Below are 115,972 nucleotides of genomic sequence, written 5' to 3'. Positions count from 1 at the left end.
CCAGGTCAATTTGAGTGGGGGGCTAGGGGTCGGGGTTGGGAAGTTCCAGATTGGTGGCCAATCCGGAATGATTTGATTTGTTTTCTGGGTGGTTTGTGTGAGAGGCTTGACAGAGGTGGGAGGCTCCTCTTCCGTACATTGTTATATTTCAAGTTGCGGTTATCAGTCTTGTTTTGTTTTAACGTGCGTCTTTGATGCGCACTCACGACACGGCCTGCTTCATAAACAAATCAAATCAAATCGATGTCTCTCACCAGACGTAGGAACTACGAAGTTCGAAACCTTGATGACTGGTTTGCCCTTTGGTAGTCTTGTGTCCATTTCCGGCTCATAGTGCTCTGCCTTTCGCTTGCTTCGAAGCTGTCACTGAGTGTCTCTACGGCCATGTCTTGTGTGTCACACACTATCCAGTCAGTCATCCAACGGCGAGGTTGGAATAGTGCGATCAGGGTTTTGTTTTATTCCAGCTACAAGGTACTGGCACATCCCCGTACAACGCACTGGTTCGGCGTAGGTCATGTATGTGACCCGGTCGATCCGGATTGCCGCCTGTTGAAGGCAGTGGCAGAAGACGACGTACGTTCGTGGCTGAGGGCCTGTGTGTGTCTCTCTCTCTCTGTCCCTCGCCACTAAATAACAACCAACTACAAGACAGACATGCTTTAAGCGGGGCTATGCTCGGCTTTCCTTTGTGTGAGACAGGCCCCCTCTCTGTGACACTGGAGTCGTCTGCAGCTGAGTAGTAGGCTGCGTGTTTGGATACCCAAAAGGACTGACCGAGTGACCGAGCGAGCGAGTGAGTGCGTGGGGAGGGAGGTAGGATGAGGTACTGTAGAGAGAGAGAGAGGTGTCTGGAGGTCAGCCTTGAACGCTAATGAGACTAACCTAACCCAACCCACTCGCCCTGCCTCGCCAGCTTTTAGGTGGTGGGGACCGTTTATTATACGAAGGGGCGGGACTTTGGGGGGGGACTTGGGGTCGCCCGTGCTGTTTTTAGCATTTGAGCAATCTGATACGGGCTCGCTGCATGGATACGTAGATACAGACGACGGGATGCCTTCGCATCTGCAATTGCCACAGTGGATGTTTTCTTTGTGTGTCTCTGGGGACTGGCTGAGTAGTAGACTCGGGGGTTATTTGGGAGGTATTCTTGTGGTGGATTGAAGCAGGAGGAGGGTTTGAGAGTCAGAGTCAGACCCAGACTCAGACTTCTGTAGCAACGAGATCCGACGCGATCGAGGAGGGCTGTGCGTTTACGGGGGGTGCAGGGTATCTCTGGCAGTGACTTTACCTCCTGTGCGTCAGTGCGTACGTGTGTGCGAGTGATTGTATCTGTGGTGTATTTGGTGGTCCCCTTTGCCCCTGCTTGGCAGCCCAGCCAGTCCCGCTGGGGGTCGTCACTCACTATCTATCAGCTGTGCGCAGGGAGCAGCAGAGCAGCAGAGCAGAGACCAGCAGAGAGGCAGAGAGCAGAGAGCAGAGCAAGTTGCAGCAGCAGCAGCAGCATTACACACAGTACGTACTTACAGGGATCGGCAGGCCAAGGAACCTTGGAAGGTGCAACCAGACACGAAGGCTGTGCCGTCCCTCCTAACGAAATCAACGACAATTTGCTGCTTCGGCTGCTTCGCCTTGGCCTTGTCCTGTCTTTTGCTTACCCTCACCTCAGCTGCCCACGCCGCGATAGACTAGCCTACGACACATCCCCGAGCCGTCTTTCAACAACCAGTGCAACGCCGCATACCTATCCCATCCCATCCAATCCATCACCACCACCATTACCTCCCTCACCTGCGCGCCCTCTTTCATGCCCTCTCCAGTGAACCCTCCCCGCTGCCTCCCGGATGCCGCGCAACGTCATTTTGCGCGCTCCTGACTCCCGAAACGCCAATTGCCATGGCTGGCAAACCTCCTTACGGGGGTCCCTCAAAGCACGACAATCTGCTGCTCGACCTTGATGACCAGCCCGTCTACAGCCAGGGCCAGCGCTCTGCCCTGAACGACGACGATCTCCTCGCCTCAGACGCATACGACCACGATGGCGCACAAGGACGCCCTTCCGTCTCCTACGACGACTTCGTTGGCGCCGGCCAACCATCACATCAACCCCTAGCATCACCAACACAATTATCAACACCACCCAGCTCTGCAAGGCCCGCTGGCCCATATACCGACGGCGGGAACAGGCAGTACAGCCAGACCTCCGAGCTGGGCAACTACCAGCGCTACGCCGACGACGACATCGACGAGTACGCCGAGGACGGCGCCCACTACTACCAACATGGCAGCGGGTCAAGCGCACCGGGCGGCTATCAATCGCAGGGCAGGAGCACTGCAAGGAATAGGAATAGCGTGCTGGGCCTCGGCGGTGGCATCGTGGGCCGGGCCAAGAATATGTTGGGCATGGGGCAGGGCTACTCCGAGATGGACCTCCCGCTGACCGAGCCGGGCGCGCAACGAAACTCATCCGCGATGGGGGCCGACGCGCAGAACAAGTCGGGCAAGAAATTCGACATGGGAAACTTCAAGTTCGGGTTTGGGCGCGGCAAGCCCGACCCTTCGACCCTGGGCCCGCGCATCATCCACCTCAACAACCCTCCCGCGAACCAGGCGAACAAATACGTCGACAACCATGTGTCCACCGCAAAGTACAATGTCGCGACATTTCTGCCCAAGTTCCTCTTTGAGCAGTTTTCAAAATACGCAAACATCTTTTTCCTTTTCACTTCCGCGCTGCAACAGATACCCAACCTCTCTCCCACAAACCAGTATACCACCATTGGACCCTTGATTGTCGTGCTCTTGATCTCGGCCGGCAAGGAATTAGTCGAAGACTATCGGAGGAAACAGGCCGACAGGTCCCTGAATATGTCAAAAGCTCGGGTGTTGCGCGGATCCGAGTTCACCGACACGAAATGGATCAACGTGGCGGTCGGTGATGTTGTCCGGGTCGAATCTGAGGAGCCATTCCCCGCCGATCTGGTCCTGCTTGCTAGCTCCGAACCGGAGGGTCTTTGCTACATCGAGACCGCAAACCTAGACGGAGAGACGAACCTGAAGATCAAGCAGGGTCTGCCCGAGACCGCCGCCCTGGTCAGCTCGAGTGACCTGGGCCGGCTGGGGGGCAAGATCAAGTCCGAACAGCCAAACAGTAGTCTGTACACATACGAAGCGACAATGACGATGCAGGCGGGAGCTGGAGAGAAGGAGCTGGCCTTGAATCCGGAGCAGCTTCTCTTGCGTGGCGCAACGCTTCGTAACACGCCATGGATCCACGGCGTTGTTGTTTTCACTGGCCACGAAACGAAGCTCATGCGCAATGCGAACGCCGCTCCCATCAAGAGGACCAAGGTGGAGAAACAGATGAATCTCTTGGTACTGATGCTCGTCGGCACTCTGCTCATCCTCAGCATCGTTTGTACGGTCGGTGACCTCATCATGAGGAGTGTCGAGGGCAGCGCTTTGGGATATTTGGAGTTGACCGCCCTCAGTAACGCTGGCCTGGTCGCTAAGCAGTTCGCCCAAGACATGGTCACGTACTGGGTCCTCTTCTCTGCGCTTGTGCCCATTTCCCTGTTCGTCACCGTCGAAATGGTGAAGTACTGGCACGGAATCCTCATCAACGACGATCTTGATATGTATTACGACAAGAACGACACCCCTGCCAATTGTCGAACCTCTAGCTTGGTGGAGGAGTTGGGAATGGTCGAGTACGTCTTCTCGGACAAGACAGGCACATTGACCTGCAATATGATGGAGTTCAAGCAGTGCTCGATTGCTGGGATTATGTACTCGGATGATGTACCAGAGGACAGGCGAGCTACTGTTCAGGATGGTGTCGAGGTTGGTATTCACGACTTCAAGACGCTCCGTGAAAACACGACATCACACGAGACAGCACCCGTTATCGAACACTTCCTGGCCCTGCTTTCGACCTGTCACACAGTTATTCCTGAGAATGACGGCGCGGGAAACATCAAATATCAGGCTGCCTCGCCTGACGAGGGCGCCCTGGTCGAAGGTGCAGCCATCCTCGGCTACAAGTTCTTTGCGCGCAAGCCTCGATCAGTCATCATAGAGGCCGGTGGGCAAACTTACGAGTACGAGCTTCTCGCCGTTCTTGAGTTCAACTCGACGAGGAAGAGGATGTCGACGATTTTCCGATGCCCAGATGGGAAAATCCGATGCTATTGCAAGGGTGCCGATACTGTCATTTTGGAACGACTAAACGATAACAACCCGCATGTCGAGGCGACGTTGCAGCACCTCGAGGAATACGCTTCCGAGGGTCTGCGAACTCTGTGTCTCTCCATGCGCGAAGTCCCCGAATCGGAGTTTCAAGAGTGGTACGGCATCTTTGACAAGGCGTCCACGACCGTTGGTGGAAACCGTGCCGAGGAGTTGGACAAGGCCGCCGAGCTCATCGAGAAGGACTTCTTCCTGCTGGGAGCGACCGCTATTGAGGATCGGCTTCAAGACGGGGTTCCCGAAACCATTCACACCCTGCAACAAGCAGGCATCAAAGTTTGGGTTCTCACTGGTGACAGGCAGGAGACTGCCATCAACATTGGTATGAGTTGTAAACTCCTAAGCGAAGATATGATGCTTCTTATCGTCAATGAGGAGACGGCTGCTGCTACTAGGGACAATCTCCAGAAAAAGATCGAGGCCATCAGGACCCAAGGCGACGGGACGATCGAGACGGAGACACTGGCCCTCATTATCGACGGAAAGTCACTCACCTATGCCCTCGAGAAAGACATGGAAAAGCTATTCCTTGATCTGGCTGTTATGTGCAAGGCCGTCATCTGCTGTCGTGTCTCCCCGTTGCAAAAGGCGCTCGTCGTGAAAGTGGTCAAAAAATATCAGAAAGGGGCCATCACCCTTGCTATTGGCGACGGTGCCAATGACGTCTCGATGATTCAAGCCGCGCACATTGGCGTGGGTATCAGTGGTCTGGAAGGTCTCCAGGCGGCCCGGAGCGCAGACGTGTCGATAGCACAGTTCCGTTTCCTCCGCAAGCTGCTACTGGTACACGGCGCCTGGAGTTACCACCGTGTGAGCAAGACAATATTGTTCTCGTTCTACAAGAACATCACGCTGTACCTGACACAGTTCTGGGTAAGCTCTATCCGCTCACATAACGCTCGTCTCATCCGCTAATATAGAGAACAGTATACATTCCAGAACGTGTTCTCTGGGGCTATTATTTACGAATCCTGGACGCTCTCCCTTTACAACGTCTTCTTCACCGTCTTGCCTCCATTGGCCATGGGTATCCTGGACCAGTTTGTCTCCGCCCGTCTTCTAGACCGCTATCCTCAGCTATACAACTTGGGCCAGAGCAACCAATTCTTCCGTCTGCGAGTATTCGTCGCGTGGATCGCTAATGCCGTATACCACTCACTCATTCTCTACATCTTTGGCGTACTTCTCTGGCCATGGGACCTTATCCAGGGTGACGGAAAGACGGCTGGCCACTGGGTGTGGGGCACTGGCATGTATGGTGCGGTCCTGCTCACTGTGCTGGGCAAGGCTGGCCTTGTGACGAACAACTGGACAAAGTACCACGTGATAGCGATACCTGGTTCGATGGCCTTTTGGATCGCCTTCATCGCGGCCTACGCTACTGTCGCTCCTATGGTGAAGGTGTCCGAGGAGTACTACGGCACTGTCCCGCGTATCTTCTCCAGCCCAATCTTTTGGCTACAGATATTGGTGCTGCCGGTGTTGTGCCTGCTCAGGGACGTCGGATACAAGTATGCCAAGAGGATGTACAGACCCCAGAATTATCACCACATCCAGGAGATCCAGAAGTACAATATTCAAGATTACAGGCCCAGGTACGTTTTACTCCTAAATATTTACAGAGGAACAATTTGCTGACGATTTGTGCCCAGAATGGAGCAATTCCAAAAGGCAATCCGCAAGGTACGACAAGTACAGCGCATGCGCAAGCAGAGGGGGTACGCCTTCTCGCAGGCAGACGAGTCGCAGACTCGCGTGCTTCAGGCGTACGACACGACGCAGAACAGAGGCAGGTACGGAGAGATGGCCTCGTCGAGACCACATTAGAAAGCGGTAATGATAAAAACCGGGGGGGGGCCAACAAGGGGGAAAAGTTGCGAGCAACGAATTCAATCATCTATCTATCTCCGCGCCCTCCCCGCTCTGTTATAATGCACCTTGCACGATGATGACGAGACGGAGGTTCCCACATAGTAGGAAATCCCACATGACGACCGGCAAACAAACAATCAAACAAATAAGCAAAGAGGCATGGACAAGATCGATGGGCTTTGATCATTGTTAAAGAGGGGGCGATTTGGGTTGAGGATGGGGACTCGTTCGCGTTTCTCCCTCACCTCCCCTTTCCCCCTACTCTGAGGCGCAACATTCCTGGATGGATGGTCCTTGAACTTTGCCACATTCTTGGTGGGGTTTTTTTCTTCTCTTCTCTTCTTGCTTCTGTTGTTTTCTTGTGGTTGTTATTATTTATTCCCCCGCGGGAGTAGTAGGAGTAGGGAACAAAGTTTTTCGAATGTGAAAAAATCGTTGTCTTTTTTTGCGGGCATTTTGTGGCGTGTGTGCATGCTTATAAGTGTTCATGTGTGTATGTGTCTTGATATAACAGGCGGGCGGGCGGGCGGTATGAGATGAACTGGGATGGGGTTGAATGAGATCCGTGACCTGTGGACTCATGGTTTGCATCGTGGTTTCTTGTGTTGACTTGTAATCCTCTGAAAAGTTGCTGTTAACAAAAGTCCCAGAGAAGACCGGCCCGACCTCATGGGTACCGGCTACTCCTGCATATCTCCTTTGCATTCTTGATCCTGTCGAAAGTAGTACATAGACCTTCCTAGTCCTCAGCGATCAAGTTGTCTTGCAACAGACAAGCAAAGCCACTGGGGATATCGGCCAAACCGCCAGCCGCGTCGCCTCCGAAGACATTGGCAAGGTCGGCCATCAGCCTCTTCAGGTCCCCATGACGAGCCATTGCCACCAAAACTATCTCTGAAGGTGACAAGACAATTATGTTACATGCCGTAGATGGTCAAGATGTCGACCAGACCTGGATCAAGCAAGTGCGAAGTTCAAAATGTACCTGATGAGCGTACCAAAATATACCATGATTCAAGTCACGTGTCTCCCAAGACTGGAAGACAAATCCAGGCAAATGAATATTTACATCGAGTTATACTCCTTTTTATCTTGCAGTGCCATCAAGAAAAGATTACTTAAATTCACGTTGCATGTACTAGTGTAATACTGTAGTTAAAGCCAGGGGTAGTGTGGGTCCGCCTGTTTGGATAGCCCCATAGGTAGCATCTGTTTGAGCCGTAGTCTTACGATTCAGCCCATGATCCTTGACAGCAGGTCTCTATGGCGGCCGACATACTTTACTTCTACCATAAGCCCTAAAAAGACGATGGAGTGCTTGTTGGCCGCTGCAGCCTGCATGGAACAGTACTGTGTATATCTATGACGCCTGTTGTAATCTGGCCCCAGTCCAATTCGAGGCTCCTCCTTCAAGGATGTACTCCTGGTGCGGGTAGATCAACGCTTGTCGCCAACGCAGACAACTAACAGACGAGACTGCCCGGTCGTGGATAAGTACTGCAGCCGCCCCATCACACTTATCCCGGCAAATAACAAGATCGACTCCAACACATCACAGTTGGCTCCTCAACAAGTCCACTTCGATTTGCAGCTCATCTCTCGTTCTCTTTCATTCCAGGTCACGGAACACACAATGACTTACTCCGTGCTAATACTCGCCTACCGCAAGCCCGGCACAACGCCGGAACAGTTTCGCGCGCATTATGAAGGCAAACACATGCCACTAGTCAAAGAGATAGGCGGAGAGTATGTCCAAACATTGCAACTCCTCATTCTCCACAACAACTCCCTCAACAAATTTCCTTCTGCGGTTTCATCAGCCAAATAAGATACTCTCTCCAACACATCGTACATCCCGAACCATAGCAATGTCCACATACGACTGACGCTGAACTCCTAGACACTTCCCTCTAAGCCATACGCGGCGGTACATCCACCGCACAGAGGGTAAAACCGAGGACACCGAGCGCAATGCCAACTTTCCGGCGACCGTCCTCATGGGCTCCCAGGCCGACTTCGACTACGACGCCATCGCTGAGCTCACCTTTGCGGACGCCAGTGCGTTTCAGACCTTCTTTGGGCTCTATCAGCAGCCGGAGAATGCTGCGCGGATCGCAGCGGACGAGGAGCAGTTCCTCGATCGCCCACGAAGTAAGTAGCTAATTATCTATTCAATCTGCACCACACCGGAGAAAGACCTTCAGACACAGGTCTTCGGATAATGAAGTATTTGCTGATTGGGAATTCAGTGTCTGTTGTTGTTGTCGGAGAGACATTGTCTACGAATAAATAAATGGTTTCGGCATTGGAAGCAAAGGCTAGCTTTTACAATGTCAACTTGGAAAGTCTAAAATTGTTAAGTATCAGGTAGCAGTTTACGAAAAAAGATGACTCTCTCTTGACATTGATTCAATTCAGATTACTGGGAAATGTAAATTGACAAGTCCTGCACCATTCCAAATTTAGGACAGGCGCTTCATTTGCAGCGCTCGGCCGTTAACATGGCTTCACCCACTCGCCTCGAGGCTTGAAGTTTGACCACCAATATCGTCAAAATGATGCTTCTGTAGAAGGTCTCGAGGAATGTGGTGTTAGAAAAGAAGATGCCATTCATGACACTGACCAATTACTGATCGGAAGCGGATTTCTTGACAAAACCAGGCACAGAGCTTCATTCATCGTCCAGGATATGGGTGAAGGTAAGCTCTTCGATTGACCGTGGAACAATCAAAGCAATTGTTTGAATGTAGAGGGTAACCTGATGGTGTGAATGTGGATGCAGGGGTTTCCTCCAGCAGTGACTTCACTTAACCCACATCAACCTCACCACTTACACGAAGGAAGCTACGAGATGCAAACACACCTGCTTGCCAGCTCGAAAATCATAATTGCAAACGGTGTGTTAAAGGAATTGATGCGTGAGATCAAAGGTACTGTGATTCACTGTCCAAGCCTCGAGTCAGACCCACAAAGATTCAACACCAACATAGAGCTGTGAGTGGATGGTTCCTAATTTCACCAAAAGGAACAACTCCAATTGACTGAGAACATTGACAGCAGTCTCTCAGAGCCTTAAAAGAGCCCCTGCGAGAGTTCCTTGGTCAGAATCCTTGTCCAAAGCTGCACTTCGACCTCAGCCAGGCGACAGCATCGCCACCATGGAGATGATGGAGCACCCCGAGACAAAATCAACTGAGCCCTGTTCAACCGATATGCTGTTCACCCTGCCCGCAGAGCTTCTCCAGCTCATCTTTTCAGACGTCGGCACGGAGAACTTCCGTCAAGATGTTCGACGCCTCGCCGTATGCAAGAATTGGTACTCCTTTGCCAGACCGATCCTCCTGCGCAACCTTCGCCTGCAAGTGACAGATCTACGACCGATGGTACGCGCCATGAGAGGAAACAAGAAGCTCGCCGCGGCGCAGCAAATGACAACATCTATCGACCTCACAATGGATCCGCTGCCGTTCAAGACACAGATCGATCAACAGAGAGCTCGGGCTACCGCAAACCTCCACGAGGTAGTGTCTAGGCTCAAGAGCCTTGATGCGCTGCGCACGCTGGTCATCTGCCCAAGTCTGGACAAGTGCGCAATGGCCAGCCAGGTCTTCTCGCGAATCAATACCCTCCATCAGTTGACATCACTCGAGATTGACATGGTGAACGTTGAATTTCATGAGGAGACACCGGTACACCTCTGCGACTTCATCAGCCAAATGATCCCCAACCTCAAGAGTTTGCGATGCCGACTGCCCTATATTTGCACTGCCCTGCTGGATACGCTGCCTGGGGACCTCGAGGAGCTCATTATCAACACCAGCTTCACGGAGCGTCAGTGTGATGTTGATACTTTTTTTCATCTCTTCTGCCGCCATTGCCGCGATTCCGTTATCACGGGCACTCAGATCAATCGCTTAGAGTCGCGTCTGCTGGAGTTTGTGGAATCCATGCGCAATCCCAAGATGGTTAGGCTCATCTACAACGATCCAAGCACGCAGAGCACATACGCCTTTGACGCTATAGAACAGCGGCGACTGTATCTGGGGGGCGACCCCGTTTGGGACGCGGATGATCTAGGGCTGCCCTCGGAAAAGTTCGGTGAGAATTTCGAGAACCACTTTCAGGCCATGCACTTGCAGTTCCTGCGTTTGTCTTCGTGATGCCGTTGGGTACATTGCCTACGAGCACTTCATCTTCATGCAAACTCACCCTTCACCACGTGCTCCTCCTTGATCGGAGTTCACCGTATCGAGGAACGAAACGGCGCCTCTGTATCAACCTGACGGTACTTGGACAAGACGGTACCTACGACACGCCAGCCTCACTCCCGCAACAACCGCTGCTGCGGTGCATACCAAACGGCACCAGCCGAGTCAGACATCGTCCGGTCATGCAGTGCTATGTCGCATTCCTAGCCCTCGCGAATTCTGGTGTCACAATTGCTGCCCAAGCTACTCGATAACGAATCTGACATCGAACGGTAGCCAGCCGATTTAGCACCAAGACTGCCGGCCGGGTTCTTCAGGGGTGGTAACATTGGTCTCGGGCTTCACCGTCGCCCTGACCTAGCATTAGCCGCATGGGAGGATATGGATGTGTGGATTCTGTCGAGTACTGCATAAGTCTTGAGACGATGTCGTCGTCGGTATCACCCCGAGGTTTTAGCAGACAGGCTAGAAAGTCGAATGTGAAACTATCATCACGCAGACGTCACCTTACACAAGTGCGGCGCCTATTCAGCAGAATACACGTGGTGGATCTTGGCTGACTCAAGCTTTTGTTCTCGCTGTCTCAAGTGCCCACTTAGACTACTGTATGTGCTGGGATTGAAATTTGCTTCATCGGTCGATCGTTCCGATCAGGACATGCAACTTAATCTGATAGCATGTCCAAAATTCCCCGTGCTTCGCAAGGTTGTCTGCTGATTAATGATGGCAACTACTTACTTACCTAAGGCATGGAGGCCAGAAGTAATAGCGATCGTGAAATCAAGGAGTCCCAATTTGACCCGCAGCTACACCTCCTGACCACAACTCCTTTTGTGTAGTGCTTGGGCCAGCCAACTTCTCCCATCGTACTTAGTGCCAATTTGAGCTCTTGAGCCGCAAAGATCCTAGTACCACAATAGTGTCAAAATGAAATTCTCTTCTGTAGAAGGCCTTACAAATTGAAAATACACATTTATTGACCAAGACCATGCTCTTTAAAGCCTCGAAAGTCAAGTCGCTTGTGCAAAGCAGAAGCACAATTCCAGGAGGTATGAACAGATATTCAAACACTCAGCACTTGGAGTGAGGGCAGCATGAGCGAGTAATGTCCTGATCCAGCTCCTATTACAAGATGGAGACCTGGTCCCAGTCAGAAGAGGCAACCTAGGTGATGGGGAGAGGCGGTAATGAGTTCGTGAAGTATGCTCCGATAGTGTGGTAATTGTGCCAAGTCTGAGTTGTCGGAGTTGGTTCTGTTTCGGGAGAGCCAAGCACTTAGTTTAATGGCCCAGGTGGGTGCCGGCCCTCGTAACCAACACCCTGTTCCTGACCAAACTTAACAGTTAAGCTTACTGCCCGTTGATCTCCCGAGAGCTAAACAACCGGATGGGCTTACTCAAGAGGCGTGACTGGTTGGACATAGTGCCTATTGGAGGGAAAATTTGAGGCTGAAACAAAATGAAATTCGAACTTGGCAACGCGAGGAAAACACGCTCACTGCGGAGGATCGTGTTGGTTATTCAAAGTGAATGAAAAGAAAACATAGAAAGAGACCAAAATAGGAGAGAATAGGCAGCGCTTGTTGCCCGTGCCCCTGGTCAAGCAAGGGCAATACGCGCATTCGCCGCGGACTCACTGTATCCGCAGAGGTCTGGCCACACGCACAAAAATGTTTCCATGCCAAGGACCTCGATGCCTCTTTCCAGCAGCCACCTGGTTTCAAGGCACAGGCGTGGGTCTAATAGCGTCGGCTCCTGCTTACTGTTGTGTAATAGGGGCCGGTACTTCAAGAATTCTCCTAGATGATGATGGATAATTATGTTGTCGGGCGCGAATGGATATCCGAAAAGGAGGCAGGAATCACTGTATATAAGGAGGCTCTCGCCGGCGTGTGTTCATTGTGAGATTCTTGCAGATCATCACCGATCATCACGTCCTTCATTCTCAACTACAGTCTTTCGCTTGCCTGGGGCATCTTCGTCTTGACGACACACATTCATTCACCAAAAGAATTATTGACAAAACCTTCTCTTTGAAGCCTACCTCAAAACAACCAACTACATTCAAAATGAAGTTCACCATCGCCGCTACCGTCCTTGCCTTCGTGGCCCCCATCGCTGCCGGCCCAGCTGGCCAAACTCCCAACAACTTCTTCGACCTGCAGAAGCGTGCCACCCTGCCCGTCCCTGCGTCCAAGGGCAGCGTCACCTACAAGGCGGCCAAGTCCATCTCCGGCACCTTCGATGGTGGCCTGAAGACCTACGGCCGTGGTGTTTCCTGCACCGGCCAGGCCGAGGGCGGTGACTCTGACGCCGTCTTCATCCTGGAGAACGGTGCCACCCTCAAGAACGCCATCATCGGCAAGGACCAGATCGAGGGTGTTCACTGCAAGGGTGCCTGCACCATCGAGAACGTCTGGTGGGTCGACGTCTGCGAGGGTAAGTCGCCCCTGTCTTCGGACCTACTGATGGATTCTTGACGATGGAGAATTCACAAAGCTAACATCTCTCTTCTTACCCAGACGCTCTCACCATCAAGGGCGACGGTAACGCCAACATCAAGGGCGGTGGTGCCCAGGCCGCCGAGGACAAGGTGATCCAGCACAACGGCAAGGGCACCGTGACCATCGACGGCTTCACGGTCGTCGACTTTGGCAAGCTGTACCGCGCGTGCGGCAACTGCAAGAAGAGCGCCGAGCGCCACGTCGTCGTCAAGAACGTCAAGGCCTACAACGGCAAGCTCCTGACCGGCATCAACCCCAACTTCGGCGACTCTGCCACCATCTCCAACACCTGCGCCACCTCGGTCAAGACCATCTGCGAGGAGTTCAAGGGCACCACCCCCGGCAACGAGCCCAGTTCCGTCTCCAAGGGCCCCTCCAGCAACTGCAAGTACACCACCGTCAGCTCTTGCTAAGCAGCTTGCTGTGGTGATTGCGGTCACGTTCAGTGAACGCTTGGAAGGATGCCAGAACAGTGGTCGACTGGCATTGTGTATATAAAGTGAAGTTGCCGGAAGGCTTCTGAGAGTATTTTGTACATAATCATTCTATTCTTATTAACTAAGCACATACTGTGCATATAAATCAAACCTTATTTATTTGAACTCAATTTGAGCCGAATGAAAATCTAGTGAAAATTTTTCAACTTGCATTGCTTAAGTCTTTCTGGTAATTATTGGAACTATCATGGATGTCGTTTCTAGAGACCTCGGGAGCATTAATTCAAAGCATTGAGACGATCGAGATCGACAACCCAAACCCATGGCACCCCTACGTGAGCCGCACAATCAAGTAGCGGTGGGCAGGCAAGACAAGAACAGGCAAATGGGAATGCAGATCTGGATGTCTAGGCCGTCTGAGCGAGATGAGATGTTCTGGAACGATTCTTCCGGCCATGTGTTACTTTTGCACGCTAAACGGCGACGATCCGCCAGCCCGCCCACTAACGGCCGACACCGTCTCGTTTGAGAATCCAGCGCCAGGGGATATCATGTGATTCGAGTGAACCGCACTTGTTGCTGTCATGCGGGATGACATTACCCTTTTTGTCTCCAGCTGCTTGACGGTGGCGGAGTGAGAGGCATGACGACGCGGGCTTCCACTGGGAGGATCACTTGCTTGCTTCCGAGCTTCCTGCTGATCACTCACGCAATCAGTCCTCTCTGTTTAAGAGCGGCCGCTGCTGAGATGGTACATCGCAGGGAACAGTGTGCCGGCCGGCAATTCCTGCCCAGCAATCGTGGGCGCCTAACACAGAGTGTCATCTGGGTAGGGGTAACGAGGCAAAGCCAATGGCCGGCCTATCTGGAATCCTGTGGTTGGTGTGAAGCTCCCATTCCGTGTTGGCAGGGGGTGGGGGCGGTCTCTTCCCATCTGGACGGTTGACATACATTAGTCTAGCTCCCTGACACGGCAAGATGAGGAATATTGGGCATCGTCGACGCTGTCTCATGCAGTGCAGGAAGTGCAGGCAAATGGGAGGGTGTTCCCTTCCAACCCTTCCATGCCTCACAATGCATGGATGTCATTTCTGACGGAGATGTCCTGCAAGCCCCTTGAGGCTCACTGGCGCCACCTGTTCAGGACAAGAAGGCTGGCAGGTGTGGCAGCTTGCAGGAACGGCTGGACCTGTCTCCTGCGCAGGCACATATGTGACCGGCATCCAATTCGAGATGTGATCAACTCACCAGACCGACATGTTCATTCTCATCTGGACAGAGTAGAATCCCGTCATTGAACCATCATCAACTGTAATTATAATAGTCTCACACACATACCACTCACATATATATATATAGGTAGAAAAATCTCGAAGATGGTCGCGCACAACGTCGATTTCTCTCCAGAGGAGTACGGCACCACTATGTCCCACCGGCAAATCTCCCGCCAATCTGCGAGAAGAGAGCCCCATCATAGTCGGATCATTGAGGCAACAGCACCCACCTCCTTCTCGAGGATCTTCGCCAATGCCGGCCGTGAGGGTCGCCAGGGGCCGCTGCAGCTCCGGAAGAGCCCACCACCTTCGCCCGGCCGCCTGCCTACGACGAGAGTGGCGATGCCGGCGTCGGCGACTGACTCCGTCTCCATTGCGCCTGTGCGACACTCCGCAGCACCAATGAGTTGAGGACTTCACCGTCACCCGATCCATTGCTGGGGCCTGCTTCCTGTGCGTGACACAGCCTGAGGCCGTCGAGGAGGTGGTCATCTCCGGACCAGTTTCGCGAGGATAACAGCGACATACTTGATGCCATGAGAGCAAATGCTCCGATTGGGAGAGGCTGGAGGCTGGAGGCTCAATTGCTGACTCCTAAGAGGACGAGCATGACAGTTCACGACGCGGAACCTATCCCGGGCGAGAGAGATGGAACGCCTCGCAAATGGAACCGACCGCATTGGTGCGCCGTTCATGATTTGTGCCTCAGATTGTGTGACACGGAAGCGAACCAGTGCAGTGCGACCAACAGTGCGTTGTTGTCCGCGCCCAGGGACAACAGAGACGGAGTTTGCCGCCGCAGTCGCGGGACACGCTGAGCAGGAGTATATGTGCGCAGCTCTCGGGAGGATGTGAAAATGATAACACTTCCCAATCCGGCAAACCGACGAGAATCTATACTTGCACCCGACGGCCCACGAGTCGCTCGCTCACTCACACCCCAAATCCCGTGCTTAGCCCATTCATCCCACGCCCGTTCACTGCAGCCTCTTTCTTAATTGTGCCTAATAATTAACCAGTGGGCGGCGGCTCGATACTCAATCAATCAAACAAGCTACGAACCCCCATGCCCCCCTCTCCGTCCCCGCCTCCTGCCGGCCCCGAACGTGGACCCTCCCACCATCCCATCCCGTCGCCAATCTATGCAAGATAACAGAGCTGCATATAGGCCCCAGTGCGGGAGGCAGGAGGAGACAAGATACACCCCGAAGACGAAAAAGATGAGAAGCCACAAACCAGGTATCCATGGCAGTTGGTCACATTGCATCTCTCGGTCCTGCAGCCGGGGACGCAAAGGGTAATAATACTTGGGGGGGCCAGAAAAGAGGCAATGAATGGAGACACAGCATTGCACATACATACACAAGAAACGGACATCAATGGGCGAAATGCAATGCAATGCATCGTCACCTCCCCCCCTCCCCCCAGAAACCGGAACAGAACAAAGACAAGAGACGCCCTTCGATTCCCGGTTCTTTATCTTCGCTCCCGCTTCCATCCTCCTTCCTCGCCGCTCTAGCGCCCATGCAACCCATGCAGCCTGACGCGCAGGCGCAGCTGGATTCGCGGGAATGGGATCAACGATCGACTCTTGGTCTAACACACACAGCTTGGGCAAACAAGGCCCCCTGCCAATGTTGTTGGCGCGGCAATGTCTGCCGCCCAGAGAGAAATGCTGCCCTGCAGGAGGAGACGCATCCTCGATGTGCCGTCGCAGGGACGAGCGGAGCAAAAAGAAAAAAAAAAGTCCCCGACTCTTGTGTGCATGCACGTACCTTGCTTTTGGTGTAAATACTGTGTATTCGTTGTAGGGCATGCAAGTATCGTACGTGATACTACCCTGCCTGCCCATAGCGATACAAGCTTCGTGCCCTACTAGACAGAAAACGCAAAATACGTCAAGCACCCGACATGCCCACAGGCACGTAGAAACGGGCAGAGTCAGTCCCCAAGTCAATTAAAAAAAATGGACAAGGGAAGCAAAGCAGCAGCCCTCGGGAAAGGGCCCCACTTGCCCGCCGACGGCTCTGCTCGGTCGCTGCATGCACGCAGACCTTGCATGCATGCAAATGCAACGCACGGCATGGTGCTCTATTATCTCGGAAGGGGGCCGGCCACAGAGACAGAGATTGGGAGAGGGAGGGGGGGAGGGAAGGGCGGATCGTCCCTTGGTCCCCTAGAAACCAGAAAGATATTCCGCGAACCCTGCGCTGCACTGTGACGAAGGGGGAGCCCCCCACAGAAAACAAAGCAAAGTCACGGTGCGGACCAAGCAAGAGGCGACAGATATCAGCCTCAGATTGGCTGGGTTTTTGGGTTGGTGATGATATGATTTTGACTAGACATGGTATGACAGCCAAAACAATTTCCGTGCCGGCGACGATACGCTTTTCGTTTCCGCAGCAGCCGGGGGTTCGTCCGCCGGGGGTGGGGGTCGGGGGACCAGAGGTTCGATAGCCCGCCGCCCCCGAGACGGGCTCCCGGTTTCAATTCTGCCGTTGACACAGGTCAGAGGATAAGTTTTCCCTCTCGGAATGTTTGTGCGAGAGAGAGAAGAGCAAGAGGGGAGCTTCGGATTCGCGAACAGGCATCACGTAATCCACAGATACGATTCAGATCTGGTCGCAGAACCCGAGCTGTTCGGTCCACACAACATGCTTTGTTTCGCCATCAGACCGATGAAAGCTTGGGCGACGGACGGTGCGCATTGCTGAAAAGGCGTTTCGATCGGGAGGCAGCCCGCGACACAATGGAATGGCAGGCATGGTTCGGGTTTGCTAATGAAGAAAACTTTTATTCGCTACCTAGACACGGCGTGAGATATCCAATCCGCCATCCTGTCCCAGCCCAGCGCCCGCAAATGATGATGTGTGGTATAATGTCCCAATCCTGCCCTGCCCAGAAAATGCTGAAAAAAAAAAAAAGGTAAATGAACGATGCCAACAAAACAAGTCCAAGGCTTGCAAAAGAGCCTGCCCACCAGGCAGGTTCTTCTCAATGCGTTGGCTGCACTGTGCGCCTCATCCAGGCGACCATCAATTCGTAAATCGGCCAATGTCGACGACTGCTGACTTGTGTGCGCCAATGCCCCTCTCGCCTATGAGGTATGCTGATACGTGAGACGCCGATCCCATGAGGAAATAAACAGAATCGAAAGAAACCGACGCCATCCGCGATGCGCACCACACGAATTCCTTGCGATAGGCAGCAAGATGGTATACCCCCACGCCGTGTTTAGCCGCAATCATCGCCGGCCTGGTCATGACTCGTACTCCATTGGCAATAGTCCCCAATGCGGGTCGGTTAGCCAGCCTCCCAACGTGGACACTGTGGTAGCGCCCGTGGGAAGCACTTCCGAACCTCCCACTCGAAGTCCGTAAATGGGATTTGTGGGGTGGTTTGAAGAATCCGATGCAAGAAAATTCGCGATCAAAAACATGGAAAAGCCGATCGGCCTCGGTGGCAGCCGCAGCGCCGCCGAGCTGGAAAATGAGTATCGCCATAATGGGCAATCACACCGTGGTAGACGTAAGCAGCCTCTTCCCGGAATAGGCTGAAGTGCCAACATGTTAAAATTGTGACAGAGCATCTTTCCCGCCTTAGCTTGATCCTGCACCCACGCACCCCATCCAGGGGTTCTGTCACGCTGAATCAGCCACTCAGCTGCATGTGAGCTTTCATTTTGAACACACAACGTGAGCGGCTGAGCGCCAAGGTGTGGCCCGCCTTTTGCGTGCTGGGTGTTCACATGACCAGCAAACATATGCATGATGCCGCGAGGTGTGTAAGATTGTAGCCAGGGTAGGGTCCGTGTGCCGTCCGTGCCACTCTATTTTGATCATCACCGGCTGGTCATGGGCGTGACGAGCTCGATGCTCTTCGGTCGCGAATATCCGCCGGGGCGGCGCGATGGTAATGGTCGGTCCGCTGTGCCCGACGAGGCCATCGTGTAGCCATAATTGTCGTAGGTGGAGTACATCGAAGTGGGCCGCGTGCCATACGACGTGCTGGGACTCGTTGCTGTGCTGCGCGATGAGAAAGGCCACACGCCGCTGGGATAAGAGCCAGGCGGTGTGGGTGGGCTTGATTCTCGGATAGACAGCGACCTAAGCGCCGAAATGGCTGACGTGTGGTGGCTGCTGCTGGTGGGCGACGTCGGCGGGGAGAGATGCATAGAGTTGGGTCTGGAAGGCGAGGCTCTAGGGATGATGTCCTTTGGCTCAGGTGTGCCCGCAGCGTAGAAGGGGTAGTTGTGAGTGGAACGGCCACTGTGGCCGTGACTCCTGGGTGTCATGCTTGATACGGACACATTGTTGTGGTCCCTGGCGCGACAACTGTTTCCTCGTCAGTATGGACAGGATCGCTGTGTACAGCAAAAGGAGGACTACTCACGATTCAGAGCAGTATAGGAACTTCTCATCTTGAGGAACGAATTGCTTCTCGCAGGTCATGCTAAACATTGACAAGTCAGCCCAGGAGCCCTTGGCAGATTATAGATGCAGGTACAGCACGCTGCCGCCCAGCTTCACCTCCACTACCCCAAAAATGCGCGCGCCCGTTGTGCGTTGTGACAATTTTTGGATCGATGACTCAGTCAAAGAGAGTGCGTGCAGGATGGAGGGACCATGGTCTCGCGAGGGGATGGCGGGAGATGCAACCGCGTGAATGAACCAGTGAAACCTACCAGAACTGTGGGAAACTCTCTCTCTCATGCTCGACGGACAACCAATACTCGTCGTCCATGTCTCGTTCTCTTTCTCGGAGATTCTTGCCCAGCTTGTGGGGTGTTGTCCTTCGTGTCATTGCTGGTCGTGTTGATTTATGCCTTGTAGACAGGTCGGAGACTGTGACGGCTTTCCTCACGTCTGTGGTAGAGGTGTTGGCAGACCCGTGGCCAGACTTCCTTCGGTGGTGGTGCATGAGGTAGGATTGAGAGTGCGAAGAGGCGATGGGCCGGTCTTGTATGCTGATGGGAACGAGCCACACTGCTCGCTCGTTGGCTGGCCGTTTCGCACCAAGGGTCCTTTCAGGACGTGGGGAAGGCAGCGGGGTCCAATATCTGGGGAAAGGCCAGTGGTTCGCTGCTGTGTTCTCGACGGGATCCCAATTTGGTCCGTGATGTTGGTTGGCTCGGTGGCTGCCAGCGGACAGACCAGAGACGAGCAATCCGAGGGGGGTGGTGGGCGCTAGGGGTGCGCGGGTTCGGTCCTTATATGCAGCAGGCTGAAGATGGGTGTGGTGGAAAGACGGGTACTAGTAGGTGGATGGCGTGCGTGGACGTGGACTTGTGAGCAGGAATTGGCAGGTTTGTGCTCGTATCGACTTGCAGGTGGCAAATGGATTTGAAAATTGAGGAGCAGGACAGAGCAGCAGCGCAGGGAGGAGAGAAGAGACGACGATAATAATAATAATAATAAGAAAGAATATGGGAAGTCTTCCTGACTCTTGCGCAACCGCTGATAGCAGTGTCGCGTCGAATTGCGTGAGAGATAGCGTGGGTTGGGCTGTTGTACCGTGCCGTTTCTGGTCCTCGGAACTCGTGGGATTGACTAATGTGCCAGACCAACGGCCTGCCTTGCAAGCGTTGACAGCCAAGTCGACGTCGTTTGCCCGCTAGAGGGGGATCGTAGCAGGCTTGCCAGGGATTCCGCAGGGCTAACACGGCTCCTCGATGATGTGTGACCGCTAGTGCCAGGATGGATGAGGGACGGTAAGTCCTGCAGCTGCTTGGATGCGACGGTCGGTCGCTTTCTGGAGCGAGGCCGGCGTTAATGGTGCCAAAGTATAAAAGACCCGGCAGGTGTACAAGAGGGCAGACCGTAGGGATCCGCGGTCAGTGAGGCTTGTTTGTCGTGAGATGACGGCAATGCAATGCGTGTCTTGTCCTCCTGACGGGTTCCGAGTCGGAGGCACGAGACTTGGGGGGGTTGTCTTATGCTAAGGCGCCAATGCCAATTGAATTGCGAGGGGGTGAGCAGCGGTGATGGCTGGTGCCTGTGTGTTTGTACGGTATGTACAGTCCCGGATAGACAACGGATGCTCCGAAACGGTCCAAACCAGTGGAATTGTGTCCTGAATCCTGATTCCGGTATATCCTTATCCTGTGTCCTGTGTCCTGTGGGGAGGAAAGCTAGGATTGGCCTATTGTGGACAAAGAGCAAAGTTATAGAAATTGCCAAATGGGAGAATGGTTTCCTTGATGTTGTTGTTGGTATGACCGGTGTTGTTCCTAACCTGGGAGAAGCCGAGGGGATTGGAGCAAGTAAGAGAGCGGGAATGCCTGTGTGAGTATTTAAGTCCTTGGCTTTGCTTTGCTTTGCTTTGCTTTCTTCCTTTCTTTGCTCTGCCTTGGCTTGGGCTGTCGAAGGATGAGGTGGATTCGCTGTGCGAGCACGTAATAGCAAGAGAGCAAGAGTCAATCAATTGTCAATTGCAACGGTGCAGCAGTGCAGCAGTAGCAGTGTACTGTAGGCCAAAGGGCAAGGGGAACGAGAGTCCGGGAATGGGATGGTGCCTTGGGATATAAGAAGCTCGAGGTTCGGTTGAAACGAGGGACACTGCATCAGAGTTGCAGAAAGAGGAGCAGAAAGACCAGAGTTGGCAAGCACTGGATCTGTGATCTGTAATGTATGTATATGTAATGTGGTCTTGGACGAGGAGAAGCGGATTCCCTGGGCTCGCAGGAACCTGTGACTCTTTATTTCCGCGTGTGGTCTGGCCCGCCTGCTCAAGTTCGTTTTCTTGCGTGCGGGATGAGGTGAGCTGCTTTGCACTGTCACTAACTACTTGCTCTCTCTCTCTCTCTCTCTCTGTGCCTTGCTCTTTTGCTGCTGCTGTTGCTGCTGCTCTTCTGCAGCGCTGCACAGGCCAGTCTGGGAACAAGGGCGTGGGCAAGGGCCAAGGAGAGACTTGGGCGACAGTACACAATACAGTATGGGACCATGTACCTTTCCCCTCCACTCCACCCCTCCCCTCCTCTGGGCCTGGCATCTTACAGTACGCAGTAACTGTAATAATGGACGCCCAGGGAGCTTGGGCCTGGAGTGGATGGAACCTTAGATGGACCTGGATGGACCTGTTGAAATGCACGTTGCCCGGTCGGTCTGAGGCATGGCTCCAAGTACCGGTACGCAGAATTGCTGCTTGGGTCATCCGACGTTCCCGTATCGGTACTCAGTACGTGTACGCGTGTGTACCCTGGGCACCCTTGCAACCTCCCTGGTCGCCTGGTACCCTCGTACTCTGGTACGGCACGCCGGTACGTGCATGCTCGCTTCGCTTCAATGGGGCAGGTGGCCAGGTGCCCGCTTCCCATTGCCCAAGACATGGGTTTCTTGCTTTGGCAGTTGCAGTTGTTGCCAGTCCCAGTCCCAGTCCCAGTCCCAGTTGCCAGCCCGCCATGCCTGCCACCAGCCAGCCAGGCCGCCGTCCCAGACCGTCCCCACTCGAGCTGGGAGCCTTGGGGGAGACACTGCGACCGCGACTGTTCCGATACGGTGAAACAACCCATCCATCCATCCATCCATTCATCCATTTCATTCATCCTACCGTCACTGCCCAGGTACCGTCACACAATGTCGCCGAAAGCGGAACCGTTTTGGGCCATGGGAAACCGCCAGAGTCTAGATCTCAGAGATTTTCCTTGGGTGCCCTCTTTTTCCTGCCTGGTGTGTTTTGATCCTTCATCACGATTGCTTCCTGTGACTCAGCTGCACACCCAACATGGCCAGCCGGCCTCCTATCGCGTTTGCGCAAAGATTGTAATGTCACAGCGCCCCTGACAGATGGAAAAAATTTTCTGCTCCAGGCCTGTCAGGAACGTGTCTGTCCCCGAGGCTGACAAGGCGCCCGGGCAAACACGATATCCAAAGGCCACTGTGGGTGGATGGAGGCAATCTTGTCGCCCGCCAATACAACATGTCCCGGACAGCTCCTGTGATTGGCCCGTCCTTGTGAAGCCAGGCACGTAGCACGTTGCTCTGCGGCGGGTCGAACCTCCAGTCAGCCAGCCAGTCAGTCTGTCTGTCTGTCAGTTCCACAGGGTCCAGGGACCTCCAGGCACAAAACATTCCGAATATGAGATGCAGCTACATGTGCTTCATCACATGGAGGAGCGTGTTTCTCATGAGTAATAATAATATGACTTAGCCGTCACGACCATGTTCTCCCAGCTTAGCTGCTTGAGGGCAGCACGAACGAACCTTGTCTTGGAACCTTGAGGGCCCCGCAAGAGCACAGCCAGATCCAGAGCCAACAAAGCAAGCAAGCATTTCGCTACGCCGGTCAAGACAAGCGAAGCTACTTTGCTCTGCCACCGTGCCATCATGGGTACGTGGTACGCAGCACTATTGCACGATGCGCTGCACAGTACTAGTAAATACATATTGCGAACCCCCTCTTTCCGTCGTCATGCACTGAGGCCTGCGTGCGGAAGCCTTCCCGGTGCATGACATGACAAACAGTGGCAGTATCGACAAGAATCATGCAGCAACAGCGAATGATGAGCTGTAACTGTTGCACAGCTGGCAGGAATCTGCTCAGCGCCGGTGCCTTCCACGCCCGCCCATTAGCTAAGAGCAACTTCAGCTCCCGGTGCCTGGCGATGCTTTCCCCAAGCTCTGCTGGCCAAGCCTGGGGCGATGGGGTGCGCAAGGGGAAAGCTCCAGTGCTCCACGCCCGCACAGCACAGAGGGCCAGTCCTTGGGGCGGCATCTGTCGGTGAAGGGCTCGACTTGCGATCGTTCCTCTGGGCGCACCGATCTGGCTCAATAGGCTGGTATCTTGTCACTCTGCCCTACAGTACATATACAACACACAACGAAGCGAAGAGACGGTGGACCTGATAATACCGGGTACGCAACGCAGCCATGTACCGTGCTGTACCGTCCTGCACGTAGATGGGACCGTTGGCGGCACTGAGTCTGCCTGCCTGCACGCCCTGACGCCCTATGGAGCAGAAGCAAGAATCAGAACTGAGCCTCATCGATGGCGTCAGGTACCTCGACTATTGTTGATGCGAACCTGGATGGAGCCTCGAGCCGGGCGCCTAGGCCAAATGGATGACAATGGTGCTACCAGGCTAGAAATCACGAATCATCAAGCCCAAACCGCATGACCTCATCCTCGATCAATTAGAGAGTTTCTCTCACATAACAGCCGAGCCCCGGCCGTGTCTCAGAAAGCCAGAAACAATTACCTCATATTCACCATCATAGACGAATCTCGAGCACTTTGAGTCACGAGCCTCTGGTCAACTCCGCTCCAAACAAACTTGCTCCCAAACTGTGCCAAAGGTCAAAAGTCTGTTCCTGACTTGGGCCTTGGCAGGACACCAACGGCCACCCCCCCCCCCTGCGCAAACCCCTCGCCCTTTATGTTGGTCTCAGTTGAGAACCCTGATGACAAGCCCTAGCCTTTACCAGGGCTCTTCCTTGCGAGGCCGGCGAAAGTCTGGAGCCGCAAGGTTTTGACAGATCGGGATCGACGCGTTTTTGCACGACACGGGAAAACATCAACACATCGATTTCCTAAGATAGAAACACCACAGGGCTGAGGAGATGACACACCTGGATTGACAGGACTGACGTTCATTGCCTCTGTGTAAAACATGGCCTACGAGGAGCCGGGAATGCTCAGCTCTTCACACAGGCACCCCTCCTCCCCCAAAGCCTGCCATGATTGACGCGGCGTCGTGGCTCGTCAAGTTGACGTCCCGAGAAAAAAAACCTGCTTCATTCTCTTTCATTCGAAGAGCGATATTTACACTGCAGCAGAGCTTGCGCGTACACTTGTCCAGCCGCAAGATCTCTCTATTCCTCATACACAAATCGGACCCTTTTTCTGCATCATTCCGCATGCGCCTTTTCTTGGTCCTGGATCCCCAACTTGCATGCAAGCCAACCCAATTCGAGGCAAAGGCCAGGTCCCTTATCTGTCAGGGCAAAGCAAAGCAGTGCTACTCAAAGATACGCGAAAAGACGGCCTCTGGATCGCTCGGAAGTGTATGCCTCGGACGCTCGGGAGGCTTGCCCTATATTATGCCGAGCATGCCGTGGTCGGTCGCCTCTCGGCCTCCGCCTGACCGATCATCGCTGAACCTGCCTCTTCGCAACATTCATATCTGAGAGCGTGGGGGGCTCACGATCCTCCTCGTCTGACAATTTGTAGCTTCCCCGCATCTGTTCTTGCACCCTGCAGCAACGGACAATCTGCCTGCCTGTGTCGGCTACAGTGCATATGTCGAGTTTACTATCTACGTAATATATGCACGGGGCAGCGGAGGTGATGCCTATGCATGTCTCACGAGTTCAATCAGACCCAGAGCGGCTGCTCATCACCGAGTTGTGTGCGTACTGCAGATGGGCAGGGCGATCCCGGAATCTCAATTAACAGTTCACACTGCTACTGCTAGGAAAACTGCTGCAGTCCTGCAGACTTGTGAGCACTATCATCAAAGACCTCTTGCCCCCAGGAGCGAAAGATCGCCATGTGTTTCACACACCAGGATCAACTACTATAGCGAGCCTGCAGTAGCTAGAAAGCCACCACCGTTTCTATCACCCGGAAATCCCGAATTTGGCATGCCGTCAGACAAGACTTTTGCAACACTGTACCCCGTATACTCGGTCATGCCATGTCCATACAAGGGTGCGGAAAAGGGAGCCGAAGAAAAAAACCGTCCTCGCTTGCGGCCCATCATGGAGAAATTTCACGTTTCCACGCCCTACTGGAACCCACAGTGTACCCAGGCTGTAGGGTCCAGAGTGCCCAAAGCCGGAGCCAGAGTGGTATTCCGGACGGAGCCCTTCTCTGACATCCCGCCGTTCCGGGGGGCCTTCACCGGCTTCCCGACCCCGTTCCAAGGGGGGCGGCCACTGCCCCACCGGGGGCGGCCCAGGCGGTGGGCATCGCTCATGTTTCGAGAACACGTCTCTCAGCTGGAGACGATGAGAAAGTTTAAAAAGTGCACGCACGGGTACGGTATGTGTCAGTTCCGCTCTGTGATCTCATCGGCAGGGCCCCAGTCCACGCGCCTTACCGCCCGCTGATTGTGCAAACGGATGTGAAATATCACAATTCCGCCCCGCTTCCAAGGTTCAACACGCGCTTGCGACCGCCCGCGCCCCCTACAGTACCCTCACCCAACCCTGGGAATGAATCGTGGGATTTACGCCCGCCCGGTGAGCGACTGTCATGCCACCTAAGCTGGTGCACATGGCCATCTGGTAACAGTCGAAAAAAAACAATGGAGCTGCCGGGGGTGGGCAATGGCAGGACGGGAAGCGGTCGAACGCCTGGGGCAATATCCCCTTTTTAATGGGGAATCTGGTGACCTTTTTGGAATGGGTCACGGGGAGGGAGGGGGATCTACGGAGTCAGCGGGATGATGATGTGTTCTTGTCATTTCATCAGCTTCTCGAACTCTGGTCGATGCATCTCATGTTGTATCTCTCATGCACCTGCATCGCCCCTGCATTTGTTTTGTTCAATTTTTTTTTTCTCTTTCAGTGCGTTGCAGAAATATCGGGGGTCGCCTTCCCGTCACTTTCGGCCGCGGCCTGGACGAAATGAGAGGCCCCAACGTGAGGCATCAAGGGCGCCCAAGCGAAATCCTCCGCCCTACGTGTACTGTGCAACGTGCTGAAATTTTATCTAGCGGTAGCCCTCTGGGCCTATGAATCGAGCACGAAGCCGGCCATCTTCGGTTCGACGAGGTTCCCTGTGGGGAAAAAAGCCACGAGAGCTTGGGCGTTCCCACAGGGGCCCTTGGTGGAAAAGCCCACAGGGGATGAAGAAATAAGTGTTGCTCAGGGGCCCATACTGGAAACAGAATGGGGGCCGAAATCTTTCGACACGACGACCACCAGCAAAGCAAAGGAACGGTGTGAAAACGGTCGCTCGTTGTTCGACGCCAGGTCCCGCTGTTTAACTTGGATTAGGAAATGAGCGGCATCATTGACGCACATCGTCACTTCTTTGGTGCGAGGGCATGCAACGGCTCACAGCCCACATGCACGCATGCCCCAGTCCTGTACCAGCGCCGTCCCTCAGGGTGAGGTTCTAGACGTCCGGATTGACAGGTTGACAGCCGGATACAGATCTTTGAATTTTCCGGCCCTCTTCTTCTCGTCCACACAACACGGCCAGCTGCAGCCAATTGCAAACCCCATCCCAGGCCACCCTTCCTAGACTCTTCGGCCAACAACCAACAGCCACTCGAGCGATGTGGGTGTGTGCAAGTGTGTGTGTGTATGTGTTCGTGTGTGATGTCTCGCATGGGACTCGTCTCACCCAACACCTTGCTCGCATCGCACATCATCCTCTTTAAGCGCTCCTGCGCAAGGGCCTCGCCCTGCTCAGCTGCAGGTACGCCGAATAGGATCTTGGAGAAGAAGGGAAGGGGGGCCTCGGTTCGTCCTGGTTCGGCAGCGTGGCTCAACCTAACCCATCCCACAATCACACCCTCCCTATGCCTCCGACCTCCCTATGCCTCCATCCAGCTCGCAATCGCATCCTATCCTATTCTTATCGTGAGAAAGCAGGGGCAGAGGACAGTACCGCTGGCAGCCGCGGCTCCCCTCCCACTTTCTCACTCCCAGGCCAATCAGCAAACACCAGGCCCAATTCACCCTCGATATTGTGCATGCGGTTAGCCGTGGCTTGCTGCGCGTATGCCCACCTGATCATATCCCTGCCTGGCTGGCCATGATCATGACCCGTGGGACCATTCGCGCAAAACGGTATTGACTGGATGAAGAAAGTAGACTATTTACCAAGATATCTGGTAGGGCGTGGGGTGACAAGATACGGGAAGCCAAAATCCCACGGTCCAGTCTCTTGGGACCTGGCCAAGTGACAGAGATACCGGCAGGGACGCAAGGAGGGAACCCGGGCCTGAACCTGCACCTGCAAGTAGCCCGTTGCGGGCACGGATTTGATTCCCTCTTGGCCTGCGTCGCCAGAACATTGAACCGGCGGATGGCTGGCGGGGCTGAGGCAATTACTTCCGTCCTCTCTCTTCCCGACGGGACGATGATGCGCGATATTGATCGGTGAGCGATATAGATGATCTCCAGCGGACGGTGAGCGACGCCCTTGCTTGTGCCTGTTCCGACAATAGCCTCGTGTTACAGATAGACCGAGGCATATTGCTGTCCGTCTGCCCGCGAGGACGTCAGGATGACGGTGGAGCCTCGCCAACTGCCTCCCTATCCAAGGTCCCGCGCTCTTCTCATCACGAGAACTGACTCCCGTGAGGGCGGGCACATCACCTATCTTGACCCCATGAATCATCGACTTCCTCCATGAGCATTCTTGGTCAAACCTTGCAGTTGGGGGTCTGTGCCTGGCTCGTAGGCACCTGGCTGGATCACCATCACCATCACATCCACAAGGCACACGCGCCGTGTCTCATGTGGCAGCGGCCCATAGAGGTTCAGCAATCACACCATCTCCTTGTCGAGAGCGGGCACAAGCAATGCCCGCCCGGCCGTCATTTGACAGAAACCGTGACAGGAACGAGCTGCGGCAAGGCAAAAGAAGGAGAAGAAAAAGCATGGTATGGAAGCAAGAGCCACATACACCATCAGGGTTCTCGTCTAGGTGATACTTTGACGTGATGCAGGTCGGTGTGGGGATTGACTCAGCCGATCGCTTAGGACGACGAGGAAGAAGGAAGGAAAGTGAGACCCCCCCCCCCCCAAGCCTTGCTGCCCCGGGACCGTTGTGTGTACCGTATATCTATAGTACTCTACCGGAGACACGGCCTGGGCGCGGCACGGGAGGATGCCCAACATGGGGCAGGACCTGGATGGTTAGGCTGCTGTACAGGACGGCCGGGAGCCCACCCCAGTCCCGGTCTGGGTAGACGTCGTTGCCGTGTTTTGCGGAAGGTCTCGGCCGTACTCCATGCATATGAGACGTCACATGCGGTCCGAGGACGTGCTTGATGAGCTGTAGAACATGACCCCTGGACACTCCTGGCGTCTGCTTCTTTCTGCGGACTTTGTATCGTTATGGCACCCGTAGGTATTGATCGCTAGGATAGTAAAATTGGAAGGGGAGAGAAATACGGCTCCTAAGCGACCGCGAGATTAAGGGCAAAGGTAGGAAGGAGGGCCGGAATGCAAGGATCTATCTCATCTCCAGACTCGACACAATGATGTCAATGTGAACGGAGTCAGGGTTCACTCCGTAGGCACGTCTTTCGTGGACTCTAGCCCCTTTGCGTCGGTGAGACTCCTGAACACTCAATAATCTCTACCAGTGAAGAAATTCCCGAAATTAGAGACGCTATTTCGCTACAAAACCCGCCGAGGAAACGCCCATCATACGGTTTGTCTCCAGAGACACGGCCTAAGCGCCTAACCTAAGGATGATAAAAAGTCTCATGCCTCGCGCCGCCCCTCCCCTCGCGGGCCCTATCATCCGACCCCGAATCCGTCTCGCCCGGCGGGGTGTGTCCCGTCACGCCCAGCGGCCACCTCGAGTCCATCTCCTGCGCGGGGCTGTACCCGGGGCTGTGGCTCGACACCGACCGCGGGCTCGGGAAGGGTCCCTCGTCCATCCGGCTGACCTGCGGGTACCACGGCCGGCCGGAGTCATCGAACTTGGGCTGGTCGCCGTAGAACGGCACCGCGCCCGAGGAGCTCACGCTGCGGTGGGACGTCCTCAGCGACCGCCGCTGCGCCCCGAACTCCCTACCGTCGACCATGCCCCCCATGGCGGCCCCCGGGGAGATGTCGTAGTCCCGGCCGTCCGGCACGGGCGCCGCTAGTTCCGCCGGCCCCTGCTGGACGTTGATGTTGCTCGGCCGCCTTGCAAACGGGCTCGGCGGCGCCCCGTAGCTGCTCGGCGTGTGCGCGTCGTGGGTGTGGGCCGCGCCGCTGTAGGCGCTGTTGGGGCTCCACGGCGTGCCTCCCGGCCCAAAGGTGTACGGGCTGCTACTCCCTCCCGCGCTGGACTTGGGCCCGGAGTGCCGGCCTCCCGTGGCGCCGTAGCGGAATCTTCGGTGTCTCCGTACGAACATGCACAGCCCGACTACCAGGGCGATGAGGGCCACGCCGCCGCCCACTGCTATCCCCACGATCGCGCCGGTGCTGAGGTGCGTGCCGTTGGAGGACGAGGAGTCGCCTGTGGCGGTGGGAATGGACCGTGTTGGGGTTCGAGCTGCTATGGTAGCCCGCTTCGTCATGAGGACATTGAGATCGGAGTTGTCGAAACCACCGGTAGGTGCTGTCCTCGTTGCTCCGCCCGTGGCCTGGCCGCCCACCACGGAGATGATCTCGTCTGGCACCGCGTACGTCGTTAGGTTTGTGGAGTGTAGCTGCCACGGATTCGCATTTGGGTCGGCCTGCTGGCCCAGCACGAGGTTGTGCATCCCCCATTGAGGGGCTACGTCGCATTCGTCACTGAGTGGGAAAGTACCACCGATGACAAGCATTTGTCCCTTGTTGACTACGTTACAACTCAGACTGTGATGGGGGTACTGGCCAGTGACATTTCCATCGTTAGGGTATAGCTTTATCCAGGTGAAAGTGGGAATTGTTACTGTGGCTAGGGTCAGAGAGATTTCTGAGAGCGAGGAGTATGAAGACATACATATATACACGTCGTCGAAGCCAGAAGTATCCGGTGGCATACCAGCACCACCATACAGATATCTGCAATAATCAGTCAACGCCATGTCCGGCCGCCCTGGGTGCTTGCCTCGAGACTCACATATTATAGCTCGACTGGTCATCCGCCCACGTTACCCCAGAACAGAACCTACTTCGCATCTGTGGCGTCGTGCCAGATGTCTGTTGTTTGTACCATCGCCCGCTGAGGATGTCGTATATGAATATCTCGTCCATAGGCTGACCTGTGGTTGTGCCATTTTCCTGGTCCTGGATTCCACCAAAGTAGATCAGCAGCCCGCCATCCGAGGCTGGTATATAGTTCATTGTCCCCTCGGCCCTCCGCGTCGAATCCGGCCCTGTGTTGTTCGTCCATGAACCCTGGTCCATATCGTACTTGATCAAGCCGGTCGTAGCCATAGGTGGGCCTGACCAGCTTGGTACCGAGTTGTTGGAAAGCCATCCGCCGTAGTAGAAGCCCAACCCCAGCTCCGAAATGCCCACGCCTGCGCCATAAGATACCGGATTGATCCCGCTCTGGCTCGGTGGACCCAGATTATTCCATGAGTCGTTGAGTACATCGTATGAGTACAGGTTGAAGGGCGTGGGTGGTGTGTTGTAGTACTCCCCGCCGAAGAGATAAAACTGCTTATTGATGTCGTCGCCCCATAGGATCCCCCCACTGACGTCCGGGATAGATGCGTTCTTCGAGAGGTTGGCATGCAATTGAGGCATGCCACTTGCGCCATTCCTTTGCAGGTCATGATACGAGAGCCAAGTATCTTTGGAACGATGGGGCCAATGTAAGCAAGCATTCTCGTTCAAATCTGCTCTCACTCGTTTCAGGAAAAACAGACTCACTGGAGTAGTTTTGAGGATATGTTGAAATTGGATTCCAATTTATCAGACCGCCGTCGATGTATAGCTTGTCGTCTATGATAGTCGATTGGTGACCAAACCGCCGACAGAAATCTTGTACCGGGTCTCGTTGCTGCCATGACCGAGGGACAAGTAGAGCAAAGACCGCCAGGTACGGCAGCGAGGAGGACGTCATCCTGCAAAGGAGCCTCAAGGTAGGCCCAAAATGGCGGTCGCATTCGGCTTAGCACGAGCTGTGAAGAGCGAGGAGACGGATCTCTCATCCTTCGATGTCGCAGGATTCAAGGTTTCGCATATTCATGCGGTGCGGCGACGCGAGCAGATCGTCCAGACTGTCGGATGGATTAAGTGATCTCCAGATGGGACAACGAGAGGGCTCCCACAAGATACTAGGGGCGGGAGGCGGTGACAATAACACAGGGAACAGACGAGATGGATAACGAACGGCAGATGATGTGAGATGTCCTTGCCTAAGGCCGTCGGGGAGGAAAATTCAAGATGAACGCGGAGTCAAATCTGCAACTAGTGGGAAAAGGCTCAGCGCCTCCCGCCCTCACGTAAACTCAGCCGTAGACCCAGCTCGACGGAACCAGGCAACATCGATGAACAGCATGGCTGGTCTGCGTCGGACCACATCGTGCCACCTCCTTGGCGTGCCGGCGCCGGCGCTGACGATAGAATAACACGAGCGCCATGATAGGTCCCAACAAGCGTTGCAGAGGTAGCTTAAGAAAGCCAGGCTTCGTGTTGGCGGCGTGGAGAGGGGGAAGCTGCATGGTAAGCTGCAAGCTGCGCGCCACAGCTGTAGCTTGCCGAACACGCCGGCATCAAGGTGTGTCGTAAGGTAATTCAAGGAACCTTGCAGGTGAGACCTACATACATGTTGTGATCCCGGCACATACCCAATAGGGCCCCGGCGTGAGCTGCTGCTGAGCTTGGCAATCGGCGGTCGCCTCTCACAGCTCATCCCTGGCAGTCGGCCGACAGCTTGCAGCTTGGGTGAAAGGCGGTGGTCCACTTGTCTGCAGGGCTGACAGAGACACGGGCTTTGATGTAACAAGGGGAGGGAACCGATCGGGATGGCTTGTTGCTGAGGGAGAGCCATGCTTTGACGATGCTCCTCATACGGCCAAATTGTCAGCATCTAGGTCACACAGTATCAAGGTGCCCACACAGTCATGTCAGCCTCAATTCGCAACGAAAGTGCCAGATTACAGAATTTTTTGGAAATTAAGTGTGATATTCTGCGTGCCCATGTTGTTCTGTGTCCTGAATGCGGCTGATTTCTCGATTATTCCAAGGTAAAACCACGGCCGGTGGCTTATTTGACTTGTTCGGTACTATCGGTGTTCGCGACACATCTGTTTTCGCGATGGGCTGCTGGATTTGTACAACGTCCGGACCAATTGAACCATAGATCTGGACGTACGCTACCTGCCGCCACACTCTTCCGGCTTGTTGATGTGACCCAGGTGATGAGGTGGCTCGGCAGAGACTTGCATCCGCACGACCTTGGCAACCCCCATGGCTGACTGCAAGGCTGAAGCAGTCGTTTCCGGTGACTAGATAAAGCAGCCGAGGACTAGGCTGCTCTCGATCATATCCTGGCCATTAGATCATTGATCCGTGCCGCTGCTTGGTGTATTCCATCACTCTCGAACACTTCTTTGATGTCGCCCCATGTGAGCAAATCTTTAACATGCGAGGCATAGGGCGCTTGCGAGGTCGTCGAAGAAGCATGATACGCATCCAATGCGTTGATAGCTTGCAAATCGAGCTCGGCATCCCTTTCCAGATCTCCCGTCGCTGTCGTACAATCCAGCCCAGTGACGACCTCGGCGTTGTGTAGCACCTCGGCGCAGCGAATGAAGGCTCTGAAGTAGAGCTGTTCATACTGCTGTCTCATCTTGTCATCCGCGCCTGGCTTCCACGAATGCCACAAGAGCCGGAAGGCACCCAGTTGGCCGAGAAGCTGGACGTAAATATGGTGAGGGAGAGATCCCTCTTCACGGCTGACGATGCCTGATCCGAACAAGGACGGCTGCACTGTAGAGCCGGCGAGAGTCCGGCCGGTCAATAAGGTGAACAGCTCTGGACGAGTTCCCCTTTCCGGCCCTTGTCCTTGTTCTAATGCCGCCAGTATTCCACTTGCAACCGCTTCTAACGTCTCTGGCTTGTCTTGAGCATTGCCTATGAATCCTTGTGACAAGCAAATATGCAAATATTGCATGACTGCGGGCAGCAAGCGGAGCTCGACTGCCAAGGCCAAACCAAGTAGTGACATGGAGGAATTGAGACCAGCATTTGTTGAGAGCTGTCTCATTGTCAAATTGTTGACGAATTTGAGGGCTTGCTTAGTGTTGTGCCTGTACGAAATGTTCCTTGAGCCCTTCAAGTAGTGTGCAATGTGGTCCACGGAGGCAGGGCTGATCGCATCCTGTCCCAATGACAGACCGTGGGTACACAGTCTTTCAAGTTGTGAAAGGCTCTTGCAGCGGTCGATAGCCTGTCTGAACGTATCCGGTCTGTCCGCTTCACCATCGGTGCCGACTGAAGCAGGCCTTTTAGTAGCGGGATCCAGTCGCTGTCGATGGAGCATAAATTGAATTATGGTGTTTGCATCCCCAGCCAGGATGCGTTCTGGTATGCCGTTGAGATGCAGCGCCCGGTCCCTGCCTTGCAACAACGAATTGGTTCGCCCGGCTCTGTAGTCCATTGTGCCGTCACCAGGCGGCGGGGAGACAGTCGACTTGCCGCCGAGCAGGGCAACCGAGAGCACATCGAGATCCGAAATCTTGAAGGGGCTGTGACGGGCTGCCAGCATTCGGCTCATTTTCCTCCTATCGACGAGCATCTCGGTCGTCAATACACTGACACGCTGCTCTACCTCAGGGATGATAGGATTATAGCCCCATTTGACTTTCTGCTGGGCCGCATCATGATCGTCGAAAGGGCGAACATGTGGGCTGTCCTCGGCGTCGAGATCTAGCACGACATTTGGCAGCTCGAACGCGACGCGTCTCTTTCGTTGGATCCTTTTGTGAGACGAACCCTCGATGGCAACGCCTCTGGGGTATTTCTCTATGATGTTCCGCTTCTGAGGGCTCAGAGTATATGGTATAAAGCCGCCGCACCCCCAGCAGAGCCCAGATGGGTCTCTTACTCTGAGCCGCCTCATACTGTGGGTAAAGCAGATCGCGATTCATGGGAGGGTGGCCCGTGCTGGCGAGACTCTGGAAATAGAGAGGACCTCCAAATCATACGAAAGGTGGGAAAATACTTGAAGCATGGAGTTGATCTGACAAGTGAAGCTTGAGCTCTGGGATGTGAAATTTGTGATGTTGGGTTTCATTCAAACTGAGTATTTGGAGTATGAAATTTCGCCTCAGATATTTGGAGTTCGAGTGTACAGGTAGACGTAGCAGTGCAGTCAGGCCAGGGCTGTGCAGGGGTACGAGCAACGCAGAAAGCCGCTAGACTGTTTCTTGCATATGGCTTAGGATAGACAGCCCAGACAATCATTACCCCAAGCCATCACTTCACCACCCAGTCTTTCCCTCCGATACCCGCCTGACCAGGACTTCAAATCCACAAGTGCTATCGAACATGCCTCCAGCAAAGAAGAGAAAGACTGCCAAGACCGCAAAGGGCGGCAAAAAGGGCCAGGTAACGACCTCGACAGTGGAGGAATCATCACCACCGCCTGCCGACACGCAACAGCCAACACCGCCATCACCACCACAACAACCACCACAATCAACAACAGACGAGACGCCAACTGCACCAGAGCCCTCAGAAAAGGTGCCTACCCCCGCACCAGCAGACGAGCCACCAAGCACAGAAGATGCGCCAGAACCACCCTCCGCGACTGCTTCGGCCAACACCGCCTCGATACAAGACCGCATGGCCCGCTTCCGCGCCCTCCAGACCCGCGCAAAGTCCTCCTCGGCATCCAACCTCTCAGCCGCACAGAGCGAGGCGCACCGCCTGGCCAACGACCCGGCGCAGCTGGCCGCGATCCAGCGCAAGTCGGCGGTGGCGACCAACAAGCTGCTGAAGGCGGACATCGAGGACTCGGGCGGCGACTTCGAGCGCAAGCGGGCGTGGGACTGGACGGTGGACGAGTCGGAGAAGTGGGACAAGCGCGTGGCCAAGAAGGAGCGGCACCGCGACGACAACGCCTTCTCCGACTACGGGCGCGAGGCCAACAAGATCTACAAGCGGCAGCTGCACAACCTGGGCGACCCGGACCTGGAGCGCTACACGCGCGACAAGATGCGCGCCATCGACGAGGCCGCCGCCCGCGGCACCCTGGAGCTGGTCGAGACCGAGGACGGCGAGATGGTCGCCGTCGACAAGGACGGCACCTTCTACGGCGGCAGTGGCGGCGACGCCATCTCCGGCTTCGCCGACAGCAAGCCCGACAAGAAGGCCGTCGATCGCCTCGTCGGCGAGCTCAAGAAGGCCGAGGAGGTCGCCAACAAGAAGCGGCGGGAGCGCCAGGCCCGCAATGGTGACGATGCGGACGTCACGTACATCAACGACAAGAACAAGCAGTTCAACCAGAAGCTGGCGCGGTTCTACAACAAATATACGGCCGAGATTAGGGACAGCTTCGAGCGGGGCACGATGATCTGAGGTCTTCTCTTATTACGGGGTTTTCAAGGTGGCGTCTTGCATCAGTCGGTCTACAGCGGTGTTATTATGCCTTGCTTTTAGCTTTGGTTGCGATGAATAAAATTCGATACCAATGAGATCTTCAAGTGTGAGACTGTCTCGAAGGAGATGCCAGACTTGAACACTGACATCACGACACAGCCTCACAATCATGAGTATTCAGAGTCTTCATCAACAAAAATTATATCCCTGCAGCTTGATGAAGTGATTGTGTCGGTGGGAGGGGGCAGAGTACAAAATGCAGTCAGGACTTTCAAACTTATGAAATGCCATTCCGTGAGTACTGCCACGACTTTATGGCATGCGCTCGCATACCACTCTCTGCCTCAAGAGAGCCTCGAGACACTAAGACACGGTTGAAGGGTATACCCTGGCGCAGCGCTTCGAGTTCAAGCAACTGTGCGTCCCATGAATCACCACTGTCGGACATGAGGCCCGCCGGACAACGCTTCCATGCCGAAGGCACGAGTGAACGGGAGAGACATACCTAGACAACGTCGGTAGGCAAGGTTCACGATGCCTCTGATTGGAAGCGGACGAAGATATCAACAAAGTCGTGGGAAACCAATGCCATTGAATTCTAGACCGAAAAGACAGAAGTCCTGTTCAGCGTAGTAACCAAGCCGTGAGGCTATGCTGCATAATTCCAACCTTGCTTCCAAAAAGCAGCGCATCTGTAAACGCCTCGCCAGTGTATGTATGTATGCCTCATAGGCGACAGACAGTCCGAACCCAAGGCCCAGAACTAGGACCAGAGCAAGAGTAATAGCAATAATGAGGCAAACCGCGCAACCCAAGTCTATTAAAACAAAAAACAACGCGCACCCACCAAGCAAAAATGCAACCAACTTCACCTCCCACAAGACTGCCATCCTCCTTTAGATCCGGTAGTAGGTCCGTACGTTGGGCGGCAGGTTCTTCCCACCAGCCTTGTAGAAGGGCAACTGGCAGTCGGTCAGCTCGGCCGAGACGCCGTCGCCCTTCCAGTACAGACCCTTGGCGTGCAGGCCCTGCTCCATGCCCTCCCAGTACTCGCGCTTGACGCCAAAGTTCTTCTTGTCCATGTCGGCCAGCTTGGCGACGACGTCCTCGGCCTTCGCGCCGGGCCGCCTGGGGATCCGCAGGAACAGGCTGCAGTCGCGCAGCGTCATGGCCAGGCAGTAGCGAGATATGTTGTCGTCGCCGTCATCATCATCATCATCATCATCGCCGCCGTCATTGTTGTCGTCGGAGGTGACAGGGACGACCGCCTTGGGCGCGTGGTCGTTGTCCCACTGCGCGGTGCGCAGGCGGCGCAGCAGGGTCGAGCCGCGCAGCCACGCCTGCAGGTTGTCGGACTGCGCCTCCGACAGGCCCAGCGACCGCCGGATGTCCCCCACGACGTGCTGGTTCCGGGGGAAGTCGACGGCCTTGACCAGGTTCAGCGGGCAGAAGACGGGGTTGCGCGTCGAGTTCTTGAGGTTGCGCTGCACCTCGCGCGCGCAATTGCGGCACTGCTCCGCGCCCTCGGGCGCCCGGGGTGACTGGTGCAGCCACTTGGGCTTGATCTCGTGCAGCGTGAAGAGATCGTCGTCGTCGTCTTCGTCTCCATCGTCGTCATCCCCGGTGGACGGTGATGCGCCCGCCCTCCTGGGCCTCATGTCCTCGACCAGCATGCCGGTCTTCATGCCTTCGGGCGCGAACCTGTGGCCGGCAAAGTCATGGCGGCGGGTGCCCTTTTCTTCGATTTGTTCGAGTTGCTGGTTGAGCCGGTCGAAGAATTCAGGATCTTGGGGTAGCTGGACTAGCTTCTGCTGCACGAGCTCATGCGGCTCGAAAAGAGGCGAAACCTTGTTCTCCCAGTAGTCCTGGAGCTCAGCATATGACATGCCACTCGACTCGTCCTTCGGCAGCCGTAGCAACTGGCCTGAGTGCTCGTTAGCCTGTGCAGTCCTGGACCTCATGGGGGAATTGCCGTGAAACCCTACCGTTCAAGTTTGGGTGGTCTGCCACACCCGTGAGCTCAAAGACGACATTTGCCGCGCCTTCACCAACGAAGGTGCATACTGCTGAGGAGGGTACCGTCTCCATGTTGCTGCCGGTCCTGTGGTTTTGCGCCGCGTCGGTCCGTTGATTCTCAGGATTCTCGATCCACGTTCCCAGAGCCATTAAGTGTGGTTTCCAAATTACACATTACAATCGGAAACAGGTCCGAGGGGGTGTCAGGTAAGTGAAATGCAGAGGTGGCGCCCCGGTCAAGGATGCATGAAGTCGCTACTTCACAAGCGGCGACCGAGCAAGAAAGCGAACGTAATGGTTGCCGTCACCCGTGCCGTGACCGTCGTCTGAAGGGAAGGGCGCTCGAAGTGGTAAAGAGGGAATGCGGTTTCCGTGGTTCACATCTGGGGCCCGCGACGACGGAGGGGAGTTAAAAGGCAGAGGCAAAAGGTAATGCAAGTGCGAATGTGCATTGATGAGGACGGGAATTTAGTCAGGACTGACTGGCACCGGTGACTGACTTTGGGGCCAGCTTTTTATTGTTCAATAGTGCGCTCGGCTCAAAGTCATAGTGGCACTGTAATGTAATATGAGAGGTTGAGAGGTAGGCAGTGAGAGAGCGAGAGTAGTAAGGTATGTCGCCGTCCTCAATCCACATCTACACCCACACCTGCTGTTGACAACGTCCACGCCCACGCCCACACACCCAAGCCGCCCCTGGACCTTGGACCTTGGACCTTGGACCTTGGACCTTGGACCCTGGGCCTTGGGACCCTTGATCTTGGATGTTGGACGGCTGAATCAGTCGTCAGTGCGGCGCCGATTAGCCGCTTCTGCTGTGCAAGGCGGCTGCGGGCAGCGGGACGGGAGTGCAGAGCCGGGAAATAGGAGGGACGTGAGGATGTCAGGGTGTTCGCTGGGGAAATGAGCGCATGTACGGCATGGCTAAGGCGAGGGCGAGAGCGAGGGCGAAGGCATCGAAGCGAAAGAGAGCAAAAAAAATGGACGGCGGCGGTGCTATCTTTTCGTGTGTGAGAGTGTGGTGGTAGTGCCAGAGTGCGTCACCTGCGGTGGCCCTGCAGACAGATAGACACACAGACTGACCGGAAGACACATAATCTACACAGTATAGGTATAGAGAGAGTCGCAGTAGGATGGGCGTTAGATGCGTCCACACCATGGGGGCCATTCCATCACAGGGCACCATGACATCAGCTCTCTTTCTCTCTACCACTGTCCCTCCCCGTATCCATTTCTCAGCCTCTGTCTGCGCCCGCTCTTCCTCTTCGTGTCTCTTTGTATGGGGCAGAATGAGAGTGCATTCTCTTTCTCTGTCTCTTTAGATTTTGACGAGATGCGGATCGGATGCCGCATCTGGCAACGGTCTGGAACTAATGGAGGAATGGTCCAAGACCAATCAGCCAAGGCGAACCACATTGGGCTGGCTGCATGTGCTGCATCTGTGGTGGCATCTGGGTAGACTATCTGCAGCTGCAGGTCCCCTTGGGTTTCGGGCCTGGGCCTGGACTCTGAGCCCTGGGCTCTGGGCCCTTTGGGCTCTCGTCCCGAGTACCCCGGGCGAATCGTCTGCGTCTGTGTGTCTGTGTGTCGTCGGCTCGTGAAGAGGAGGGCTGTGTACGGGGAAGAGGGAAGGGGGATGAGCACCGGCAACATGGGACCACACAACCTGGACGTCTGGATGTCTGGACCTATGAACGAACCTCTTGGACCTCTGGACCTCTGGACCTCTGGACCTCTCTTCTATTTCGGGAAGATGCTGCAGCTAGGAGGCAGCTCTTGAGAGCTCTGGAGCTGCCCGACGAGTCCTGAAGCCATCGTCCCATGCTGACAGGCCATCAGTCCACCCCCACTGCCTACCGCCTATCTAGGTGGTCTGTAGTCCGTAGGAGTGAGAACATCTGGTGATCTTGTTGCTCGCTGCCGGTCACTGGACTACTATTATGGATTTGCTGCTGAATGGGCCCTTGCCAACCTGCTCCCAGGCTGCCCGTCCCCTTCCCAAGAGGGAACAGTCACAAATGAGCTTGACCCAAGATTGGCAATTGGGTGCTTGGAAATGGCTAGACTGGCTGTTCACGTCACACCACTCGTCCACCTCTTCTCCGCAAAATCCTCGCTCCCCGCGTTTTAACGGGCATTGGCGTCGGTCGCATCCCCATGTTCCGGCTGTCGTGCATCTGTCCGAGAGCAACAGAGGGTGCTATGCCATGCTGTGCTGTGAAAGGCACAACGTCTCTGACTGTGTGCGTTGTCTCTGTTTTTGCGTAAATATCCCTCGTTCTCCATCCTGAGTGTGTGAGGTCAGGTCAACGCAGACCACTCAACCCAGAGAGGATCAACAGCCAGCATAATCTGCATCCACTCTGCCCACCCCTTGAGCCTTGAGAGGAGCATTCTCATCCCCTCGCTTCTCGAAACCTGCAGCTTGGTTCCCTGCTGTTCCCTGGTCGCGTGAGGGAGAGCCTGTCTCCCAGTCTCCGCAGTGTTCACTAAGGGGTCATCTTGCTGTGGCACGCGGCAGCAGGCGGTCCGTGGTGACCCTGTCATGCGGCATCGGGGCCTTGTCGGGCGTCTCGCATGAACAAAAGACGCGCTCACCCTCGAAAATCATAAGGGAAAAAATAGGCAAAGGAGAGGGCAAAAAAAAAACAGAGCAGCCCCCATCTCCATCTCCCCCCATCTCCCCGTCTCCACTTGACCGGGGCGCACGGATCAGCCTGCGACTCGCCCCCCCAAATTTTACCAACCAGACAGGCACATCACCCAGACTTAGACACTGAAAGCTGAAAGCGCAGGGGAGCAGTGACCCTCGTCTGTTTTTTGGCTTCCGAGTTGCCGCGCTTTTCGTCATTTCCGCTCCGCCTGCAAAATTCACATTTGCTGACTCTGCCCTGGCTTCTTACTACTACTACCACCAACCAACCTACCGGCCTATTATCTTGCGGACATACCGCACCCTGCCACACACCATCACCACCAATTTTCGCTCATCTCCCATACCAATAGCGATCTGTTTCCCATCATCACCACTTATCTTCGACCTGATGAGCACCGCGACAGCACTCATCTAACCCATTTGCGTTGCGAAGACTTCCATCCATCACGCGACCAACACGATCCATCCGACCGAAAAGTGGGAGTGATATCATCGACACCTCCTGCCATGACGACCGACCTCTGAGCTGCCACACCCGCACGCCCGCGCCATGGCCTTCAACTTCAACTGGTCGCCTCTCACGGCCGACGAGGACTTCTATCAGCGCGCCCGCGATCTCCTCACGACCGCCCTGAACAAGACGCCTAAGCCGCCAATAATAGTCGATGACATCCTCGTCACAGAGCTCAATCTCGGCTCCGTGCCCCCGGAGCTCGAGATCCTCGAGATAGGCGACCTGGCAGAGGACCGATTTCGCGGCATCTTCAAGATGTGCTACAGCGGTGACGCCTTCCTGACCCTCCGGACAAGAGTTCAGGTATGTGACGCATTTGATTTCGACTCCTTTCAATCGCAAGCACTCTGGAGCTGGTCGCTCCGACACTCCTTCTCCCGCAGGCTAAGCAGTCGCTTCTCTTTGCTGCACGATGAAACAATTGGCTGTTCGATCGAGGAGGGCATCAAACAACAGGCTTGACGAGTGTCGGCTTGGCTATAGCACTTTTGCTATACTACGGGCCGAGCAATGGGAGATACCGGCTGCTGCCACAGGGAAGCGGGAGCAAGCCGCCGCCAGCTCGAGCTCCACGACCTGCGCACGACGGCTGGTGTGGGTGGCCTCTCTGAGCAGCGCAGTCTTCTGCATCTCTGCTATTCCCCGACTTCTTTCGATGACTCCTTCCAAATACGGGGATTTTTTTTCGCCCCACCCGCTTTGCATTGACGTGCGACATTTGCCGTGCAAGGATGCGCGTTTAGTCCACGGATCCCACCCAAGGTTACGAGTAATAAACAATACTAACTAGTCAACAAACAGGCGAACCCCCTGAACACATACTTGCATTCGAAGCCGGACTTTACGTCTCCACAGCCCTTGGCTGCCGCATCGGGGCTGACTATCCCGCTGTCGCTGACCTTGTCCGACATCAAGCTGTCGGCCTTCATCATTCTGGTCTTCTCGAAACAGAAGGGACTCACCATCGTGTTTCGCAATGACCCTCTCGAGTCGCTCAAGGTCTCCTCGACCTTCGACTCCATCCAGTTTGTTAGGGACTACCTGCAGAAGACGATCGAGGGGAAGCTCCGCGACCTGATGATGGATGAGCTCCCTGCCATCATCCACCGATTGTCACTGCGTCTGTGGTGCCCAGATCAGATTCCGAGAGACGAGGACGAGACTCCAGAGACCAGTGAACCTGCTGTGGATCCCTTTGCCAGCCCTCCGCAGGATGCCGTCGATGCTCACGGCAACTTGTTGGACCCTAGCGAGATCCAGAACCTGTCGCTTGACAACAGCCCGGAAATCCAGACTCTGTTCTCACAGAAGAATCTCATCAGGCTTGCCTCACTCAGCGACTGCAACAGAACCATGTCTCTGTTCACCCCGTCTCTGCGTGATGTCGTCTTCCGTGCTTGGGCTGGCTCACAAGAGAAGCCAGAGAGTGTCACACCACCGCTGGCAACGCCTAGTTTGACCAAGGCACATTCCTTCCATGGCACTTCGACGACATACACGTTCTCGGATACCAGCAGCATGGAACAGGGCTACATGCCACCATCCCGTCCTTCAATGGTCAGCCTCAACACTGCCACCACTGGCCTTTCGCTCGGAGCCGGGCGGAATTCAAGATCGCACGCGGGCCGCAAGAAGAAGACCCGGGTTGTGAATCTCAGGCGGAAGCAGTCTGAGAGTGCGCCCGTGAGTGTCGCAACGAGCGACGTCAGCGAGAGTGTCACCGACACAGCATCTGTCGAGGGACCTCTGTCGGAGCCTCTGATGGACACGATCATCCCGGAGGAACCCGAAGATTACGTCCCATTGACACCGACTAAGGTCCGTTTCAACGCTGGCACTGCGACCGATTCGCCGATACGGCCACCGTTGAAACCAGAGTTGTACAACTCAGAGCTACCGGAGAAGCAAAAGCAAGCTGAATCAACACCACAGGTTCAGTCGCAAGGAATTCCACAGAATTCAACCGACGAGAAGGTGCCATTCTCATTCTCACCACAGAGAGGACCACCTTCAGAGACCTCTTCTGTAATTTTGGAGCAGGCCTGGATCAACAAGATGGCCGGCGAGATCGCCAGGCGCGTGTACGACGAGAAGAGGAGGAACCCGGCCTTTTGGGAAGAGCGCGAGGATGTACCTCCGCCAGCATACGAGGCTCAATAATGACGAGACCTCGATTTGTTAAGGTGCCATGGGTTCCCTATGCCATCATATCTTGATTTCCTTTTTCAACTCACACATGGCGTTATACCCCGGGTTCACCACCAAAGACTGGTAATCCTATTACGAGAACCCTGCAAGGCGTTAAGGAGCCGTGAGCGGCATATTTAAAAAGATCAGGGAGGGAATTTGACTTGAGTTTATTTTCTTTTGCCGTTCGTTTGCTCAGACTTCGGACATTACGGGTGGAATGAAACAGCATGGGGCATGGCCGGATTATGGAAAACCGGCGTAACGGTGTTATAGAATGGGCCATGACCATCTTCAACCCACCCGATCAGCACAATCGCTCTCCACCAACAACTTCTTTTCCTTTGTCATTCGAGGGAGCCTAAGAGGCGCCCCAAGCAGCACGCACGCCTTGATTGGCTGTGCATTTTGTACAACTCAGCATCGCTTGCCGACATATTCGGCGGGCGATGTGTAAGATTCGATTTGGAGGAACAAGACAGGGGGAGGAGGAAGGACAGGAAAGGAGAGATCCATCGATCGTGCCGCAGCATTGCTGGCCAAGGTTTGGGACGTTCCGTATTCGTAATAGAATTAGAAACACCCACCTCTACTCTACAAACAAACAAAACAGACAAATACACAAATATCTCAGTGTTCACACAATCAGTCCTTGCTCAGTGAGCTTAGACTCGGGTATCCGCCTCGCGGCCACAGTGTCTCTGGTGTATATGTAAAGAAATAGGGGGATTATACTATGACCAGCCATAGGATGACCAGTAAAAGAATAATCTTTTATGAGATAACTCCTTTGACTTGTTTGGGAGAAATTGTCTTGGCATAACCTCTGGTATAGTACTTTCCGCAGGATGATCATGTCTGGGGGAGGTAAGCAGGCCACACGGGGCTTCGCAATGATTTCTTCGCATATTTCCAAACGTGGAGGTGTTGTCTCCATAGTGAACGTGATTGTGACGAGGAAGGGGGTCTGGGCTTTAGTCGTGACGTTTTGAATTCTGAAACGTGATGCTCAACGTGTGCATAGTAGTACTCTGATGTCCTCAGTGATCGATTCGATGCTGATTTATTACCCTATTCTCAGACTCCAGCCTGACTGAGCAACTATCGGTGGTTTTCCTGGCCTATAGTTCGAAATGATGTACCATACCCCTTCAACGCCAATACCGATTGTTTTGTCCCTCCAAGCCATGCGCGCGTTGAGAGATATCGGGGCCTGCTCATCATGGAGACAGGCCCGGAGAAAGGGGGTATCAATGCAGTTAACGTGATTCGTAGAAGGACTCCACCAGGAAAAAAAAGGGAAAAGAAAGCCAAAAGAGAAAAAAAAAGAACAAAAGCAGAAGGTTGCAGCCGACCGAAGAAAACACACTCCGTTGGGGCCCCAGCCATGACCAACTTAGGCCCCAGGCCGTCCGGCCAGCCATCAGAGGGCCTCTATCCTCTATCTCAAATGTAAATCGCCGCAATCAGTCCTCTAGGATTTCAGCGCCTGGACATTTTTTTTTTCACGTGTCCCTGGGCGCGATCCTTCCGAGTGTAACGAAAGTGACACCGCCCACACTCAAACCATTTGATATTGTTATGTTCGGCTTGTTGGTGGCGCTTGAGTATTGAAGCCTGCAGGAACACTCTTTTGCAAGCCAAGCACTTAAAGAAACCCAACGGATCGATCAGTTGGCCTGAGTCTGATGATACTGACAGAGCTGACGAATCTGGATAATCTGGGCCGCCCTTAACATGTGGCATTCCATGGGATTCCGGGACAACATGAGTCGAAGGCGCCGAGGAAGGCCCCGTCTATTTGGCCTCCTCCTTGAGCGACCTCAGCTGCTCCTCCTTCTCCTTGATCTCGGCCCGCATCTGCTCGACGAGCCTCTCGACCTCGGCCTGAGCATCGCTGAGCTTCTTAACTTCGAGCTTCTCGGCCTCGGCGCTGAAGGGCTGTCCCGGGCGCGTGTGCATGGGGATCATGGCACTCCGCTCGAGCACGCCGCCCTCGCTGCGCTTGGGGGCCTGGTTGGCCTCCTTCGCGCCCCCCTTGCCGCCCTTGCCGCCGGACTTGTTCTTTGCGCTAGCCGCGGGGTCGCTGGGCGGCATGGCGCCGGAGGTCAGGACGTCGTAGAACGCCTCGTAAGGTTCGTTGAAGACCTGCTCCTCGTACACCCAGGCGGGGACCTCGCCGTTGGCGGTCATGGCGCTCTTCTCGGCGTCGGAGCCGTAGGCGTGCAGGCGCAGGTGGTGGTAGAGGGTCTGGGCCTTCTCGCTGCTCTCGGGGACGTAGTACATCTTGATTGTGATCTCGAACTCGCCCCAGCCGGTCTCGTGGACGGCAAAGGGCTCGCCCTTCTGGCCGTCGATCATGCGCACGTGGTTGGGGATGCTCTCGTGCAGCTTGAACTGGACGCGCTTGAGCCAGTAGGTGATGTCGACGTCGTCGATGCCCTTGACGAAGACGGTCCAGCTGTGGGTGTGGTCTTCGGGGGTGCCGGGCGGCTTGGGGTTCTTGTCCGGGTCGAAGGGGCGGGCGGTGGTGCCGTAGATGAAGGGCCGGTAGACCTGCTTGCCCTTGACGCGCTTGCCGGAGCTGTTTGCGGGAGCCATGATGGAGTCGAGGTTGTGGAGTGACTTGCGGGCTGCGTGTCGGGACATTTCCTTTTCTCGAGCTTGCGACAGGCGGGCGCGATCTTAATGAGGGCGAACGGTGGTGGTTGCGTATGGATGACTAATCAGTAGCGGCAGCGCTTGTGTGACCAAAACGGAGTCTAGCTGCAGCTTAGGGGCGTCTGTTGACGGATTCGGACAGGCACAGCTCAGTGTTTGGGACCTGGAGAGCGAGAGAGGCAGATTCGTTTGAGACAGCGTATTGATTTTGAGAAGGGAGTTTACAAAAGTGTCCCTGCCGAGCGCGACCTCGCGACTTGGACAGAGGACAAGAGCCACTCTGCATGCTCCACTGCAAAACGCATGTACTGACACAACACGACCCGCTGCCAGACCAGGGACCTTTTTGCACCAAGGCGGCACGATGGACACCGCTATAGACGACAGCAGGCACATGTGGTGAGCAAATAGCCTCATTCATGGATGCTCCTCATTGACCATGTACAAAAGAGACTGTCCTGCCTGTCCTACCAACCACTCTCGCGACGAGTTAGTATTTGTGATCTTGACGATAGTTTTGCAAAACCTCAAACGCCCCTGCATTATTTTGGCCGATCGGCACCGGGCGACGGAGCTGCAGGGGACCCCTGCCCGCAAGCTCCAAGAGCTCCCAGGCGTGCCAGGGTCATGATTTCATCACCACTTTGAGCTTAGGGAGCTCTCATTCTCATTGTCGTTCTCAGTGTCAGACCACCATATCAGTATCGTGTGAATTGTGATACTGCAGGCACAAACAGAAAGAGGGATTGCTGAGCTGCATGCTGTACCAAGATTGTGCTCACAGTGTCACTGCCACTCTCACATTTCCTCGAGTGACCTCCCTGACGTTCTAGCATAATACGTGCTAATAATTCCTCCGACGTGGAGTCCCACTGCTCAGCTCACTCCAGCACGTTTCTTTACTTAAATCTCTGGCAATATTCTTATATTACACGCCTTCTCATCTGTCCAAACAAACCTCCAGACACACCCACCACTCCAGATCCGCCATGTCCAAAGCAGCCGCCAAGAAGATAGTCGTCTGCGGCGGCAATGGCTTCTTGGGCTCACGCATCTGCAAGTTCGCCGTAGCAAGAGGCTGGGATGTCACGTCCATAAGGTAAATCACCACCCTGCTCTACAGTCTAAACGCACCACATCAAACAACAAACAGTCACCAACTTACTCACTCATCTCAGTCGCTCTGGCGAGCCAAAATGGTCCGCCGTCACATCCTCCTCAACACCACCATCATGGGCACACAAGGTCTCATGGGAGTCGGCAGACATCTTCCAGCCCACCGCATACGCCCCACTCCTCAAGGGCGCAGACTACGTCGTCCACTCCATGGGCATCCTGCTCGAGGCAGACTACAAGGGCGTAGTGTCAGGCCAGGAGTCGCCCATCGCCGGGCTGCGCAAGGCCTTCGACTCGACGCGGGGCAGCCCGAACCCGCTGGAGCGCGAGGGCGGCAGCTACAAGCCCCCCGAGAACGCCAAGCAGCTGACCTACGAGAACATGAACCGCGACTCGGCGGTGCTGGTGGCGCGCGCCGCCGACGGCGAGGGCGCGTCGGCCTTCCTGTACGTCAGCGCGGCGGGCGGCGCCCCCGTGCTGCCGCGGCGCTACATCGACACCAAGCGCGAGGCCGAGTCGCTCATCGCCAGCGGCTTCCCGCGCATGCGCGGCGTCTTCCTGCGCCCGCCCTTCCTGTACGATGCCAGCCGGCCCTTCACCATCCCCATGGCCGCTATGACGGGTGTCGGGGCAGTCGTCAACAGCCTGACACGAGGCGTACTGGACGGCTTCATGGGCGCTGCTGGGGCGAAGCCTTTGAAGGTTGATCTTGTGGCGCAGGCGGCTGTGGAGGCGCTGAGTGATGATGCGGTCAGAGGGCCGGTTGAGGTACCGGAGATTGAGGAGCTGGCGAACAAGGGGTGGCGGAAGGATATGTTGTAGTCTTTGATTTGAGAAAGCCGAGATCAACTGTATTATTATATAGATTGTACAAAATGGGCAGCATCCCGCATCCCTTCTCAGTGCTCATTATGGACTGTTGGAAGGTGGAAGAGGAGCTGGCACCAAAAAGGGAATGTGGACTCCAATCACCTGGAAAGGCAGGTGGAGCTTCCATAGAAAGGAAATTCAAAGAGAAAAAGATCACGAGTGACAGTCACAGAATGAGATATGCCAGAAACGTGGACTCGATCCTGATATCAGCGTGATGTTGCATTGATATACCAATATTTGATGCTGCTAACGATTCACTGTTCTAACATAACAGGACGGCCAAATATTTCGAAGATCTTGGGATATCTCAACCCCGTGGCTTCTTGAATGCCACGCTGAATGACCTAGCACTGCTCCTTTCACATAAGATTGATGCAGAATATTCCATACGACAACGCCGACAAAATACCAATGAAAGCAAGCCAGCCACCCAACGCCATTCTTATGCAAGATGCCTATTCCCACCCCAAACCCCCATCGTCATACCCATCCGAGAGGACAAAAAAACAAGATAAGGTAATATTGAACAAGGAAACAACCTTCTAGATGCCAGCAGCCGTAAAGCTGAGCAGGCTACCACTCGCTAGCCCAGCGACGAGGCTTAGCCCCATGAACCCGCCAGCAGCCTCCCTCTCGTCCTCTTCGACCCATTCGGCGGCGCCTATCATGCTGTTGGACGCGAGCCACCCGTTGGTCAGGCCGAAGGGGAACTGCACGACGGCCAGGTAGAAGACGTCGCTGGGGACCACGGCGCCCCGGCCGCGGATGTTGCACAGCATGTACAGCGGGAGGAACCCCACGCGCGCGACGGACACGAGGAACAGCACGGCGGGCATACGGCCGCGCACGGAGACGTTCCAATGCCCGGCCGTGGCGATGCGCCCGACGAGGTCGCCCAGGTTCCAGGCGAAGAAGGCGAGGGGGATGAAGACCTCTGGGTCGAAGAGCCTGCTGCCACCGCCGCTGCCGCCAGACCCCTCGCCGCCGCCACCACCGTTCGTGGACGGGATCTTGGCCGTGAAGACGGGGAAGAACATGGCGACGGCGAAGCACATGAAGACGGAGCCCGCGAGCCAGTGCAGCTTGCGGAACAGGGCGCGCATGCCGACGACCCTGCGCGCGGCCTGCTCGGCCTCCTGGATGTCGTGGTGCGAGTGCGTCGACAGCACGCTGGCGGCCAGGTCCGGGTGCGACGCGGCCATGCGCGCCTCGACGAGGCGGTCGTGCCGCCGCACCAGCGGCAGGAAGGCCAGCAGCGTGCCGAGCGAGACGAGCACCGCCGTCAGGAAGTAGATGAAGGCCGCGGAGCCGACGGGGTCGTCGCCGGCGTCGGTGCTGCTGCTGCTGCCGCCGCCTTGTGCAGGGGGGGATGATGACGACGAGGAGGGCGGCGGCACCGCCAGCACGCTCACGATCTGGGCGAGCGCGGGCAGCACGCCCGCCACGCCCTGCCCGGCCATGATGGCCTGGGTGTACTCCGGGCGGCCGAAGCTCGCGGCGAAGGCGAAGGCGCCGTTTTGGAAGAGGCCGGTCGCCAGGGCCGCGAAGCACACGTCCACGAGCAGGAAGGTCAGGTACCAGCGGGCGGAGACGGCGGTGAATATAGAGGTGGAGAGGGTGAGCAGGGCGAAGGCAGCGGTGTTGATGGCCAGGGCGAGCTTGATGCGGTTCGGGTAGTTGGCGGAGCGCTGCATGTTGGTCAGGGCCAGCATGGAGCCCAGGTTGGTCAGGGTCGAGACGGAGAGGATGGCCGACTGAAAGTTCTCCGTGGCCCAGGGGTCGTCGGAGAAGCGCGAGGCGAAGTAGGGCGAGGCGGCAAGGAACATGTTCCTATGTTGGCGAGGGCGTCAAGGTCAGTCGTCTTGGAATGGCAGCTGGAAGGATGGACGGAGGAGTGTGCTCACCAAGCCCATAGCATGGCCACGCCGACCATGGCGAATATTGCGTACTCGAACCAGGAGAAGGGCACCTCTGCGGCATCGAACAGCTCGCCGTCGTCGGCCATGTCATCATCGTCGGAGACATCGTCGCTGGAGTTGCGCAGGGGCGCGTACTCGTCTGGGTCAGCGTCGCGGTCGTCCTTGGTGCCGCCGCCGCGGTACAGCATGCCCTTGAGCCGATCCATCCTGATGGAGTTGAGGAGGCTGGCGAGGGTAGACGGGGCAGCTGGTGATGCTGCCTCGGCGGGTGCGTTCGGAGGCATTGTGGTATCGGAGGATAGAAGGAGGGGAGGAGAGGAGAGTTGACTGCCTGCGATGGGACGGCCCGGCTTAGTCGTGACGTCGTCCCCGGAGGTTCAGCTTTAGGCTCGCCGACCCCTGAGCCTCCTCGTCCGCCTCGACTTTACTTTTTGAGAGCGAGGCGACTCACAGGGCAGCTGACGATAAAGGCGCGTCGAATCCCCACAGTATCCCGCAGTAAAGTCTCAGGGAGGCCGTCATGTGTCGCTGACCATCATGCGGGCGATGATGGGTCAGCCGTCGACATCACAAGCCCCGGCTTTGGCTTTGACACGGCCCCGATTCGCCGATTGCAGAACCCCCGAACCCCCACACTACGGGGACCGTACCCCTGGAACTACGTGACTACGTAGCACAGGACCCTGAACCAACCCCCCACTAGAAGCTAGGTGAGTTGCCCACCCAGTCAGCCTTTCCACTCATCTTATGTCTTTCTTCACAGGATAGTATTTTTCTTAACCCTGTTCAGTTGCAGAATATCCCGGACTTGAAGCACTCTTGGGTCGCTAATGTTTTTATATGCTATCAAATGAGAAACTAGGCAATCAGCATAATTGCAAGGTTCTGTCGGCTCCAGCTTCGCCCGACAGAATTCAACACGGTGGTTCGATCTCTTGCCACGGATGAAAGAGCATTAGCTGTATTATAAAAGATCTCATCCCAGGAGCAGATATTCGTGGAGCACAAACTCTCGCACCCGAGACTGGGCTTACAGAGGCCGCCGGCCAAGAATATATACATTTGAATTCATTCTCCGTGTTCGACCCAGAGTCATGATCCGACAGGGCACAGGCGTCCATTCGCCGTGGGGAAATATTCAATCTGATCCGTCACGTACCAGTCCTCCGAGCCCACCGCCCCCGTGGCGTAAAGTACACCCCACGGGTCATACCTCTGCTTCAGGCTGTAGAGGCGGTCGTAATTGTCACCATAAAAGGACTGCTGCCAGTTCGGCTCGTTGATGTCGGCCTCGTTGAGGTACGTGCCGTCGCTCACGGCGCGCCACCCCGCGTACGCGTCCACCATCTGCTTGTTGGCCGCGGCCATCTCCTCCAAGGTGTCGTTGTAGCCGTACACGACATTGCCCATGCCGAAGATCAGGCCCTTTCGCCAGGCTGGGTTGACGGCGTTGTCTTGGCTGACGGCCGAGTTCACCCCTGGCCTAGAGTTGTATCCGGTGAAGCTGCCGCGGCTCTGGGTCGTATTGCGGATGGCTGCTGATTGCTGGGCGAATTTCTCTGGGGTCTCCCAGTTTTTCTCTGGAAAGAACCGTGACGTGCTGTGGAAGTACCAGTAGCCAGCAGTGTTGGTAGTGTCGAGGAACGTGGTGTCGAACATTTCCAGGAATCCTGAATACTCGTTGTAGGAGGCATCATCCACGGTAATGCCCAGCGATGAGAGGTTCGCGAAGAAAGCAGCATTGTGGCCCTCGAGCTCGGATTTGTTCATCCCTGGTGCCACTTGGGGCGCCATGGAAAACGTGCAGTTGACTACGTCCGCACACGCGATGCTAAAGTAGCTCCAGATACCGGCCTCAGGCCATGTTGTGAACTGCTGCCTATATTCAATCAAATTGATAAGTATTGACAGCCGGCAAATTCGAATGCAAATGCTTACCAAAAGGCATCCATTGCGGTCCAGAAAGTGTGTTCGTCGACCCCAGATCCGAATGAGTAACTCAAGGTGCTAATAGTGGTGTCTTCGTAAGCACGAATAACTAGACTCGTGACGACGCCCCAAGTACTTCCTCCCTGCATCTCTTGTCAACATTTCCCAGAAAACAACAAGACGTTTCAATTCGATAAAGAAACAAAAATGCATGGTTGCTCTAACGGTAGAAAAGAAAATCAAGACTTACACCACCACGCAAAGCGAAGAACAAGTCAGGATTAGTATTCTCGTCGGCCGAAACGAATGACCCATCTGGTACTGCATCGATTCAATTCAGCAACAATTCAAGAGAGGCTGAGGAATGATGCTGGCACTTACGAACAACCTCAATCGAGAGTACCTGGTCAGCTGCGACGCCGTATTTGTTGATCAATGGACCATTTCCACCCCCAGCGGTGTATCCACCTGCAAGACCAATAGTCTAGACAAATTTGTCAGTTGAATATGTAGGCCATGCACAATTTATAAAGTTACTTACGCCGGCAATCCCGCCAACGACCATCAAGCCCTGCTCGTGCGCGGCATCGTATATTTGCTTCGTTGTGATACCAGCGCCAACCTTGAAAGCCGGGCCCTTTGCCCCAGATGAAGACTGGTAATCATGGCCCAGGAACTCGATATCCTGTAGATGAAGAGTCCACACTGACAGCGAGCCGCCGCCTGTGCTCTTGGCGTTGAAGTCATGGCCTGAATTCTTGATATTGAGCCGGAGGTTAAGATTGCGAGCGAAATTCACCGCGAGCTGGATCTGGGCGACTATGCGAAATTGAGTTAACGAGAACTCTGTTGTACTAATGGTGTGATAAATAGTGAACATACCATTTGTGACATTCACGACATAGGCTGGCATGCCACCGAGCTCGCACGTAGAGTTTGGTCGTGACAGGAAATCCCCAAGATCTGGTGGTAGACATGACATGCCTTCAAAAATTGGCCAGTCGACTTCCGTGGGTTGCGCGGCTCTATCGTTTGAAACATCAGGGAATCTCCTAGACCAAGAACATCATGGCACAGAGAGCTTACCGCCAGGCCGGGTTGGTCCACGAGACATCCAGGTCAGCGCATTTGGCATCATCATACTGCGGCCAATCCGGGTAGCAGACCGCAGCAGCTGGGACACCCTCGATGAGGGCACCTCCCAGGAAGAGGTCAAACAGCCGCCAGACAAGCTTTGACGGCCACCAGGCGTCGCCGGGGAAAGCCTTGCAGGTCCTGTGCCGCTTGCTCAGAGATGCGTCACTGGCGTTGGCAAAATTAAATATGACGGCGTTAGCATCGCTAGTATTCTGCGTTGCCAGGTAAGAAGTCAGATTGCTGATGACCTCTGGAGTGAGCTGGGACTTCTCATAGGGAAAGTAGCCAACTCCAGACGCGGCAACGGTATCTGTCACATCCTGTACAGCCGGGCTAAATGCTGCTGAGATGAGTGAGAGAGTTAGCTAGTCTCAATACAGATGGGAATCCATGCGCCAGGATCTCTTGTAGCTCGCTTACTTGTATCTGCAGCATCAGGGCTTGTGATTTGCGCAACTGCCGACGCCACGAGCTGAACGATAACGAGAGTGATACTTCGAGCCATGACGGTTCTGCGAACTCGTTTAAGATGTCGCGATGTCGTTTGACTCGAAAGAAAAGGAGAGCCGTGGTAAAAGACTCATGGCACAAGCCGAAGCCTCATGGAGATATTGTATCTCCCATCAAATAAAAATCCCAGATACAGGGACTAGGTCTGGCCCACTGTAGATTTGATCCATCATTCAATACCGGGAATATGAGCACAGATGTGGCAACCCCATTGTAGTCGAAGCTCCTAGGCCTGGGATGGAAGTTGGACCGAGGGTGTTGGCTCGAAATATGCGCGGCGCGCCACACCTGCAGCTTGGCTCCGCCGACATACAGCAAGATTGGGTAAAAGGTTGCGTATAGCGAAATTCTACCTGGAAACTTGGGACAATTTGAATCGGACCCGAAACAAAGTTTCAAGTCTCTGGAACCAAGACTTAAGCAGCCACATGCTGAAGAGCATCGCCTTTGTTGATAATATCAAATTCATGACAAGATGAGCAGCCCCGAGGCGCCGGAAAAGCACGGGTACGGCCCGTGGTTGTAGCGATTATGGAGTCGTCATGCTTGCTGAGGATCCTCGGATGTGGATAACGATCCACAAGGCTAACTTTACTGGGACGACATCTGGTCTGCTGGAGGGCCACTGGCATGGCCTGGTTGAATGCGAAATGTTGTCAAGTCAAAAATTGTCGGCAAAGCTGATGTCTGGGAACTGACATCTGGAAGCCAGCGTTTGGTAGACGCCTTAGAGAGTGAGGGAATGAATTTGTGATACAGACTCTGTAGCGCTGTAATTCTTGCTCCAGTCAATATCACAGGCTCTTCCTCACTCTAGGCAAAGGCTCGATCGGATATGCGGCCCACATGGACGCCAAATCTAGAGCGACGCGATGCGTCAATTCTATTTACCCCAGCTACCTTGGCTAATCCACGCCTGCACATGTGTGAAGGGAAAGACCCGACATCCCCGGGAAATGTCAAATTTGCCTTGCTTCCCGCATCAAGCATTCCATCCCCCTTTTCCATAATTCAGTTGGCGGTAAAGACATCGCCACTTGACGACTCTGGGGCCCCTGCCAGCGTAATTTATCCTGCCGTACCGACGTGAGGAGTTGACACAAGAGCCTCGGCACACATTGTTGACCTGTCATTTTACATACCTCGTCTTCAAATCAGGCCAAAGACACGCCCGGACTTTTCGTGTTCCGACACTGGGGTCTCCAAAAACTGTGTCACCTCAAGTAAAGCTTTTAGAATACAGCAACAGATCAAGCCACCATCGCCAGGCTTTGCTCCTGCTCTGACGTTTCGATAGAGAGCTTTCCAGCAAATAATCTATTTTGTTTCATGTATTTTTTCCTTCCTCTTTTTTCCTCCAAAGTTCGGGAGGGCAGGTGAGAGGGAAGAATGAAGTCTCTCCGGGAAATTGCTTCCTGCCTATAAGGATCAAAACTTTCAAGGTTTGATGTTTCTGTTAGAAATAACAGCACGCTAGAGCAGCCACACAAGATCCATGCTCGGATATATGCGTGAACTCTTGAATCCTCCTCAAGCGCCACGCTCTAGCAGTGTCTATTCTGTGGGTCTCTTATGCATCACATCCGGGATCGAGGCCGACCGGTGTGGCATAACGTCCACAAGTAAAATGGCAGCAAACTCATTGAAATTCTTTCACGCCTGTGGAGCCCGAAGAGAAAGCGGAATGAAGCGGATTCACGGAGAATAGAATGAAAAAGTTGGCGGGCATTGTCATCCAATGTCGCCATACTCAATATCAAGGACGCGGTTTCCGGACATGATCCCCATCTTTCAAGTTTCTCAAATCCCATATGATTTTCTAGAGAGACTGTCTAACGAATGACTTTTGGCCGTACCCGTGGTCGGGCTGGTTGCCCATCTGCCATTGTTCCCCTCTATTTAAGCCCCACCGCTACCATCAAGGATCAGGCCGCTCGCTGAGGTCCACCATGTCCTCGATATCAGATCTTCCGACCTCTTCGCTGCAGAAGACTGGAATTGCGCTGGAAGTACTATTTCCGCTTTTGTCCTTGATTACAGTCTCTATGAGAGTCTACGCGAGACTAGTTACGAGAACATTTGGTTGGGGTAAGTACACTCAGAAACGGCGGTTTGCGACAAACTTGAACTTCATCTGTTGTCTAAAGATTGCCCCTAGACTGATATCACTCATTCTATAGATGACGGTCTCATAATTGCTGCCATGTTACTAGCAATTGGCCTTGCAGTCACTGCGATCTTCGGTGAGCTTTTGCCCTGACTGAGGAAGGATCTCCCAACCTGTACCCTACAATCAGTTGGAAACAATGGTTCGCTAAAGATACAATTGCCGATCAGCTATGAGAACTATGTACATCGGGATCCACTACTGGAATGTTCCAATGGACTGGGACTACAAGCGAGCTTTCATTTGGACATATGCTATGGGAGTCGTTTACATGCCTATATTATCCATCGTCAAGATCTCCGTTCTTCTGTTCATTCTGCGATTCTCCGGTGTCAAAAATTCTGTGAGATACATAGTATGGGGAAACGGTATATTCAACCTTCTACTGATGATTTCGGTCTTCTTCGTTATGCTTTTCGACTGCGTTCCGTTCGCGAAGAACTGGGATTCTACACTCGACGGGTACTGCGTTGATGTTGGCAAATTCAGCCTTGCAAGCAGTATTTTTGCCATCGTCACAGACGTTATAGCTATTGCTTTACCGTTCTACATCTTTTGGAGCCTCAACATGAGTAGGCGGAAGAAATTAGGCCTCATGCTCATTTTCTCTGTGAGCATCCTGTAAGTAACCGACAAAGCCCCACCTCACCCGGGTATTCACATGCGTGCCCAAGAAGACGCTCGAGAAAAAAAAATCTATCATTGAGCATATGCGAACGAGGTTACAAATCATTAACACACTGAATCACGGTCCAGGTCCGTTGCTTTCTCGTGTATCCGCCTGTATTACATCATGGGATTATACACGACTACGAACCCGGATCCAGATACCAATTATAGCATCACGTTCACATTCTCGGCAATAGAAGTCAACCTGGCCATCATTGCCGCTTCCATCCCCGCGCTATGGCCCTTAGTCAGTGGGCATGTTGGAAAGACGACTACGGCCGCTAGCAGTGGCTTCAACACTTCGCGACGATATACCAGGAACCAGCAAGGATGGATACGGACGAGCGACCAGAACCAGAGTCTAGACGATAGCAACGAAAATCATGAAATCGACCTCAATGACATGAGCGGTCGAAGAGTCCAGACGCATATCGGCAGAGGATCGGTGCCGAATGATTCCGACGAGGAGATACTTCCAGATCGTAGCAGCCGGCCGGAAGACGGTTCAATAGTAAAAACCACTCAGATTCGTTATTCGGTTTCGAAAGGATGAGATGGGGCTCTCTGGAGGCGTGCAGGCACATTTCAAGACATATTACAGTACCTTAGTAGCGCTATATTATAGTGAACTCTTGGTTGAAGGACGTTTCGTTTCATTGAAACTTCCAGGGCCATCTCTAAAGGCAGTTTTGGCACGGAAGTAGTGAATAGAAAGTGATGGTCACAACTGCTTTTACCAGTGTAGAGTGTCTATTTTCCAAGTGACTTTTCACGGTCCCGATTGGTTGAATTTGTTGACCAAGAGCCTTGTGCCGCTCATAAAAGCCTCTGAATCCATTCACAGGTGATTTGAGTCTGGGGGTCTTGGGGAGCAACCTTCCGTAGTACCTCCTAAGCTTCGTTCCAAATCCAGCAGTCTTGCCTTGTATTTGGATATTCAGCTGCAACTCCCAGAGCTTATGCTTACATCTGAGGTTCATCTACAGTGAATCTATCCGCTCAGTGGGCAGTGTGACTACAGTGGCTAGTTTATGGCACGCCCCCTTCTACGAGACTGTTTGGTCCTTGCTCTTACTCCAAGCAGCTTTGGAATAAATATACACAACATTCAAGCTATTTACCAAATGTTAACCTGTGAAATTGACGTAGTTGCAAAGAACCCCGAGACACCAACCATGATCGACCATCTCGTACCCCCACGCTAGATACAGTGGGCCCAGAAGTGACTTCGGGAAGCCCCAAAGCCCCCTATCCAGGTACTTCAAACCGAAAATGCTTCATCCCTTCGGCTTGTTCCCTGGCCTCGACTTTTCTTAGCCGGGCTGAGAAGGATTTGCATAGTCTCACCGGACCGAGGCTCAATGCGAAAAAAAGTTGATATGTCACTTGGTGAGCACAAACAGAAAGTGTTTGAGCAGCAAGTACTCGCTCGTTTGACAACCAAGAGAAGTATACCCCCCTCAACAAGTACCTCGCCTCACTTTCCCTCGACCCCTGAACCTAGAACATCGCGGCCCATTATGCGGCCGTCTACACGTGATGATCCCCTCCTGCGGTGCAAGTATGTTGTGCATCGTTTATTTTGCTGCTCTCGCGTATATATATGTGTTCATCAGCTGCCAGCAAGGATGAGGAATGTCGATGGCTAGGCCCTCCCGACTGTCAGATCTGTCTCGGCTAGCACACCAACACTGATCGCCGAGAGACGATCGTAGTAAAATCTGGACAGGAATCTCATGAGTCAAAGGTCGACGAATCTTTGCGCAAGAACTGCTAGTGAGCCAAGCGCAAATAGCCCACCTACCACCATTTTGAAGATCTAAACTGCTCTCTTATCCTCCGCTTCTGACAGCGGGCCGCCGAGGACGGGTCTCAGCCCAAGTGCTGAGACGAATTGGAAAGCGGAAAGAATGCACAGTACTCGGTACGCCGAACTTATCCATGGACTGTGTATGCCTGAGGTTGAAGATGGACGTCCTTTCTGCTTGTGGTAGTTTCAATTTGGCTGGTGTTGTTTACAGGATAGGCAAATAGCAGACTTCGTCGCCTAAGGCACCAGGAGTTGCTCGACCATGCCAGACACGTTGGAATATTCTTCCAATTCTGCCCTAGTGTCTCTCACGTATCTGACTGATCAATGCGTTCAGGCCATGATATCGATCACTGGTGCATCCAATTTTATCCTGCTAGTCTAGCTCACCTATTAGATGATCATTTGGCGACTGAGAGATAGTGTGGATGTGACCGTAGAAGCTAGGTGTTGTTTGATTAGTACCGACATTTTAAGGACATCTCAGGAGGTGAGATCTGACTTCATACAAAGCGATTATCAGTCATCAGCAAAATGATCATTCTTCAGTGTCACAAACTTTTCACAGCCATGATTTCGATACAGCTAATGGTGCTCATTCATTTAACACAAAATCTCCAAGCTATGGAACCCGCAGGGATCCTTGCATGACCTCGACCGCCGTTCCGCTGAGAACGACTTTGACGACGGTCCCTTCATCATCTAGAGTAATCTCCACACCTATGACGCTTCGACGTCCCATTTCAACTCCTTGTGTCATCTCAAATTTATGCACCTTCTTCCTAGCATCATGTGACTTAGAGGCCTGAAGTGCGAGCCAGACGCCCAGAGCCGATGAGGCTGAACCAGTGGCCGGATCCTCTATGGTCTCCAAAATCATCCTCGTGCGGATCTTAGTCACTGATTCATTTTGCTCCGTGATATGGTAGAACATTAATCCACAGTGTCCGTTCATGGTGTATTCGGGGTTCATTCCATCTGTATCGAGCCAGCTGTATCCTGGTGCAACATACTCAAGAGCCGCCAACGACGACAGCTCGATGAGACCAAAAGTCATGCGTTTCACAATCGATACGACGGCGGCCGGGCCGGCCATACCATCGAGTACTTCGCTTCGAACACCAACATTTCGAAGGGCCTGCGAATCAAGCATTTTCTGATGAACATGACTGTCGTTTGGAACTTCAGCAGTCGCAATCTCACTACTGGTGTCGTAGGTGAATGGAAGCCTGCCTGCCTTAGCCAACAAAGTGCCGTTGATGACGCCGCTAGCACCGCCTTTTTCGATGGCTTTGCCTAAGTAGACAATTGTTCCGATGGTTGGGTGGCCAGCGAATGGAATCTCCGCAGTCGTCAAGAAGATGTCGAATACCCATTCTGATTTCTTGTAGCTTTCTTCACTCTCGTGAAGTATGACTGTCTCAGAGAAATTGAATTCTCTCGCAATCTTTTGCTTCTGATCCTGTGTCAACGAATGAGACGGCGGCAAGCGGATGATGGCTAAAGGGTTGCCTTCATAGCGAGTGCTGGTAAAGACGTCGGTAGTTATATACGCCAAACTTTGAGAATCCATGATTGTATGACTAGGCATGATGGTGTATGTGCTCTCACAATTAAGAAAGTATGACCTTCTGACCTTCTACCTTCTTTTTAAGGAAAGCGAGGCAGCGGGACACGCCCTATGTTTGACAGGCTCTGAGTTGAGTCACAGGGTTTTGCGGAGACATCTCCTGTTTGACCAGTAGACCAATACATACAGTAGGAATCCGAGCTATAGTCCGGTTATCGGATACTGCAGAGCCTTCGACCCCCTACTTTCATTTAATTTCATACAAAAGAGCATAAGAAAGTGGGAATGTTGCATTTGACAGTCTGTCGGTTGAGTCACAAGAGTTGGCTAAGGTAGCTCCCGTCGAAACAGCAACTTCTGCCGATAATTGCCGTAGAATGCCGAGCTATTCTACTCCGAATCTCGGATACTGCAGAGCCTGCGAAAGCTAACCCTAGCCAAAGACAGTGTTAGCAGTGAACCTAGGTATTTTCATACTAGACAAATGGCAACCATTGCAGAGACTCATTGCAACGCAGCCTAGACGATCATGTCAGCCCGGCCCACTTGGGTCGGAATGCGGTGTTAATATAAGCCAGTCGCTCATTCCGAGAGGCATCCGCTGGTCAGTACCATAATGTGTAGTCCATCGGTTCACAACAAAGGCCGGAGCCTTGCCCGTGCATATAAAACTGGATGTCTGCTTGATCGCTTGTACGTGTTCACACTTTCGGAGATAAGCATAGTTTGCTTCGAACCTTGCCTTAGCCCAGGTCTCTCATTTCAAGAAGACTAGCACTTAAAGTAAAGAGATAGCTGGCTGCCAGAGAGCATGCAAATCCACAGCCTTCAGTGGAAAGGTGTCAAAAAGCCAGCATCGGCCGATGATGCACGAGGCATTAAATCCTCACTACCCTCACTGCGACCTCGCGTGTTATATCGCTGTCTCGGCAATCTTCGCGTCCCTGCTTTTCGTCTCACCACGCGGGTCTTCAACCAAAGAGTGATCAATGATCAGCGGGCCGGGGAACATGTTTGTTGAGGCTTCCGAAACAATCAATCATCCGATTTATAAAAGTGTGGGCCTGAATCGGTTTCTCGGCCCGCTGCCTCGGGCATTGGACGCCAAGATCTCTATCGTTATTTTTTTTTCTCTTATGTGAACGCTCTGACGCCACTCAACACCCCATCCCGTTTTCTAGGCGCAAAAGTATCTAGTCGCCAAGGTGTACCAGACCAAACAAGCAAAATATAAAGCATACGAAAAGCAAAATTTGTACAGGGTATTAGCCCGACCGGAAATCTTTCTTTCGAACCGTTTTATGTAGCAGAAATAAACTCATGTTCTTGAATCCTGGCAACCGCACACCACACGTCTCACCGACCAAGGGACACCCAAGTAGACAAGGACACCATTAAGCTGACAAGCACGGCAGCTGAGCCGTCGACAGGCCGGGACCCGCTCGCAGTCACAGCCTGAGCGAGCGTACCCTCAGCGGCAGCATCCTTAGGCACCGAGCTTCCAGACGGGTCATTGTTCGCCTGCGCGGTAGAGGAGTCGAGCGGGAAGCGGTCCAGAAATTTGAAGGTCCGGAGACCGTCCTCAAACTGCGTCGCCATCGTCTCCACGCCGGTGACATTGGTGAAGACGCCAGATGTGGACGGGATGCCCGCCATGGCCAGGGCCGCGGAGCCTGAGCCGACCGCGCCGACGGGCTTGCCCCACCGGTAGCTATCGATGAGAATTTGGCCGGGCCGGCCAAGGGGGAAGAGCGTATTCTGCAGAAACGGCTGGAACAGCCCTTCTGCGCCCTCGGCTACGATGATGCCGTCGAAGCCCGAGGCGTCGGACTGTGAGTATGTTGCTCCTATGCCTTGGATGAGAGACTCGCCCACGATGGTGGATACGACTCCGTTCTGAGATAGACGCTGTTGTAGGGCTGTTGCCTGTTGCATTGAGATTGGGTTGCTTGTGCTCGTCAATATGCCCACGGTAAGTGTTGCGATTGTAGGAAGCGGAACACCAAAAATGTTCAGCCCGGTCGTCTTGTTATCATGGTAGAACGTCGGATCTGGTGCTGGGGCTTGGATGGCCAAGGCGGTGGCGACTCGTCCAGCAAGATCGTTTGAGATCCGGTTGAGCTGCGTGACAATATTCTGGCGCACGATTGGAGACTTGACATTGCTCGTCTCGAACCGTATTGCATTGACCAGGATTTGCTGCTCTGGAGGCGTGAGAGAGTTGAGGAACAAGCGAGGTTGGCTCCAGTGATCGTTGAAACTCGGAGACAAGGCGCGCACCAGGTTGCCGCCGATTTGCCGCTGAGGAGCCGTGAAGAAGCCCCTACCTTGGGTTGCGTTAGCCTGCATGGGAACTCCTCCGCCCAGCGCACTTGGAGTGTAGTGGAAAATGTTCTCGTGAATGAGATTCTGACCGGCGCCATCTCGATTGTTGTTGTTGACTCGTGTCCGAGGTCTGTTGATTGGCAGTTGCTCAAAATTAGCATTACCATGACGGTTAAGTTGAGTATCGAGGTATGAGAAAATGCGACCTGTTATTGTCAGCAGTGAGCTGTATGTATGAACCATGTGTATACAGCTTACCTTGAAGCAGAGGGTCCTCGGTAAAGTCAATACCCCGAACAATGTGCCCAGGCTGGAACATCACTTGCTCCACTTCGGCGAAGTAGTTTGTTGGATTTACGTCCAGCTTCATCGTGCCCAGTACCTGTAGAGGGGCTAATTCTTCCGGAAGGATCTTTGTAGGGTCAAGCATGTCAAATCCAAATGCCTCAGCCTGGCTTTCATCCACTACTTGCACGGCGAGGTCCCATTCAGGACCGTTACCGGATGCGATTGCATTCCAGAGGTCGAGGCGATGGAAATCCGCATTCTTCCCATTCAAGACTTGGGCCTCCTCCCAAAGGAAGCTTGCCTTGCCCTGCTTTGACTTCCAGTGCCACTTGATGAGTCTGGATGTGCCGTCATCAGTGACCATTCGGAAGGTATGGACTCCAAAGCCGTCCTGAATCTGGATTCAGCAATGCTTTTCACATAATGGGAGGCTCAAATTCCTGAGAACTTACCATGTGACGGTAAGAGCGGACAATACCAAAGCCAGACATGGCCCAGAGGAGTGTGTGAAGGGTCGAGGGCTGAGAACTAAAGAAGTCCCAAGCAGAGTCGTGGGCAGTGGCCGCTTGAGGTATTTCGTTATCTGGACTAGGCTTCACCGAATGTACGAGATCCGGGAACTGAATAGCGTCCTGAATGAAGAAGACTGGGACATTATTGCCAACGATATCTGGGAGCTGTTAGTGGTCAGAACCTTAAGTTAATCGGTGTGCTGCTGTCATTACCGAAGTTGCCTTCATCTGTGTAGCTGGAAATCTCGTATCAGCTGTCGTACCTATCGAACGGATGAGTCCATGGTATCAAGACTCACAATCGTGTAGCAAATCCGTGTACATCTCTAGCGAGATCCGCACTGCCTCTTGAGCCAGCTACTGTAGAGAAGCGCACAAAAGTCGAAGTCTGTTTCCCCTGCCCACTAAGAAATGATGCCGAAGTGATATTGCTCCAGTCTCCATTAGATGTAAACGTGCCGAATGCGCCAGCACCACGAGCGTGGACAGCTCGCTCGGGGACCTAATTCAAGGGTCAGATATTGAGAACTACTGTCTTCGATAGCTCCGGCTCCGCTCACTCTCTCATGATCAAAGTGCATAATCTTCTGCCGGAGGATGAAGTCCTCTAGGACCGTGGGCCCCCGAGCACCAGCCCTCAAGCTCGCCTGGTCCTCAATAGGCCCACCAGCATCTGACGTCAAGAAAGCCCCCGTGTCGTTTACCGAGAACTGGTCCATGAATTCCGCGTTTCCACCGGGGGGTGGAGCCTGGGCCTGCCTTGCGCGGAGCGCAGCTGTGTCGCTATTCCCATCCATCATCGGACATACCGAAGATCCTAGGCCCACGAGGGCTGCTATTACGAGCCATAACATGGGTTTGCACATGTTGAATGTCCTCCAATGAAAGAAGTACAGCCTGTCAGGAAACGAAAAGGACAGGCGAATGTAATAATGTCCGGTCAATTCGAAGGTTGAACCTCCAGAACCGTCTCCAGCAATGCAACGGAAGTCCGTCAGCGACAGGTCAATGTACAGATATACATAGGTTTTTGAAGACGACAACTCTTCGAGCGGCCAGAAGGCTACCAGTAACCCAATGTGTCTTTTTGCCTAAAATATTACAGGCAGAATCCATGTCGTGGTTGCGGTTATCTTGCATGTTGACCGGGTGCTTCGATTCGAGGAGAATATGATCCGCGTTTCGACAGTGTGCTGAATTCAGTTCGGATGGCGATTGTCCGCATCAGAGAGTACCCTTTACCCAAAACTCCTTCCGCGAAAGGCTGACGTATTGCTGTTAGCGAGAACCCCTCCATGGTACTAGTGCATGGCATCAAATGGTCTCTCGTCTAATCTTACTGAACCTTTACCTGTATATCGTCCAGGCCAGTTAGCCGAAAGGGTGGTGACGAATAGATGAAAGTCGTCTGTGACATGGCCTCGAGACCTGAAGATCCCAAGTCTTGGCTTGGTTGACACATCGGAGATGGACATATTTACGACGGCTAGTGTGAGAGACAGAAAGACTAATCGAGTAAGTTGATGGTCCAGCTCTGCAAAAGAAAGAGACTGTTTGTGAACAGCTCGCTCAGGGATCAGTGCCCAGGTTCAGGGATGCGGCCCGTCGACGGCCGAAGTGCATACCCGATAATCCGATTTCGAAACAATGCCATGCCAAAAAAATCTGAAAAGTCAACGGGAGAACTTCCTGTGACACGGGTCACATCAACCACATTCGATCCCATGCTTACAAACACTCCAAGAGGCGTAGGCATGTGCCATGGAGGTGGCTAACAGCTTGATAGACACCATCTGAAAGCCAGAGTCACTGGCAATGACGACTAAGTAGCGAGCTCGGGCGATCAAAGCTTCTGAAAACGCGTTCAGCATATTTGCTGAGAATGGGAGATACGATCAAAATTCGCTATTTGATATTTGCAGGTGCCTCGTGATTGCTAGAATGAAGAACTCTTTGCTCCAAGAAGCTCCAGCAAAGCAAGACAGGAGCTTCATGAGAACCCAGGATGTATTGTTTGCTTCCTTGGCTATATCAGCTTGCCAGGTTGGGGGCCAGCCGAAGATGACCAAGCTCATGTAAGCTCAAGGCTGAGCTCCTGCGTTCGTGTTATGCATGCGACCTTTCCCTGTGATCGGCAGACATCCGACTGAATGAAGCCACCGGCGTTCGGCGGAATTCTGTCGGTGGATGACACATTATAGCTCCCACGCGGGAGATTTGAAACGTTCACACTGTCTTGGCAGATTCAGGCCTTCTCATAGGGCAAGATTGCTGGATAAAAACCAGTACATCAGGAGTCTCATGCGCCATGTATGACATTTGATTCCAAATGCACAATCTATGGAGGGTTCTCTTGCTCTCCGAGGAGTCGTACCGGGTTCTCTTGGAAGCTAGGTTAGGAAGACGATATTAGCGGAACGAGACATGGTGCATCATTTGTTTCGGCATGTTTAATGCAAAATCCCCGAGTCCTTAATTACTGGGTAATCAACTATGACACTCCATCGATGACTTCGGACGATATCTGATAACATCGGACGAGATAAAGTTACGATGCTCCCGGTGCCATAGGGGCTAGTCCGTTCCACACTGGCGCCCGCTGTACAGAAGCCGAGCTGAGTTGCGTGTCGCTCCGCATACTCCGGTATGGATCAGAACTTCTTTGGGAGGGAGATCGAGACAGATGCCTAGATTTAGAAACGAATACTCCTTAGTGTGGCCCGCTATGGAGCTTGAGTATCTGCGTGCGGGCTGAAGCAAGTGCCCACTGACTGGATGGTGTTCTAATCTTCACACCTGGTCTTTTTCCTTGTAGAGTTCACTAGAATACGGATCACCTCACGGCGAACTAGAGTCAGGTAAAACCAAGTTCTGCAATATTGTTTAATGCCTCGCTTTCAAGGGTTGGTGGTGGTTCCAAGTATTAAATCTGGCAGTAAAGACGAATCCTCCAAAAATGGATCGAATGTGCTGAAACATCTGTCCAAAATTCGGGAGGAACAAAACCCAATCCTACATCAGAGATGGGAGTTGACGAAGGACAGGGAAATTCAGGATGCTCAAGAACCATTATGATCACCTCACAAGAATGGGGGATTGACCAGGCAGTAGGAGACAGAAACTCGAGAACCCTGGCCAGCGGAGACGGTCCATGTTAGCAGAATGACACACAAATAGCAAACTAGACCGGGTATGCTGCAGTGAACCGCTTTTCCTCGTTCGAAGCCCGCTGCTGATATTGGGGGTTTTTGTTGAAAAGCAGATAGCTACAAGCAAATCGAAAGAGAAGTGGCAGTGTGGTTGATTTGAAAGATCTCCCCCAAAACTCGTGGTAAAAGATCAAACCATAAAAGACTACAATTGTGACTCGAAAAATAGAGGCCTGAAAGTGCAAGCTACGCCTGTTTTGTTTCCTCCCAGAAAACTGCCCCAGTCCGTTTGCCCTGCTCAGCGCCAACCCCGATCCCAAGTCCATCAAGTCCAGCCGCGTGCGGACTTGAGAAGCAGAAACCAATTCAGACTTTCGAAAATCTGGATCTTCCTGGGTCCATCTTCAGAAACTCCTCTTGAGAGGGAGAGAAAAACCAATCGCAACCATTGCCTGCCACGTCACTTCAACCCCTCCACCTTCCAACAAACACATCAAGCAACAAACCACTGTTTCTGAAAACGAACGAGACCATCAAACCACTCAACTCAATCGTTGCAGTCATTGCAGCACAGGCTTTTCAAGACACTGAGGTGCTCGTAAATCGTGCCAGTCATTCGTAGTACGAACTTGTCAGCTCAGAAGGAAAGAGACCAAAGCTACTTGCAGGTAAGCACTCGACGCCCCTTGGCGCTGGTGACGATGTCTCCAGCGGTCGCTGAACCTTCAAATAGAAACAGCCATGGCAGAGACATTCCACGTGTTCTCAGACCTTCCCAAGGAGCTGCGGCTCAAGATCTGGGAGCAGGCCATGATCGAAGATCGCCCCAATCGACGCATCCTCCTCTACCAGGGTCGTGTCGTGCCCTTCAAGCAATTCATTAGCCCGCTACTTCTCGTCAACCAGGAGTCTCGAAAGTGCGCCAAAGCCTTCTACAATGTCAAGCTCGACATCTACGCTGTTCCTCCAGTCCGTCAGGACCAGGTCGAATGTCTGGAAAAGGACAAGCACTGGGGCCAGACCAAAGGCTTCGAACGGGCTGTGGACGGAATCATCCGGGGCTACACGGACAAGTATGTCGTCTATCGATATGAAGATGAGTTGGAAGTCTACGAATACGAAAGGCCCCCCTGGAGCGACCGAGACTTCATGGACCTTGAAGAGTATGAGGAAGGATTTCGAGTTGACTTGAAGAGACACTGGTCTCTCTTTGTGTGGCGGAAGCTATGTGTCCTCGGAGCAAGTTCCGTTGGCGAGGTCCAGGAGTCGGCGTCCAGCACCGGTGTATTCTACATCAGTCCGGAGCATGATATATTTATTGACGACTACGACTGCGGAGTACACTTCTGCATTGAGAATGCTTCAAAGATCCTGGGGACAGACTTTCCCTTTCTCCAAGAAGTAGCCTGCCGCCACGTATCTGCAAAGTTATCCGCCGCTACGCGTCACAGAGTCTCCACCCTTGCACTCGTCAGGCTTGGAAACATATGTGATGCAGAGCATTGTGTCTTCGCCGAATTCAAATCCTTCAAATTTGACCTCGACTTTGATAAATTGAATCGCTACCGGTCCTGGGCTTATCGAAGAGATTGGAAAAAGAAAGCCTTTCCGCGTGTTCGCTCATACTTCGTTTTGAGGAAGTCTGACCTCGATCCATTTTCCAACTTTCTGGCAGAACTGACAGATTCGAACAACATCAGGCTTTCTCAGTGCCTTGAATCATGGGAGTCAGAGTACGAAGGTGGTAGAGGAAAGCACAGTCTGTATTTAAGACCCAAAAAGGGCGGACCATTTGGTACAGAACCGGCGGATTGGGTGCGCGATCTCATGGCACATTGGCAAGTCAGCACTTGAGAGGAGAAGAGCGACAACCCGAAACTCTGCAGACAGCCTCCATCACTTTTACCAAGCATTCCTCGCAAAGTTATGCGAAGCCATGTCGATAACTTTGAGGAGCCCCGCACAGGTGTTCCATGGCTTGACTGTTTTTATTAGCCCGCCGCCTACGTCGATGCCGTTGTCGCCGCCACGGCTGCGAATACATAAAGTGGCGCATACTACAATGAACGCCACAAGACGGCACTTTCCTTGAGATTTTCGGCCAACGAGGAATGGTCAGAAGAAGGTGGATGTCTTAATCATGAGGCAGGTGGGGTGTGTAGGATTGGATTTGCAGCGGGAGGCATAGAACACGAATATTGCATGGACTGTGGTTCATAGGGCATGTCGGCTTTTGGTCTGGATGCTCGAGGCATTGCAATAAAGACGGTCGCTAAAGGTTCCCCCCGTGCAGAAAGTCGTGGTCTCAGAATGAGTTACATAGACCCAGCGTGCTTTGCGCGGTCATTTCTGCATCATCATCTCCCTACGCACTACGATGTGAGTACAGTGATGTTTAATACGTAGCGATCTAATGACTGGGAATCCGAGGTACCAAAGATGCTTTCATGTTCTGTTCCTTCCAGCTATTCTGTTTCCTAGATATGCGTACCTGGCCATCCAAGCGAGAACTCTCTCGCATTTCTTGAGCTTCAACGCGGCTTTTTCTCGGTGCAAACAATTGACGTAGGATCTCATGGTGTGTACCTCGACTTAGCATGGTAAAGGTTCTTCACTGAGTCTTCAATGGGAGTGTCCTGCCAAAACACCTCCCTCATTCAATGGATTCCATGGATAGGAGCATAGAATTATAGCTAGAGGCTGATCTAAGCCGGTGAAGACACATCAAGAAAGAGTGTGTGTGTGCGCGCGCACGAAGGAGTAGGGAGTATCCGGAGAGATGCAGGCTGGACAGTCCCAAAGACTCGGGCAAAAGGGAAGTACGGTCATCCATTTGATTCCGAGACAACCTGAAATTCTATCGATTAATGGTATTTATGCCAGGTCAATACGGAAATTAGACGAGGTTGTTTGTTCCTAGGTGCACCATTGGCCTTCCAAACCCGCAGCTGAAAGGAGAAGAAAGGCGGATGCTGGCGCAAAAGATGCAGCAGTTTGAAGAGGAGAATAAATTCGTCCAACATGCTTAGAATTTGTTCAGACGAAAACAGCGAATCTGGCTGAAATAAGTGCACTGTGCTTTCGAAGAGTCGTGCCTACATAAATTCTTGTATAAGCAGGGGCGACCTTCGATACGGATGTGCCACCGTTGGTTGAATTTGCCCCTAAGCCGTATTGGCATGAAGTACGATTTTGAGGTTATCTTCGCTGGTTCTGCGTAAATTGAACTGTCATGAGGCGAGAAGCCTGGGATTTGGACGCATATCAGAGTTGCCCATACAGTCTTGTACTGATCAAGCTTCACCGCAGGGTTTATGTCACCTTGAAGAATGACTTCGCACTTCTATATTGAAGGAGAGCCTGTGCCCAGCTAATGATGTTCGCTGTGTGGACGTCTATGCCGCTGGTATCAATGTGCAGAATGCAGACTGGCCTTACTTCCTTACCGCCATCATGCGTCATAACGTCGTGATTGATGAAGAACTCGAACGTGCAGCTCGACCCTTCTTGAGATTCCCCACTAGGGACTGCAGCCTCAGTCCACAGGAGGCTGAGCACGTCGCCTCGGCGATCTCCTAAGACTCACCTCGTCTCTTCGGGACGACCGTATTTCTATTATGCTCTCGTCCCCAATCTGAGACAAGCTGGTGTCGCCATTCGGGCCGATGAGCTGGTCTTCTTCTATCCAGCCAGCCTCAACTGCGAACTCGACGACATCCTCGGCGCTCGAGAATGACAGAATTTCTGGAGGGGCTTCGGGGTTGAGGTGCGTCCAGAATTCTTGTGAGTCTCGTCGGAACAATGTCAAGTCCTTTTTGCCGCCTTTGAAGTTCTTAACAAGGTATTCGTAGAGATACGACAACCATAGGACGTTGGTGTACGAATGGTGCTGCTTCCATGACACTGGCCCGTTGACTCCCTTCTCGTAGGGCTTGTTGTGTGATTTGGGTGGTAGGCAGACGCGGTCGCCTTTCAGCAGATATGACCGCATCTGCCGGTACACTTTGCACTGTGCTGCGTGGGTGCTGGTGAACAGGCTTAGGTCTTTCTCCAGGTCCTGGGCGATTGGACGTGCGGAGATGTCTTCGACATTTTCTGCCCGCGACAGGCCATAGTCCAAAATGGTCACGTCCAGTCCCGAGTATCCAAATCGACATGGAGACTTGTCCATTTTCGCTTTTGCGCTCCTGACTTCACGGATGCACACATTTCCTTCGTGCAGATCTCGATGCTGCCCGAAAGTCAGCACTTAACTTGCAAGGAGGCTACTTGACACACTGTTCTTACCTCAAACCTCACCAAGTTCTCCGCCCGTGCAAGAGCAACTGCAACGTGCAGGAAAATGTCCCAGATTTGATCTATTGAGACAATCTCCAAGTCCTCGAGAGCAGTTCCGGCATCGCCTAACTCCACGACGAGGAACTTGGTGTCATTCAAGTACCGGCTTGGGGACGGATAGAACTGCAAGCGATCTGGATCCTTGCGCTTCATCTTTTTGTGGAAGGTTTGATGTGTCTCTAAAAGAGCTGCCGTGGTCTTGCCCTGAACGGTGTATTTCTCCTTGTAGATCACAAATCCTGGAATATCTGCCAAGAGCTCCGAGATTTGCAGCTCTCCTGCGAGATCATCTTCGCTGTGAGGATCCTCATCGACGAGGCCAGACTTCTGCTGAACCTTTGTCTGAGGCTTGATTGGAGAGTCCAGACGGATCACTTTGATGATGCTGGTTCCTCGGTCGTTGGTGATCCGGTAGACTTCCGCATAAGATGCCTCTGCAATCTTCTCGATCCGGTCGCCGAAAGGACAAACATCCTCCCAGGTAAGGCTTTGGGAGTCCTCTTGAATTTCCAGAGACGTAAGACTCAGGCTTGGCTCATCCTGCTGGCGTGGTCTTTTGGGGGTCTGTGGCGGCAGTGACGCCGACTCGGGAATCGGCAGGACAAGCTTGTGTTTCGTTGAGGACTTGGTCTTCTTGCCATCGTGGATTGTGACGTCTTTGAGCTTTTTCGTGATTTTGGTGATGGTGTCGTCTGAATCCGTGCTCTTGGATGTGGTTGTGCTCATTGAGACATTCACGTCCAGTTCCGCCAAAGCCTTCCCGGGCTGAGGCTTCCTGGCCCTTTTGCCGTAAGTTCGGACGGAGGCTCTCTGCGACATGTTTGTCATCTGCTGAACATTTTCAAGTCGGCGGGTTGGGAATGTAGGAAGCTTGGTCTAGGTGTCTGAGGCGTTTGAACGGTTCCACACTGGAGCTCGGCTGGTTGGATGGAAGGCGTAGACCCAGGTGCGCTGCTCTTTGCTGCAGAGATGCAAGTAAATATGACGCTATCGTGTTGGCAGGGCAACAGCCCGTCAAGGCAATTATGTAAGACAACCCCGGTCCGTGCCGATGTGACACCCATTGTGCCATTGGCAGCTCACCCCAAACCTGGTGTGGAGCTGGCACTGCGCCAAGCCGAGCTTCCCCAATGTCGTGGAAGCTTGTAGGATTTTCCACAACGTCGCCTCTTTCTCCCGCCGACGACGACTCAGCTCGCAGACTGCCCCCGTCGCGAGACACCAACAATGGCCAACCTTCTGAAGGACTTCCTCGGAGGAGGAAGCAAGTCTTCAGCATCTCCAATCCCTTCCGCTGACTCAGGTACGCGCACCCGCAATCAATTGACACCTTCCGACCATTGGAGCTGCCTGTTGGACATTCACAGTCCGATCCGCCCTTCGAGCACCACGGGGTAGATTTGTCAACTTCCAACAGATCAAGAAGAGTCGCCAGATGGATACTCGATGTCCGACGTGTCTGCTTCCACCAATTGGTGCATATCGCCGTTGGTGCCTGGCGAGCAGGTCCGTCTGGATGCATGGCGGATACTTCTTCCTGGACCTTGCGTCAAGGGCTCCACACAAGCTCGCAGTGCTGTGCTGTGCTGACCTCCACTCCATCACAGACTTTGCCGATTTTGCAGAGGCCGCAGAGCCCTCGCCCGCGTTTACCACGCCTTTGGGCGGTGCGAATCTGGGAGCCAACGCCCCGGCCCCTACCAGCCCTCCCTACACGAAATGGTACCGACTGGATGAGCGCTACACCCTGGCCGACTTCCGCGCCGAGGGCATCATACTTGCCTGCATAGTCTTCATCTTCACGTTGCACATCGTCGGCTCCCGCCTCAACCGAAGCAAGGCCAGGAAATGGCTCAAGGCGCACTCCAAGACCCTGGCTTCCGAGTTCGCGCTCGTCGGCTTTGGTAGCTCTCCGACGAGCGGTGGCGATGGCGAGACTGATTTCCTCGTGGCTGACCTTGCTGAGCCCCAGAAGGCGCTTAAGGAGAAGTCCCTGTTCGAGTTCGCCACCTACGCGACTGGCCGTCAGAACATTGCGTTCATGGACGCGAAGCTCAGTCTGATCCGCCGCTTCAACCCTCTCATGTCGGTCGCCGAGTGGGGCCTCAGCCTCTTCTTCGACAGCTTCCCGGCCCCCCAGGATACTGTGGAGGCGGCTATCTACCCCTTCGACGGGAAGGAGGCTCTGACGGTTCCAGGCATTCCAGGTGCCGCTGAACTGAAGACAAGCAACACCAAGAGCACCTATGATGGATTCGTTTGGGCCATCGTCAACAAGGAGCGCATGAAGCAGGTCCGGGATGAGCGTTTCGATGTCTCCCTTACCTTCACTAAAGACCACTCCAAGCTGCCCATCTGGTTGACTGTGATGAGCGAGAGCGCCGAGATCACCAAGGTTCTTCTCACAGACGAGCTTGCCAAGGCCGCCGAATCTGCTGGTGACCTGTTCGAGTATCTCATTGTCTCCGATCAACCTGTAGACAGGCCCAAGACGTGAGTTTCCATCTGATTTGGGCCAAGTGTGTCGTTCGTAGCTGACTGTCCCACAGACTCGACGAGACCGCGCCTAGAAAGCGTATCTTCCTCAAGTACCGCTTGCCCTCCGACAACAACTATGAGCCGCTTCTGCCGATTTTCCAATGCTTCATTCGCATCGCCGACCAGCTGGTTAAGGAGGCCCACTTCCGCCCTGAGGTCCTCAAGAAGGTGAAGAGCGTCCGTGACGACATCGCTAAGCAGATCCAGAAGGCGGATCTGGAAGAGAAGAGCGAGGAGCGCAACTTCGAGCGCGAAAAGGCCAGGAAGGCCAAGCGTGACCAGGAGCTGTCGCAGTTGGACGCCAAGGGTCAAAAGAAGTACCTCGAAAGGGAGCGGGAGAAGGAGTTGAGGAAGCAGCAGAAGAAGATGACCTCTCGGGGTTAGAAGCAGGTCTCAAATGACGACTGTTACTGTACGATGTCGAATGTCATAGTGTCAACTGATCTATGGACGTATCACGGAGTTACTCAAAAGTTATCCAAATCATATAAGCTTAATGCCAATGTACTCATTGTCTTTGTGCCATTTTTGAAGGGCCCTCACGCCCGTGTCGTTTTCATGACTACCTCACTCTCGTCTACGTAATACCAGGCTGTACCTTGGGAAAGCCGCTAGGGTGTTATGGTGCTGGTGAATTAGGGTAGGGATCCGATGCCATGGGATGTTTTCAAACGCACTGCCACGTTCAGGTCGGTTCCGCCTTGGGGGGGGGGGGTAAACAACGATGATGATGGCGTCTCTTTTCAACAAACGGTAGGTGCCGAGGAAGTAAAAGATGAAAAAAAGGAGGAAAAAAAGGCAGGCACCCAAGGTGCCTGCGTTCTGTATCGCCTAAGATTGTACGCAAATCACCCACCCTCCCAGAGATTGTCGAAATATTTTCTAGTTGACTAGAGCGGGAGTTGAAAGGGTGACTACGCAAGTTTCACGAATGACTGGGCAATCCAGACCATTTACGCTACACCACAGAACCTTGCTGTTGGTGGTTCAAGTCTGCTTAAGTGTACGGCGACCTGTACTTTTCCATACTGCCAGGCGCATGCGAGGAGAGTCCACACAACCAACCATCGGGCAATCTAAACCACACCAGACCTTGGTCGACACCGCTCAGTTACTTGCTCTCCGCCAGCAAGTCCTCCACCCTCTTGACCTTATCAGCAGCAGTCTGCTTTTTGTCCGTCCTGTGGCTTCAGGTCAGTCCCGTCTCACCCCAACCCCCCTCACCTTTCTCATCCCCCCTTCAAGAGTGACTTACCTCGTCCCAACCCGCATCGAGGTCTGGATGCGCTGAGGCCCAACCTGATGCACCACCGAGTGCGCCTGGCCGATCACCCGCATGACCTCGTCCCAGCTGCCCTCAACCGTCGTGCCGGCAGAGTGCATCGTGTACGTCAGCCCCGACGCCTTGAGGAGCTTCTGCACCTCGGCGACCTCCTTGGCCACCGACAGCTCGCCCGTGCCGACCTGGGTGGGCAGTATGTCAGCTCGATCTTGTGATATATCGTGAGATGGGAGGACGGAAGCAGGCATATTTCAACGTACAGGGACGAGGCAAAAGTCAGCGTAGCACCGCTCCGGTGTGGGGACGCTCGAGTAGTCCATTCTGACCGCTGTTCGGTGGAAAGGGTGCAGGCGGTTGGGTGAACAGAGCAGTGGTCTAGAGCGGAATAGGAGACGGTTCATTTGCTTTGTGAGGTGGCGTTCTGGATGCCGAGATGGTGCGAGGTGGGAGTTGGGATAACGCGGGGCGGAGCGGAGCGGAGCGTTGAGGTTGTCGGGGTCAGGTCAGTGAGGTGGGGTCCAGAACTCAATGGCGAAACGACTGTCAGTGCTAGGGTCCCATCCGCCTTTCCTCAAAATATGCACACTGGCTTTAGAAATCCGTCGATATATATCTTGAGCGCTTCTGGTAGCATCAGATTACCTTCTGTTGAATATCTCGAGCAAGTGTGACAGGCATCTGGAATATTTCTAGGCGTGCATAAAACTCCTCTTTGGAGCAGCAAGCTGGCTGCATATTTCCCGCGACGGGCCACAGGTAACACCTCATCTATATCCGAGTCTTTTCAACGAACAGCAAGCGTCCTTAAGTAGCCAGCTCTGCATAGTACATTTGAGAGACTGGGAAGATCTTCGGAGGTGTATCGGCCACAATATATTCATTGACAACTCTGGGAACATCAAACCTGCAGAGGAAGACTTGACCAATCTTCGCGCCAATCTTTGCTGCCCTCCTTGCGAGGCCAGATGCGACGAAGCACTTTTACGACCTCCGAGTCTTCCGCTACATCCACTGGCTCGATTTCGATTTCTTTTTCCGCTCTCAAGTACTCCGCTATCCGCTTCATCTCATCTGTCATCTCCTGATCGCGGGCCTCCCTCACTTGTCGACCCAGTTCCCTAACGGTGATATCATTCATGTCATCTCGAGCGACTCGCTCAATCAGCCACGAACGACTCAGATGATTAATAACTGGTGGTATGGCGCCGTTGTTTCCGCTGTTGCCCCATTGGCCGCCCCTGGCGGTCCACAATTTGAGAGACTCCAAACGTCGGCCCATTTTGTTCTGGCAGATTGTCTCCCAAATTGATCGCGCCAGAGTCTCGTCCACCGCACAGTTCATGAGGTTTTCTCGCAGGTGGCCATTCTTCAAATAGTCGAGTAATTTGAAGGTCTCGCGATCCATCTCGTCGAATGAAGGGTCGTCCCTCGATTCGGGATCTCGAGTAACCCGCCAGTCCGAGCAATCCAGGGTGAGGAAGAGGGATTGCAACTGTTCCATCTTGCCGAAACTCTTATAGATCTCAGCCTCAAACTCATCGGATTTCGTGCGCTTAATCGAAACGGCCAGCTCTTTCAACTCCGGACACTGGGCCTGGATCTGTAGAATATGCTCTTTTGAGAATGTCATGGGTATTTCTCGTCGCGGTCGACCATTGTCTAAAGTGAATTGATTTTCATAGGGACGTAGAATTAACTTTTTCAATGTCTGACCATGGCGGTATAGAATGGCGTCCAGGATTTTGGGCTCAAGTGGGCCAGACACAGAAAGCTCATCTAGAGGTTCGAGTGACCTGAAGAGGGCGATGGCGCTGTTGGCGTAGCTGGGTCTCTCAACTGCTCGGTCGTTGCGTTCCAGACGAATGCAAAGTGTCCTCAGTCGAGGGAAACAGTAATTCTGAGCGACCTTCTCCATAACCTCATCATCCATTCCCATGTTCTCACACCCATAACCGCCCCCAAGGGTGAGGTGACGCAAAGAGCTGAAGTCTGTGTGCTTGGACCACATCTGGAGAACATCCGGCATTCTCCACTCCACGTTCCCGATGAGCGACAGAGAGGTCAATGACCCCATAGACCCACCGGAGACAAAACCTGGAAGACCTCGCCACGGCTCTCGCGGGCGGCGGTAATATCTCACCGCGTTCTCCGGCATAAGTTTCATGACAACAACTTCCTTCAAATTGGGCGCAAGACCGGCAACGAGCTCTAACATCGCCTCTTGGTTGAAGTCATCGTCGCCCTCCGAATCCCGCCAACTGCATGCAAGCTTCACACCATACAGACACGGAGACGTGGCTAATGCCATTTCGTAAGGATACGGGTTACCCCATAGTAGGGTTCGAAATCGAAAAGTGAGGTGGTAGAGTCTGCATTGGGGGTGGTGTTCATGGAGGGCGTCAAGGAGGCTGGGCGGAAATTGATTCCGGCAGTCGTATACTAGTTTGGTAAGGTGCGGTATTGTTTTCATCAACCTGACGACTGGCGCCCATGCCATATCCTCTTCGGAAGACTTTTCGATAACAGGCTCATCGTAGACGACATACGGCGAAGTGTAATATGGCTCTTCATCTCCCAAGATTTCGTTGACGCCAGTCGACTTGAACCAGCTATGGCGGTCTGGCGTACAGGATTTGTAACCCTCAATTTTTGATTCGTCAGACAAACGCAGAGCCCCTTTGATGCTGAGACAGCGGATGAGGCGTGCGGACTCTGTACGGGAGAGGGTCTTGACGAGAGCATCGATGTCGCGCCGCAAAGCCTCGCGACTGCTGACATTGAGGTGAATATGGTGAAATATTGATGGATTTGTGGCACTATGGCAAGTTTCGCTCGCCAAACTGAATGCATAGAGACTCGGTCGATGCAACTCGTTGAGGTGACCTGCTATCTGCTGTAATGTCTCATTTGGCAAATCATGGAGGCCCGGCTTGGCGGAATCCATCGCCATGATTGACACCGCTCAATGAAAGTGGTAGGAAGTAAAACCGATGGTGCTGAGAGCCAGAATGAGGTTTATCGAAAGGTAGACGAAAACACTGGATGGGTTGTGAGACAGCGGGTGAAGTCACAATATATACCAAACCAGCCTGGTGCTTACGTTATACCTAGGCTGCCTTCCAGGCCCTTTCGCGGGGGCGAGCCCTGCCCATCACCAGATGTGGCCTGTCAAAGCGGTCTAAGGCTCCAGGTGTCATTAATAGGCCTATCGAAATCTGACACGAATCCTTATTTATACAGTGGTTTCCCTCGATTTAGCATGAAACTCAAATCAGATGTTCGTACATTACATCTCGAATTTTACTGCGTAAATCAGCTTAGGTCGCTCAATTTGGTGAGTAAAGGAAGGTGATGCCCAGGCGGGATCGTAATAAATATGCCAGAGTATTATGTTATTCATAGTTCCGCTGGATCGGTAGAAAATGCTAGCAGAGATAATCAAGTCATTATTCTGCCGTGTAGGCAAACTGCACGCCTTGATCATGCCAGCTTCACACCTCATTGCAATACAGTCATGTATCCAACTTACAAGGTCCAGTCGGTGTGAGAGTGGTTGTGGGTTGAACTTCTACGTTAATTCGATGAGAATCAGCCTCGCCGTAGCCGATGGCCTTATGACCGGGTCGGTGAGCCTCCGGGTCTTTCACTCCTCAGCATGCTCATGGTCCGGGCATGCGCCAACCTGGTGTAGTTTTGAGGTTCTCGTATGATCGTATCTTATGCAGGTCTTCCTCATGCTCTCTTCTCCCTGGGAAGGCCAATGGTCTGAACATATTCCGGCCACATATGGTTTCGCGATGCTCGTACGACTGTTTCTCACAGGTCTTCCCAATACTCGAGGAAGGAGTACACTCGTACACAAGATCAATATAAGTAACTGAGGTACAAAATAAATAAGAGCGGCCCAACAGCTCAACTTACCATCAACTCTCTTCATCCTCATCATCCTCATCATCCTCCTCATCTCAACCATCCCTCTTTACACCACCATCTGTGAACCTTGGCAGGACCTCGGCCCTAGATTTTCCTTCTTTTGGCTGGGTAATCTTCCTCACCATAATCAACATTTTCAATATTACCTTCTGTGGACCTTGGCAGGACCTTGGTACTATATTTCGGTTCTTTGAATCAATATCGCCTCTACGCCTTTACTGATAACCAAAATGCGTTTCACCAACGTCCTTATAGCACTGGGCAGTGTCACCGGTGTTGTCAGCGCGTTCCAAGCAGTCAATGACCGGTAAGATAGGCTTTCCTAAGATGGAAACTCTTGGTATTTCATAATAAGTGAGCTTCATACTGATCTTCACGTCCTTTATATAGCAGCAGTCTTAACGTCGTTGGCGATAATGTTTATGACAATGCGGCGACCACCTTAGTCCCAGTGCAACTAGATGCCCGGGCTAAAAAAGGAGACAAGAAGAAGACTACTACTACAAGCACCAGTACTTCGAAGGCGGCTGTCGCAACGACGAGCAGCACTACAACCAGCAGCGCGAAGGCACCCGCTGCGACGACTAGCAGTGTGAAAACTAGCAGCGCGACGACTAGCAGCGATACGGGTGTAGCTACTGCCTGCTCCATCAACAGAAGGCTTCGTTTTATGCCAAGGACCCTTGAAAGAGCTCAAAAGACAGAAAAGACAGACGGCGAATACAAATTGGACGAGAACGAGTGGATCACAGCGTTGAAAGTCAAGTCTGGTGACAAGATATCCGTCATAAATGTGAGCGGATGCTCTGCCGTATTTCTCTGGAATGAGAACGATATTCCGTCCGTCTTCCATATCTTTTGCGGGCAAGAGGAGGCAGATGGCAAAAAGGCCGCCCAGACCCTGGGTGACATGGGATCCCAAGTGGAGCCCGTCTCTGTCACCATCGCGGCCATGGACGAGGGAAGATTCAACACAATCAGGACGCAGATCAAGGCAGAGTTTACGTTTTTGAAAGACGCCGACTTCAAATCCATGATTTACGATAACGACGCTCGAGCGGATGGTGAGAGATACCGATTTGAGGCTGTAGCTGGTACCCAGTCGGTGGAGAAGAAATTGGGACCAGGCTGTAGCAGGCAGACCCAGTGATTAAAGGGTAAGATCAAAGCTTGAAGTGGAAGTGCTCTTGTCAAAAACAGTTTGAGTTGGTGTATGTGCACACCGGATGGGAACGCTGCCTGAGGAGATTCATCATTGTGACAAGACTTAAACAAGATACAGGAAGGCAATTAGACGAGATCTGCAGGCGGACGACATCTAGATTTGGGATTTGGGTTTTAAATTTGATTTTCTTTTTGATTATTGGGATTCTTTTCTGTTCCTCGTTGTCTTATTCTACCATGTAAACAAAGCTTGACTCTTTGATCCGGCGATACATCTCGCCTAAGGCGTCGGACTTGCTAAACCTTCTGTTGCCATTGTTAACACGAGATCTCAGACACGAAGCCGTCACCAAAGGCTTTCACCGGAATCTCACGTACGTAAAAAGATGGTCTCTTTTCTCTGATAGTCCGCTCTAAGGCCCCACAAGCATATTTCTTTTGTTGTTACGAATACGCTGTTCAGATTCAGATCTTTGCCCAGCTCGTTGCCTCTTCGGCCCGGGCACCGACAATAATAAAACAGTCACCAAATTCACGTATAATCATATAATGAATGTCTAAACTAAACATCAGTTTAAAATACCCAATTTACTTCATGCGATAATCCTGTTCCAGCCCACTTTAGATGGGGATCCTAAAATATGGAATTGATGGAAATCAGTCTTGTTTCAACGAATCACACTGAGCACCTATTAATTCAAATCACTTCGATCCTACTGAGAACGACGTATTTTCGAATGCATGACACTGTACATTCCATTAGAGGTAATGGAGTTTGCTGTCACGCTGGTCTTGGTATAGAAACAGCACCAGAAACAATTATGTTCATAGACCATCATCCTCATGATATCAACACCGCAACTTGATGATTCGCTTGTATTGGATGCGAGGCTGTACTGACGGATGGCTTACTGATCCTGATTCAGCCATCTCAGACACTCGTATTTGGCCGTCAGCGGTCAGCATTCAGCAATTGGCGACGGGGCGGACGCGATTATTCCGACCTGGAGCCCCACAAACTTTCTGGCCCCATCGAACCATGCAACTTTCGATATCGACATAAAAGGCTACAATATTATTATGCCGAGCCCAATATCATGCACACCAATCCCCCACCTGGAGCCACTCCCCCCACAAGATGTATTTTGAGGCCATGGCCACTTCCTTGCGGTCTGGTTTCAATCCGCCACTTGACCTTTCGAGGACTGTTTGTAGCAGCCTCGACGAGAGGTCCCAATGGTAGGCTATCCAGCCGAGACGTAGACCAGAAAAGTTAAGTTCAGCATCCGATGAATCAAGGCCGAGTGAGTGCCGTCAATCCTAAGACGATGGTCAGCCGGCTACGACCTGGCAGTCCTGCCATACCATCACCATGTGCCTCAAGTGTGAGAACAACAACGGGAGCTTGAAACTGGTCAGCACCATTCTTCAAGGACCGCTAAGTAGGTCGCCTTCCCCAAAACGCCTCATCGCCTCCCTGCGACCTATTCCTCGACTACCGGGGCTTGACCATAACCATCCAAAGCCCCGTGTTTTGTCTCTCCAGTCTCCTGCGATGCAAGGGACAACAACATTGGTCAACTTAGTGCTTCTGGTGCAGTCGAGACAAAGATAGGAGATCTAGCCGCGTTGTTCTGAAGTCTCCTTCCCCTGGCTCGGGTTCATCATGCCAGGGTGGGCTCAGGCACCAAAACATTTTGACACCGGCGTCATCTGTGGTCTCGTCCCTGATGATGACGCGCTTTTCCAACATTGCGCTATTGTGAACAATGGTGGTTTCTCGACATCTGGATTGATACAAAATAATCATTGCCCTCCCATCCCTATCCATTTGTTATCCTTCCGCCAAAACCAGACGATCTTTCATCCTTTTCCCCTTCATCCAGATATCCTTGCTGGTCCAAGGTGATATCGCCCTTTTTTTCTTTGCTCACAGGAATTATTTGATATTTGTTCACTCTGATCGAAATACTCTTGCCGGATCAAGTTAGTATTTCGCATTTACCCATTTTTATTATAGACACTCCTCGGATTGTACCATTCCGTCTCAACTGAAGATCTTTCTTCATCATGCCTTCTTCCAGTCCCGTAGGACGCACAAGGGGCCTCACCTCCTTCGTGCGACTTCTTGCATACACATTTCTCTTCTTACAGGTGGCTACTCTGGCCGATGCCGGTACGCCCCGTGATCTGACCCGTGTATCTCAATTTCACAAGAAAGATCTAGGAGGATCCTTCTCTCATTTGGGCGGCATTCGAAGCCGAGCCGAAGATGTCAGTAGTCCAGGGGACCCTGATGCCGAAGAACTTGACCCAGAGGAATCCGACCCGGAAGACCCCGACTCAGAGGATCCTGACTCAGATGACCCTTTCCCCCAGTTTCCAGACCCAGTGGACCCCGAGGACGAAGATCCCATCCGAGAAAGCCCAGCAAGTACAACGGACTCTGCTACTACGCTGATCACAAAAACAACATCTTCTGTCTCAAGCAGTAATACTGGGTCTTCAATAACTCCCTCGGGCTCAATTAGTAGCACTAGATCTTCTAGTAGCACTAGGTCCTCTACGGTCTCTTCAACCACCAGTGGTACTACCAAAACATCTTCAACTTCCTCATCCACAAGTAGCAGCACCACAAAGACCTCTTCAACTTCGAGTAAGGCAGCCGAAAAGACACCTAAGCCTAAGCCTTGCAAGGGCAGGAAGTGTCGACTTTAGACTGGCTGCCATTGGAAGGTGTGCTAAACGCGGAGCTGGATTGGTACTTCAGAGGGCTGTTGGTACATTAAAAGGCTGGAAATGGTGCGCAGGTCAGAATGTTATGAGTGGGAGGGAGCCAAATGGTGATATAATGGCACGCTGTGAGGTGGTTATCAAGACCGCAGATTGACACCTGGAAGTGTGGGTTCTGACGAGGCTGCGAGGCTGCGAGGTGCGGGGCTGCGAGGCTGGACCTCTGTAAGCATAATCCTCAAAAGTCAGCCATCTGTCAAATTATGGGGACAATACGACGTGGGACGATATCAGTAAGATTGGTTTAGGTGATTATACATGTGAATAATTCCGATTGGCTTATTGTAAATCCTTGTGGTCCTGCCATCCTCCTTAACGCCACCTCTGGCCCCCATACGGGCAGGACTTTGGCCAGGACTTGGCATTAGGCGTAAGATTGGGCCGCAGGTCAGAACGGATCTGCCAAGCTAAAATCGACGTACCACCGCAATTACCTATGATATCAGAAAAACGACATCACAGGAATAAGCCAGAGTCGGCCCACCCGCTATTGCAGTCAGCCCACCCAGTTTTGGAAGTGAATTCCAAGGGACTCTCCAGGGCTGATTTGAGTTCAAGCCTGGCAACTCGCAATGCTGCACGATTGAGGACCTTTTGCAGAATGTTGGCTTTACTAGACGCACAGCTAGTGTATCTACAGAATTTTGCTGTGATCATGAAATTGAATGCTAACGTTGTATGAAATGAACTCCCTCATATGGGTATGAATTCCTACCACATCTCCTGCTCAGCTGCTTCTATTGAGTTGTAAATCCTCTCATACCTCCACAACGGAACGCTCCAAAAGAAAAACATGCTCACCCATGACAATCCAACCAAGCTGCCAAGCCAGCTATTCTCAATCTCCTGCAGCTCACGCACCAGCCCAGCCCTCCATGCCAGTCCCCGGAGGATTGCAAGGACAGCAGTCTCAGTGGCGCAGGCAGCGAAGTTCAACTGGAACCACCAGACATCGAGCCAGTCGTGCATTCCCAGGTTCCAACTCACTGCCATGTGCGAGAGTCCAGACAAGAAGAACACGATAAGCGCGGTGATCATCCCGTGCATCCTGGCAGTCAGAATGGAATCTCTGGTCCGGTCCCCACGCCTAAAGAGTGGAGATAATATGCCATCAGCGATGAGGCGGCCGTAGTTTCGGTACGGTCGTACCGCCAATGGGTGCCAGAAGCGGCCCCAGAAGGAGCGCAGACCTCTTGAAATGTGGGACAGCTTGCCGAAGAGTGGGGGCCAGTCATCTGGACTGTCCGCGCCGGTGGTGACTGCAATCAAACCGAGTGCTGCATTGGCACCGTCGAGGACTAAAAAGCTCTCCCATATCCAGGAGACGGCCATGTACGCGCGCAAGACAACCTCGCGGCTGGTAAGCCTGGATGGGCGGACCAGCCTCAGTAGGGAAGATTTACGGGACGTGACATCGGACATGTAGATAACACCGATGAGCTGTTTGGAGACCAGTGGGACTATTTTCGAGTGGAGAAGGAAGTAAAAAATTAATTTGGCAAAGCGAAGAAAAATGAAGACTGAAAGCGGTTGGCGGCGCGATTTGGAGTTTTCTTGGATTTCTGAACGGGGCAGCAGCCGAGGGTTGCTCCAGAAGTGGTAGGACGTGCAAATTGACGAGAACCAGCGCGATCCCGACCCTTTTAATACTCCACTATTTGGCGCAGGCACTCTTTCAATGAAGAGAAGCGAGCTAATGTGCAGCAGGTTGAATGTGAGACACAGACCCCACAGGCCAACTAAGTCAGGGTGGATGCCAGAGAAGTTGTGAGCCGTAGCGAAGGAAAGCACTTCGAAGTACACAGTGAAAGGGAAGAGGATCGATCGTTTCTTTTGGCTTGAGGCATGTAGTGTGAAGTGGAAACCAAGAATTGAGAAGACTAAGAGACCGATGGGTATCAAACACGGCATCAAAAGCGCAATGAGCTCCATCCTGGGGAAATTGTAGAATGGCTTGACTGTGATCTTCATGGATCATGGAATCGGATGAAATAAGTCCTATCTGAAGAAATGTTTTTGTGCCATGCGAAATTTCCGGTCTGTGAAAAGGGCAAATGGTCTCCCGTATTCCGTTCACTTGGGCCTGTAACAATGTGGCAATACACCCATCCTATGGGCCAAACCATGGCGTGGCATATAAGCCCATCTGATTACATCGGCTACAGCCACGGGGTAGACCGACCATGTCGGCCTTTGCAACCATCCATGTGGTTCTCTTCAGAGAATGACAGGGGTTGCCCCTTTCAGTCCATATCAATGGCCTCGGCCACGCAGGCCTTCAACGTGGTTCGATTGACGCTTGAGAGGAAGAGCCTCAAAGTAGCCAACATATAGCATGATACTGATTTCCTTGTAGGCTTCGAATAAATGGCCCTTAGGGCCGGGCTCGGTTTGAGAAGTTGCATTCAGAGCTGGTTTCACCAGCTGCCGCTCACTACCCCTTTCATGGAACAATGTGATTTGGCCAATAGCAATTGGAAGCGGCACAGTGCGGTATCTTGGAAAACATACTCCTCAGAAACCTGTTACTAACGACCTTGGGAGGCTCCTGCTTACTTGTTGGCCACTCACCACAATACCGCCCCCGTCTTACCTGTGGGTAGATCCGAGTGGGCCCTGAGGCTCTCGACCCCTGCTCACACCTTGACTTGTTCCTGATCCTGAATATTCTGACGAGCAATTTTTTGAGCTCCCCCCCCCCCTTTGAGTGTGAGCTGTCATATTTCTTTCAACTCCTTCGGATGTCGTGCAGAGCCCCCGTTCATCCCAGCCCTATGAAGCTCTGGGTCGTTGCGTGCTCACATCAACCAAGGTTTCCCGAAACCTTTTTTTCGCACCCGTACCGCCCTTTGGCCCTCAAAAGATATTTTACCAAACGGCGATGTCAATCCATGTTCGAGACAACAGAGAAGTACGCTGGAGTCCATGGGGCACAGCTAAGAGACTTGTCTCTCTTGCCTCTACAGCACTTACAATACTGTTACCTTTGGCATCTACATTCATGATGTGGAAGACACTTTGTCTTGTCACTGATTCTCGGGTTCCCATAGTCTGTGTTATTTCGGAGTCAATGACACCGACGTTCCATCGAGGCGACATCTTGCTCTTGTGGAACAGAACGTCCACGATCGAGGTGGGAGATATCCCTGTCGTTTGGTTTGAGGACCGTCATCTGCCCATGGTTCACAGAGTTATCAATGTGCATTCATTCTCTGATAGCGAGTACGAAAACAACACTGCCCTGACTGACTCTATATACCTCTGTTTACTGACCGCTGTATCTTAAGACAACGCTTTTTAACAAAAGGGGATAATAATCAAGCCGATGATGTTGCTTTGTACCCGAAAGGGCGTACTTTGGTATCTAGAAGGGAAGTTATTGGGTTTGTAGAGGTTATGTTCCACGGCTGGGCTGGCTTGTTATAAGCTTTCAGGAGATTTACTGGATTAGGTACTTGATTGCTGCTATCATTGGCATACTAGTACTCTGTTTATGAGGTTGACACTCATTGACCTCTGAATATATTTTATACCTCGGCATTTAACAGGTATATAATATGTTTTTTTTTTTAATTCTCTTCAGCCCCGGATGGATTTGAGATATTCCTTGCCAGAAACTATCGAGTGTGCAGTTTGGTAATTTTCATGATCATTATAATACCTATAGCCTTGACTACTGAAGTGCAATTTCAGACAGCGAGTATAATACCTATGTAGGCTTGCATGAGAGCTTGGGCGAAATAGAGAGAACACCCGTCTGTGGATGTTGACCACTTCTGGTGTCCCTGTAGATTTGGTGCTGACTCTGAGTGGCAATAACGATTTCAGGTGGCATGTTGAACATTGTGAGATTCCTGCTCAATGGGGCAAACTGATGCAGGTGGCTCACTTACTACACGCCTTCTTTCGTATGAGACAGGGCCTGGGCCCATTCCCCGTACATCGTTCGATAGTACCCACCAGGGTCTGGGTCCGGTCTGGCCCAAATGCCCATGTGGCTACCTAGGTTCGATCAAGGGCCGACCAGGGGTCGAGCAACGTAAAAAGGACACTCTGGTCGAACCACCTGTGCTCGATGGCCCGTGTTTTCATGACAAGACTGTCAAACGTCAGACCTCGTCATATCAGTGGCCGTAGAGTTGGTGCTTACCGACCCATTCTATCAATGTGGGAGCAGATACTGGCTGACCTTACCGGTGTCCTCTTTCTTGACGGACAATTAGATACGGTCGTTTCTATTCGAAGAACAGTTCAAGTGAAGATCTCATACGCTTGCATGTTTTCAATTCGGAAACATTTTGTGGCCCGCACCGTGGAGGGCGGTTTCTGACCGGTCAAGAACCTTCCTTGGCCCAGGGGAGGCAAAGTTTGATCCTCAATGGTGTCGAATTCACAGAATCACCGCCAACTTCTTATTTCCAAAGGTGTATAAAATCCGGCTCGAGAATTAATGTGAAGTCCAAGAATCCACATCATCATACTTGCAGCGTTTCATTGCGATTCAGCTCAACGATCCGAAAGAGGCAGGCCTCATCTTCGTTCATTTCATGCTAAATTTCATTTGTTGGCTTTCATTTTTCGAATATACCAATCAAGCAACTCATCTGTCTCACTAAGTCAACACATAGAGAAGTCAACATGGTTTCCGTGCGTGCGACAATTATCTCTGCGACTGCCCTGGCGGCACTTATCCAATATTGCCCAGCTCCATTGTCAGTACCCTCTTTACTCCAGCACCGCACTTTCGAGCCTCTATGATATTCCCAGATAAATGAGAATGGATTTGCTCACCGAATACTACTAGTGCCCCAGCCATTCCCGCAGCGATTACAGCCGGCATGACCGGCGTCAGGGTTATCGTGGGAGTTATTCGTGTTGCGAGGGGCGGCGTAAAGGCGGCCCGTAAAATCGACAAGTTGACTGATGACGATGACGAAGATGAAGATGAAGGGGAGAACGAAAAGCGCGGTTTTCAAGATCTGCATGTCATACGAACCTTTAATCGCGTTCACCATATCGCGGCGCGCCAGGACCCCAATCAGCGGGCTTGGCAGTTATGCCACGACCAGTTGACCAATGCGACAGTCGAGTTTTCTGGGCCCGCCGAAGGTGGTAAGTCGTTCCCTCTGAACGAAAGGGAAAAGACAAGCGAGGAAGGCTGATGTTGTTTTCCGGCAGAGGTCCTCGCCAAGGGGCTGCCTCCCGCGTGCATGACGCTCTCGGGCGTCCTCACCGGCGAGTACAACGAGGGTAACCCGGTGCCCCAAGGTGTTGACTCGATTCTCTTCACGGGTCTCTCCGACGAAAGTGTGCAAGAGATCCAGGATGCACTTGACAAGAAGCAGAGTAAGAAGTGAGTGGGTGCCTCGGCGATAGCTCTGTCTGCTGTCATAATGCACTTGGGCTGCAAGTCGAGTTTGACACCGACGGGAGGGGATTAAGCCTTGCAGATCACGGATAGCACGTTGCCCGGAAAGCTTGGCATGCAGCAAATAGTGCACAGGGAAATAGATGTTCTTATATGTACATTAAGTATAGAAAGAAATAGATTCTGGCGCTTCGTTTCCGTTTTGTTCGACTATCTCGGTAGACTCCAGCATTGCACTCCAGCGTTTCCTCGGCCTTTGCCCGTGGCAGGCTTTAGCCGAGTGGTATGCTGCTCAGTGATTGATCATTCTGCAATCGCCCCTTATTTGCACTAGAGCATGGCCATCTCGAGGTGTGGCAGAAAGCACCTTGGTGATTTGATGTCTTGATGTTTTAGGGAAGATACACTCGATTTCTGCACACCCAATCTTTCGCTCATTTGCGACGGTCTGATGCCGGATATCTAGACCATTGGAGGAGAGCGTATTATGCTCATGCAGATGGAAGCGAATACAGTTGCTCCGGATCTATGCGGACGACTCACAGCTCAGATGTCTTGGCCGTCGGAAAATACCGAGAGCCGCAAAGCTGGTTCAGCCGTCAATCCGCTATCGAAACCTTTTGTGTAAACATCCCAGCATCTCGTGAGATTGGACTAATTAGCGTAGCAATCGGATCAGTCATGCCGGGTATCTTTAATGTGCACCCACTTCGGGAACGACATCCGGAGGCAGGCAGGAAGGCATCACTAGGTCAGTATAGATGCGGTGATCGCGGTATTGCTCGTGGTTGGTGGGCTTAATAATGTTACAGTAATTCGGCGACGAACTCGGGATCACTTTGTTGATCCGTTCAGATGTCGGGGTAATTAGCAGCGGTGGGGTGGTAAGAGGGGCAGGCGATCATTCATATCGCTGAGCCGGCAAAAGACACCTTCCTTATCGGGCTTCAAGCAGGAATTAATACGAGATATCAGCTATAACATAAGTCATGGGCAATCATGTCCATTGTTGCGTGTATACAGTCGCTCTGGCGACTCTCACGAGCTCTGAACTGTATCAGGAGATCCGAGTGGGTAATGAGTCTCAGATGGTAAGGCGCCCATCGCTCCACTATACCCAGTTCCTCATTGAAGTATCGAGCTCAAAACTCAGGTATGTCTTGTCCGCCCGCTTTTGAATATTATCTACACTAATCATTTACTGATCTGTTGTGTAGATAAGACTCCTTCCATGGCCCGGCTTCCCGAATTTTGGTCCAGCCCGCGCCGGCTTCTCCGGGCATTCGCCTTGGGAACTTCCGCGCTTGTCGGTAGCGGTACCATGACGGTGGGAGTCTTAGCAGATGCGCCGGCCGACCAAGGTCCCGGAGGCACGGCACCAGTCCGACCATTCCGACTGGATCAGGTCAAACTCGGCAACGGCTTGCTGCAAGAGAAGCGTGATAGAATCAAGGGGTTCTTGGATGTCTACGACGAGCGGCAATTTATGGTTCTTTTCAACAATCAAGCCGGGCGCCCCAACCCAGACGGTGTATCCCCCCCTGGCGGATGGGAGGATGGTGGACTACTCAGCGGGCATTGGACAGGTCACTACATGACGGCTCTTTCTCAAGCATACGCTGAGAAGGGCGAAGAAGCTTTCAAAACCAAGCTCGACTGGCTGGTCAATGAGCTGGCTGCTTGTCAGCGTGCCATCACTGCGCGAATCAACGGCAGCACCGGTGCAGGTGATGACGCTCAATGGATTCCCACATATCCAGGATACTTGGGTGCGCTCCCAGAGGACACGGTGCTGAGGCTTGGTCCGCCTCGTTGGGCTGTCTATGGCAGCAACCTCAGCACCAACACTTGGGCGCCCTGGTACACACAGCACAAAATCATGCGAGGACTGCTGGATGCATACTACAACACGAACAATACACAAGCTCTTCAGGTCGTGGAAAAGATGGCCGATTGGGCGTACCTTGCGCTGACCATAGGTGACAAGAACCATCCTGACTATACGGGCAATCTGACCAGGGACGACCTAAACTACATGTGGGACCTGTATATCGGCGGTGAATTTGGTGGAGCCAACGAGGTCTTTCCAGAGATCTACCAATTGACCGGCGACGAGCGCCATTTGCAAACTGCCAAAGCTTTTGACAACCGGGAGTCGCTGTTTGGAGCAGCCGTAGACGACCAGGACATCCTAGTTGTGACGCCAGACCACATACCAGGCCGTCGCCGCAAGCAGCGCCTCCATGCCAACACGCATGTCCCACAATTCACCGGTTACTTGAGGATTTTCGAGCAAGGTGGAGGTGAGGACTACTTCACCGCGGCCAAGAATTTCTACGGCTGGGTAGAGCCTCACCGTGGCTTCGCGACAGGAGGGACAGGCGGAACTTTTCCTGGATCTGACACCAATGCTGAGCTGTTTCAGAACCGGGACAATATCGCCAATGCCATCGCTTCCAACGGCGCCGAGACATGCACGACGTACAACCTGCTAAAGCTGGGGCGTAACCTCTTCATGCACGAGCACAATGCAACCTACATGGACAATTACGAGCGTGGCTTGTTCAATATGATCGCAGGATCGCGTGACGACACAGACAGCGGCAGCGACCCTCTGCTCACCTACTTCCAGCCACTCAGTCCTGGTACACCGCGCGACTTTGGCAACACCGGCACCTGCTGCGGTGGTACGGGAATGGAGAGTCATACCAAGTATCAAGAGACAGTCTACTTGCGCTCCGCCGATGGATCCACGCTCTGGGTCAACTTGTACGTCCCGTCCACACTGACGTGGGAGGATAAGGGCTTCACAGTCGAGCAGGAGACAGCTTTCCCGCGTGAGGGCAGTGCAAAGTTCACCGTGAACGGACAAGGCCCGCTGGATATCAACTTAAGGGTGCCGGCCTGGGTCCGCAAGGGATACCAAATCACCATCAACGGAGAGGCCCAGACAGGCGAGGAGGCACAGCCCGGCACATACCTGACCCTGAGCCGGAGCTGGACCGCAGGCGACGTGATCGAGGTCAAGATGCCCTTCACAATCCGCACCGAGCGCGCGCTGGACCGCCCAGATACCCAGGCCATCATGTGGGGGCCAGTGCTGCTTCAGACCCTCGGCACGCCGAGTGGCAGCAACGACACCTTCTGGCATTTGTCGCTGTACCAGCACCTCAAGCTCGATGGCGACTACTCGCGCGCGGCCATTATACAGTCCGGAAAGAACGCGGCCGGCGACCCGCTCTTCACCACTCAGGGCGGCAACCTGACCGTGCGGCCATACTACATCAGCGACGCGCAGCCCGTGTCGTCGTACTTCCGTCGTGTCGAGCCGGCCGTCGTCTTTGGGTCCATTGCCACTGGCGTGGCAAACCGCAAGCGCAACGACGGGCTGCCCAACTATGATGTGCCTGTCTCGGGCATTGCGTCGCCAGGTACCGATGGGCCAACGTTCCTTGATTTGGTGTGGGACCAGGCACCGTTTGCTACTCATGACGCATTTGTGAAGGCGGTTACCTCCACAGCGGACAGCTTCGTTGCGGCTGGGGTATACACGGCGAAAGAGCGCGATGTGATCGTGGCAAAGGCTGGCGAGGCGGAACAGGAACTGGCTCCGTAGAGAGAACGTCATGGTTGTCTCACTTTCGTCTTCTCGTACGCCTTTTTGAGATGCATGCAAGTCTGTAAATACGCTTCTATTGTTACTTGTAAATCCTGTATGCTTTTGATTGTCAACGGTGTATTAAGCAAGACCACTGAGGTAGCTTCTGACTTGCTCAATTGATTGGTCTGAAAATCAAGACATGCAGTGGAGGCCATGCCCTTCTCAGAGGTGCTATGGCGTGCGCTATTCATCTGTACGGTGCGATCTTTCTTCCTATATCTCGCGGTGCATATAACGTCACCATGGCTGTATTCTATTCCAGCCACAGTCTCTTTGGCTGCGGAACACCTTGCACAACGGATTCAATGTTAGCCACCCTGAGCACTAGATGATATAACGGGCAGGGTTTTCCCGACTCACCAACCCTACAGCCTATTGCAAGCCAGGAGAAAATATTTCGCATAGCCTCGAGGTTTTTTTCCACGGCTTTGAGTTCGTCCTCACGGAGGCTCAACATGATATTATTTTTGATCCACCTCCCAGGATCCCAATGGCTTTCGGCTAACGCATATATCATGAAGCTTTGAGGTAGGAACCCGGCCTTATCGAAGTCAATGAGACAAATCTCACCGGAATCAGTGAAAATAAAGTTGCCCTCAAAGAAATCACTGTAATAAAAGCATAGCTTCTCCTCCTTCAGGTGCACGGTCGGGGCAGCCTTATTCCTGCAGGTAGACACCTGGGGAATATTCGTGTTAGGAAACGCTAAAACGAGTTGCACTAGTAGATAGGGGTTCTATAAAGTCATGTCTAGGTGCTTATTACATACCTGGTTCAGGTACTTCTCCAGTGCATCAACGGAGGAGTACGCGAGATAGGAAGTTTCATTTTTAAATAGTGGATGCCGGATGCGACCCCCACCAACGGGGCCTGGTCCTTGATCCTTAGGCGCTTTTATAGACATGAGCAGCCTGATGGCCCTCGCAATACTTCCTTCATGAGTCTTCTTCGTGGTTTCATAACCGTGCTCCTCCACCAATTCTGCAAGCGTTCTTCCGTCTATATACTCTATGATGATAAAATCTTTTGGTTGAGCTCCTCGCCGATGTTGAATGTGTGGTAGATCTCGGGTATGCGGATGCCTCGTGTCTGATTTGGTGGCATTTTCTTGAAGGCTCCGAATGCATATTCGTGGTTCTGTACCTCTGTTGCAATTTGTTTCAGTGGCCCGAACTTGACGTAAGCGACAGAGTTCCGCTTAGGGTAACGGAAGCCCGTCACAGAATTGCCGTTCGGTTTGAATGTGGGTTCCTGCTTGAACACGGAAATGATATCGTTTATGACGTTTTTGTCTCCGTGTTTGATTCGGGCCAGCGTGCCTTCATGCTGCGTTGCAGCCATTTTGTTCCGGGCGCTGTGAAGGTTGGGTGGAAGTTGAGTGAATGTGGGGAAAGCAGACCACAGTGTAGCTGGGTAGACATCACATGATGCGCTGCATGTGCAGCCATACTTGTATTAGTCAACAGTCTGTGTTCGATTGCCTGTTGTGGGTATAGGTGTTACGGAGACTGGGCGTGCCGTCCGCTCCCGCAGCACAACGACTCATTACTGGACTCATTCTGCCATGAATGAAACAGGAAGCAGATGAAACAAACATGTGAGGGAGCATGGCACTCGAGGGATATATGTTGGCTTGTTGAAGCGACAGCGGCATTTCTGAACACTATCAGGCTAATTTTGCTTTTGAGATGGCTATCGATTCTTCTCGCAAGGAGTACACACTGTCCCGAAAACGAGACAATGAAATTCATCATGAACCCAAGTCAAAGCCGCCCAGTAATGCTGAAATGTGAAGGCATTGACCTCTCTCGGGCATTTTGATTCACAATGTGATGTCAGAATCTTGTGATAACCGGTGCACACGCACTTGCGGGCTTCCATGAGTTGGTTGCTGCGACACTATGGTCTCGAAAAGGCTCATAAGATGATGGCCCCTAGATGTCGCAGACAACACGTGCCAGTTGCACCTCTGTGAGTTCTAGTCGCACACAATTGTCGACAGTACAAATGCGTTAGACACGCCGCTAATGCGCTCCTGGCAGACTAATACCGGTCCTCTGTTGCAGCTTAATGTCCAAATTTGTGCAATACTGACTTTCGATAACTTCTTGATCTGGGTTTTCTCTTCTACATCTCCTATCCATCGCCTTGATCAATATCATTGGCCTCCACTAGATCCAAGGTGACTTGCAACCGTAACCGGTCTATATGGTGGAGCGCCACATGAACGGCATATCGCTGTCTCGGCATGGATATGGACACATCTGCGAGGGGTAACTACGTCTCGCTTCCAGAAACCGTCATTAACGACTGCAGCCCTAAGTCACCCTCTAATCTCATAATCACAGCGTTGTAGAAATCCTGTGCGAACTTCTCGTCATCTAGACAGGCCACAGACAGTATGCTCCCGAGGCACCACTGTACCACGCCCGCGTAGTTCATACCGCCGCTCTCCATCACGGAGGCGATGTACTTCGAGGCTATCTCTTTCTTGGACAGGGTCGACTTAATATGCATATCTGGGGTGAGGGCTAGGTCACTGATTTGGCGCCCTATCATGATCTGAATGAGAAGTAGGCCGAGGGAAAGGATGGTCAGGTCTATGGGCCTGCCCTCTGCCTGTGTGGATTGGAACTGGCTCGCGCTCGTTGAACTGGGTGGTGTCTTCGCCAAGAATGGTCGGCCGAGGTAGGAGGCTGCGTTTGGGGAAGCCTGTTGCTGCTCCTTTAGGAAGACAATGTCCTGTGGTGTGACTGTCTTTGCAAGCCAAGGAGTCTTGTAGAGGTGCAGCACACTGTATGACAGTGCCAGTGCCAGTTTCAGCCGCTCTGTGTAGTTGAATTTTAGGTCTCCTCCATTTCCTTGGATTTCCAAGATCGTACTGAGGCTTATTGCGCTGAGATGGTCTGGTTGACAGTCCTGGTGGTAGAGATTGAATCTGCGCGAGTTGCAGGAGATATTCCCGAAGCAGTCTGAAGTGGCAGAGGTCTTGTATTTTCCCTTTTGAAGTGTGTGGCAGAGGTCAGTTATGGCGGATGGTAGGGTCTCGGAGCTGAGTTGTATTGAGGCTGATAGGTAGGATGAGTACTGTGTCTGAGTTGTCGTTTGAGTGACACAAGTCGTACTTGATGATGTTCTGTTGGTTAAAGACGAAGACCAATGGACCTTTTTCGGTGATCTTGACCGGGATAAGCTAGCCGTGGATTTAGCTGTAGGCGGCATCGGTGGCCTTGCTTTCTCGTCGGCCAGCTGAACACGTAGTCTGTTCCATCTCTGCGTTTTTCCGCCGCTCTCAAGCATGATATCAAGTGGAATAGTCCTTGCCGCACATTGACCATCGGTCCCAGGGAGTATGACATCTTTTCTAGAAACGGCAGCCATTCCCAGCCCGAGATTATGAGGACAGCTACATGTCAAGACATTCCGAAACGCCGCGTATACTTCCTGCGAAAGTTTCCGGATAATATGCGCTAGCTTGGCTTGAGACCTTGATCGCCGCGTCGGCTCAAGCTCGCTGTTCTGAGTGGCGAGTGTGTTTAGTACGGCATTGCCGTCCTTGAGACGAGCCAGAATGTCTCTGTAGTCTTTTTTGTTGAGACTGAAATGAGCATTGTGTTTCCATTCTTTCAGTATCGTGCCACGATCTGAAAATCTTGTCTGTACAGAACGTCAATAGTCTGGCTGCAAAAGTGCTGGAACCTATCAACTGACCTTTCCATCTCCATCGATGGCCAACTTCCGCTGCAGATCCAACGCAGCTTCACGCATCTCCTCGACGCGCTCTTTAAACACAGTTGAAGATCGCCATAGCCGAAGATGAACCTCGTTGTTATAGGCATCCCAGTCCGCTCCAAAAGGCTCCTCGATCATAACATCCAGGACACTGTCTGGTGCGATGCCTTTGAGCAGGATTTCACATGTATTCTGCAAGATTTGGTGCTCCGTCTTGAGATCACGAAGAAGACAGTCCAGGTCACGCCTAGCGTTCTTGATGGACGAAACGATGTCGCGATAAGTATTCAACCCTTGGATGGCTACCGGGATCACCCCGAGGACGAGACCTGCTGCTTCCATTCCTGGATATAGGGTGAGATATTCGGGGAACGGGGGCTAACTCGAGTCCGCTATCAAGCTGACGTCTGGCTCGAACCCGATTCTGGCTCCAGAGTGGCTTGGGCTCAAACTTCAAATCTTAAAGCAACATGGTGCTCAAAGCAACTGCCGGAACGAATGGAATCGAGTAGCAAGCCCCAAAGTTGTCATTTGGAAGACGACCACCAGCTGATTGTGACGCGAAGGCGCTTACTCTTGTCACACAAGCTAGGGCTCGTTCAGCCGCATGGGAGAGTCGGGAGGGCACCAATCAACGAGGCCGAACAGATGCACATGCGGCTCAACGATATCTGTCAGACATGCCCTTATGGTGTCCGAGAAAAGTCTCTCTATTCATACTTGCCACATAACATGAGGAGAAGGCATATCATGAAGTCGATTCCAAATCACTGATGCATCACTATCACTTTTTCGGCCTGTTGCCTCTGCGATGTCTAATCCAAAAGAGCAGATTCCTGTCTTAGTGGCTGGTAATCTGGAAGGGCTAGGGCGCCTGTGCTCTCTCCTTGAATCGCAGGATCAACCATCTCAATCTTTGGCGCAATCCTATCTCGCAAGATTCAAGCTGTGGGCGGGCAGTCTGGGGGCTCACAGAGCCTCAGGGGCGCGGTCCCTGGAGTATCGGCTTCGTGATGCATCGTCCATTCGGAAGCACCTTATATCATTGCTGCAGGAGTTGAAGGACATGGTGGTCGATGAAGGCAAGTGCCTCACCCTGGAAAGATAGTTGGGGCAGTGATCTAACTGACTGATGCTGTTCAGCACTGCCATTATTGGAAGCTGGCCATGGCACGGAAGTGGAACAAATAGAGGGTGACGCTATTGATGATGAACTGGCCGCTATGTTCGATGCAAGCTCAGAGGACGGGTTTGAATTTTCCACCGGGAGTCGCAACAACGAGCTCACTGACTTGCTCTCTGGGATTGGCAACGTGGTCGACTGTCTGCTTCGTTTCTCAGTAACAATTAGCAACCCGGCTCCCCACGATCACTTCAAATCTCGAGCAGGTGTCGAACTCACCCATCACTTTGAGCATTACGATACACTGCACGTGCGCTCCAAGTATCCTCACATGCATCCAAAACTTTCGGAGCGGCTTGGTCGCATGCTCACCTATCGGCGGCGATATTTCAAGTACAGGGAGGATCACCACACTCGACTAAAGCAAGGGTTGGAAGAAGCCTTGGATGATGGAGCCAGCAAAGGATTGGCGACGACAGTAGCGTCATCGCTGCCGCAAGAGTTGAAAGACAGTACCCAGACACATCTCGCCGTGATGAATGACGACCGTTCCGAGATCTCAGCTACTTCATACGCAACGTCTACTTTGGGTCAGAGCGAGTTAAGAGTGCCGCCTATTCCCAAACAGTACGTCGACGGACCGTTTCTATGCCCATTCTGCTATGTCTTCATTTCTGTGGACAGCAGGCATGACTGGAAGTAGGCGTTTATCCCAAAAATGCAGCCCGTGTAAAGTTTTAATTGGTGAGCCAAGATGCTAACAATGGGTCAGGAAACATGTCTTCCGCGACCTCAGACCTTATGCTTGTCTTGTAGAGACATGTGCAGTTGATCATGACTTTCAGCGCAGGAAGGACTGGACACGTCATATGTTACAAGACCATTGGAGGACTTGGACTTGCCCTTTCAGATGCGCCGGCGTATACTCATCATCCTCAGATCTCCGAGATCACCTCTATAAAAGCCACACCATAGAGGTTGTAGGACAGGACGTAGACGCCATTTTGAACCTCAGCAGTATGGCTGATGTTAGCCGTGCGGAAGGATCATGTCCGCTTTGTGGCTTCGAAATAAAATCAAGTCATCAATACCAGTCACATCTTGGACATCACCTTGAACAGCTGGCTTTATTCGTCTTGCCGAATCAGGAGGGAGAGGAGGAGGGAGAGGAGGACGACGACGACGATGACTACGAGTACGACATAGAATCCAGTGATGACACTGATTTCGAGACGGATGGCGAGGAGAAGGTCAGGTATGTCACGAGGATCATCAAGGACAACAAAGGACGATTGTCGCTCGTTCGTATGACCAAGGACGAGGTGAATCAAATCAAAGCCATCAAAGAAAGAATGACCAACCAGAGATTGGATGTCCCACCACGACGATCTGTACCTCCACCTCCGCATACCGAGGCGCTGGAGCTGCCCAAGACTCCATCGCCGGCAGAGAAGAAATCAAACCCTCAGCTGGAGCTGATGGAGACTCAATTAGAATTTCTGAAGGACGAACTCAAGGAACAAGAAGATGCAGCCAAAAAGACAAAGGTAGAGAAGAAGATCAGAGAGATTACCGAGCAGACCTTCGAGATCAGGATGGAGCAACTAAGAGCGCAGGAAGAAATCAAGAAGGAAATTGAACTTCTCAAGGTTTCTAGAAAAGATACAGGCATGGAAACAGGCAGAGTAGTCAGAGATGATAAGATTGACAAGCCAACAGAGTCCTCGCTTCATGACAGCAGCACGCCTCGTCAAACCAACAGCGAGAGGTCCGGACCAGAGCAAATCGCAGAGTCGGCGCTACAAAACCACGAGGACGTGGACGGACAGACAAACATTCTGACAGCTGAAAATCTCCGAAGGGTCTCTGGATTTCCAAGAAGGCGCATCAGAAGCCCTAGCGTCATGGTTGAGACTGACCACGGGCATTCTGCAGCCACGAGGAACCGCATAGACAACGACGATATGACAATCTTTGTCAAGGGCATGGGATCCCTAACGATAGGCAATGCCCAGATGGACATCAAGGACGGTGCCGAGATCGCCATCCGTACGCACAGCAACGATAGGAACTCGAGCGTCAGCGATGACGACGCGACCGTCTCCAGTCCCCAACAACAGGCAGCACCGCGACAGAGGACTTCGATAGCATGTCGTTCCTGCCGTGAACGGAAAGTTAGTAACAGACAATCTCTCTCACATCAGCCAGAGAACTTTGTATGTGAACAATTTATTTTGCTAACTTAAACGCTTGTAGATTCGTTGCAGTGGCTATAGCCAGACTCCCAATGGGAAATGTACGAACTGCAGAAAGACGGGCAACGAGTGCATCTTCCAGCCGGCTTCCTCGTCCTCGGCCACTGATTTTGTGCCCGTTTCAGCTGTGCCTGGTGGTGTTATTCCCGGGACGCCTTTTTTGGCCGCTGGGACGCCTTTGCCTGGCGCTTTTGGTCAACCGTTGCCGCAAGGAGGAGCACAGCCAGCACAACCTGCAGTGGCGGGCCTTAGGATTCACAATCATAAGCCTCGTCCAAGAGGTCGTTCACCAGCAGTCATTGGGAAAAATGACATCGCCAAGACAAGGGCGAGAAGTATGAGCACTGGCTCGCCGCCTGTAGATGTCCTTGAGAAGGAAGAAGTCCGTCCCCGCCGTCCCCGAATCGAGGATGACTCGCGGGGGAGGATAAGTAGCCTAAGACGTCACGATACATCTCGCGTAGAGATCAGTTCCCGAGTCAACAACTTTGACGCACAAGGCCAAAGTCTTAAACGACAGGCTTCCAGTCCTCCTGCTGAAGAAACCGATCTACTAAACGCGTCCGACCACAGCGATCTCCTCCGTCGACGCGAAGGTAACCTCAATCCGCCTTCTACCCCAGACCATGTGACGCAGAAAGACTTGCCCTAGCTTTACGTTCTTTCAGGAGTCCGCACAACTACAGCTGACCGCAATGAGCGGAGTGGGCAACATGAAGATAGTGATCAAATCAAATGACGACTTCAATTGCGCCTGAAAATGTGAGCATGTTACCAAATTCACTTGGCCTTGTTTCTGCTATCCGGCACCCTCTTTGTCTGAACTCATCTCCTTCTTCTGTCGAATAGACCTGTATACCTCTACCTCGTCTTAGGTATTTCTAGTCATCAAATCCATATCACCATTCTTCAACCTTCTTCAGCGCTTCCTTTTACGACGAAAAAATGAGCTACGTGTGAATTCTTAGATTCACACTGTTCAACCATGCTCGCGGCCCTGCTCATATTCTAGTACATGGAGGAAGGGTCTGAGTGATCAGCACGAGAGGTTATCTGGTAGTACTGTTGAGGCTGGGAATGAGAGTCCTTGCCCAATGAGGTCAACTTATCAAAGGTGGTCAGCTCCGGTCTGAATGTGGTGCTTTAACACTGGTATGGCGATACGTGTGAGTTCGGCCTGCCTATAAAAGTTCGCAACCCCGTCATTGTTGCTCTTGGAATTTTGGGAAGTACATAATCATCGAGGTCTTTGGCGAGGGATGATGATGAATCTCTGGCTTCCGCAGGGTTGAACGGAGCATCCCGCTTGCCTTTACCTTTTGACCGAATGTAACGAACAAACGAGGTCACAGTAGCTCGCATGCTAAACCCCTTGAATACTACGAACGTGACAGGTAAACAACTGCATATAATACCGACGTTCAATTCTATGGTGCTGGAATCAAGTCAGTCTTTGATGAATTGACTCAATTCCCTGAGTCCACTTACCCGAAAACATAAGGCAGAGTGTTATCCCACGTGTAGTCTCCCTTGCCACTCTTTTGCCATGCGAAACGGATATATGCACTAGCTATAGAGCATGCGCAAGAACTATGATCCGGACTTAGAAGACTGTTGGAAGTTCCGTGGGTAGGTCGGTTTGGAGGGCTAGTACTCACAAGAGACCTGTAAGGAATATGGCCAAAACTCCAAGCTTCTTCTTTGTTTGTAGTTGGAGAGCGAGCACGGAGCTAATTGGAATAGCAAGGACGTAGAGATCAGTGACAGCACTGAAAGCCGCCTGAGCTGCTGATATATCGAGGTTTGGTTGACCGCAGCGATTGTTCTTTTTGTCCGCCCATTTGGCTGGGTCTGAGCCAGGCAGCTGCTGATCCATCGGAATGCAATTGACCAATAAGATGACGATGCTAATCAAGTGGAAGAGGGCGATGGCCACAATGCCGCTCCAGGCTAGAATATTGGCTCTAGAACTCGGACGAAAGACTCGTAGATAGAAAACCAGAAGTGTAGTCTTGACGAAGACCGCGGCTATCGAGTACATGATGAATGAAAGGAGCGACCCCTGAGAGGATAATTTAGCCAATACTGGATTAAAGTTTTGGATGGACAGACTTTCATATCACTTACAGTGACGTACTCCAGAGTAATAGCAGTCATAGGCACATTCCATAGGTGGCGTCCAAGTGTGTCCGTGATGGCTGGGGGCGAAGGTGAGTAGGAGTCATGATTGCATGTATTGGGGCTTGAAGAAAGAAAGCCAACTTACTCGAAAGTATGATACCAGTGTAGGCAATGACAGCAGCCGCAGCTGCCACACAGAGATCTGAAAGACGTTTCAGCACATAATTCAACCCAGCGCTTCTTACTCTGGTTGATAGCGGGGGTTTCTTATACGGAGACTGTCTCTGAAAGGTTGACTTACAATCATCGGAGTCGAAAGAGCCTATAACTTTCAACCGTGTATATATACGCAAGGTCATGAAGACTAGCATGACAGCGAGAGCCACACAAGCGATCGACCTCACTAGAGGGGCGCGTGTGTCTGCATCGATGAAATTGGGAATCACGCCAGCTGGAGGCGTTAAGACCGGAACCTGGCTTGGGTCCAAAGATGCTGAGGACATATTCATAACTGACAAGGGTAGCGTCCCCAACGCAAGCGCTGCAAATTGTTCAATTGGAATCGCGGGAAGGAGCGGGTGTGCTGTCAGGCACCTATGAGCAGAAAGGCCGAAATTCTGCTGTGTGCAGTTGCTTTATGCATTTACTATTTGGAACCGCATGCTGCAAAGAAATTTACATGTTCTACATGATTGGAGAACTGGAAGCGTTGTGGAAATCTGCAACTCAGCCGCAAACATGCATGCATGAGCATTCAACACCCATCGGGACCAACATCAAAATTTGTAAAATGCGCATCTCGTTAGCCTTTGATAACCGCACAGATGCAGTCGAATGAGTGGTGCGGGCGGGACAGTGTCCTGTTCGCGCTTTCCTTCTAGGTAAATGCAATGATTCGTGAACCGAGTAAGCTTTGTATCCTCGGCCAATGATTCTCGACAAAGACACCTAAAATTGCGGTCCGTCGAATGAAATCCTCCCGTTGATGCTGTTGGTTGACCACGAGGACCTCTTGGTGTTGGTGCTCCCTCTCAAATCCGACGCAACCACGGGGCGCAGTCAGACTTGCTGGACACAGTGCAGTGAACAAAACCGGGGCCGTGTACATGGTCTATGGTTATCACGGACTTGGTTGACCTAATACTTGAGACTAAAAATACCCTGGAGACTAAATAGCCGCCTTGAATTTTGTGTTGGAATCGATGGAGACTCCATAGTATGACTTCTCCATTACCATCAGGAGTGGGTACACAGAGGGGCCCAGATGATGGATGGTGGCGCTTACCAACGACAGATACCACGGCTACGTGGATACTGCGGATGCCAGGCTACATGCCTTGTTCTCGGTCCAGGTAAAGTCAGAATTCCCCTCTGTGCTCAGCGTGCAGGTCAATTTCTTCATAGCACGTTTACGTGACTGTCAAGTAACTCCGTGCTGCTTCCGAGAGTATGTGTAGGAATAATTCTCTCACTGTATCGTGGAAGACTTTAGATGTTTACGGATGTTCACGTTGAAACTTCGTACGAAATCATTGAATGTCTTGCCAACTGACTTTGCCGAGCAAAACTCCGACTACCAAAGAGGCTCGTTAAGAGGCTCGTGGACCGCACATATTGGAGATTTAGTACTCTGATCTGTCTCCTAAATGATCATATTATAATGCTTTGACTCGAAATGTCCGCATTATGCTACAGTTTGCTGCGTCTGACCTCCATGAAGACATCGTCTCCAATTTTTGGAGGCAGCAAGCCACCAGCAGGAATAGACGTGTCTGCGCGAGGAAACCTAGGCACATTTTCGCCAGGCCCAGGAACAAGCTTGACATCAAACCGGAAGATAGCAAGAGCCAGAAACATGTACACCTCTCTCCTTGCCAAAAACCGGCCAGGGCAATGTGTCTTAGCGCCCCCAAAGGGTCTCCAGCTAGTGCTGCGCTCCAAACTCTTTTCATTCATGAAACGCCGTGCATCAAAACTGTCGACATTGGTACCAAAAACAGATGGATCCATGTGCAATTGCTTATATGGCATCAAAAGTTTGCGGCCAGGCTGCAACTCCTTCCCACCAATTATCACAGACGACGCAACTAAACGAATGCCAACAGGTCTACAGAGATAGAAGAGTCAGTCTTGCACACAAAGTGGATCGTATGTCAGGGATTGTAGTGCGTACTCATTATTCACTCTCAGCATTTCTTCGTAAAAAGACGCAAGGAGTGGACACATGTTGAGCAGATAGTGCAGGTCGACAGTGTGGTGCTTCCAAGCTGGTTGCATTTCCTTCTTGATCTCATCGAGTAGTGTCTTGTCATGTAGAAGATAAGACAAACACCAAAAGCACTGCCGATATGCGTTCGTGTTAATGCTGACGTCGGGTGTTAGCACGGAAAATACAGGTACGGCCGTGTCTGAATCAAGAATACTTGCAGATTTTGCAGACTGGATAACATGGCAGCACATTGGGTAGGCTCAGAAATACCCATCTGTTCCATACCTCGTTCAAGCTGTTCGACAAGCCAACAGGCCCCAGGTCTCTGGCCTTTCGGTAAACGCAGGTAATCGACAAATGCCGCCACACTTCGCTCCAGGGCATTGAATGCTTTAGGGGCCGCAAATCGGGGGTACTTGGAGTGTATCTTCCAGGCTTCCAAATTGAAGGTCCAGAAATCATCAAGAACACTGGGAGCCACCTGAAAAATGCCGTCCCCGAAGAATGCCTGCGTGGCAGCTTCTGCCAAAACAATCCAAGTCCAACTCCACAAGGAGACGAGTTTGGAGTCTCTAGTTGACTCCAGGATGCAGGTACCGGGAATCGAGTCAAAATTCATTAGACGGTCAATGTTGCCCAAAAATTGGGTTTCGACACTTTTCAGACGATCTCCAGGATGCATTTGGAGCTTGAAGTCGTCGTGAATTTTGTCCATCCAGTGCTTTGGCTTCCCAGTAGAATCAAACATCTTCTCAAGTGTTTCATTGGTGCATCCGAAGTCATGCATGATGTCCTTGATGAAGGCATCAAAATCAAGCTTTTGGGTATCACGGTAGACCGCGACAACGTCGCCGGGCGAGGTGGCGATGTACATATCCTCTCCCATAACGGTAACAGTGAAGATCTCTCGAGTGTTCCCAAAGTATTCTCTGAACAGTTATTAGTCTGCTTGAACAGATGACATGTGTAAATCCTTGGTCCGCAACTACACCAAATGGGTTATATCAAGACAAGGAAAGTGGAGGATAAAACCTCGGTCCTACCTGCCGCGAGTGAATATGGCGCCTGCATTCTGAGCCATGGACACGATGTGCCCGAAGACTTGGACACATGCATTGTTAATCATCAGGATCCGTTCACAGGGTGTGTCTCAGAATTACTCACATGGCACGAGATATGGGAGCGGCCTCGGTTGATTCGGATGTAAAGCAGGCGAAATAGAGAACCTCCATAGCCTCCAGCTTAAATACAGCGCCGAAATTGTCACAATGGTCGGCACAGAACGTTGGACGCTCTCCGGCAGAGCAGTAACAAGCTCAATCAAGGCCATATTCAAGCATTGAGGGGTTGTGCGAGCCCATGAGTGTGAAAGCAAAGAGTTGGGAGACGAGAATGAATTTCAAACGCGATCAGGCCGCTGACCAAGTTGTTTTCCTTCAACATACCCCTGCTCGGCCGTTCAGGCCCACACGGCCCACGAGCCAACAGTACAACAGTCCAAAAGATGGAGCATTTCCCTACCAACAGTCCGAAAACTCAAATTGAAGCAACGCCATTCGTACATTCTCAAGGCGCTAACCACGCAGGACTGGAGTAACGGGGAGCTAAATTCGGACTTTTCCATAACCGCTTGAAAATAGGGTACCATATTTGAGCAATGATGTTATCTGCGGCATGGGATTCAGAGCCAAGACGGATGCATACACAAGTAGACCACATCGTCACGAATACCAAAGCCCATCAACCCACATTAGTATTTCATGGAATAGTGTAATGATGAATTTAGATCTTCGGATTATATTTTTTCATACCCCAAAGAATAAAGCATTTCCAGACGGACTTCTCAGCGAACTCGTACTGTCCTATGGGTGCCCAGGCCGAAATGCTCAAAGCCTTTGGGATTGCTTGTATACAGACACTGTCTTTAATCTCCATTCAAGTTTTTCTTCGCATGTAGCGGCGACTACTAGGGCAGACTTCATCGCGATCTATTCACTTTGCGCCTTTCTCCCAGATTCCTCCCTATCTATTGCAAAACGGCAGACATTTGAAATTCTGTAGTATCTTGACGACCGAGTCTAAAGGCCAGAGCATCATTTTGGTGGTGAACATCTTCCCTGTCTACCGGCCAACGCCTTCGCGCGGCTGCCCGTCTCTACCTGCGTGGCAGGGTTTGCGAGCCCAAGCACTCAGTATACCCTTTGCTTCTCTCTCTCTCTCTCTCTCTCTCTATATATATATATATATGTAAGTGCTGTTCAACTGATTCTGCTACCTTCGTCCTGGAGAAATCCCGCGATATTTTGGACTGTCGCTCTCGCCCAGGAGCCTCAGCAAATTCAGCGTCTTATATCTCCTTTACACTTTCTTCCCTCACGCGGAGACCAGTCAATCAAAAAGCTCCGCTTATCGGAAAGTCTTTCCATGCTTCTTAACTGCCGTGAACGCCATCATTGTCTCTTGTGTGCTCTGAACGAGCAAATAAATTGGAATAATGATCCAAAATGCGTTGAAAAACACATAGTACCCCCAGAAGTAATCAGCCTCAGGCCGCGAGTACTCAACACCCTTGAGCGCAAAGTCAAAGGTGCATATACCGAAGTAGAGCACATCACCATACAACTGGCCCAGGCTGATGATAGACTGCAATGGATGGCGAAGCGGATGGTCGGTGACGATGCACCAGGCACAAATAAATGAGAGTGGGCCCCAGAAGACTGCAGTGACAGTCTCCATGCAGACCATGAACGAGTCGATGGTCAGGTATCGCGAGTCGGACAAGGAATACTCTTTCCAAGCTTGAGCCAGGATAGCAGACCGGGTCGCGAGGTCATCGTAATGAAGCGCAAAGTAGCCTGGATCCCAAATTTGAGCAATTGTGACAGAAAGGGAGCGAGGTTAAAAGCCATTAGGATGACAATGCCCAAGTCACGAGAAATTTGTGCTTACCTTCAAGGCCCAGGTGAATGAATCCGCAGAGTACAAACCACAGCGCCGTAGCTTTGTCTTGGCGGTGAAGTTGGCGTTTCTGGCGGCTGAGGAAGAACCATGTGGGAGTGAGAATGCTCAAACATGTTATGGTGAAGATGACCAGGATTTCTAGCCTCGAGAGGGTCGGGGCAACGTATCCAGGAATCATAACCCCAAGGGGATAGTAAGGGTGCTGAAGCGTCTCGATTTCGGCACTCATGATGGATGCAACTTGCTTGACTTGCAGACTGAATGAGCTTTGGCAACTTAGTGGATCAGAACGGCAGATATTAAAGAGGCACTCGCAAGCTGGCTTGATTTCCCTTTTGAAGAGCGCTGTCGAAATATCTCTGGATGGAGGGTGTCCCTCTCTGCAGGATCACTTCCTACAATTTTAATGAGATTAACTGAACTGCGCCTTCTCAAAAGCTCCCCCCTCCCGGCTTTTGAAGCCACGCCATGCCAAGACAGATTTGTAATAAAAGGTACAGCAGAAAGAGCCAAGACATCGACCGGAACATGATCAGTCATAATGGAGCCATGCATGCAAAATGTCAACCACGTTGAGTAATGGAGTCTTGAACACCAAATGCCTGTCTTGGGCACTTTGGCGACACGCAGCTGGTACCCACTTCATTAAACGTGCAGGCAACTGCCCGCTGGCCGAGGGAGCCGAGGTGGCCGAGGGGCTAGCCATCTATAAGATAGGTCGTCTGGGCCATTAAAGCTGCCTTGAAGATGTTATCTTCTGCAAGATTCAGTCTATGCTACGCATGCGTGCAACAGCCGTGCAGTATTTAATCAATTCGCCTTCACCTACCTTTTGCGACCTTGCCTAGCTCCCTGGCAGGGGCTTTGACAAGCCGCCCCTCTCTTTCCCGAAGTCAAAGCCAATGTTCATAGGACCAGTCGCACTGTCAAAGACAGATGAAGCTGGCTAGGCAATTCAAGACCTCTAGTTTCAAATTTCTATATCCGATGACTGATAGTGCATAGCGAAGCACAGAATTAATTACTTTCAAGGACTGTCTGCGTGCGTTGAATTCGAGTCACAGACATCAGACCGGCATACGAAGCCGGCTCCAGGGGTGATAGTACCACGTCCTTCTGATAATAAACCTTTTTTTTTATCTCTTTTACTAATACATTAGATTCAACACCTGGTTTATTGTTGGGGCGACAGCCAGATAAATACAGTCTTTCTTTAGCGGTCGATGAAAAATTTTGATATTGTAGAATATGAACAAAGGGCTAAACATTGTGACTAGGCTTTTATGAAGTATACAGTCAGATGCAATTTCCATGTTTCAAATCCCTAAATCGATTTTGCTGCTGTGGCAGCGGTGCATCACTGCCCCTTGCAAATGACTTCCTACTGCTCCACAAGCGTTTCTTACACAACCGCCTGCATCACATCGTCCAGACTCTCCGGCTGAAGGCCAAGCCTCTTATAGTCCACAACTTTCTCTTGGTAGTCACCGCCTATGCCTTTCCCGATTGTCAAAACCATCAACAGTCGCTGCGCTGGAGCCATTCCAGCACCACTCGCAATTTGCTGTTTCAGTTCCTTGATGAGGTCCTCGCTAGGCTCGGACGATACAGTCCAGTCGCTCTCCTTCGTGCCCGTGACACGCATGGCCGCCTCCCAAATCTCTCGCTGCGTAATGTGGAAAGAGCTGAAGAACACCCAATCGTTCTTGAGCTTCGCAAGTTCGTCTTCCGGCCAGCCCAGAACAGCAGCTAAGCTCTCGCCCACACGCTTCAGAGTGGTGAAGTTCGTCTTCGTGTTCCCGTCGTCGTAGAAATGCGCTGTCTTGGTCTTCGCGTCGACACCGACGCCGAACGCGGCGTAACGCATCACATAGTCAAACCAGAGACCGTTGACCACACCGATCCAGGAGCTTACTCCCAGCTCCTCGATAAGGTCTCGGTAGGGCTTTTTCACTTTCATGATACCAATGTGCTCGTTGAGCGAGGCTTTCGGGTCAGCGCCGAACTCGCAAGGCACAATCCACGGCACATTGGCCTTCGCCGCAGCTCGGAACAGAGGAATCTGAGCGTCATACGCTCCAAATGACAAAGCGGTGATAAGGACATCCTGGTCCTTCAGTGCATTCACCAGAAAAGTCTCGTCATTGTAGTCGCCACGGTGAAGGGTGACTCCGTCGGGCACGGTGACGTTCGAGCCGGTACGTGTAATCACGTTGACTTTGTGACCAACTGCGATGAGGCTGTCCAAGATGGGCTTGCCAACGTTGCCTGTAGCACCGACAAGTGTGATTCTGCGAGTTTGTTCGATAGTCATGTTCGATATGGAGTAAAATGTTGGTCGCGTTAGTTGTTCTGGGCGATAGGGCGAACAAGCTGCTGTCTTCTCTTGCTGGACTTCTTTTGTAAATGTAATGCTGAATTTAGAGCTTCCCCTACATCTCATAGCTGAGGGGAGAAGTATATCTTATACCAGCGATTTGTTTCGCGTCTCACAGCCGTCAGCATCGTGGCAGTGTGACACTCGGACAAGCAATCCAACCTTGGGACACCTCGGGAGAATTCCACGTGCCGCGCGCATCATGGTATGCTAAGCTCTCCCATGCCGTCTCGAGAGGCATCCACTATATAGCATCTCGGAGCAACTTGAGAAGCGCATTAGTAAAAGCAGATGCGGATTCTCATCCGCCACCGAGGCCGGGGCCTATTAGTGCATCCTTTCGGGTATAGTTGGCAGAGCTCGGCTCCGAAGCTAACCATGTGCTTACCAACCTTCGCGTCTCATCATGCGATCTAGAAGCCACCCAGGCCTTGTGGTAGTAAGGGTGCTACTTGGAAGCAATACTGATTGCATGCGCTACACATAAAGAGCTACACATCTAGGCGCAGTCTGCCCACAAGTGTATCTACGGGTGTGTCCACAAGTACGAACCCGGGGGTGGGGGGGATAATGTCCACTGCATTACCAGGCAGACGTTATTCACATGTGAGCTCGAATTGAAAGTGAATTGAATCATTATGTCTAGTCATTTGCTCATTATGCAGAAGAGGTTGACTTGACTTCCAAGCCGGGGACAAATTTAGCGCAGGAGAAGGAGCTATTATCTTCAATGTTCGCTCTTTTCATCGAGTTGGCTCTGTACAGGTTTTCACGTAGACAAGAACAGAGATTGACCCGCCAAACGTCATGCCCAGTGTTTCTGTTTTCATTCCTCCTAAAGCTCCCAGCCATCACCGATCATTGAAATGTCAGCTCTCTTTGACTCCAATGAGCAGATAAAGAGGCGAAAGTCGCTCGCATTGGCCTGGAGACCTTCGTCGAAAACACCTCCACCTGTTCAAGCCATGTCAACTGCCGCGAGCTCGAGCCACAGGAACCTGTCCGCGGACTTTGGTCGCGATTAGCGCAACATTGATTGAGGTCCTGGGAATGCGCCTCCTGTTTGCTCTTCATGCTACTAGGTCGAAATCCAGCTCCGCTGACCTGCGTTCAAGATTCTCATTATTAAGTGTTATCGCTATGTTACGATTCTTGCTTTAAGACTCAATCCGGCAGGATGGCTAGCACGTTGTACAGCGTGCGGTAGTCGGCGACGATGCAGGTTTGGGCAACTTGTAGACGTAGTGATGGGGTTATCTCGGCAAGCTTCTCCATATCTGGTACAGGATCGGGAATTCTAAAAGTCGTGAGCGGCCATTGTTCGTGATGAACCTCAGTCTCACCGCTTATAAAAGCTCCTTGGCGAGGATTTTCCAAATCAGCCGTGCAAGTGTAATCATTCATAACGCGTTATCGACCGTTACTGGAAACGACAAAGACGCAGTGGCCTTGCAGTCGTCCTGATACCATACATCACAAAGAACACCAAGCACATTAGCGTCGCGTCTCGGTACAAAAAGGACCAAGTAGCAAACTCGTGTATCGAACAATCTCGAGTACTATCAATATGAATTCCCTACATTCAGACTTGGGCTGGGCTGAATTATCGCTAATGACTACATTATCAAATCAAGTACTGATCCATTGAGATGTATATACCGAACTGACCAGCCCTACTTCTTTCCAAGCCACATTATTTTGACATATAAGCTTGAATCAACTTTCTAATATATACCATACAGCTGTACCATAAGGGGTTTGCGATACGGCTTATCTGATTTATATCCAATCTTGTCTCAAATATTAGGCAATACTATACTGCGTTGCTAGTACCTATAACGAAACGAAGGATGCTCATCTCCTAAGTTGTCCACGTCGTCGTCTGAAAGCCGGTGGTCTCTCTTCCCGGCGTCTCTCGCCCTATTCTCCAAATACAGAAGACTACTATAGAAGATAACCAGGGAGGCTGCGACACAGCTCATCACGGTCAGGGTCTTGTATCCGTCAGCGTAAGCTGGCGCCTGGGATCCCTGAAAGACTAGTGCCGATGCAATCCCGCCAAAATTCCCAAGGCTAACCTCAAGTCCAACCGCGAACCCGATCTTGTATGCGCCACTGACATTATTGACAAGCATAGTCCAGACCATAGGAAGTGAAACGTAAACTCCGGTTGCCATGAAAAACAGAGCGGCATATTTGACATGTACATTGTACCAAGCCTGGTCCATCAGAATGACCGAGCCGGTTATGGCGAGACAGTATCCGAAGAGAGCGAACCCTGAACGATGTTTGAGCTTGTCTGAGGCATAGGCTGCCGCTAGGCATGCTACCAAGGCTGATGAAAAGATGGGAATCACCAGGGCTTGCACTTCTCGAGGGCTTTGGCCTTCTTGAAATTGGTTAATGATCGTGGGCGCGAAGATGGCGACGCTGTAGACTGTAACCGTTGTGCAACAATACATAGCCCCGCTAAAGATGTGGAATTGTCAGCCTCCTTCTCATCTGGTAAGTAGCTCCTCCCATGAAACCAAGGAGCAATGGCGCGGGGTACAATTTTCTTACCAGATCCAGACCTTCCAGTCGAACAGAACTCGTCTCGCCGTTTTCCAGTCCAGCTTGTCCATTCGCCCAATAACACCCTGGTGACGAACTATTGCATGTCAAGATTAGCAGCGAATCCAACCATTTACGCAGATACGAGGCTTACTTTCATCTGCAATTGCTTGTTTTTCCTGGGGCGTGAGCCATTTTGTCGCGGACGGCCAATTAGGTAGGAAAGGGAAGGCAAGAATTGTCACACCCGCCGTTATACAGCCCTCGATGATGAAAAGCCATCTCCACGGACTGTAGCCATTGTCGGACGTGATAGCCGCAATCGAGAACCCAAGTAAACCACCGAATGCCGTGCTCAAGGCGTTGCTGACCATGAGCATACTCACTCTCCACTGTAATTCATAGCGAGGATAGTACTGCGCAAGCAGATACACGCTCCCGGGGATTAGGCCTGCTTCCAACGCGCCGACAAAAAATCGGAGGCTTGCCAATCCGGTAAAGTTGGTTACCAGGCCTTGTCCAACGGTCAATATTCCTACAATTAATTTAGTAATTGGCGATCTACACCTAAAGTCGAGCAGATGCTGGCATGGGGCAAGACGCACCAAGCAGCAGGTTCTCCGCGGTCAGTACCAAGGAAGGCCTCATCTTCTTCAAGAGATAGTTGCTGGGTACATCGAACAAAATAAGACCGACCATGGTGGTGATAAGGGCAACATTGAAGTCGGTACCTCGGGGGTCCATATGCAGGTCCTTCTCGATGCCAAAGATCTTGGCTGACCCCATATTGAGGCGGTCAATCAGGGAGACGAACCACAGTACGAATAAGGGTGGCAGGAGGTGAACGTCAAGTTTCCACATCAACTTGCGGTACTCCAGAGATGGCAGGGCGACACGAGTGTGGCTGTCATCCTGTGTGGCCACGGTACTTGGCTCATGTCCGGTGACTACGTTTGCCTTTTCCATACTTGGAGCTGCGACAGCTTGTGACTTGATGGAAACCATGTCGCAAGCACGAGACGATCTGATGTCCAAAAGGAGTGATCACAATGCATATTCGCCTGTAGCTTGCGATCGGAGCTCTAGCTCTTATATGGCCAGAAAGGAGCATGCTCCTGTGTAACGGGAGAGATGAAACTAGCCCACCCAGGGTAGGTCTCGCCGTCAGTCAGCACTACGGAAAGTAGATACTTGATAAAACCGCCTTCGAAATGCAGACATCTGCAACAGGCCGCTATCTAATCATCCCACCGTCGGGCCATTGGTTATACTGTGCATTGTCTGACCAATATTGCAACATACCCCTCCCTTTGCGTGAGAATTCTCACTAGCAGGGCAGGGTGCTTGTGTGGTACAGAAATGTGGAATCATTGCCAGCAGATTTGCATTTCGTCCCGGCAAACGGAAGTTCAACACGCCGCATTATATACAAGGAACCAAGCTCTTGGATTCCCTTAGGCGACTCTACAGCCTCTCGAAAACTTGCTGCACGATAATTATACTCTCCCAAGGCCTCCTCTAATCAATCTTCAGCACCCAGGGTGGGTGAAATATCTTTCAACCTCTACTGACAAAAGTTGGAGTATTCTGATGTTGAGTCAGAGTCCGAGACACCTAAGAGGTTGTTGACCCATTCCTTAAAAGCTAAGGATGTCGGAGCAGCAACGAATCCACGTCGCCATTGTGGGTGGTGGGATCGGAGGAGTGGTTTTAGGTATTGCACTTTCCAAATTCCAGCACATTACATACACCATTTTTGAGTCGCGGGGCGCATTCGGCGAAATCGGGGCCGGCGTGGGTTTCTTCAAGAACGGCCACTCTGCAATGCGTCTGATCGATCCGCGCATCTGGGAGAGCTATTTGGAAATAGCATCCTTCAATGGTTGGGAAGACAAGCAGGACGTGTGGTTCGACTTCCTGAATGGCGAAAGGGGCGAGAACGAGGGCAGGCGGATTATCGAAGTGCAAATGAACGATCCAAAGGGGATGAGTGGGGCGCATCGCGCGAGTCTGCTGAACGCTCTGATAAAGTTGCTGCCGGCCAACGTGACGGAATTCAATAAAAGGCTGGTTTCGGTGGATCAAAGCCGGGAGAATGTGGTTTGCCAGTTTGCGGACGGCAGCCATCGCGAAGCAGACTTGGTGGTTGCGTGCGACGGCATTTGGTCCGCTTGTCGACCGCTGGTATTCGACAACCCGAAGTTGGCCTCCCCGAGATTTACGGGCAAGGTTGCGTATCGTGGCCTCTTACCTATGAAGCTTGCTGAAGAAGTCTTGGGGGATGAACATGCGAACAACAGGACCATGTTCCTTGGCCGCGGTGGCCATGTCTTGACGTTTCCAGTGTCTAATGGAGCGGTAATGAACGTCGTCGCTTTCCATGATAGTGGCAAAACTACGTGGGAGGGCGAATCTATTCAGAAGCTACAGATGGGGAATGCTCAAAGGGACTTCAGTGAGTCCCAGTGGGGGTCATGCGTGGTGAAGATCGTGGAAGTGAGTACCACCTTTCAAGTGCTTACGTCTACAGACACGTTCTCATGTCTTTCAGCTCCTACAACCAGACGTTTGGGCAATATTCGAACACGCGCCGGTGTCAACATTCCATAGTGGCCGGATATGTCTCCTTGGTGATGCAGCCCACGCAATGTCTCCTCATTTAGGACAAGGGGCCGGAATGGCCATCGAAGACTCGTACATTCTTTCTAATCTTCTGGGCCACTGTTCGTCTCGAGAGGACATATTCGCCGCACTCGCCGCTTATGACTCCGTCCGGGTACCGCGTGCTATTAGAGTTACCTCGGAGAGTTTCGAGAACGGGAAACGCTTGGATCTCCAAGGCAGCACTGCTGGGTGTGATTTCGATAAACTAGCTGAGGAACTTAACAAGGTAGCGAGGTGGATATGGGACCTGGATTTAGAGGAGCATCTGAAAACGGCAGCTGAAAAGCTTGAGCAAATCAGAAAATCATAACAGGTATTGTATAAGTTGGACAGCCCTTTAACTGAACTACCTTAACTCACTACGTTTTTGACGTATCACGTTCTGTGCCACTATATCACCAGCAACGAGGCTTCTTCTAAGTCTCGGTCAAGGGCTAAGAAAGGTCGGTAATACTGGCGTGCGGTGCCCTCACTGTCTGTGATTATAAACGAAATCTAACAAGCTCCTCATATAACGGCAAAAGTAGCTCGAGCCTAATGCCACTTGTAGTTGGTTCCCACGGTATGGAGCCAGCAAGCTCAGAGCACGCACGCTGAGCGCACTACGTATGCACATACAATGGACTTCGAGAAATACATACGCCCTGCCAACAATGTACTTGACAGGGGTGTTTTGGGGTTCCAAAATGGGTAGGCCTGGGCTTCCCATTTCGGAAGGCCCAACATCGCCACGGTCACTACTTGAGGCCCGTTGTCGCGGCCGGTTCCCGGTAAGTGGTGTCAGGGTATTTCTAACCTGTTAATGTGGCTGGTTCTTGGTATAATTTTTTTTTTTTTTTTTTGAAAATCTAACCTGACATCAGAAATAGTTATAGTGGAGAGCAATGACGCTGCGCTGGCAGAGATACGTCGCATTGGGTGGTGGTGACGCACCGATGCGATCGCTTCGCTCAGAGATACGTTGGGTTTGTTAGGGGTTGATAGAACAAGGTGCCATATCTGGCGCGTTGTTAAATGGGTTTACCTATCGGAAAACGCACCTAGAACTCGCTTACACCTCTTGATAATATTATCTCAAACATATCCAATCCGTAGCTGTATTTGACAGCCAGAGAGCCAGGAAAAAAACCACGTGGGTTCAGGTGGACCTGACGGCTGAACTGGCGAGTCAGCATCGACTGTTGGTTGTATTTCTGCCTGGCGCCGATCGCTGGGCAGGCATTTCTGGCCGACCATCTATTCTGTCTTGTGCTTGAGGGAGGTTCTCCGCGCTCAACAAATTTATCGACAGCATGTATGCGCTGTCGCCAAATGCAGCTGATCAAAACTGGCGATGACTTCGTTTCCTAAACCTCGTGCGCCGGGGCCCAAGTCGTCAATCGAAGAGAAGGGTATTTGGGCTCTGATCAGAGCATAAGTATCACGATTACACGCAATAGACACGAGATTAAAAGAATGTGGGTTGGTTGATATGTATGGTAAAGAATGTGGTTTTAAAGCAACGCTTATTTTAAAGTCCTTGTCCAGGACTACCCCTTGAATATATAAGCCCACAGCTTACCCTGCGCCCTGTAACAATAGCCAACATTAAGATCCGTTAGGTGCTGGGGAAGGTCTAGGCGAATGCAAATTGTAGGTCCGTATGATCGGATGTCGAAGTGCGAGTAGTAGACGTGAAATGTGTCCGATAGTCGTCGTCGAGAATGAAGGCGTTAATGACCAAATGGTTGACTCAAATTGATATCGTGGCCCTCCGTCACTGCCCCAGATCTGCCAACTTCGTACATTGCCTAAACGCTTTTACACTTGCTGATATGTCCCCACTCTGCTTTGTTGGTCGCCTCCCAGAATGCAGACTCGACCATCCCTTTGTTGCACCAAGTGTGAGTATGGAAGTACCACTTGAGTGTTCTGCCTTTCGGCGTGCATTCATTTGGTCTGGAGACCCGACAAAGAGGCCACTTCTTAAGCTCGGTCCAAAGTTTATGGCAAACTTCTTCGACTTTGTGGGGCTCGGGAACCTTGGGAATTTCTACCTTATAATAAAAGCGCCAAATCGGGATGATCTTCCTGTTCCTAGTACACCATGGTTTCGGATCTGCCACAGTCTGGTTGATAGTGGATACCGTAACAGCATCGGTAGTTGCTGCATCGATAGGGCTGGTAACAACGGGGCTAATAAGAACAAGTATGGAAGCTGCGAGAGCGAGGAAACGCATGGTGGATTACTGGACCTCGTTTTCGCAAATGATGGAAGCGTAGACTGAGAACTGTGTTAAGAACTGAGATAGGCCCTGATTTAGTTGTGTACAGGAGATATCTTGTCGTTTGAGAGCAGAAGTAAAGCTCCCTTTTTCAACCTGCTGGCGATGAGGAGTCAAGGCAGATTTATGTCATTTCATACGGATGTTCGTGATTCAATAACCGAACAAGTGCGCGACGGCTTATACACGAGCTCAGATCGGTGTCGTGCTATAAACAATTGGTTTGCAACAGTCGGGGAGCCGTCACCGCGCCATGCATATGATTTTCCCCTCGCAAAATCCCATCATGAACATCAATCGTCGGTATAGGCTTCACGGACTCTGTGCCTCAAGTCTACGGGGAACTCTCTTTTAAGGCACAGAGTAGCATGGTAGATACAAGGGGCACAAACAAGACTGCTACCGGAGTTTTGAAGCGCCAGCGTGATCGAAAGCCAAAATCTTCCGCCCCCAGCGCTAGTCAAATACCCAGTTACCCAGGTAGACCATCTCTCGCGTTAAGGACGCCGCTAAATCACCCTTGTGGAATATGTGGATTCAAAGCAATCTAGTGCATGGTCACCATAGAGCCAAAGGAAAAGTGAAGGAGGCGCAGAAGACACCGAATGTGACCATCTGTTCTGTTGGTGGAAAGCAGATCTGCGATGCCGTGAAATTGTTTGCATGGCTCCGAAATCTATCAGCTCAGACGGTGAGGTTTGTTTTGTCGAACTGCGAGACGAGGGTAAAAGCACCGGGATCACCAAGAGGAGTACTCATAAGATCTCCAGTGCTCAAGTGGCTAATTTACTTGCCAGCGAAACTAAAGTAAGTCCAGATGGTTTATCAACACTAAAAAAGAGAGAGAGAGAGAGTAAGAGAGAGAGAGATTAAGAGAGAGAGAGATTAAGAGAGAGAGAGATTAAGAGAGAGAGAGATTAAGAGAGAGAGA

At 52.4% G+C, this 115,972-nt stretch overlaps 37 protein-coding genes across 37 annotated transcripts; 15 read left to right on the top strand and 22 right to left on the bottom strand.

The window, feature by feature from the left end:
* Positions 1–1,896: 1,896 nt before the first annotated feature.
* Positions 1,897–7,018, top strand: J7T55_007773 (uncharacterized protein; the record flags this gene model as incomplete). The annotated part of the gene is made up of 5 exons (XM_053134456.1): positions 1,897–5,121; positions 5,176–5,843; positions 5,901–6,041; positions 6,771–6,793; positions 6,864–7,018. The coding sequence occupies 5 exons, from the start codon at positions 1,897–1,899 to the stop codon at positions 7,016–7,018; spliced, it is 4,212 nt and encodes a 1,403-aa protein (XP_052987746.1).
* A 735-nt stretch (positions 7,019–7,753) lies between these two features.
* Positions 7,754–10,582, top strand: J7T55_007772 (uncharacterized protein; the record flags this gene model as incomplete). The annotated part of the gene is made up of 6 exons (XM_053134455.1): positions 7,754–7,866; positions 8,021–8,271; positions 8,761–8,819; positions 9,258–9,951; positions 10,039–10,266; positions 10,419–10,582. The coding sequence occupies 6 exons, from the start codon at positions 7,754–7,756 to the stop codon at positions 10,580–10,582; spliced, it is 1,509 nt and encodes a 502-aa protein (XP_052987745.1).
* A 1,814-nt stretch (positions 10,583–12,396) lies between these two features.
* Positions 12,397–13,244, top strand: J7T55_007771 (uncharacterized protein; the record flags this gene model as incomplete). The annotated part of the gene is made up of 2 exons (XM_053134454.1): positions 12,397–12,766; positions 12,850–13,244. 2 exons carry the CDS (start codon positions 12,397–12,399, stop codon positions 13,242–13,244), a joined length of 765 nt encoding a protein of 254 aa, XP_052987744.1.
* Positions 13,245–14,644: 1,400 nt separating this feature from the next.
* Positions 14,645–14,953, top strand: J7T55_007770 (uncharacterized protein; the record flags this gene model as incomplete). Its single annotated transcript, XM_053134453.1, has 1 exon — positions 14,645–14,953. One exon carries the CDS (start codon positions 14,645–14,647, stop codon positions 14,951–14,953), a length of 309 nt encoding a protein of 102 aa, XP_052987743.1.
* Positions 14,954–17,577: 2,624 nt separating this feature from the next.
* J7T55_007769 (uncharacterized protein) lies at positions 17,578–18,045 on the bottom strand (the record flags this gene model as incomplete). The annotated part of the gene is made up of 1 exon (XM_053134452.1): positions 17,578–18,045. One exon carries the CDS (start codon positions 18,043–18,045, stop codon positions 17,578–17,580), a length of 468 nt encoding a protein of 155 aa, XP_052987742.1.
* Positions 18,046–18,383: 338 nt separating this feature from the next.
* Positions 18,384–19,345, bottom strand: J7T55_007768 (uncharacterized protein; the record flags this gene model as incomplete). Its single annotated transcript, XM_053134451.1, has 3 exons — positions 18,384–18,864; positions 18,935–18,994; positions 19,227–19,345. 3 exons carry the CDS (start codon positions 19,343–19,345, stop codon positions 18,384–18,386), a joined length of 660 nt encoding a protein of 219 aa, XP_052987741.1.
* A 9,565-nt stretch (positions 19,346–28,910) lies between these two features.
* Positions 28,911–31,213, bottom strand: J7T55_007767 (uncharacterized protein; the record flags this gene model as incomplete). The annotated part of the gene is made up of 4 exons (XM_053134449.1): positions 28,911–29,998; positions 30,143–30,204; positions 30,263–30,941; positions 31,021–31,213. 4 exons carry the CDS (start codon positions 31,211–31,213, stop codon positions 28,911–28,913), a joined length of 2,022 nt encoding a protein of 673 aa, XP_052987740.1.
* A 1,422-nt stretch (positions 31,214–32,635) lies between these two features.
* On the bottom strand, positions 32,636–34,216 carry J7T55_007766 (uncharacterized protein; the record flags this gene model as incomplete). The annotated part of the gene is made up of 1 exon (XM_053134448.1): positions 32,636–34,216. One exon carries the CDS (start codon positions 34,214–34,216, stop codon positions 32,636–32,638), a length of 1,581 nt encoding a protein of 526 aa, XP_052987739.1.
* A 428-nt stretch (positions 34,217–34,644) lies between these two features.
* On the top strand, positions 34,645–35,676 carry J7T55_007765 (uncharacterized protein; the record flags this gene model as incomplete). Its single annotated transcript, XM_053134447.1, has 1 exon — positions 34,645–35,676. One exon carries the CDS (start codon positions 34,645–34,647, stop codon positions 35,674–35,676), a length of 1,032 nt encoding a protein of 343 aa, XP_052987738.1.
* Positions 35,677–36,593: 917 nt separating this feature from the next.
* On the bottom strand, positions 36,594–37,785 carry J7T55_007764 (inositol pentakisphosphate 2-kinase-like protein; the record flags this gene model as incomplete). Its single annotated transcript, XM_053134446.1, has 2 exons — positions 36,594–37,621; positions 37,683–37,785. The coding sequence occupies 2 exons, from the start codon at positions 37,783–37,785 to the stop codon at positions 36,594–36,596; spliced, it is 1,131 nt and encodes a 376-aa protein (XP_052987737.1).
* Positions 37,786–40,919: 3,134 nt separating this feature from the next.
* On the top strand, positions 40,920–43,043 carry J7T55_007763 (uncharacterized protein; the record flags this gene model as incomplete). The annotated part of the gene is made up of 2 exons (XM_053134445.1): positions 40,920–41,186; positions 41,685–43,043. The coding sequence occupies 2 exons, from the start codon at positions 40,920–40,922 to the stop codon at positions 43,041–43,043; spliced, it is 1,626 nt and encodes a 541-aa protein (XP_052987736.1).
* A 1,824-nt stretch (positions 43,044–44,867) lies between these two features.
* J7T55_007762 (uncharacterized protein) lies at positions 44,868–45,719 on the bottom strand (the record flags this gene model as incomplete). The annotated part of the gene is made up of 1 exon (XM_053134444.1): positions 44,868–45,719. One exon carries the CDS (start codon positions 45,717–45,719, stop codon positions 44,868–44,870), a length of 852 nt encoding a protein of 283 aa, XP_052987735.1.
* A 1,001-nt stretch (positions 45,720–46,720) lies between these two features.
* Positions 46,721–47,669, top strand: J7T55_007761 (nad dependent epimerase dehydratase; the record flags this gene model as incomplete). The annotated part of the gene is made up of 2 exons (XM_053134443.1): positions 46,721–46,830; positions 46,910–47,669. 2 exons carry the CDS (start codon positions 46,721–46,723, stop codon positions 47,667–47,669), a joined length of 870 nt encoding a protein of 289 aa, XP_052987734.1.
* Positions 47,670–48,262: 593 nt separating this feature from the next.
* On the bottom strand, positions 48,263–49,923 carry J7T55_007760 (uncharacterized protein; the record flags this gene model as incomplete). Its single annotated transcript, XM_053134442.1, has 2 exons — positions 48,263–49,550; positions 49,625–49,923. 2 exons carry the CDS (start codon positions 49,921–49,923, stop codon positions 48,263–48,265), a joined length of 1,587 nt encoding a protein of 528 aa, XP_052987733.1.
* Positions 49,924–50,731: 808 nt separating this feature from the next.
* Positions 50,732–53,210, bottom strand: J7T55_007759 (uncharacterized protein; the record flags this gene model as incomplete). The annotated part of the gene is made up of 8 exons (XM_053134441.1): positions 50,732–51,518; positions 51,578–51,711; positions 51,819–51,889; positions 51,950–52,052; positions 52,110–52,387; positions 52,451–52,593; positions 52,655–53,048; positions 53,126–53,210. The coding sequence occupies 8 exons, from the start codon at positions 53,208–53,210 to the stop codon at positions 50,732–50,734; spliced, it is 1,995 nt and encodes a 664-aa protein (XP_052987732.1).
* A 1,954-nt stretch (positions 53,211–55,164) lies between these two features.
* J7T55_007758 (uncharacterized protein) lies at positions 55,165–56,604 on the top strand (the record flags this gene model as incomplete). Its single annotated transcript, XM_053134440.1, has 4 exons — positions 55,165–55,303; positions 55,396–55,458; positions 55,553–56,003; positions 56,139–56,604. The coding sequence occupies 4 exons, from the start codon at positions 55,165–55,167 to the stop codon at positions 56,602–56,604; spliced, it is 1,119 nt and encodes a 372-aa protein (XP_052987731.1).
* A 1,879-nt stretch (positions 56,605–58,483) lies between these two features.
* On the bottom strand, positions 58,484–59,452 carry J7T55_007757 (uncharacterized protein; the record flags this gene model as incomplete). Its single annotated transcript, XM_053134436.1, has 1 exon — positions 58,484–59,452. One exon carries the CDS (start codon positions 59,450–59,452, stop codon positions 58,484–58,486), a length of 969 nt encoding a protein of 322 aa, XP_052987730.1.
* Positions 59,453–60,787: 1,335 nt separating this feature from the next.
* J7T55_007756 (uncharacterized protein) lies at positions 60,788–64,427 on the bottom strand (the record flags this gene model as incomplete). Its single annotated transcript, XM_053134435.1, has 9 exons — positions 60,788–61,962; positions 62,015–62,435; positions 62,497–62,714; positions 62,770–62,792; positions 62,856–63,058; positions 63,117–63,619; positions 63,703–63,820; positions 63,908–63,984; positions 64,289–64,427. The coding sequence occupies 9 exons, from the start codon at positions 64,425–64,427 to the stop codon at positions 60,788–60,790; spliced, it is 2,877 nt and encodes a 958-aa protein (XP_052987729.1).
* A 2,019-nt stretch (positions 64,428–66,446) lies between these two features.
* J7T55_007755 (uncharacterized protein) lies at positions 66,447–67,559 on the top strand (the record flags this gene model as incomplete). The annotated part of the gene is made up of 1 exon (XM_053134434.1): positions 66,447–67,559. One exon carries the CDS (start codon positions 66,447–66,449, stop codon positions 67,557–67,559), a length of 1,113 nt encoding a protein of 370 aa, XP_052987728.1.
* A 1,681-nt stretch (positions 67,560–69,240) lies between these two features.
* On the bottom strand, positions 69,241–70,862 carry J7T55_007754 (haspin protein kinase; the record flags this gene model as incomplete). The annotated part of the gene is made up of 2 exons (XM_053134433.1): positions 69,241–69,936; positions 69,993–70,862. The coding sequence occupies 2 exons, from the start codon at positions 70,860–70,862 to the stop codon at positions 69,241–69,243; spliced, it is 1,566 nt and encodes a 521-aa protein (XP_052987727.1).
* Positions 70,863–71,270: 408 nt separating this feature from the next.
* Positions 71,271–72,965, top strand: J7T55_007753 (uncharacterized protein; the record flags this gene model as incomplete). The annotated part of the gene is made up of 3 exons (XM_053134432.1): positions 71,271–71,346; positions 71,411–72,536; positions 72,593–72,965. The coding sequence occupies 3 exons, from the start codon at positions 71,271–71,273 to the stop codon at positions 72,963–72,965; spliced, it is 1,575 nt and encodes a 524-aa protein (XP_052987726.1).
* Positions 72,966–73,692: 727 nt separating this feature from the next.
* J7T55_007752 (cell wall biosis protein) lies at positions 73,693–74,183 on the bottom strand (the record flags this gene model as incomplete). The annotated part of the gene is made up of 3 exons (XM_053134431.1): positions 73,693–73,762; positions 73,837–74,045; positions 74,124–74,183. 3 exons carry the CDS (start codon positions 74,181–74,183, stop codon positions 73,693–73,695), a joined length of 339 nt encoding a protein of 112 aa, XP_052987725.1.
* A 578-nt stretch (positions 74,184–74,761) lies between these two features.
* On the bottom strand, positions 74,762–76,813 carry J7T55_007751 (uncharacterized protein; the record flags this gene model as incomplete). Its single annotated transcript, XM_053134430.1, has 1 exon — positions 74,762–76,813. One exon carries the CDS (start codon positions 76,811–76,813, stop codon positions 74,762–74,764), a length of 2,052 nt encoding a protein of 683 aa, XP_052987724.1.
* Positions 76,814–78,026: 1,213 nt separating this feature from the next.
* On the top strand, positions 78,027–78,946 carry J7T55_007750 (uncharacterized protein; the record flags this gene model as incomplete). Its single annotated transcript, XM_053134429.1, has 2 exons — positions 78,027–78,103; positions 78,187–78,946. The coding sequence occupies 2 exons, from the start codon at positions 78,027–78,029 to the stop codon at positions 78,944–78,946; spliced, it is 837 nt and encodes a 278-aa protein (XP_052987723.1).
* Positions 78,947–81,030: 2,084 nt separating this feature from the next.
* Positions 81,031–81,472, top strand: J7T55_007749 (uncharacterized protein; the record flags this gene model as incomplete). Its single annotated transcript, XM_053134428.1, has 2 exons — positions 81,031–81,394; positions 81,453–81,472. 2 exons carry the CDS (start codon positions 81,031–81,033, stop codon positions 81,470–81,472), a joined length of 384 nt encoding a protein of 127 aa, XP_052987722.1.
* A 992-nt stretch (positions 81,473–82,464) lies between these two features.
* On the bottom strand, positions 82,465–83,724 carry J7T55_007748 (uncharacterized protein; the record flags this gene model as incomplete). Its single annotated transcript, XM_053134427.1, has 1 exon — positions 82,465–83,724. One exon carries the CDS (start codon positions 83,722–83,724, stop codon positions 82,465–82,467), a length of 1,260 nt encoding a protein of 419 aa, XP_052987721.1.
* A 282-nt stretch (positions 83,725–84,006) lies between these two features.
* J7T55_007747 (uncharacterized protein) lies at positions 84,007–85,597 on the bottom strand (the record flags this gene model as incomplete). The annotated part of the gene is made up of 4 exons (XM_053134425.1): positions 84,007–84,193; positions 84,325–84,385; positions 84,738–84,899; positions 85,507–85,597. The coding sequence occupies 4 exons, from the start codon at positions 85,595–85,597 to the stop codon at positions 84,007–84,009; spliced, it is 501 nt and encodes a 166-aa protein (XP_052987720.1).
* Positions 85,598–86,391: 794 nt separating this feature from the next.
* Positions 86,392–90,737, top strand: J7T55_007746 (uncharacterized protein; the record flags this gene model as incomplete). The annotated part of the gene is made up of 6 exons (XM_053134424.1): positions 86,392–86,465; positions 86,558–86,865; positions 86,932–87,106; positions 87,667–87,872; positions 88,145–88,274; positions 88,382–90,737. The coding sequence occupies 6 exons, from the start codon at positions 86,392–86,394 to the stop codon at positions 90,735–90,737; spliced, it is 3,249 nt and encodes a 1,082-aa protein (XP_052987719.1).
* Positions 90,738–91,790: 1,053 nt separating this feature from the next.
* On the bottom strand, positions 91,791–92,123 carry J7T55_007745 (uncharacterized protein; the record flags this gene model as incomplete). The annotated part of the gene is made up of 1 exon (XM_053134423.1): positions 91,791–92,123. One exon carries the CDS (start codon positions 92,121–92,123, stop codon positions 91,791–91,793), a length of 333 nt encoding a protein of 110 aa, XP_052987718.1.
* Positions 92,124–93,059: 936 nt separating this feature from the next.
* On the bottom strand, positions 93,060–94,856 carry J7T55_007744 (uncharacterized protein; the record flags this gene model as incomplete). Its single annotated transcript, XM_053134422.1, has 3 exons — positions 93,060–93,875; positions 93,948–94,439; positions 94,494–94,856. 3 exons carry the CDS (start codon positions 94,854–94,856, stop codon positions 93,060–93,062), a joined length of 1,671 nt encoding a protein of 556 aa, XP_052987717.1.
* Positions 94,857–95,012: 156 nt separating this feature from the next.
* J7T55_007743 (uncharacterized protein) lies at positions 95,013–98,544 on the top strand (the record flags this gene model as incomplete). Its single annotated transcript, XM_053134421.1, has 5 exons — positions 95,013–95,269; positions 95,454–95,524; positions 95,658–96,264; positions 96,410–97,811; positions 97,894–98,544. The coding sequence occupies 5 exons, from the start codon at positions 95,013–95,015 to the stop codon at positions 98,542–98,544; spliced, it is 2,988 nt and encodes a 995-aa protein (XP_052987716.1).
* Positions 98,545–98,900: 356 nt separating this feature from the next.
* Positions 98,901–100,516, bottom strand: J7T55_007742 (uncharacterized protein; the record flags this gene model as incomplete). Its single annotated transcript, XM_053134420.1, has 6 exons — positions 98,901–99,033; positions 99,381–99,458; positions 99,551–99,954; positions 100,020–100,090; positions 100,159–100,215; positions 100,315–100,516. The coding sequence occupies 6 exons, from the start codon at positions 100,514–100,516 to the stop codon at positions 98,901–98,903; spliced, it is 945 nt and encodes a 314-aa protein (XP_052987715.1).
* A 1,186-nt stretch (positions 100,517–101,702) lies between these two features.
* J7T55_007741 (uncharacterized protein) lies at positions 101,703–103,552 on the bottom strand (the record flags this gene model as incomplete). Its single annotated transcript, XM_053134419.1, has 6 exons — positions 101,703–102,120; positions 102,187–102,378; positions 102,437–102,452; positions 102,508–103,151; positions 103,266–103,323; positions 103,387–103,552. 6 exons carry the CDS (start codon positions 103,550–103,552, stop codon positions 101,703–101,705), a joined length of 1,494 nt encoding a protein of 497 aa, XP_052987714.1.
* Positions 103,553–104,628: 1,076 nt separating this feature from the next.
* Positions 104,629–105,412, bottom strand: J7T55_007740 (uncharacterized protein; the record flags this gene model as incomplete). Its single annotated transcript, XM_053134418.1, has 2 exons — positions 104,629–105,077; positions 105,172–105,412. The coding sequence occupies 2 exons, from the start codon at positions 105,410–105,412 to the stop codon at positions 104,629–104,631; spliced, it is 690 nt and encodes a 229-aa protein (XP_052987713.1).
* A 1,173-nt stretch (positions 105,413–106,585) lies between these two features.
* On the bottom strand, positions 106,586–107,497 carry J7T55_007739 (uncharacterized protein; the record flags this gene model as incomplete). Its single annotated transcript, XM_053134417.1, has 1 exon — positions 106,586–107,497. One exon carries the CDS (start codon positions 107,495–107,497, stop codon positions 106,586–106,588), a length of 912 nt encoding a protein of 303 aa, XP_052987712.1.
* A 1,227-nt stretch (positions 107,498–108,724) lies between these two features.
* On the bottom strand, positions 108,725–111,118 carry J7T55_007738 (uncharacterized protein; the record flags this gene model as incomplete). Its single annotated transcript, XM_053134416.1, has 5 exons — positions 108,725–108,857; positions 109,394–110,029; positions 110,123–110,210; positions 110,268–110,648; positions 110,719–111,118. 5 exons carry the CDS (start codon positions 111,116–111,118, stop codon positions 108,725–108,727), a joined length of 1,638 nt encoding a protein of 545 aa, XP_052987711.1.
* A 645-nt stretch (positions 111,119–111,763) lies between these two features.
* J7T55_007737 (uncharacterized protein) lies at positions 111,764–113,087 on the top strand (the record flags this gene model as incomplete). Its single annotated transcript, XM_053134414.1, has 2 exons — positions 111,764–112,609; positions 112,665–113,087. The coding sequence occupies 2 exons, from the start codon at positions 111,764–111,766 to the stop codon at positions 113,085–113,087; spliced, it is 1,269 nt and encodes a 422-aa protein (XP_052987710.1).
* Between the last annotated feature and the right edge of the window lie 2,885 nt (positions 113,088–115,972).

This window comes from Diaporthe amygdali (assembly GCF_026229845.1).
Source record: "Diaporthe amygdali strain CAA958 chromosome Unknown NODE_45_length_313557_cov_64_577745, whole genome shotgun sequence".
Lineage (NCBI taxonomy): Eukaryota > Fungi > Ascomycota > Sordariomycetes > Diaporthales > Diaporthaceae > Diaporthe > Diaporthe amygdali.
Note: the sequence above shows the minus strand (reverse complement) of the source record. Positions and strands in the feature narration are given on the sequence as shown.